Source organism: Engraulis encrasicolus, chromosome 9, assembly GCF_034702125.1.
Source record: "Engraulis encrasicolus isolate BLACKSEA-1 chromosome 9, IST_EnEncr_1.0, whole genome shotgun sequence".
NCBI lineage: Eukaryota > Metazoa > Chordata > Actinopteri > Clupeiformes > Engraulidae > Engraulis > Engraulis encrasicolus.
Genome location: NC_085865.1, coordinates 15,155,052 through 15,273,278, shown reverse-complemented (window position 1 = coordinate 15,273,278; position 118,227 = coordinate 15,155,052). Strand labels below are relative to the sequence as shown.

Here is a 118,227-nt window from a genome sequence, read left to right as displayed (position 1 = left end):
CTGAATGTTTTTGATCTTTTTCTTGATTGTTGCCTTGGACATGTATCCACCGTCCTCTTGGACACTGTTCTACATCTGGCCAACTGCTGGGAGATGGGTTTTTGTTCACCACATACAGAATAATGTCTGTCATTCACAGCATTTGCTTTTCATGTCTGCCAGGGAATTTGGTGTTGCTCTGAAATGTCTTTTTTCCAATATTCTGAACTCTTGAATTGATCACATTCAATGTTTCCCTATCTCTCAAATGGGTTTCTTTTGATTTTTTTCAACCTTATAATGGCTTGCATCACTGATAGTGACAGGTGGACTTAGGATCTCATGGAGATTCCGTAAAAATATATGGAAATGCAAATTAAACACTTTAAATGAACTCTATGACCTTTTGTTGACATCTTGGTGATGGTGTAGTAAGGGAATAACACACATCTGACTGGAGAATAGCTGAGCAGCCTACTGTCCAATTACTTTTGATCCCTTGAAAAGTGGGCACCACACCCAAAAAACGTTGCTATTTCTTTCCTGTTAATGCGATTTGGATTTTAACACCCTCACATTAACGCTTAGAGTCTACAGTTAATGCACATCTTGTTTGTTTTATTTCAGATTCATTGTGGTGGGGTATAGGGTGGAAAAGGATAAGAATTGTGTTGCTGTCCAAATATTTCTGGCCCTAACTGTATATATGTGTAGGTCTTTTTTGCCTTAATTTCTGACAGGATAGTGGAGGAGAGGGAAGAAAGACGGGGAAGGATCGACAAGTGGCCCAGTCTAGAATCAAACCTGGGTCGCCGGCGTAGTAATACCGTTAGCCCACGGCAGGGCCATCCAGTTTTAAACAGTTATGGGTCACTGCCCCTTTGGAATAACCATCTCCTTCTAAGAGGTCTAGAACTGGATAATGTGTTTTTCCATGATAGGCTATTCTAGCATTGCAATTAGACACTACTCGAGCACCTAGCATCCCATTCACAAATGGGGAACTGGCTGATATCTGGGTCTCCAGAATATCCAAAATACATGTATCTCCAGAATTGCATGAACTACTGTTTGGTTGCTTTAGATTGAATCTAACAATGGATGTCCAGTACATCCTATGCCAAAACTTAAATTGAATCAGTAAGTCAGTTCAATCAGTTGGAATCAGTTGAATTAGGGCTCCTTGATACATGCACTGCAAAAACAACCCAGACACCTTCCCAGTCTAAAGCAATAACAACCTCAAAGCACAGCAATGTGCCCAAGAGTCTGTGTAATTCAGGGCTGGCCTTTCTGGGAGACCGATCACATTTCAAGCAGTGCAAGTATTGAGTGGTTTCCAGGGGAATGCTTTTATGTCACTGAAAATACTCATGCAGGGCTGGCATAACACACCACTGCCAGAGTGAAAACCAGCAAGTATATTTTTGGCAAAACATCTGCCACCTAGCACATCAATCACTTCGGTGAAGATTTGCCAAATTCTACCTCGCAAAATAAACATTTTCCCGAATGTGGGTGTTGCTGACATGCAACCTAATTGATTTCAGAATCAGAATCAGATTTGCCAAGTAAACATGGGACATGGGGAATTATCAGTTAAAGTCTCTACGTCCAGCATGTACATTTGTTCTTTTCATGATAAATTGAAGCAGTGTAGACTCATATTTCACCATAAATGCATACAAAATCATGCATATATAGACACCTAATAATGTAACGATAATGTAATGTAATGTAATCGTAGAAACCTAATAAAATACATAGAGTACATGATGTATTACTGATAGTTACAGTTTAAAGTTTATTACATTTTTGGAATACACTAGTAATATAACACAATAGTAGTGTGCATGGTAGGGGTAATCGTCAAAATTATTATGCAAATTACTTTTCATCCTCCTTAATTTGTACAGGCCCTACGTTTCCCCGTTTGGGTCTCTTTCCTCAACAGTCAGTCTCTTCTCGACAGGTCAAAGTGCCAGGGACTAATCCTGTCAGGGAATCATGGGTGTAATGGCAGTGGGAGGTTTGGAAGGGAATCCTGCATGCTAGGTTTAAAACCTCAAACCAAGGTGCTTCAGTCAAAAACTGAAGTCCAATGACACAATTCTCCCTCCCACTCACATTAACATACGGTAGGCCTATAACCCACCACCCCCAAGACCTACACAATTCCTCAGAAACATAACAAGGTGCATCAGTCTCTGTGCTAACTTCACTACATCACATGGACTCCCTCTGTATGGATAGTGGGGCATGTTGGAGGTCTGTGTTCCTGAGAACAGGGCTGGACTGGGACAGAAAAACCGTCCGGGCATTTTATTTAATATACACCAATGGGCCACTCCATATAAATGGAGGGGGGACACAATGAAGCAAACAAACAACAGCATCGAGCCCCTGAGGACTGTGGGCACATTGGGAAAATGCCCCGTATGCCAGACTACCAGTCCAGCCCTGCTGTAGAGCTTGGTGGCCATTGCCCTTCCCATCAGAATAACTGTGAGTGAAGACTTCCCGGCAGACAAGGGGGACTGGGCATGGAGCCAGCCAGGAGATTAAATGAGGCAGACAGAGACAGAAGGCAAGAGAGTTACACGACCCTTTTCTGGCCACTTCAACCATACCCTCACCTCACGCATCTCTAAGCAAGACACCCTTCTCTAAGTAAAAAAATAAGGCGTTAAGGGAAGACTTAAAAAAAAGTTTTTTTTTTTCTATAGCACATCTCTATAGCACATTTCACAGAGGCAATTCAATGTGCTTTAGAAAATAAAAGCATAGAGGAACACAGATGCAATTAAAACATAAACATGAAATGTTAACAAAAGCAAAAGGATAAAATTGCTGACAAAAACATTAAAACAGACATATTAAACATGTCCATTAGCCAGTTGGAATTGGTCTATGGGATACAAAAAAAATGAAGATATTTGCACAAAATCATCTAAATATATAGAGAATTCACCTATTCTGTAGTGAGCTGTGGTACATGTAATTGTTTTAGTACGCTGTTAGGGCTCTGGCCCCTTTGAATACAAATAAGCTGTTACTGACCACGCCTCTGTAACAGAAGTGGTTTGACTTTGCACACCCTGTGAGATTCTTGCCAACTGTAGATGGAACCTTGCCAAAGATAGACTAGAGCCAAACAGTATGTTTATCTCTTTGTTTGGGAGAAAATGTATAGATTTGTATTGCTCCCCAACCAACAACACAACACTTCATGTGAGCTTTCCTTTTGCTAGTGGGAGGGAGCTCTGTGTAGATAGACAGCAGGGGTGGATTAATGCATGGCCCCGCGGCCATGACCCAAACCAGCCTTCAAAACCAGCGTTGCAATAATAAGCTTCCCAAGGTGGGGGGCGCTGTGGCACAGTGCGCTAAGCCCCCCACATTTGGCCTTGCATGCCCACGGGGACCCCGGTTCGAGTCCGGCCGGGGTCATTTCCCGATCCCGCCCCGTCTCTCTGTCCCACTCGCTTCCTGTCACCATCTCAGACTGTCCTATCAAATAAAGGCATGAAAGCCCCTAAAAATACATAAAAAAAGCTTCCCAAGGTGCTTCATATGCTAGCCAATATAGTGTACAATGAACTGGTATAGTCCCTAGGTCAAGCCAGGTCCGAGGGTGAGGGGCCGAAGGGGGCAAAAGGGCCAAGGCCCCAAAGGGCCAGGACAACTTCGCCCCATGGCCACGAGCCAAACCAGCCTTCAAAACCTCCTTTGCAATAATCATCTTTCCAATGATTTGAGTTCATGAGTTGCTACCATTGATAGAGGTTGCTACAAAAAGGATTGTGTTGTGTGTAGGCCTATGTACAGTTTGGTGGATTCGGCGCAGCAATCTCAGCATAGCGTGGCCATGTGACATCAATCTCACATATGAGGGAGTGGGTGAGATGGGATTTGCCATTCCTTGCCCTAAAATTGATTAAAATGCAGGAAATTGCATCTAAAAATACAACAAATTCTGGAGGAGGGCCCCCACACCCCCCAACACAAATTGTCCACCCACAGCACCCCCTGCCAAAAATGTATTGCCGTGCCTCTGCACACACACTGTGTACGATATTCTGCCCCACTCTACAGCAGGGGGGAAACTGGTGTGTATGGTAGTGTCCAATTATCTGCTAGCTGGGAGCACTGTCTATAGTTCTCTTAGCATGTTTCATCAGGGTCAAGGTGTATTTTTGGGGGGGCAGGGGGGTTGTTGGGGGCCAAGACAGTGTCTGGCTCAGGGGGCCATCATTTCTTAATCCTAACAGACAGTCCCCGCATTCCCCAGCTATTATGACACACTGTAGGAAAACTCTAAACAGCAAAAAACACCTGCTGAATAACTGAGCCCCTTTTTGGGAAAGGGTGCACTCTGCCTATTAAAACCTAAATATCTCAGCCTACGAAGCATATAAAACACGAAATCAGTTGCATTTAAATGCTAGGACCTTCATTTTGCATTAGAGTGTGTTCATTCAGCTCTAACAAACCCACATTTTTAATTTAAAAAAACCCTCAAATCTCAAGAGCCTGAATGCGTCATAGACCAATGCAGACCCATCTAAATTCAGAACATTAGTGTCTGGTTCTTGGTGTCTCCAAGATGGAGGTCAGTGGAGACTTCTGGCAAATGTACAACGGTCCATCCTTATTCACAGAAGCTTGGAATGTCAACCACAACAGTTTGCCAAATTCTGTCTTTAAATGGCCTCTATGGTGGAAACAGTGCCCAGGCACCGGCACCGAAAAAAGACGATGTGACTGCCTAAAAGATTGCTTGGCATTTGCCAACAGCCTGCGAAAAGGATGGATGCTGCACAAGTGGCAGGCGGTGGATTGCTCAGATGAGTCTTCTGTTGAATTACAGTACGTCATAAGCAAATATTGCAAGAGGTCTTGCATAGATGGGTGCCTCCATCAATCCAATATTCAGCCCGATTGCAGTCAAGCTAGCTGGTGGGGATAAATCACGGTCTGGGGTTACATGTAGAATGGGGGTGTATATGTGAGATCCCCAGGGTGGACATTACCATTAGTGTTGCACCGATACCGATACCAGTATCGGTGGATCGGTGGATCGGCACTAAAATGGTGGTATCGGTATCGGCGAGTACCAACAAGTAGGGCACCGATACCATTTACAGGTGCTTGTATGACACTTAAACAGCCTTGAAATTAGTTATTTATTATATAGAGATATTTAAAAAGTATAAAAAGTTTTGCTGGATTCACTTTGTATTAGTCTTTTTCCTGTTTCACAAAGGTAGGCAGTAGCCTGACAAAGCCATGCAATGATTTTACATCCAAGTAGTATGCACTACAGCCCTTCATATACATTTCAAATAAGGTGGTATCGGTATCGTATCGGTATCGGCCGATACTGCACAGCCAGGTATCGGGTATCGTATCGGGGCCAAAAAATGGTATCGGCGCAACATTTAATTACCATCACAGTGACAGTGACATAATCATGAGGTAAGACAACTTAAGGCCTTGGGAACAACTAGTTTAACATTGTGGTGGGAGCATTGTGATGTGGGGCTGTTAACCAGCTTCAGGCACAGCGAACCTTTTTCAGGTGTATGGCACCACTGAACATGCTTAGGTTAATCTGAGTTCATTGCTGAATCTTCCAACAAAATAATAACCCAAACATGCATCCAGAAGTTCATTGACACCTAATCAAAACAGTTGAGACTCAGAAAAGGTGCACAATTTGACTATTAATGGCCAGTGGGGTAATTATTATTTTTAAAATGTATTGTCTGTTGTTTGTTTCTAATTTAGAACAATAACAACTTAATTGGGAAGTCAAGAATGATAATGGTTAATGGTTATTCATCTACAATTCCTGTAGATAATACTATCTATAATATTTGCATTCTTTCTTTTTCTCTTTATCAAGCACACTGAATGAGAATTGTGAATGATAATGTGCTACACACACACTATTTATATTTCTATTTTGATTTTCGCCCACTATGAATTTGATGTTGGCGCACTTTTGCATAGCGGTAAAACAGCCACGGATGATGGACCGCACAGGATGACCTTGGTTGCACTGGTGCCGTGACCCAGATGGCAGCGAGGTTTAGGGGGTGAATGCCTCCAAGCAGAGCCTCTTACACTGTTAACTGACCTAGCGGCTAAGCTCACTTCTCCCATCCTCTCATGCCTAAGGATTGATGTGAAGCCGTGCATTCGAGCCCTAGGTGGCAGACTGTGCAGAATGACCTTGGTTACAGTAACATGGCTCCGTCCAAATATTTTAGGCACCCCTTACCGTTACCAATAGCTAAAACTCTGCGTCCTGAGCAGTAGTTTCGAAAGCCAGCCAATAGTCAGCCGAATTCGGATTTACTGCAGCACCGCCATTTATATAACCTTTGAACCGGCTGGGGGGTCGCCCTGCCACCCCTGATGGCACCAATGACTAATGACCGTACAGTTGTTGACCTCCTGCAGACCTCTGGGATAGCGAAGTAACTTTCGTTTGCCTACTGCAAATATTACCGGATATAGAAAGTCATCCTGGTACCGTTCGTCTCCTGGTTGGAAGCCTACTAGGGTATTCTGACGTAGGCAGGCCTACTACACAGTCGTATTTCGGCTGGAGCCCATGTCTTCTTCATGACCAGTTTGTCTACTCATTATGCCTTGGGCCAGCCTGGTCTGTGGCCCTTCCACAAAGTGTCACAAAAGATATACATTGTAGTCAGTTAATCCTATAATTTGTCTGGTAGCCAGTGGAGTGATGTGAATCCCTTAGCAATTTGATCATTGAAAGCATTTGCGTGACAGTCAAATTAATGGAAAAGCCAAAAAAAAGCAGCAAGTAGGCTACCCTAAGCTTTATGTCTCAGCAAACTTTGTGATTAGCTTGAAACTTCTTATGAGTGCTTAGCAACATTCTGTTACCATGACAACTGCCCCCAACATCACCGTTTGGCTCACACCTTCACCTAACTTGGATGTTTTCTAGTCTCTGCTTTTTGAACGTTTTCTAGTCTCTCTCTCCTACTCATTCTCTCTCACTCTATCTTCTATAGTTTTCACTCTCACATAAGTGCACACACACACACTCACGCACGCACACACCCTCTTTCTCTTTCTCTTTCTCTCTATGTGTCTCCCATTCCTGCTCTTTCTGCCTATTCACGCATGCAGAGATAAGTGAGCACCCAAGAGAATGATGTTTGCTGTATGGAGTTGCCATGGTAGCGCAGCCCTGATGAGGTCTCTCTGTGAGGAGTTGAGCAGGAAGACGAGTGTTCTCTCCCAGTGGGGAATGCTGACCTCCCTCTCCAGAGGTTAATCCTCCTGTTTGTCTCAGACAGGAGGAGCTGGCGCTCAGCACAGCACAGTACAGCACAGGATGGCGCTGTGCACACGCCACAAATAGATCCACAAACACACAGATGCATGGTACATACACATGCACGCACACACGGACGGACACAGGCACGCACAACGCACACACGCGCACACGCGCACACACACACACGCACACACACACACACACACACACACACACACACACACACACACACACACACACACACACACACACACACACACACACACACACACACACACACACACACACACACACACACACACACACACAGATTGAATGCTGCTCATGGTCAATGTTTTTGGTTTGAAAAAAAACCTCACACACCAAATCCAAATTCGTAAAAAAAAATTAATGCTTGCAAGTATTTGAACCCTTCTGTTAGTAACTTGTGGCCCCTCCTTTTCTGGCTATTACTTCAACTAAACATCTAACCTCTAACCAGTCTCACATCTGCATATGGAGATTTTTGCCCACTCCTCCTTGCAGAACACAGCCAGATGAGAGAGGATGGAGGGACACTTGGCATGCAGCATCTTCAGCTCTCGCCACAACATCTCAATAGGATTAAGGTCTAGACTAGAGTCTAGACCAGGGGTCCTCAAACTTTTTTCTCTGGGGGCCACATTATCGTTTCTGACTGTGATCAGGGGCCGGGATCAATCATGTGGGCTGTATACTAGGCCACTGCCTGTTATAGCCATAATTCCTAGCACAAAATAGCTCATCATTACAAGTGATTTGCAAAAGAAGTGAGTACTTCACATGTTTTTCAATTTTAAATACATGTACCACAGGTATTCCTTTTAATTTCTAATAACCATGTAAAAATAGCAAGGGAAGTTTAGACAAATATGGTGATTGACAGTTTATAAGTGATACAATAGAAATGGTAGGCCTGTTTATAGAGAGTTTACAGTGAGATGAGAAACAAGACAAGACACGTCTGGTGATTCACACTATAGTGAAAATTAAACTGTAGGAAGGCCTGTTGATAAACAAAATAAAATATGTAAAATATATTCAAAATATTCAATATACTCAATAGATTTTGGTGATACTGTAGAGATACTGAACTGAGAATTAATGGTTTCTCAGATAATATGGATTAATCCAGTTTCAGAAGCAGAGACGAAGCCCCAGACCTTTACATTTCCACCACCATGCTTAGTTTGGATGAGGTTCTATTCCTCATTTTGCAGTGTTGACTTTTTCTCCAAACATGGCAGATTAAATATTTATGATGCCTCAGGGTGATAGTTTTGATGGGCGCCCATTTCTAGACAAAGTTGCTGTCATGTTGAAGGTCCTCCATTTGTAAATGATTTGCCTTACAGCTGATGGATGGAGCTTGGATCTTTTGGGGATGGTCTTATATTGCTCCCCAGACTGATGGGCTGCCACTAGCCTCTTGTTCATGTCCTTGGATATCCCCTTTCCTTTCCTCTTGGCATTGTTGGTGTGTATGGGACAGAGTTACTTTGGTTGGTAAAGCTTTAGCTGGCCTAGCCCCAGCCCAGGGCAGACTCTTAACATGATGTTTAGTTTAGTTTAGTTTAGTTTAGTTTAGTTTAGTTTAGTTTAGTTTAGTTTAGTTTAGTTTAGTTTAGTTTAGTTTAGTTTAGTTTAGTTTAGTTTAGTTTGTGTGTGTGTTTGTCTGCTGTTTGTGTACTCTTTATTAATAAAACATAAATAAATAAATAAATAAAAAACTAACCCCTCTTTGCAACTGCACTTGTTGTTCTGTTCCTGTGCACTTTGTATTTGCTTGTGATGTTGGCTTGATTATGTCCTCTTTTGAAAGTCGCTTTGGTTATAAAGCGTCTGCCAAATGTAATGTAATGTAATGTAATGTAATGTAATGTAATGGTACAAGCAATAGGTACGAGCAATTGATGACATTTCATACATAAAGAAACTGGTGATGATACCATAAGAAATCCATGAACAATGGCAACCATGGTTGCATATAGTGTGTTGCATTGCATGCTTCTCAAATGCAAACCTATAGTGGCCCAGTGGCCTTTTTGTTTCTGCTTTATATTATAGGGGCCCAAGCCTCCGAAGTCAAGAAATGTCGTTCTTTTTAATAATCATAAAGTCTTGCACTCTCTGTGCTTCAAAGAAAACGAATCATTCAACTTGTTTTAGTGCTCAGTTCAAAAATCAGCATCTACTGTATGGTTGAGTAGAGTACTATAGGCGTCTGTCAGCTTACATAAATGCAAAATACACAAAGAATACACATTATTGCACATTGCAGTAAACATATAGCACACACTTGAGTAATCAGCCTTCCAGCAGTTCACACACACACACGCACACGTCCACTCAGAGAGAGAGAGCGAGAGAGAGAGAGAGAGAGGGAAAGAGAAAGAGAAAGAGAGGGAGATCAGCAGCAGTGACTGAAACAGAAAATGAAAAGTGTAGCGTAGCCACCAGTAATGTACTATAGTCCAAAAGGTCAAGCAAAGTCCACTATCCATGTACAGAGGAAGAGTCTGGGTCAAGCATCCATACAGTGGCACACAGAAAGAGGGGTGGTTACATATGAGGACCCACTCACTCTCTCTCTCTCTCTCTCTCTCTCTCTCTCTCTCTCTCTCTCTCTCTCTCTCTCTCTCTCTTCTCTCTCACTCTCTCTCTCTCTCTCTCTCTCTCTCTCTCTCTCTCTCTCTCACACACAAACACACACATATGCACACACACACACACACGCACACGCACACGCACTATCCATGTACAGAGGAAGAGTCTGGGTCAAGCATCCATACAGTGGCACACAGAAAGAGGGGTGGTTACATATGAGGACCCACACTCACTCTCTCTCTCTCTCTCAGACACACACACACACACACACATACACACACACACACGCATGCACACACACACACACGCATGCACACGCACGCGCACACACACACACACACACACACACACACACACACACACACACACACACACGCACACGCACACGCACACACACACACACACACACACACGCACACACACACAGGTAATATGTCTTGGTAGGGTAGTGTGCTGTACACAGAAAAAATGATTGATGAGTAGATGGATTTTGAACTGCTCAAGCAGGGATTATATTTTTAAGGAAGGCCTTCAAATATTACCGGTACCACTCGGGCAAACTGCATTCTGTGCTATGTGCCAACAGTTCAGCTCCATCATCAGGGAAACCAGGGGATAAAGGGGTTGGCTTAGGGTCAAGCCCTGCCACATGCAGTAGCCGAAAGCAAAACCCTACTAATACACCGACCAGTTGAGCTATTGAAATCAAGTCCAGGACAAGAAAGAACAATGTTTTTTAATATAAAATTAATTTAATTTAATATAATTTGTAGTTTATTTGGCAGGGACAATGCAGTGCACATTGTTACAAACAACTTGCAGATGTGAATACATGAAAGGTTTATAGCTAGATAGCTAATTTGCAACCACAGTCCCTGATCAGGCTACCTACTCTAATAAAACATATAAACCATCTAAAAGTACAATTGTACAATACAGTATACAAGACAATAATAAGCCAACTTGAAACATGCTCCCTATAATATAAAAGCCTTGTGCATTAAGAAAAAAACAAGATGATGAGGGTGACCTATATATGCTGTGTGTGCATGTGTGTGTGTTAACTATTGTGTGTTATGATTACATTTTTGGTTTTCCTTCAGCCATTGTTTCAGTTGTCTGTTAAATGTTTTAAACTCTGTTTGGATTTTTATTACAGTTGGTAAACTGTTCCACATTTGAGTTCCAATAACTGAGAAACTAGACTGACCAAAAGAAGTTTTGCGCACCTCTGCAATGCAGTTACCATTCACTGCTCCTCTGGTGGCCGCTCTTCTTGAGCTTATTTTTGTTACAAATGGACACAGTACAACAGGAGCAATATTGTTTGCACATTTAAAAATGAGTTTAAGTGTTAGGTTCAAACCCTTAACATTTGTAAATATGAAACACCTGAAATGAAAGACACAGAGAATCCTTAATTAAGTTTCAAGCCAGCTTGGAGAGCGAGTGGAAAGAACCGCCAATGGTGATTTTTCCCAGTCGTTCTAAAAGCGAAATATCTCCAAGCATTATTTATTGGAGGAATGTCCCTGATTACAATTTATCTCTATCCGCTAAGGGAAAAGGGGGCGTACCCGGATAGAGATTAATTCATTCACACACACACACACACACACAAACACATGAACACACTAGCCAGGCTGCGCCCTCCTAGTGACGCAACACCTTCGGCGGCGCTGCAGATCGAATCTCGATTGCAAGTCTATGATAATCAGGCAACGAACACACAGTCCTTGGCCTGCCATGTGGAGATGCAACTCTGTTGTGTTTGGGCATTCCATTGTTCTGGTACAGATAAAGTCCTCGCACAGTCCAGTAATCTTTTGCTTAGCCTTGAACAGGAATTCTTGAATGTGAAAGGGCACATTTGTGCCAAGGCAACAGGTTTGCTCTCATAAAGAATAAAATACAGTTCCAACATTTCCCCCTGTTTATTCTTTATAGAGGCAAACATTAACATCATCCAGTGATCACTTCAAATGTTTTTTTTTTTCTTTAAATAGGTACATTTAGGGGCCCCCATCATAATCCCCTGGGTCAGGGAACAGATCAGGGACGTTGAGGGATTCGTCTCGTCAGATTGGTGTGGAGGCTCATGGTCTCCACCAACAACATCATCATAGTGTCATCGACATCACTATCCTGTCTAGTTAGAAGAGCATATAGGTTTGACATTTTTTCTTCCATTTGTGCAATGGCAGTGGTACTAAATCTGGTGCACAACACTCTAATACAAAGAATACAACAACATCCACATAACGTGAGGATCGCCGCAAATATTGCAATAGACATGATTATGGACGCTGCCAACTGTCTGTATTTGCCAACATGTCAGAGAAACCATCCCACACTGAAGTGTCGACCCTGGAGTGGTCTTTCATTTTCTTTTTGGTTGAGGGATCCCAGTCCCTCTATCGCCCTGGTGACACTTTCGTCAGCTGCCGTATTGTTCGGTATGAAGGAACAACATTGATAACCAAAAATAGAGCACACACTCCTATCGGCCAAAAGCATATCAACCGCAATACGAGATTGGAATGCGATTAGGCAGGTTGCCTTCAGTTGTTCATGGATGGCCCTGAACTCGAATTCAGTTTTGTTGCCCAGCGCCTGCACATTATAGTGGATGTTGTTCATTCTGTCCATATTTTTGTTTATAGTACACCACCAACATACAAATGATTCAAACCCTGATGCAATTTGATTCCACATTGTAGCTCTCTTATGTTTGTTTTAGGTTAGGTTAAGGGGTGAAGTTTCAGAACAAGGTTTCATTTAACATGTGCCCTATACACATATTTGTTTAATGCACTGATTAATCCTAAAATATCTCTCCTGTTTGAGACATGTGCCATCCACATGACTCAATAAGACTTAAGTAATTTCCGAAACAGACTTTGAGCACAGTAAATGATGAGAAGTAAACATCTTCCAACACCCTCCAGTTCATGGGTGCATGAGTGATTCTACGATTCCCCTACGCTTTTGGCAAAAGCAAAAAGTCAATTATCAGTATTTTTCCCAACTAAATGACCTAGATGTTTACATAGTGCCAAACAAACAAATTGCCAAGCTTAATCTTAATAGTTAGTGGAATTGGCAAATCAAATCCACGGACTTAAAAGTGTAGCCGAATCAGAGAATCACTCGCATAGCCTACATCAAGGCAGGCTTTTTCAAAACATTTGCTTAAAGAAATACACAGACATTAGTTTAGAGGAGGTGCACAGACTAGAGAGCATTATAATAGAGAGGAAACAAAAAATGTTTTGTTAGTTTAGACAAAACAAAACCCAAAGCCGCCCAACCATTTTCTCATAATCTACAATCAAAATAAAATAGATAGCTCTACATTCCCGGGGAACAACAATTTATCAAGAGCAAAATTATGAAAAAGAAAATTACTCTGGTCAGTATCTGACTATTGTGGCTCACGTTTACATTACAGTTCCTTACAGAATAGGCGATAAATGCAAACTGACAAAATGTGGTGTTGACCACATAGTTACTTACTACATATTGGCATGCAGTCCTCACTGTCCTTTTGTCATGAGGTCATGGTGATATAGGGGCCTAGCCCAACTCCTGCCAATAATGTCAGTACATTCAAAAATGTATTTTGTAAAAATAAAAAAATAAATTAAAAAATTGGAGTATGAGTAATATTTGAGAATCCAATAATATCCCTCCTGTTGATACATGGCTTAGCCCATGGCTCCACCAATTTAAAATGAATGACATGTATTACTACTCTCTACTTTCTCACACCATTCCAAAGTTTCACTGTCATCACCCAGACATACAGATCACTAGATCAACCAATCAAAATGTAAGAGATAAAAAGAAAGAAAACACAACTGCCATTGTAAAATACGCAACTTTAAAAGAAAAATGAAACAAACAACCGGACAGACCCTTTATCTAAGGTATAAAGGTAAGACCTTGTCTAACTTTAGGTCAAACTTTTCATGGTTTGAAAGAAAGAAAAAAAAAAATAACAGTTGTTATTTTATCAAGTGTTATAACTAAAATTATTACCCAATTGAAACAAAACAAACTCTGGGAAAATCTTGTGAAACTTATCAAATTAAAAACAAAATTCACTTAACCTAGCGATCATTGGTATTGTCTAGGTTCCTTCCATTCACATCAGCTGTGTTTCAGCTCGTTTCCATAACACTGGGCCTGTTCCTCAAAGAACACAAAAAAAGTATTATAGGGAAAACAACTTTCTTTCATGTACACTCAAGCCAGATCAATTTGAAATCAAATCAGAGCAAAAAATTATTGACTTCATGTATCGGCTACATAAAACATTTTGTAACGGAACTAAAACCTTATTGGCAATCAGTTTTCACTTTGATTGCAAGTTGACGACTGAAATGAAAAGACAGAGTTAGACAACTGTCTCTTTGTTTATAAATCAAACAAATGAAAATATAAGGATCCCAACGTCATCAAATTCAAACTTTTAAAAGCAAATAGAGAACATTGACATGTCTCATCACACACCATGTGAAGCAATGTTCACACTTACAGTATTAAACTAATGACAATGATAGATATTTAACATAACTTTAAGCTTTGGTATTGTTTATCTAGGTCGGTGTTCAGTTTTTTTTTTTATTTCTTATTGTCTTTTCAGTGACAAACAGGTGGTTTAGCATACACTGTTGGAGGTTTCACTATTAAGTGTCTTTCTGTCTCTGCCACAGAAATTTGCATGTTGATAGTTTGGGCCTGCTGTGTCTGATAAGGGTTGCCTGCAGAAGACCTTGGGCTACTTAGAGAGAGCCTCTGAGCCTTTTAATATCTATCCGAGCTAATGTAAACATCTACACATAGGACACTGTTATCTTTGCTGGGGTGATTTTGTCAAGCGCCTCTGTGTATTCAGAGTCTAGTTTTTTCTGGTTTATCAGAGTCAACATTGTCATTAAAATAAAGTTCCAGATCATAATTGCATTGGAAATGTATTTGAGTACTACTACCCAACTTTTAGGGTTTTTTTTTTTTTTTTTTTTTTAAACCAAACCCATGATCCATTGATCAATAACTCATCAAAATAGAACATAATAAGGCAAGAAATTCGATGAAATAAAACAAAGAAATAAGTCATAGTTAAACGTCAATAAAAACAAAATGACAACCTAAATTTCTAGAAACGTTCAGCACATGTGACCTAACTCTCAGACCAGGTCCAAATTGGGTTTACTCACAGCACCTTTGGGCCATCAAATAACGCCTGCGTTATTTCAAGATCTCAAACCCATTGTTCTTTTTTAAAAAAAAAAAAATAAATAAAAACAAGGAGAAAGCTTCATCTATTCTTTAGAAGAAACAAAGACATTTTGGTACTGTAAATCATGAAAGCAAACTCTTTTGCAACTACACTACACTACCATGACAGTGCACGGGGCCTTTAGTAATACATTATGACTTGGTCATTGCCATTCTGGTAACAGCTAATTTATAATGCCGTGTCTTAAAGGCTTAAACATTAACATGTTAACTTTCAATTGAAAATAGTAAAGAAACAACATAACTCCACAACCCCGTTTTCTCCTAATCAAAAATAAATGGGTAAGAATGTGTGGAAAAACAAAATCATGACAAAATCCTACACCTCAAAGTTGAATTGTAGAATAAAATAAAAGGCTTATTCTTATTTTAAAAATGTTGTTTCAACATGTGCACTCCCAAGCTCCAGCTAACTCTGAACACAATAGAGTACCTTCACTAAACACTCAAAAAAAATTCTTCCACTCTCAGACATATTTAGGCACTCACTCCACAGATACACACGTACACTCCACAGACACATATACAATCTTTCTCACACACACACAGTGGGGTGTCCCACTAGGACAATTCATACAACAAATAGGGCCCACACAGACAGACAAACAGATATCCATATTACTTGCCTTGTATGACACAGTGTTATAAAATACAATTATTATTATTATTATTATTACTATTATTATTATTATATGGTAGGCTATCTGAGACATTAACTGCTCAGTGAGTAATCCAAATGGCTGTCATTTGCCTTTTTTTTTTTTTTAGCACCAGAGTCACAGAGGAAACGTACGGGGGTCCCTTTGACCAGAAGGGTAATTTCAGGTCTAATTTTTTCTTGGTAAACCAATCCCTCTAAGTTTAGAACGACGTCTACCTCTTCCACATCCCCGTCCGTTTCCTCATTATCATCAAACCAGTCATCGGCCGAGGGGTCATGCCCGTACGGTCGATACTGGTGCTCTCGGTCTAGTCAGGAATTTTGGTGTTGGCCTCGACGTTGGCCGTGATAGTTTTGGTGTTCATTGTAGTGTTCCTGTTGGCCCTGCTGGCCAGGCCATAAATGTTAGGTTTGTTGTAGACAACTTTCCATTAAACCCATAGTTTTTTACCCAGTAACACAGCGGTGCTACTGCACTAGGATTTTCTTTATGCACAATTTTCCAGTCCTTGCATTGCATTTCAGCAAGGAACTTTTCACTTCTTTTGCTGTTACTGCCCCCCATTTTGTCTCTATGAATTTAGTCCAACGTCACAACACCTACAGTGCCTCTATTGTTGGATACACTTTTCAACAAGATAGCGATCAACGATCGTTTGTGGTAAGATTCACTTCAACCTCACAGGTGGAATCTTCTTGCATACAGGCTTCCACAAAGACTCGCTATTTGGACCTTGTTGTATTGGTATGAAACGTATTACCGAGTGGTAATACGAATCCTTTCACGCACACTTTCTCTCAACGCAGAGAACACAGAATTTAAACTAGTTTCTCGTACTAGGGGAGTCTGCCCTCCCTTTACGTTTACCTGATAGAGTCTAGAATTGTCAGGGTTTTATCTTCTCTTATTTTACCATTTTTTCATTCAATCCTTTTAAAATAAAAATAAAAATGTAGGCCTACTCACGATTCTCTGGTCTTTTCAAGATTCCCGTCAACCGTCGGATCCCAGCCTGCGAGGGAGAGACCAGTCCCGGAAACGGGTCTTAGTGCTGTGGCCACAGACTTTCCTGGTTCCCTCCTCGCGTGCTGGAATCGTCGGGTATCTTGGGATCCGGTTCTGAAGGACCAAGTAAATGTTAGGTTCAAACCCTTAACATTTGTAAATATGAAACACCTGAAATGAAAGACACAGAGAATCCTTAACCCTATCGCGCCGGATGCATCATATATGTCTCATCAAATTCAAAGCCCTCTCCACGCTGACACAAAAAAAAAATCGATCTGAAAAACATCCTGCGTGTCATTTCCAAACGTCCTGCAGTACGCGGAAACCGCCACAAGAGAGCAGCGGTCGACAACAAGTTGACCACAGCTCGGCGAAAAACAGGAAAATGGGGTAGAAGCGGTTTCCCTGACCAACGCTGAGATTTCGTCAAATTGCCAGGGTTGGGGAGTAACGGATTACATGTAACGGCGTTACGGTAAAAGGATACAAAATAAAAGTAACTGTAATCCGTTACAGTACAAGAAAAAAACGATGTAATCAGATTACAGTTACATTCAATGAGAATGGGGATTACTTAACAGGATTACAATTTGTGCGAGGTTGAGTCTTTGGCCCTTTTTATTTAATTAATTATTAACACACATGCTTAGCTGACAACCATTTAAACCCGGAGTAGACTGTTCATACATTACACTCGCATAGGCTACATTGCATCCAAACGCGCATACATTTTCAATCAAACCACACGAAATCCAAGTTTTGTCAACATCTGTTGTTTCTTTATTTTGTTTTGCCTAATTCCATTGTTTATCCTTATGAGTTAAAACGAGTGGGGTTTCAGTGTTTTAAGAGCACTTGGCAATGTTTCTTGAGCATTTGAAAGTTTCATGTCTTACCGGTCTCGCAGCACTTCCGTGTTTGGCAAAGTGTTGCGTGCTGGCGAGAGTGACGTTTTTATCATTGGGCACGTTCGCGTGTGCGCGTCCTCTCGCCATCACATTGACGGTTAATCTCTAAAAACGTCATAATTATTGCCGTTTGCATGTTGACATGCATTTGTACTTGTTTGTTATTTTTAGATGCGTCCCAGCATCTCTATAAGAGGGTATGTCTGTCCGTCCGTCTGAAGCGCATTCTTCAAATTGTTCCTTTCTGTGTCCACAAGGTGGCAGTGTTGACTATTTGGCCCCGGAGCACGCAGCTGATTGCATTGCGAGACAAGTGCAGCGCCAGGAGAGAGGAGTGCACTGCAAGTGCTCGTACATTGACATACCCTCTTATAGAGATGCTGGGACGCATCTAAAAAGAAAAACATCATCTCCTGCGTTACTGCCGTATCTGTGTGCCTATCCGTAAGACCCTTGACACTCTATCAACATTTTAACATTTGGTTAAAAAAGTGTCCGTTCTCACAAATAAAATGTTTAACATGGGTCAATGCTCATTTAAACCTTAAGTAATCCAAAAGTAATCCAAAAGTAATCAGTTACGTTACTTTGTAAAAGTAATCCAAAAAGTTACAGTACAATTACATTTTAATCAAGGTAACTTGTAACTGTAACGGATTACATTTATAAAGTAACTTACCCAACACTGCACATTGCATAAGGTTTGTGTACAAATTTCCGAAATATAACTCTACATCCTTTAATTTGAACACTTGCTTTGTGCAATTAAGCAAGGAAGAGTTTATATTTTTACACCGTGTTGCAGAGAGATCGTGCTAAAACTGATGAGACATATAAGCACCATCCGGCGGTGGCAGGAAGTCAGCCATCAATGCATTTGCTCCATAGGGAAACTTACAAAGCACACCACGACGATCGTTTAACAAAACACACAAGTTGTTTTACTTCAAGACAAAGATATTGCCTTAAGAAACAGGTTTTACTTGCAATTTTGAAAATGTAATGCAAAATGTTGAAATTATGATCTTGTAAAAAATGCATTGAAGTGAATGGAGAAATGGTCCAATTGTAGTAATGGACCCATATATTCAAATTACACATCAAAAATGAATAATGATCTATATTACACTCATAAATAGGTTGTTGAGCATTCGATCAGCTATGTTTTTACATAGATTTTAAAAAATTACCCAACCAGGCTGTGGGAAATGTAAAATATGGTCCTGCTAAAACAAGGATAGGCTTAAAAAAATGGCAGGATCTCACTAAATATTTAAAGATAATCCTCAAATTAAATTGTCTGACAACTTTTTTAAATTAAAAAAAAGTTGTAAATGCATTAAAAGTCATTTTTCAATGGTCATGAAATTGGAATTTTCATTCATTAAAAGCCTGATGCATCATATATGATGCATTAAATATCTCAGCGACCTTAACAAAATTTTGAATTTTTTTTTTACATTTCTTATAAGGGACCAATATTGAAGCAAATTCCAAAAAATTAGAATTTTCTCTCATTGCTTTCATGGTTCAGGTTTCACAGGGTTAATTAAGTTTCAAGCCAGCTTGGAGAGCGAGTGGAAAGAACCGCCAATGGTGATTTTTCCCAGTCGTTCTAAAAGCGAAATATCTCCAAGCATTATTTATTGGAGGAATGTCCCTGATTACAATTTATCTCTATCCGCTAAGGGAAAAGGGGGCGTACCCGGATAGAGATTAATTCATTCACACACACACACACACACACACAAACACATGAACACACTAGCCAGGCTGCGCCCTCCTAGTGACGCAACACCTTCGGCGGCGCTGCAGATCGAATCTCGATTGCAAGTCTATGATAATCAGGCAACGAACACACAGTCCTTGGCCTGCCATGTGGAGATGCAACTCTGTTGTGTTTGGGCATTCCATTGTTCTGGTACAGATAAAGTCCTCGCACAGTCCAGTAATCTTTTGCTTAGCCTTGAACAGGAATTCTTGAATGTGAAAGGGCACATTTGTGCCAAGGCAACAGGTTTGCTCTCATAAAGAATAAAATACAGTTCCAACATTAAGAAAAGAGAACTTCATAAAATTCTCAAAGCTTAAGAGGTTATATTTCTTTACTATGAGGCAGTGGTGCCACGTTATTGGTTTCTGGTCCAGTATCTTTAATGCCTGTTTATATAATGATAAAATAGGTTTGATTGATGTCTGGGAGGCTTGGCTCCATACAGTAATACAGTAAGATAGGTGGGACACCAAATTGACATCAAAGTTCTCATATTTCACTGTTAAGTGTCTTCTTTGGTGTTGCCTTTAGTCTTCTTCCACCTTTGATGCTTTTTATTGCCCCTGTCCCAACTCTTTTGACATAGGCTATGTTATTTTTTCATGTTCATGAATATCCCCCCCAGAACAAAACAATTGCTCAGTTTTACATAACAGCTGATGTGTTTTCTCTGCACTATTCTCCATCTACAGTGATGTTCAAAGTATTTGCCCACTTATTTATTACTTCGCTTTTATTGCATCTTCATCAATCTGAAGCATTTCAGATCAAGATCAATTGCAGTGTTCATTTCACACCAGATGTTACAAGAGGCTCTCCTTCCAAAACAGTTCAACTGTATTTTCATCTGTTCACAGGATATGTTCTGAGAAGCTTTTTATGGATTGGATTAATGGTAATTAAAACCTCCAGTGGATAATATCTTTGATCTACCGTCACTGTGTTCTTGGGATCATTTTTAGAATGACAGCCACTCTATGAAATGTTCACCACTGCACCGTGCTTTCTCATTTTATGGATAATGGCACTCACTGTGGTTTGCAGGCATCACAGTGATTTAGAAATGGCTCTGTAACCTTTTGCAGAATTAGACATGTCGATTATTTTTTTATCATAATCTGCTTCTGAGTGTTGGTGGATCATTGTCAAACAGGTTCTATTCAAATTAATCTCTGGTAGCAATCAGATAGGGTTCGTGTGAAATATACATGTCCACATCTGCAGAGCACTGTAACGTGGAATCAGATGTTTTGAAAATGACCATATTTTGCTATTCACAATTTAGACCTGCCTGGTGTTCCTCCAACTTCAACTGAGTTTATAAATATTGAGTTCGACCCGTAACTCCCTCCCAGATTTTGACTTCGGGCCACTGTGAATTTGAGTTTTACATTTGTTCACCACTGTACTGGTAATAGATTTTCAAGTCATTGCTTACTGATTAGATTAAGTAGCCCATAAGCTATATGTCACTTCACCTTTGTGCTGATTCAAAAAAAGGGGGTTTTGAGTGTCAACTGAGGCAGCCTATCAGTATTTGCTGGTGTGTAATGCAGGGATATACGATAGCCACACATCTCCATCTGCAGGCTGAAGAAATTATGGCAGTGGCAGGAAAAAATCAGCCCAAAACACTCGCCCATGAGGTAGACAAAAAACACTAGAGTGGCAAAGACAGAACAGACGACTGCAAGCGCTGACGTCATCTTGTGTAGGTATATCTACAGAAACTCTTGAGTTAATGCAAATCAAAGGAGAACACCTCTGTCAACAATGGAATATTAATGTGTGAATATGAAGTGACACAAGGACAATATTAGAAATAGACCTATCTAATAAATATTTACTTAAATCATATGAATCGGCACATTGTGTGTTAAAAATCAGTTCATGTTAGATAGATATACAGTTGAGGACGATATTATTAGCCCCCCTCCTGAAATTAGACATTTCTCTTGATTTCTCAGTAAGAATTACCATTATTCACCGTTTCTGTTATTCTGGAAACAAATACACTGATGGAGATAATGTTCAATGAGTTGAATTTGGATTTTTCTATACGATGAGTTTAAACCAAAAATGGCAAAAATGACAAGGACAAAATTATTAGCCCCCTGATAATTGATAGTCAATATGGCACAATTTATTAACCAAAACTGACAACAGGCTCTGATAAGTTGCTACCTAGGTTGGCTCGTGCCCCACTTGGGATTTTGGCCCTTTTCTTCACTGCAATGTGTTCTAGCTGGTCCTAATCGCATGGATGCTGAGCATAGACATTAACCACAGACTCTCAGTGGGATTGAGGACTGGACTATGAGCGGGTGATTCCAATATCATGGTTTTAGTGTCCTTGAAGAACCTCTGAACTAATCTAAATGTATGCTTTGGGTTACAATGTTGTTGGAAGACCAAGCAATCCAGATTCAGACCCAGATTCCCTGTGTCTGAGGCTGAATAACAGACTAAACTTGATGCCCTTCCACTATGTGTAACTGTGGAAACTGCTTAGCCTCATTAGACCAAAGAAGCATTGGACACCTGCCTAGATGACTGTTATTCACCTGGCCTCACCTGGAGGTTTCCCCCCCCAAGAAAGACAGTTGTTAGGGCTTGTCATCATATTGGGCTTTGGGGCCATCATCACAGAAGAACCCCTTTACTAAAGGCAGTGCATATCAGAGTGTTATTGAGCTTTGCCTGTGAACATTTGAAAGTCAAAAATGAGTTTTGAACGTCTCTGCTTTCATCTGATGATATTCAATTGCACCTGCTTTGATGCATGAATTCTGCTTCTGTCAGGTGAAGAAAGGGATAGGCCTTGAATCTTTATAAGATGGTTTCCACAATTAAACATGGTGGTGGATGCATCATTCTGTGGCAGCCTCAGCCACAGGAAACCTTGTTTGGGTGTACGGCACCATAAAAACTGAAAATTATGATAGAATGTGGAAAGTGACCTTGCAAAAATATGCTCATAGAGGGAGTTAAGATCTTCACTGGATCTTTCAGTATATCTTTCAGATAACCCAAAACTTGCATCCAAAATAGTTCAAATGTTCTTCAAGGATACTAAAACCATGGTCATGGAGTGGTTCGGACCTCAATCCTTTAGATAGTATTTGAAGAGTGCTGAAAATGAATGTCCATCCTCAACATCCATGCAATTTGGACCAGCTTAACTATTTGCAATGAAAAAAAATGGGCCAAAATCCCTGGTAGGACATGTGCCAACATAGTTAACAACTAATCAAAGTGCCTGGTGTCAATTTTTGTTCATAAATGGCACTGTATTGACTATTAATGATAAGGGGGCTAATAATTTTGTCCTTGCCATTTTTACACTTTTTTGTTTAAACTCATTGTGAAAATGGAAAAGTCCAAATTTAACTTATTGGATACTATCTCCATGGTGTATTAGTTCCAGAATAACATTCATTTATTAATAATGATCATTCTCAATGATCAATGAAAAGATATGTCTTATTTCAGAAGGGGGGCTAATAATATCGTCCTCAACTGTATATTTAGCCTCACATTTCAAATTCATTTTCACATTAAACCTTTTTTGATAGAGGTGAGCAGCTTCTCCATTCATTTTCATTACACAGGTCTGACTACCCACATAGCAGATACATTTACTCCAATTACTGGACGGACATGATGATACTAGATTATCTTTTCTCCTGTTTGAAGATCATACTTGGTGAAATGGTTGTGTCACTTTCAATACGCAAGCAAGCAAACACTCAAGAATATTGACTGTAATAATGTAAGTTTGATGACAACATATTGATCTCAACTGCTAGATCTAGCAGTGTTCTTGTTTGTTGCTAATGTGTGTGTTTTGGCATGAAAATTAGGTTTTGACAAAAGATTCTTAGGTTTTTTTTTAATTTATTTATTTTTACAGATTTTATGTTTTGGTGGCAGGGTTTATATTTAGCATTCAGGTGAATAGTTTATTTCCAATTGTTTAATTTTATGGAATTGTGTGTAGAGTTTTGACACTTGCCAATTTTTGCTAAATATGTAGGCCTACAAGCAATAGGCAAAAATTGTAAATGATCTGGTTTCAAACATTTTTCAATTATGTTTACAGACCTCAGTTGCAGGTGGCTCCCTAAATTAGCCAGGACAGAGGTAGAATGGCTGCACCCATTCTTTAGTGCCAGTCGAAATCTGACTATGGCCTTTGGGCTTAGTTTGTCCTCTGGTGAGAAGGGAAGTTACAGTGTGTTCCTGCCTTGTTTTGGAAAGTTGCTCTCTGAGGCCTGTCCCATTAGGTTTCACAACTTTGCTTTCAGGTGAGGAACGGCTGCTGGGCCACCTTTTGTATTTCCTCATTTCTTGGGTTTCCTAGCAACCTTGTCCCATTAGAGCACATCCCAAAGGAGCTTTTCCTCATAGGCTACTTAATCAGTTCTATGTGCCATGCGATATTCAGATCATCTAGTTATCCCTTCAGGCATTTTATACCAGTCCAAAAACAAGATGCAAGGACATTGGACACCCATATATAGAGGGGACCTACAAAGATACCACTGGCTCTCCTCACTAATATAGTATTTATTTCTTCATTTTCACTAACAGTGTGTAAGTGTGTAGGCCTATGTCTGCTTTTATACCTTGGCTTATATACTGCATCTATACTTCAGGACATAACCTAGATGACCACTGATTGTACTCTCTGCTGCTCTCTGTGTATGTGTGTGTGTGTGTGTGTGTGTGTGTGTGTGTGTGTGTGTGTGTGTGTGTGTGTGTGTGTGTGTGTGTGTGTGTGTGTGTGTGTGTGTGTGTGTGTGTGTGTGTGTGTGTGTGTGTGTGTGTGTTTTGTCAATGTCTTCTTATATGTAGGCCTATGTCTAGTTTTACTGCACATTGGAGACTGGTCAAACGCAACTTCAAACTTCTGTGCTAAGATGGAAATTAGCCATTGTGCTAATCTGGAACATTTTCATATAGGGCATATCTATGTACATATAGTGACATTTGGGATGGTATTACATCAATTATGATTAATTGCAGGATTTTCCATTCTAGTTACATAAAATAAGGAATCAATTCCTTCCCTTGTCTGACATACTTGAGTGGAACCTCCAGTCTAGTCAGGATTAGCTGGTGGCAGCCAAAGGGTTGCTGCAGCACACCAATCAAAGTGCAGAAGTGGTATTGCCAATAGAAACCATCACATGATGTCCTTTTCAGCCAGAAGAAAGAATTGGGACATAAATTCATTGGCAGCTTACATGCTCTAAGTCCAATCTCACATGCACATCCAAATTATTTTTGTCGGGTGCAGGCTAAAAACGTGAAGTTCATGATTCAAGATTCAAGATTTTGATTTGTCACATGCTTTCTTGGGCAGTGAAATTCCATCCATAGAATAAATGGGAGCTCACCGGTGTGCGGTTCTTTCATTACCTTACATGCTCTACGAATGGCTATAAATGGCGGCACTACTACCCTTTGCATACATCTCGAGTCTTGCCCTCAGCCTGGCAGCATGATTCCTGACCAGCACTGACTCCTACTGACAGAAAGTCTCACTACACTCTACTTGAGTAAATATTCATAATTTTTCTCATTTTAACTGACCGTGGGAAAAAAAAAATGGTATTGTAGCAGACGATGGCCCTGAACTCTTTTGTGAGTTGCTGTAACATTACATGCACTTAGCCGTTTTAAGACACTGACATAATCATGAATTAAAACTCTGCCATTTTCAATTGACAGTAGGCCTATGTCAAATGAAATTCATCATCTGCATCATCTTCATCCCAAACCTCATCAAAGGGACACAGTTCTGGAAACGCCAAGTCTATGAAATGCAGTGGTTATATGTTTTTCCCCTCCTAGGAGCTAAAAGTCAGTATTGTTTTGTGTAAGTATTTTTTTTTGCAAATAAAAGACATGAAGGCATGAAGAAATGCTTTATCAGTATTTTATTGTTTACTTTCATATACAAAAAGATAAAATTGAAATAATCCTTTCTAGTATTTTTTTCTCTAACAGTCAGGGTGTGGTTGTTTCCCACTGGGCAAATACTACATTCATACTGGTTTATTCTGGCACCAGTGACGAGTTGAAACAACCACATCTCGAACTCTAGGCAAATCTATCGCAAACTCCAGATACTGAGCTCTAACATTACCACAGTAAAAAAAGGAACAATGATCCACTGCAAATTAAAGAACTATGTTACAATGATCGTTCAAAAAATTCCTTCATTACTGTACTGCACCACAAAGAATGTTGGATTTTTTTCCTGGGCATAATTTTTTTTACAAGCCTATAGATATATAGATATACATATATAGATATACATGTATATACATATATATATATATACAGGCCCTATATATATGTTCGATTTTTCATACTCTTCAATTGAAAGAGGGGTTACAGCAACAAGCTCAACTCTGTATACACTTTTGTCTCTTACAGATTTTTAGTATATTTATGTTAAAATCAGTAGTACAACCCATCTCTGTTCTACAATTTCGCTACAATAGTGAAACATAAACTAACACATTTACATTTCACATATCCTGGTTATAGAAACAGCACTTTAAATATGACCCCTTGAAAAGACAAGAAAAGAGAACCCTCCTTTGGAACTGCCTTGGTCAACTCAAATGGACAGTAGTGACATACAGTAAGTAGTGACTACTTTTAGTATTGACTAAAAACCAAAGACTAGCATCAGTGAATACAATGGAATACAGCATTTTGTATTTAAAGTGGTTAAAAATAAGTCACTGGTATCATTCGAGGAAGCCATTGATTTCTCCCAGTATCCTTCTATGGTGACACTGACGTGGACAAAAACATGTACTGGTCAGCGGTGCGTTTCTCCACAACATCCTTGCTAACTAAATAAGCAACTTACTTGGTTGCAATGCAATTTCCCATTGAAAACCTAGTGAAGTTGCGAACAGGTTAACAACGTTGCTTTCGAGAAATGGGGTCCAGGACATCAACCAAAATATAAGAACAACAATAATAATTGTAATAACAATAATAAAACAATCCATGTATCACTTCAGGCATTGCAGAAGTTATATGCAGCTCTGCAAGCAATGTTGTACCAATTCCTGTACTTGAACTGAGGTAATGCAACGTATTCTAGTGTTTCAGCAATAGCTTACTCTGGAAAAGACCTTGAGGATACACGGACATAGATGGTACAAATGACGTTTAAGTAGGTTTACAAAATAGGAAAGAAAATGTTGGAGATTCAAATAACGTGGAACTTTGTGATGATTTGGAAGTGGCCAATGGTTTAGAGTTAGCATGTGTGCATTGTTGCAAATGGTTATTTCAGAGAGCCCATGTAAGTCACCTTTGCTTCTCAGACTCCTTCAGTACCGACTTAAAATGTAAAAGACAAACAGGAGGTAAAAAAAAAACCAACAACTGTCCCCTTAAGTACCAGTTTCTTCATCTTGAAAAAGAGGTCAAAATGCTGAAGCTCAGCCTGAAAAAGGCTTTCACATTGTCAATCGGTGCATGGCCATATGATTATGTTACACCTGTACAAAAAGAGGTTTTCCTGTTTGCAAGACAAAAGTGTACATAACTTAATCATAGTATCTACAGCTATCTAGTTTGCAACACTGTTTTCATATGAGGTCTGTGGTCATTAGTTCCTGAAAACCTGGATCTAAGACTGTATCCAGAATTACAGCTGGTCACGGTTTCGAGATTTACATAATAGTCCCCCCCTCCCCATTTTTACTATGTCAACAACAAGAAAAGTTGGAAAAAAAAGAATAAGCACAAAGATGGGGCCTGCAGAGGCTGCTTGGTGAATGGGAAAACACAAAGGCACAAAATCAGAACGCTCCTGGAAAGCTCAAAGCTTTGGACTGTCGCTGATGTTTGATGCATTTGATCTTCCAGACTGGGCATCAGTGGTCAGCATGGACAACCATAAACCTGGTCTGGGTTCCTGGTCTGTATATTCACTCAGTTACAATTCAATTCTTAAAGTTGTTTGTGTGGGCCATCTCCTCACATAAAAACTGATTTTTAGCCTCTACCTAATTTTAATTCACTTAATTTGGTGTGACGGGGGACACAGAAAAACTGTGAAATAGTAGCCTCTTCAACACTTCATAGATCCCCTAGCACAGTGATTCTCAAAGTGTGGTCCGGGGACCACTGGTGGTCCGCGACAGAGCTCAGGTGGTCCGCGAGGGGATTTTACTTTTCCAAGACAAGTAAGTAGTAGGCTATATTTGTAAGATTATTACAATGGTAAACATAGCTGAAATCTCATTTTCACCACAATTAGACAGGTTTGTAAGTGCTAATGAAAAGTAAGTGACTGGCATCAAAAATAGCAGTCAAATTAGCACCCGTCAGTTGTCAATTACGTTGACAGGTGGTCCCTGACCATTTTTTGGGGGACAAAGTGGTCCTCAATCTGAAAAAGTTTGAGAACCACTGCCCTAGCAGTATTGCTTATCTATTGTATGTTCAGCATTGTGTAAAAAAGGTTAATTTTCCAGACCGGTGTAACAGAGCGATGTAGTGTAATGTAGTGAAGTATTTTATGACACTGTTTGATTATCACTTTAACGGTGAAATCAAACAGGTAAGGAATCAAGAGGTCTGGATAAATTAACTACAGGTTGGCCATCACCTTTAAATTATTGTTTTCCCACGAATGCCCTGTTCAATGAAGTTTTGCTCCTGAAACTGTATCCTACCCTTAAAATAAATGTAACTCACTTCAAATAGAAGTGTCTGCTAAGTGTAGTGTTACGTAAAATTTGGTTATTAACTCAATGACAGCACCACAGAACCAATGAGATCGGTCTCCTTTCAGAGACGTCAGCAATTTATTGCGGAGGGCAAAGCCATCTATAGGGAGAGTTGGGTTGATTCCATCGACCTCTGTGTTGCATTTTTTTCCTTTCTTTCTGTTAGTACCAGAAAGTGGCTTTCAAAACAGGGTGTAGTATAGCCTATATCCTAAAATACATTTCACAGATTTACGTATCAGCAAATTTTAACGAATTAATCATAAATAAGCCAATTGCTAGTGCATATATTTGGTGCCAATTAACCACATAGGTAGTTCGCTTATCTTTAATTTTGGCTTGCTATGTTGTGGCTCTGTGTTAGTGTAGCAAACAGAAAACAGCTTCCAGGCACCATTTCAATCTCTATTGAAACAAGAGGCCAATCTACTTCTGGTACCCTGGTAGTCATAACTCTCCCTGTAGATGGCTCTGTCGGAGGGTATTGCTTGCTACGTAACCAACTGTCCCAATTGGCAATCACTCAGAGCACCAGTCAGCAAAATTTTGGGCGCAAACATGAGATGATGTCATCTCATGAATGAGTGGGTAAGCAGGAAATTTTGAAAGTCATCCAAAACAAATTCTTTCCTTTAAAAAAAAAAAAAAACCTTACTAGATAGCAACAGAAAAATTGACAAGACCGCTATATTACTGTATATCTGAGTAAAATGTATATGAAAAATGCTTTGCATATTCAATTCACTTTGGCACTGAGGCATCAACCTTTCCTTTTCATTTCACTGTTGGCAGTACGTTTCACTTAAGAGGGGGCTCATACACCCTGACTTTTATTGAAAACTTAAAACGGAAATGGGGCAAGATCACCTACATTACCCAAATGCGAACTGATCACATCTATATTAATAGAACAAATAAAAATGGAAGTCCATGGTGACCAAGATGGGTTCAAGTTGTCCCGACATGATCGATTTAATTCTGCATATGTCCAAGACAAGGGGTCTGCCCTTATTGTCACATGCTTGACAGCATGAACTGGAAGTGCAAAGCCCAGTCCTTAAATATGGCACTATAAAAAAATAGAAGATTGTTGTTTAGAGCAAAATGTGTTTTAAGGAGGGTTGTAAAGAAGCAGCCACTGCAGACCCCCCACCTCAACCCAAAGAGCCCTGGGGGTGATAAACCAATCGTTCACTCCCTTTAATTTTGGAAAAGCCAACTCTGTCAAAGGATCACATTAGTCTAGGTTGCGTAGGTATTTGGGTAAGCATAATCTAAAAGACTAGAGCTGGGATTTTAAATAACAATAGTAAAAACAGCAATGGTAATTTTGGTGAGGCCACTTATGTAAGTTACGCAGGTTAAATAATGTACAGCCACTGTGTGTTTATTCTAATTCATGTATGCTGGAATAAACTAAATTTCATGAATTAATGACATTAAAAAAGGGAACAGCATGTTGAGATTGTGCAAATAGAAACGGTATGCTACAACTAAGAGAGAAAGGGGAGGGTGAATCTTGTTGCCGTTTTAGCCAGACATGAAGGATCAATGCCCCTTGCAGTAACAGACAGGAAAAGAACATTAGAGTAGACAACCAGCACACATCATGAATAATGCCCTGGTGTCATGAGTAGGCAGAATTCTACACTTGTATACAGCTATTTACATTTCGCTCACATTATACAACATCACTTTGTAGCACTCTCTTAGAAGATTTGGGACTTACTCTTAATTTTCCACAAAAAAAAAGAAAAAAAAAGAAAGAAAAAAGAAAACCTCTAATCTTCTAATCAGAAAAAAACAACTTACATTAAAATATACTTACTACAAGTCAACACAAACAAAATATATAACAGAAGTCACACACATAGAAAAATCTGAGGTATTTCTGGTTTGAGGTGGTCTGCGGTTAATGAACAATTATGTTTCTTCTTTTAGCGTTTTCACTCTGCTCTTTCAGTCCTAAACTTATTTTTTTGTATTCTGTTTCACCTCGGAAGCCATGACAATTCTGTTGATGAATCCATGCACTGGTATGCAGTTTCTACCGAACTGTGTGTGTGTGTGATGTAGAGAAAAAAAGGAATATATCTAGAAATATATTCATCTTTGAGTTGAGACAGCAGCATTGTGGACATTCACTGTTACATTATGGCATACAGAAATGTGGGTTTTCAAAATGCCACATTTAAGACAAAGAACAAAACCACCCTCGTTTTCTTTTTTTTTCTCCTTTCCTCCTCTCACCGCTATTGAAATAGAATGTGGCCATGCAGTCATGAAGGGAAGGCTGAACATGAATCTCGTTCAGCCATCACCCTGTGGAAATGTTCCTACAACTCAGGACCAGTGAGGTCACGACTCAAGAATTTGGTCCCTGTGAGAGAGAGGTAAAATATGGGGGAAAGGGGACCCGGCCAACGCAATCGAACGCACCAAAATCCATCTTAACGTTGAACACTTAGTCAGGTTTTTATGAGGAATGAGGCTGGCCTCTTGCCATAATCTGGGTCCTTACATTGCAACATCCAAAATGGATTCTGGATTGAAGACAGCGAAAATAATGCAGATAAAAGCACAATTTAAAAAAAAACAATAAAGTTAAACCCAACATAACATTAATCTGCTAGCTGTCATCTTGGCCAACACTTGTTTTGTGGACTTTGCCCCACTTCCTTGTTCACTCTTTCGCTCAAACATTCAGTCACACACAATGTTAACGCAACTCGTGTGCTCGCTTGCAGCTCACTCCCTCACTCAGTCAGTCACACATCTCCACCATTATCTTGTGAGTACGTTTTTTTTCTGTCTTGTTTTAGTGGTGTCAGTTAATGGGCCACTTCAATGTCCACGTCTGGCTTTGAACTCATAGGGTGGAGTAAGCTTTACATGTCGTCAGCAAAGACCCCTTTCAGAACTGCTCATACCTAACATGGCAGTAAGAGGCGTCCTCTCCAGCCCTCCATAAGACTGGTTACCTGAGAAGTAGTTCCGCTCCGTGCCAGAGGTACGTATACTGCCTCTGACACGGCAATGACCAAGCTATAGCATTGTAGGCCATCTCCTCACAAAACTAACTAGCTTGAAATCTTGTCTTCACAACTTGTTGCCACGTAAGGAATGCTGTTCACTTAATCCCTCGGTTTGCTATCCCCATCCCAGTATCCCCCAAACACAATTCAAAACAATAAAGAAATTAGTTTGTCTTCCATTTTTTTTCTGTGTTCCAGAGACACCCGTTAGTTCCATAAAAAGACACGTTTACCGTAGTTTTGTATAGCACATGCTGTCGAGAGAAAAAAAAAGGACTCTTGAGAAATAAAAAATAATCCCTTGAGGAAAGTTGTTGTGTAACAGTCTTAAATGTTCCTACAAGGTTTGCAGCATTATTGTAGTTGTCCAACATGGTAGGTGGTTGCTTGATTTTGTTGGTTGTCACAGGCAATCTTGTACAGAAGACAGAAAAATAGGAATCAACCAAAAACAAAAGAAAAATAATTAAATAAAGAGAAGCTGAGGTACCTGCATCTTGTCAGCATTCATAAGTCGGCACCTGAATGCGCTGTGAGATGTCCCTTTCCGTTATTCTCCCCCGGCCCTCCCCATCCCCACCCCCTCTTCAGAAAAATACAGTAGAGACGTGTGCTGGTAGTACTGATCCGATCAGAAAAAAAGAAAAAAGAAAAATATAAATGTTGGTTAAAATAGCAGCTGCATTCATGTTGTTTACTGAAATCCACTGAGTCTGGAAAGATGATGATTCCCCCCCATGTTGCTTACTTTCTTCACAATTAATGGCATACATCTTCCATTTGCCATTTAAAAAAAATCTGTCACATAGGAAAAAATGAGAGGAGGATTGGACTCAGATACTGGACTCTTTGGGTGGCAAGTCCACGTTGGTGACGGAGGTCACCATAGAAACCAGGCAGTCTGAGGTAGTGTTACTGGTGAGCCGGCGGATCTGAGAGATGCGCTCTTCAACACAGCCGGCAGATAGACGGGCCTCAGCGTCGTGGTCCCAGCACTCCTCTATCGTCTCACACATCTGCTCCAGGCCCTGTGCCACACAAGACAAGAGCAATCAACTCACAATTGAGAAGGAGAAGGAGGAGGATAAGAAGAAGAAGAAGAAGGAGAAGGAGAAGGAGAAGGAGAAGGATAAGAAGAAGAAAAAGAAGGAGAAGGAGAAGGAGGCGGAGGATAAGAAGAAGAAGGAGAAGGAGAAGGAGAAGGAGAAGAAGGAGAAGGAGAAGGAGGAGAAGGAGAAGGAGGAGGAGAAGGAGAAGGAGGAGGATAAGAAGGAGAAGGAGAAGGAGGAGGATAAGAAGAAGAAGGAGAAGGAGAAGGAGAAGGAGGAGGATAAGAAGAAGAAGGAGAAGGAGAAGGAGAAGGAGGAGGATAAGAAGGAGAAGGAGAAGGAGAAGGAGAAGGAGGAGGATAAGAAGGAGAAGGAGAAGGAGGAGGATAAGAAGGAGAAGGAGAAGGAGGAGGATAAGAAGGAGAAGGAGAAGGAGGAGGATAAGAAGGAGAAGGAGAAGGAGAAATAGAAGGAGAAGGAGAAGGAGGAGGAGGAGGATAAGAAGGAGAAGGAGAAGGAGAAGGAGGAGGATAAGAAGGAGAAGGAGAAGGAGAAGGAGAAGGAGAAGGAGAAGGAGAAGGAGAAGGAGAAGGATAAGAAGAAGAGGAAGAAGGAGAAGGAGAAGGAGAAGGAGAAAAATCTGGCCAATATGTTGATGCTACTACATGGTGACACTTAAGCGGACACCTTTTTTACAAATATGGATGTGTTCATATCGATAATAAACCTTAATCTGCTGCGTTTCATTAATGTCAGTCTAAGCATGTTGATGTTATGAACTATTTCCCACTTGCAGTTCCTGTGGTACAGTGGTGTGGATGTAGCACCACTTAATTATTTTACAAGATTTCAACAGAATCTTAACATTACATGTGGGGCAGCCGTGGCTTAATAGTTAAGGAGATGGGCTTTAAATCAAAGAGGCGCAGGTTCAAATCCCACCGTTCCATTCCTTACCGTACTCCATGGCTGAAGTGCCCTTCAGCAAGGCACCCCCACAGTGCCCCAGGGACTGTAACCCCAACACCCTGTACTTAAAACAACCGCAAGTTGCTTTGGATAAATGTGTCGGCTAAGTGTAGTGTAATGTTACAGAGATCAAGGCCCTATGATTAACTTCTGCTTGATTAACTTCTGCCGTGTCAAGGATCCAATGAGTCAGTGTGGCGTGAAGTATAAATGTACTCACTGCATGCTTGAGCCAACAGTCCTTGAAGACAGGCCGCATCTTCTTGTGAACTACCACCTCCTGCAGGTCCTCCAGAGTGGGATGCTGACCGATCTCCTCCTCAAACGGCAACATGTACTCATCCACCGGACCTGACACGCCACCAGGAACACAGCAGATGTATTAATATATAGTGGACAGACAGACAGACAGACAGACAGACAGACAGACAGACAGACATGTGTTATGCGTTTGTCGCTTACATACAGGGGATACGATCTCTTTGGAACAGCAAAACCAGTTTAGCCACACCCATGGGTACCAATAATGTAACTTGTATTGGTGTAGTAAGGGCAGTAGAGATGGGGTATTCAATTAAATGTCAACGAGGGCTAGTTTTTCAAATTCCTTGCAGTAAAGGGGCCGAACTATACGTATGTATTATGGTTGCCGACTGTCAATGAAAAAAAATACGGGACAATTTCTTAGATGTAATTTCCTGCATTTTAATTTCCTGTGTCCTGTTTCAGCTCGATACGGAACGGAACCCGTACTTTTATCTCTAAATTCAGAAAACGATTCTGTATTTCAAGGGACTTGTGGGGGGCCTGAACCTTGCTGTCCGAGGGCCGCATTTGGCCCCAGGGCCGCCATTTGAATAGCCCTGCAGTAGAGGCTTTGTAGAGGCTTATGTTGCCCATTATGTTGCCCATTCATTTTTTAATGAAAATGTAATCTATTCTAGTCTATTATAGTTTAATCTAATCCATTTCTAACACATAAAGTTATCATTATTAGATATTGAATACGGCTAGAAAATGTACACTTTTTATACATGAACAGGTCGATCTACTCCATGTCAACAACTTGATATTCATTTCTTTTGACATGTACCCGTTATAGGTCTTTGATGGTGGGAATGTCACAACAGCATAGAACATATTGCATGAAAGGATAGACAGCCATGATTGCAGGGACCCAGGCTTTCAAGCCTAATCCTCTGTGTTGTGCAATAAGCATGCCAAACTTAATTTCAGCCAAAGTATCATAGCAAAAAATAAAACTCTCCGAAATAAGACAAGAACTATTTGCCAAGGCTCAATTGTCATCATGATCAAGTTGCATTGAAAAGGCAATGTATTCTTTATTATTCAGCTACATACAGTGCGGAGTTGAATAAAGTAGAAATAGAAGTACTACAGATTTATATAACATGGTTTCAACTTAAAAAAACACATTATACTACTTTATATTATTTTAATATAAGATCATACTACTTGTGTTTTAATAACATCTGTAAGAGTACTTCATCTACTTTACACAACTCTGCTTCAGTGACAAGGGTCTACCAATCTTCAGCAGGTTGTTCAAATCAAATTTCACGTGCAATATGGTCTCTTTACCATCAGCCGCTGTGCAGCGAGACACCAGCTCCCAGAGCACCAGGCCCATGGCGTACATGTCTATCCTCAAGAAGGAATCCCTCTGGAAGTTAATGGCTCCTTCCAATACCTCAGGCGCCATGTATCTTCGCGTTCCCACCTGCAAGGACAGGAGAAAACACGTCAAAACGTCAGTCACTTTGTGCACTAAAACATTTCTTTTTTTTTAATTCTAAAAAAATAGGGCAAGTGCTCCGGTCATCATCCCTGAGTCTAGTCAATGAGAAGCAACCCAGTTTGTCTTGAGGGGTGTTTGAAGGCATACTGCCCTTGATATGCCGCTGGGCTATTCTGCCCTACAAAGGCAAAGTGCAGTAACTACATATTTTGAGTTTAGAATTGAGAAAATTGAGTCTAGACTGAAAATGGTCTTCATTACATCTCCTGTCTCTTGTGACAAAGCCTTATGGTCCAAATGTGTCCCGTTTTTACAGATATTGCCATGTCAGATTTGCAGTAACTACAATATCCAACCTACTACCAAGGCTTTGAAGTCATTTTACTCAGTTTCAATGTTGACATAGTTACTGCACTTTGCCTTTGTATGGCAGTATTGTTGGATGAAGAAAGGAGACCTACCTGGCCGTGGGTGTCACCCGGTGGCTTCCCTGGCTCAAACCGTACAGCCAGACCAAAGTCACCTATGATCGCTGTCAAGTCATTCCTCAGCATGACATTTTTACTCTTGAAGTCCCTGAAATCACATAACACAAACAATTAGAGATGGCCTGGCTTATGGATACATTTGATGAACGCTAGATACATGTGGTGTGTGTACATGTGTACGTGTGTGTGTGTGTTTGTGTGCGTGTATGCGAGTGCGTGCGCGTGCGTGCGTGTGTGCCACGACCTCACTTGTTCATTAAAGCAATGAATATAACTTCACCTGTGAGCAATAGCCGGCTTGGGCCCCTCCCCTTTATAGCGAGGGACGTCCTCGTGCAGGTAGGCGAGGCCACAGGCCATGGTCTCAGCAATGTGACACAAGCCATTCCAGCTCACCACATTCCCCTTCAGATGATCAGTCAGGGAACCCTAACAAAGCGGAACAGAGCATTTGACGTTACATTACATTACATTATACTTAAATGATACTTTTATCCAAATCCGCTCACAGTTGGCCCAGCCGTGGCTTAGGTGGCTGGGCACTGGACTGCTATGCAGGCGGCTAAATATTTTTTCCTAGTACAAGGACGCCACAGATGGCCAAACTCGGCTTCTCATTGGTCAACCTTCACAACTTCCTGTGACAGGTTAGGGTTTAGGCATGGGTTTTGGTCTGGGCACAATTTCGCATCAAATTCGCCAATACCTTGCTCATTTCGCCGTTCTTGGCAAAAGTAAAGAATAAGAAACATTGCTTTCCTGACAGGTTAAGTTTAGGGAAGGTTTAGGTTTAGGCACATATCAAAAGTGTGGCAAGTGTCGGCGTGTTTTCGGTTTCAAGACTCTCCTGTAACTCCCCCATCTCACGTGTTGCAGTCTTGCCGCTCTGGAAGTTCGACCGATCAGAGGCCACCTGTGGCGTCACCCTACTAGGAAAAAAAATATCGCATGCAGGCGACCCGGGTTCGATTCCCAACCCGAAGTAATTTCCCAATCCTCCCCTGTGTCTCTCTCCGACTAGCTTCCTGTTCCATTCTTCACTATCCTGTCTACATAAAAAGTTGAACTTGGGTCCTAGCAAAAAAAAATTGTAAACAGACATGTAACTGATAAACCAAAAGTCAAGAGACACCGCACACTGCTTACTTTTCTTAACTTTATTTCTTGGAGCGAACAACGCGTTTCGCCCAATGCGTCATCAGGTTCGCTCTGACATGTAACTGAATTTTATAGCCATTTTGCTACTTCTTACCCTTTCATGGAATTCAGTAATGAGCCAGAACTCCATTTCCAGGTTGTTTCCGCGCTTCTCCGCAGCGATGTAGTGCAAGATGTTCTCGTGTTTCATCCCCGGCATGATGAATATGTCCCGCTCATTCTGCCAGGACAATTTATCCTACACAAAGAAAAGTGGAAGTATAAATTGTGAGATGTAGGCATGCAATAATGTGGCGCTATCTGGAGAAGAGGGATCATCCCAAGGGTGAAAAGGAACAAAAGAGGACATTAAAAGTATTTCACAGCTAAAATGCTTCTTTCTTTGCGGCGTAAAATGTGTTTGAATAAAATTGATGCTTCAAAATGTCAACAAAGAGGAACCAATGCAATGATATTCCAACGTGGTGCCTAAACTTTTATATACTGCTATATATTTTGGACCAGATACAAATATTCCTCATCAAACCATCGGCGAAATAAGTTCCAATGATCGAAATGTTTATTTGTTGGAGCTTATTTCACAGTGTGGAGACTGGAGACCCTACCTTCTTAAACTGTCAGACACTTTTGTCTGGCACCTGCAACAAGTGACTTTGCATGTGCGCGGCCCTACCCAAAACGTCATCAAACCACACTTTCCATCTAGTGTTTGCTGAACCTACCTGAATAGGGAAGACCTTCACGGCTACGTAGTCATTCATCATCTGGGCCTTCCACACACAGCCAAAGCGCCCCCTGGCCTTAATCTCCAGTAACTGCAGGGGCTTGAGGCCCACCAGTGGCGAAGGCGGAGGGGGCCCAGGATCCTGGAGGAGAGAGACCGAGACCGAGAGAGAGAGAGAGAGAGAGAGAGAGAGAGAGAGAGAGAGAGAGAGAGAGAGAGAGAGAGAGAGAGAGAGAGAGAGAGAGAATATTGAAGAGAGTGGAAGAGCCAGGTCAGTGGTCAATGGCCATTGAGCCAATTCATGCATGAATCCATCTGCAGTTCATAAAATTACCCCTTGAGGACATTGCAATGAGTTTAATTTAAAAATAATAATAATAATAATAATACAGATGTGTTTTTGATTGGTAGGGTTTTTTTTAAATTGAGAGTAATGGCATGTTCTTTTAACGTGTTAACTTTTCTACAATTGAAGATAACATGTGAAAGGATAAGAACAACTATGCCTGATTGATCGCTAAAAGCAGGACATGGATAAGCAGAATCACTTAAGGTCACATCTTGACTGATTGTTTTAATTGTTCAATGCATGCTTTTAAGCCCTGGATCACACTTCTACAGGGGCGTACCACACAGCCACCACCAGGTGGAGCCCTTGCCATGCTACTTTGACTATTTTATTTATGTTTTTTTAAAGGGACAGGACGGGTATTTTGGTGTGGTGAAAAATGTTCACACCCCCTATATTAGTGTTGAGGAGTGCAGCAAAAATCTTAAACAATTACATTTACAGTAGTAGATCTTAATCTTAAGTAGATCTTGCCTACTTAAAAGGAGCCCACAAACTTAACATTACCGGTATATTAATTAGATCTTAGTTTCTGTAGTTAAGTAGTTAAATGTTTACGTTCTTACAATAGCACACTTTAAAACATCTTATAGACTTTCATTATGCATGTCAAACAAAACATTTTACCTAAAAGGATCCCTTGGTAGAAAAACATAATTGGCCTTCTAAGATTGACAATGAGCATTGTTGACAATACCAAAATTGTGGCATCATCCGTAGCTTTAGCTTTAGCTAATGTTGTGCTTTATGTTGGTTTTTTCCACAATGTTTAGGATACCACCTGCATTTGCAGTGCATTTAATCTGCCATCTTTATGTCTCAGTGTATTCTGGGGAAAAGTGATATCATACGGTTGCTATTGTTGGTATCTATTGCCAGTAACCGTTTGACTGCTATACTTGGACTGTACCTTGATCAGATGCAACCAGATGATGTCAGTTGATACAACAATGACAATGTATAGGTGAATGGACTACGTAAACTTCTTCACAAAAACAAAAAAAACACTTTATTTCTTTTAAATCACATTTATGGACCAAGGTCAATCTTATAGGATCGACAACATGTCTTACTAATGTCTTACAAACGTTTACCATAATATTTCTCAATGGGGGCTCTACAGCCCAGGGGCGTTGGGGAGCCCTAAGGGGTTGTTGAGAAGAATACACCTGAGTGTGGGCAGTGCTTAGTTGCCATTGCGGGGCATTAGTCCGTTTTATTTATCAATACTAAGGGGGTGTTGGCAGGCTGATAAGGTCAAGGGGGCATTGGGAGGCTCCTGTAATGAGGTCCAGGGGGGTGTTTATTTTATTAAAAAGCTTGAGATGCACTGGTTTAGCGTGACGTACCTCGTTGATGTCTACGTGGCCGTAGGGGGGCTTGTGGTGGCGGTACATCCAGAAGGCCAGCAACAGGGCCATGGACAGCATGGTGATGGGCAGCAGGGAGTACACCAGCAGGTTGAGCAGGGAGGGCGTAGGGGGAGGCGGGATGGTAACTGCATGAAAACCCACACAGACAAAACACACAGAGATTGTAAGAAAAAAAATTAGCTCATCTACATTTACCAAACCTTATTTTTCATTTTTATGAAATACAAATATGCAGACAAAAACCTACCAAGTCCTGAAATGCAACTTGTTAGGTACAGGGATTTATTTGTAGAAAAGAGTTGTTTGGATAATATACCACTCCTGACAGAGACAAGTCATATACTTCTCCCAAAAGCAGTTCGAGTGGATGAGACGAGGCATACGAAGCAGGCATGTGGACTTCAAAGAGTCATGCGTAAACCTTGTAAACACTGCATGATAATGGCCAACTCTGGTCTCTCAGGTGCTCAGATTTGGCAATTGAGTCTTAAGCCTAGTTCATAGTTGTCCTGGGCTGGCCGCAAACGCTCCACCACCAACCGCAACCCCCCCATTTGCAGACCTGAACGGAGGTCATATACATCTTAACGGATGGTTCTCCCAGACTGAAATATCCGTCGCCAGCCAGTACGCCAACAGACAGTGCAAGGCTCCTGATTGGTTGGCGGCGAAAACACGCCCTGCCCTCAATTGTCCTGGCAGTAAACTTCGTTTGCAGCATTCAACACAGCCTTATTAGTACTATGCGGTTGCGGTTGTGCCAGGTTTTACAACATACAACCAGCTCACCTGCAGCTGAAAGCATGTTTACCACAAGACTCTCGCTACAACAGTGGACAAATTTCAGAGCTTTTAGACTGACAGAGCTTTGCAAGGCTTGTATCGCCATGTTATATATCTGCTTGTAACCAGTAAAAAAAAATCTGAACAAGATAGTTTTACTTGCGCCACTGGCAAATTCTTAAAACAAGTCCAATATGTCTATTCCTAAAGTTACAAATATTGAGTTTTTTTTCTTTCTTAAATTTAGATGGACTTTTCTAAACTAGAAAAATAAGCTTGCCATGTCTTCTTTGCAATGCATTGCAAAATCAAGCAAGGCTAGGTAAAGTCAACTCTGGTACAGTTTCTCACCAGTTCCATCGGGCAGATGGGTGAAACGCTCGTTGCAGAAGTTGCCTTCACAGCAGCAGAAAAACACCTGGGGGTTCTCTTCCGTGGCCACACACTCCTGCCTGTTGCCATGGAGACAAGAAAAAAACAAGAAACATTACAACTGCCATCCATGAGTTCAACGTCAACGTCAACGTTCCATCGGTACATCCTAGCAATTTTAGGTGAATCTACCACAAACAAATACTGTATTAGAACAAGCTGTGTATTAGGAAATCGCAACGCACTAAATTTCTAACTGTAGTCACATACACTGATCGGCCATAAAAAGTCCCCGCCCCAAAAAGAGTTCTCACAACATGCTGTTGGAACACCTTTAGCTTTGTACACGTTTGCTGTGGCTCGTTTCGATAGGTGTCTGCAATAGGGGGCATCAAACATGGAAATTAAAACTTTACAAAACTACAAAAAAATACAACTACAAGTAAAACTTGGTACAAACTACCAAATTGTGAATAACTACCAAATGTTATCTATGTGGCAGGGTAGCACAATAGGCTTGAAATTTTGAATTGCAGTGAATGGGCGTTTTTTAGCTACATCAGTGGACAGTTTTGCGGCTGTTTTGATCAAAACTTGTAGGAAAAGTGATTTGGAAGAATACGCCAGTTGCCTTTACACGTCCCCAGGGCATCAAGCATCCAAAACATGGCTGAAGGCTAAGAGCATGGGACAAAATATTGCTAAAGGAAGGCTGCAAAAATACATGCACAAGGGGATTCAAATCTGAGAAAGTGGAAAGGCAACTGGACTATTCTGTCAAATGACTCCTTGCTAGTTTTGATGGGGCAGCCGTGGCCTAATGGTTAGAGCAGTGGTCTTAAGATCAGAGCGCTTCAGGTTCAAATCTCACTCTTACCTCTCCCTACATCTACAGACATGGCTGAAGTGCCCAAGAGCGAGGGGCCTCTCCCCACAGTGCTCCAGGGACTGTAACCCATATCCTGTAGGTCGCTTTGGATAAAAGCGTCAGCCAAGTGTGATGTAATGTAATGTAATAGTCAAAATAGTCTAAAAACACATTTTTCTTTGATTTCGGTAAAACGGCTCTTCACTGCCATTCAAAATGTCAAGCCTATTGTGCCACCCTTTAACATTGATGATGTTAGTTATGTTAGTGCAAAGGAAGAGCTCTTCAAAGGCAGAGCAGGAATTTCAAGAGTCTGGGTGTTTAGCGCACCCTGGTTTGCAATGTCACAAGAATTAAAACTAAAGGTTTCCCAATAACATAGTGTGTGTTTTTGGACAGTGTTGTTGTATAACGTCATTTATATATATATATTAAATAACCAGACAAGTTATATGAACTATTTCCCAAATATTAGCCAATGTCGTTATTTTGAAAAAAATGAAATTAATCGGCAAGATCAATGCCCCCAGCTATGATGCACATACACCTGTGATTGCCAGGCCTGTCACAACCAAGCAAGCAAACTAGGCAACTGCCCTCTGGTAATGACAGTTATGGTAATGGACTGACAATGTATTTGCAATTTAAACAACAGGTCAGTCAGTAGGTTAGTGGTGCGCACATCCAAGACGCAGGTGCATGACAAAAGGCCAGAATTCTGTAGAAACAAAGATGAATGTCCGCACACTGGTCCCGTGTTGCTTTTTAATTTTTTTCAAGTGAGTGCTTGAGAGGTCTGCTGAAGAGCGACTAGCTCGAAAGCGCTCACTTGAACAAAATTAAAAAGCAACACGGGAGTGTGCGCGGACATTCATCTTTGTTTCTACAATTTAAACAACAGTAATGACCACTCTGAGTGTGGCAGCGCCTCCCTAAATTCAGTGACTGAAAAGTGCAATGATGCTGCTATCAAAATATTGAGTCATTCCATGTCAATAGCAGGGTTTCATGTGACATGACAGGGCTACTTTCAAAGTGTGCAAAGTCAGATGATGGGGTATCGTTCGTATGAGCAAAACGCAGTCTGGGTCCATTGTGTTTTGTGTAATTTACAGCTAATTATATAAAAGAGAAGGAATCCTATATAAGAGAGGAGGAAGTTGTTCATAAAGGTTGGAAATGGAACAAGCTGACTGAACAATCATTGCTGCACAAAGTGGTTTTTAACCCGTGCCATATTCACATAACATATGCCTATGGGATAAAGCACTACAAGCAAATAAAGTGTTTTATAATGACCAGTGGGTTTATAACACACATGTACCGCTGCCACTTTATAGATCAGCTTTAGTTAATATGGACATATGGAATAATATGGACCCTGGTTCAAAGGCTGGTGCACCCCAGTGCACATGCTATAAAATGTGTAGCCGGTGCATAGTACTAGTAAAAGAAGAGGTTTAATACTGGCTTTGACTTGACACATTACAGAACTGCCATCCGGATTGACTACTTGCTGTGACTCAAATGCAGAAAATGCATAGAGGTAAAGGAAATGTTTGGACTAACTAATTTTACTCCTCCCCTCTGTTAAATACTTTACATTTTCTATCACTTATTCTCTGAGTAATATTGCTCCTAGTTACGAGGCAAGCTAGCATATGCCATTGGACCAGTTGGGTGAAGGTGGTCCATTCCGATTCAACAATCCATGCTAGCTTGGAGCAACAAGTTATAGGACGATGGATGGAGGATGAACAGCAGACAGGTAACTCAATTATTTATCTGGACAAAAATGAGCGCAATTCCATAAATGGTGGCATGTTGCTTTAAAAGGTACACAATGTAGCATTGAGGATTTGTCATACCACCATTGTTCCATACTGGGCAAGTATAACATGCTCAGCCTGGAAAACATTATACGATTTTCTGATCTGCGGCTAATTCATAAAATCATTCACAATGCAGCACCTCCACCTCTAAAAACATTTGTTCAACCCTGCTCTGAACAGATGAGCAGAACCCCAAGATCCACCAGTGGGGGAGATTGTAGTCTCCCAAACCGACAAACTGTTTTTGCTCAAACAGCCTTCTCATTCAGGGGAACCAAAACTTGGAACGGTCTACTCTACAATGTGACCTAAAAAGTACTACTTCTCAAGGGGCGTGAAAAAATTGATATTAACCAACTAGTCTTGCCAACACTAATCATATGTTATTCTAATTAACATATAATAAATTCATAACTATATGCCGTGTGTGCGTGTGTGTGTGTGTAATAATAATAATAATAATAATAATAATAATAATAATAGTATTTGTATAGCACTGTATCATACAAGGCATGCAATTCTAAGTGCCTAACAAATGGGAAAAAAACATCAATGTTAGAGATGGATTTAAAAGGAGGAATACAGAGGAGAAACAGAAACAAGAGAGAATACCAAGAAGACAGAGGAAGAAGACACAGATAGAGATTGTAGAGTCATAATGTCCACATAGGTTGGGCCCAGGATTCTTAGAGGCGTAAGGTCCACATTGGCTGGGTCCAGCCTAAGTCATAGATAGTCACGCTGAATTTGGGCGCTCAGATGTGGCCCCTGGTGGCAACAGGGGTGAGGAAAAACTCCCTTTTCACTTGATTCATAGTTTATAGGGGGGAAAAGCTCAATGAGATCTGTGTGTGTGTGTGTGCATGAGGCTGTTCTTATCTGTATATGTACTGTATTTTAATTTAGTTTTACCTGCCCAGGGACTGCAGATGGAAAGTAACTGTGTTAACTATAATCTGGCACAAGCCATCTTTTTACTTTTGTGAACGATGACTATTGTGCATGGTCCCTGCTGCACTAAACTAAATAAACTAAAACTTCACTAAAACCATTAAGTTCCCGTTGCTGACCTGTTGTAGCAGTTGAAGTCATCCAGCCAGCAGCCTTTCTTCACCAGCTCAATAGTGCCTGAGTTATTGCGCCAGGAAGCGTAGCAGTGGGAGCGCTTGTCCCGCTCTCCTCCTTCGCAGCGCTCCACTCCACTCTGGTTTGTTTTCTCCGTCTCCCAGTTGATGTTGTAGTATAAGCACTCGTGGGTCTCCACCTCTCCATGGCCAGGTTCTGGGAACAAGTGAACAGAAGCAAAAATGCTACAATGCTACACGGATACATTGACTTTCACTAGCTTAGCGACATATTCCCTGTTTTAACTTGTCTTAAAGCAAGACAACGATTAACATGAAAAATAAGACACTTTACCACCTTTATAAACCCCAGTCAACGATTTTAACTGTATTGAGGCCCAAAATAGTGGCATACCCCTTTAATGCCACACAAATCAAAATAAGCATCCTCTGGTATGCTTCACTCACACATTGTAGCTGCACATAGCTGCAAAGAGTGCCAGTGCCAGGTCCAGTGGCCAAGCATGTGCCTGCAACTTATATTACATTGTAGGGATGTAAATGTATCGATGTATCGGAAGTATTGGCCGGCGATTTAATCGAATCGCATCGTATCGTGGGGCATTCTTAAAAATAATCGAATCGCTGGCCCCTATGCAATGCCCTAGCTCCATAACACAATACTAGTGGAAAAGCAATTGGAAAAAATCGAATCGAACCGAATTGCATCGTACCGTGGGGAATTCTTAAGTATCGAAAAAAAATCGAATCCCTGATTTAAGAAATCGATACCGTATCATACCGTCATGAAGGTTGTGATTTACACCCCTATTACATTGTTTTCCCAAAATGTGTGGCTTTTGAAAATTAAGTCTCATTTCAGTTCAATGTGCTGGCCACAGTCTTATAATAGAGCCCACTTAATGCCTAAGACACCGCATTTCCGTATGCAGGGTGTCCCTTGTTAAGTTTGGTTGGTATGTGTGAAGACGTTCTTCTTGGCCCAATTCAATTATGACCTTCGAAAATGTAATTACTTTTGGAATGAGTGAATATGACAGGAACCATATGACAGGCCGCTTACTTGTCAAAATTGCCTTCGTTTTCGAATCTGTGTGTTGTTGAAGTACCATCTCATGTCAGACAAATGGTTTCTCTAATCATGTGCAAGGATTTTTAACGTTTTTTTGATAAATCCACACATTTGCAGACCGAAACGTATGGCATAGATCCAGATGAATGTTCGTGGAGCAAAGTGGAACCCATTCATCTTGTGACAGCCACGATAGCAGAAATCTATGAATCCCTCCCAAAACTATTTACCTATAGTGCAGCTTGAAAGTATATGGACCCCTTGAGCAGTTCAGATGTTTCTGTTGCTTACCCTGGTTTTCTTATTGCATCATCACCAGTTTCTTTATACGAAATGTCAGGCATACGTTTCATCAATTGTTTGTACTTGTTAAGAACCTCATGTATAAGTAGCCCAAAAACTACACTAAACATGGAATTATTGGTATGTGCAAAATGAAGTGAACCCCCAGGAGTATTGGGTAAGACAAGCTTGAAGCTACAAACCCCAACTCCGATGAAGTTGGGACGTTTGGTAAACAGTGAATAAAATCAAAATGCTATCATTTTCAAAACATTCAATCTATTCATTAGATGTAGAATAGTGAAAAGACAACATATTAAGTGTTAAAACCGAGAAAAAATATTGTTTTGGGGGACATATGTACTCATTTCTAATTTGATAAATCCAACACGTCTCAAAAGAGTTGGGACGGGGACAATAAATGGCAGCAAATGTCGAGGAAGACTAAAAACAAAACAAAAGACAACACTTAACTCATTGGCTGCCAGCCATTTTCATAAAAGGGTAACCCAGAGTGCCAGAGATTTTTCAGCATTTTGGGTGTTTTTTGGAGGCTCACAGAAAATTGAGTTCTGTGTCTATGTCAACACCATACCTATCAAAACACAGATTAGACGCTCATCTGTCATCAGAAAAAAACGGTGTCTCTCTACCCCTTTCCGTTCTTTCATAATCATCTGTTGAAAATAAGTGGAATTCGCCAAAATGCTGCTTTCTAGCCAAAAAGCTGAGAAAACGCCATTTGAAGTTGACCTATAATTGCAAGTGTTTTTGCTCATAATGACACCGTCCTAACAACTCCAAACCTATCAGATGCTATTACAGAGTCTCCTGTCATCTGTAGCCAGAACAAAAGATCGTTTGTATGGTCTTTTCAACCTAATACTGTACTGAAATATAACGGGATGGGCTTGAAAACAATAGTGTTTTGGTTTGTTGCTGGCGCGCACAATGGATCATGACAGCAGGTGCATGTAACTCATGTGAAATACTAAACTCAGAAATACTGTCTCATAGTCCCTCTGTTTAGCATGTAGTCCTCTCGTTGGGGATCAAATCACAGCTGATTTGTTTCCTCCTGTACCGTGTGAACTGGGAGACAGGCAGGCAGGCAGCACAACTTAGCTTACTGCTGCTTCTTTGGCAGAGCGGACAATTTGCAGATTGATGATTACTGTCATCATGTTTCTGCTATCTTGTCATATATTGTTCAATGAATTTTCTTTTGATAAAGTACTGATCACATATCCAACATTTCACAAGCCGATTGGAGTGGGGAAGGCTAGCTGGTCTGAGGCTAAGTGCAATGCTTTCTCATGTGAGCTGAATGTGTCTGACCAGACACAAAGGCTAGCCTACTCTGTTCCAAGAATCTGCAACCCCCCTGTCTTTTTGATGATACAGTAAGCTGATCATACTATACAGATCCATAACTGCAACTGTAGAATGAGTAAAAATAGTTGACTTACCAAGGCTCCTTTATTTAGGCTTAGTTGTAAATTGTTAGCGATTTCGTGCTAGCTAGCTAGCATAGCAAACAATAGCCAAACATTCCCAACTGAGGTGACCACTAGTCCCGTGCATTTTCCTGTTAGATGATCTTTTGTACGCATCATCCTGATGTTGTGTAGGCTGATCACATTATCCAAAATGAAACAGTTGCCACACAGATCATCTCTGGTTGAACATGGTGTATTTTGGGCAAGCTAGTTACAATGCCTACTAGCTAGATGGCAACAGGGGGGTGTATTTTGGTCATGAGAGGAAGTTTTTTTTTTGTCAGGCTCTACTAAAATCAGTAGAATACCTGTGTTAAAATCAGAGGGCAAGAAAGTAGACTACTGTCACAGGTGCATACTTTCAAAAATGATTTTGCTACTTTTGCAACTTTTGAGATTATAATAGTAAAAAGGGATGTTTTTGTCTTGACATTTCCTCTTGATGTGAGCTAATGCCCTGCCCTGACTGTTCCTAAGGACACTTCTGCCACCTACAGGAACAGTTAGAACATGACTAGAGGCGTGAAATTAATACACAACATAGGTTAGACCGTCCTCAAGGCGTGGCTGTAAAAAAACGCAATTATCGGCAAGCGACGTCGAAGGCAGGGGGCGTCACTATTCGAAATGACGTCATAGCGACGTCGAAGGCAGCCAATGAGTTAACAGTTAAATACATTAACCGATGAGATGATTTTATATAAAAAACAGTGTTAATTCCTATCTTGGACATGATTTCACCAGCTTAAATGGTGGGTGTATTCCTTGTCATGTTTTGCAATGTTTTCCTTTCTGTAGTGCTTACAGTGTGACAGGTCTTGACCAAAAGCCCACCATTTTATCACCTGCTGGTCCTTATGATGGAGCCAAACTGTTAAAACATAGTGGAGAATGCAATTTGACCTTACTACGTGGCAGTAATCGAAGATCTCCCTTCAAAATATAATGCATGAGTGGCTTTTCATGCTGTTTAAAACCCATTTATACCATTCAGCACTGTATTTAACTCTACAGATGAGTGAGAACATCTTAACCAATGCACTACTGCACCCGCATGCCATCATGGAGGCTAACTTTTGAAGCTAGCACTAACACAAGTTGGATGGTCCATTTTCACTGTAGCACAGAATGTGCAATGCTCTATTATTGTCAAAAAGAATGGACTTCTACAACTTCTGCTGACTTCTGTAAGCAAAGGACAGTTTCCCATGTCTTCTGGGTCTATTTCAAGTGAGCTCAGGTGCTTAGGAGAATGTTACACCCCTGTATCATTTGCACGCATGAAGCATTCTTAATATGGTCAACTTTCAATAGCTCTAATTCCTGGAGTGCTAGAGTGAGACTACAGCCAATATATATTTCATGATGTCATGAACCTATACAATGATTTTAGTAACAAAAATATGTCTTATATACACTCAATCGTGGTAAATCAAAGGGAATTCAAAAATGTATATAATAACTATGGTAATTATTCCCTTTGCATCTTTAATTCTGAGTGACTCAGCCTCTCTGTGATGATCTTATACCTGGACACCTATATTGTCCGTCAGTACAAATCATTTTGAAATGTTCTTCTTATTTGGATGTTTACTAAATTTCACTGATCCCCGTCCCAACTTATTTGAGACGTGTTGGATTTGTCAAATTAGAAATGAGTACATATGTCCCCCAAAACAATATTTTTTCTCAGTTTTAACACTTAATATGTTGTCTTTTCACTATTCTCCATCTAATGAATAGATTGAATGTTTTGAAAATGATAGCATTTTGATTTTATTCACTGTTTACCAAACGTCCCAACTTCACCGGAGTTGGGGTTTGTAGTAAGAGACTCGGGTGACACACAAACGAGACATTATTGAGAAAGCAAGTGGTGTGAATAAATTAAGAGAGAGGAAGCCAACAAAACTAACTTGGTCTCATAAAAATCAACTATTAGAGGAGAAAAGGAGATATCCGAGGACATGAAAAAGAGGGCAGTGGCTGGCAAGCCCATCAGTCTGGGGACGGATATAAGACCATCTTCAAAAGACCCAAGCTCCATACATCAGCTGTAAAACAGATTTACTAATGGAGGGCCTTCATTATGACAGCAACTCTGCCTAGAAGTGGGCGCCCATCAAAACACATTAACATCAATACACATTACCAGCCAGATCCAGCCATGGGCCCACTCACCTGCTCCATCAAAAATCACCCTCACCAGGTCATAGAACTCACTCCAGCACCCAAGGACAGTCAGCTCATGCCTTATTTCCCATGATCTAATCATTAATTATTGGTTCGATTTATCCTGAAATGATGATGGAAAACCATGGCACATTAGAAAATTACTGGTAGCTAGAATTGTTTTGGTTGATGGGAAAACCACCCGGGCACATCTTAAATAGTTTGACTCAAAAAGTTAAACTGCTTCAAAATCTGATGGGAAACATGCTGTAGTGGAGAGTCTTCTACTTCCAGAGAGGAGCAGGCCAAGGCGACGGCAGGGAGGGCTAGGCCTATATCTTCTCTTCCCTCACTCACTTTCCCTCTCAGCTGGAGTGCAGAGGCATGGGGCTGTGTTTACTATTCAACACAAATTTGGCAGAGCAGGATAGAGCAGATGTTCGCTCCAATCAGTGCATTAAGGTTGCTAGGTAACCACGATGGCCACAAATATTATAGTAGCCACATCCCGCAGACAAAGCTTTCAGTCACTGGTCTACACTCACATGCTTAAAGAGCACGAGCGCGCAAGTACACACACACACACACACACACACACACACACACACACACACACACACACACACACACACACACACACACACACACACACACACACACACACACACACACACACACACACACACACACACACACACACACACGCACACGCACACGCACACACGAGAAATGCACTTGGAATCGGATTCAACAACCGAATGTTTCAATGGTTCTTACATACTGTAAGGTGCACTGACTAGTGCGACATCAAGTGTGTTCAGCTCCAGTTGTGTAAACTGACAGACACCTTCATTTCCTACGGGTTACTCTACTCTATGAAATTTCCTAACTTCCAAATCTTATCTTATCCGTGTAGTTTCTGTGGCAACGGCACTTTAGGATCAAATTTAGGAAAAGCTACAGAATAGCCTGTCCTATCTAAAGACTATGGAAAGTGTATTACAGAAGCATCCAGCTATGCCAAGATCACAGCAAAAACCCATTGCCAAGCTATTACTTCAAAACAGCGTCAAATAAAAAAGATGCAGAGGGCCAGAATGCCCGAAAAAGGCATTTCTTTATATTATGACAGCTGGAAAGTAAAAATCAAATACTTCAAAAGAAAAAAAATCTTGGGCTTTGTGGAATCGTTGTGGAATGACAATTTATCATTATCATTAGGTCGCACACCCCTAGGGGTGATGATGGCAACATTGACACGTGTTGGGAAGGTGCGTGTGTGTGTGTGTGTGTGTGTATGTGTGTGCGTGCGTGTGCGCGTGTGTGTGCGTGTGGTGTGGTGTGGGTGGTGTGGCTACAGCAAAGATTTCGCTTTAAACTGCAGTCATACGAAATTGTCCCACAAGAAAGAAAAAGAAAAGAAAAGAAAAAATAAGCTTTTCAGTCCTCTTCAACTCCAACACTTAGTGAGAAGCACTTTGGCAGACTGCCAAGCTGGATGCTAAAAAAGGGTTTTCATACTCTTCCCACCCACACCCCCCATTCAGATGCTAACACTGACACAATTCTATTTTTAGGTGCTGGCATGACACCAACCACAATGCCATCAAACTACAAGTACATAACCACAGACTAAGGAGGCAAATACAATCACAAGAGAATGAAATGAGTGCAATAAGATATGACAACCTGGCCCCTGGCCAACACAAGATGCATGTGGTGTGTGTTTGGGGCACCCTGCACACCCTACAGACGCCATGGGCAGACGGGCAAGTGGACAGACACGTGCTGCTATATTGGAATACCTGGCCCACCCCTCCCCTGGGGTCCAGGTTAAAGAAAACAGGAGATACAAGCAATTGACTGATTAAAATGAATGGACCACCAAAAAGTGACAACACGGCACTTGGATGATTCGTTTCACCAGTTCATCGTATCAATGTCTTGAAAATGATTTGCGCACACAAACAAAACTTTCCCTGTCTTCACATTTCAGGCATTTTCAAGGCGTTGTGTAAACATATTCATCAGGGCATGACCAAGCCAACCTAAGCAATGAAATAGCATGGGCTGTATAATGTGTAGCAAATAATACGTGTAAGCAAAACAAATGCATGCATTATCCCAACAGAGTTGAAGCACAAAATGTATCACCGCGGCAACCTGGAGCTGCCCACCCAACTTTTCCACCCAACTGCCATCCCATTAACAAAATATCGACCTCTTGGCAATTGCTAACTAATTTTAAACCATGTCCGTTGGTAATTTTGTCATATTGCAACACAGCAAACTCAATTTCCCTCTCCCTTTCATGCCAACAGTGAGACAAAAAGTAGCTTATACAATATACAGTCAGTTTGCAGGCATAAAAGGGAAGTTTGTCCAACAATGCCTTAGCAATAAAAGGTAACAATGCTTTCAAGTTTCACATACTTTTCTATTCTTCATTAACCAACAGTACAACATGCTGAGAAAGTTATTTTGACAGACAAGCAGAAATAATGTGTGCTGATGATTGGGGCCAAGTAGCAAAGCATGAATGCACCTTGAGTCTAATAGTAACCTCTTTCTTCTGTATAGGACAACTATGCTGCCGTACAAAACAAGAACGCAGTAACTCAGATTCTGGCAAACTGAGAAAAAAAGCTTCAAAGTTTCCTATATGGTGCGACAACTGTGTTGTCGATAAAGTGGTGGTGACACTTCCTTGAAATACTTTTTTAGGATAGAAATTAAATGCACACAAAAAAACGAAAAAACAAAAACTTGTTTTTTGCCACAAAAAACTGAGATACTGCGTTCTTGGCTGGTATCACTGCCACAAAATCGAATTACTGCAGGAGTTACTGCGTTCTTGGCTAGTATTACTGTTTACTCCCAAACCATTCCCATTGGAAAGAGCAGTAACTCTCCGACTTACTGCATTTTTGTTTTGCACGACGTAACCTTTAATCCAACACCGCAGAAACTTTTTTTTTGTGTGTCATTTTTGCACTTTCAAAAATGATTTTTCTCAAAAACGGGACGGTGTTGGACCACCATTTTTTTGACACAAGACAAATGAGGTTGTTTAAAGCCGTTCCGATCTAAACTCAATTTCGACCATTTTCGAGTTGCGGCGTTCTTGTTTTGCACGGCAGTATGGCTGTCTAAATCACTACAGTGTGAAAACTTGTGAACTTTGGCAAACTGATTTCACAAAATCTCCTGATTCTTTTCAGAAAGTTTCAGGTCCACAGCTCAAACTTAAGTCTCAAATTTTAAAATCTTTCCGCAACTTGAATCCTGGAATGCAATGTGGAATCATTCCACAACTTCACTTGTCAACATTGCACAACTCACTTTTAAGTCCATGCACTTATTTGAAAAGGAGTAGCCTGCAGTAGCCTGATTATCATGACTTTCAAACCTCTTCAGGACTTGGTCTGACCAAGAGTATAACCGCAGAGATACACCAGCGGCGACGCGATTCAAGCGACAGAGTGCAGCAGCAAGCGATACGAGCGATTGAGGAGACAAGAGTATGTCCGTACAGGCAGAAGGCAAAGCATTCAAGCATTCCCATTGGCTGTGGTCACTGACCTCTATACAGTCATTGGCTGTCGCGGCTTGTCGCCGAACCGCGTCATAGAAAGTTGAAAAGATTTCAACTTCAAATTGTCTCGCTCGTCGCGCAAATCGCTTTTGTCTCTCGACTCAATACAAAGTCAATTACTTCCGTCGCTCGACTCGCTCAGATCGCCGCTGGTGTATTTCTGCGGTAACAACTAACGTTCTCAAACGGCATGGTTGACCCACCTCCCTTGGTTTGCTACTGGTCGAGGGCAGAAAAGGCTGAGCCAAAGTTTAAACCAAACATTTTCTTAGTCCCAAAAGAACATCTCTGCTTAACCACGTCACTGGCTTGAAAGACGCCTCTACCCAGGACCGTTGGAGATGCTCAAAATTATTTGGTTCCCGACAAAGTGGGTGGAGTTCCACAGCTCGGCGTACCTGAACAAGCTTTTTGCCTGAGAAGTAGCAGAGCCGAAGGGGTTGCGTCATTACGAGGGCAGCGCCTGGGTAGGTCTTCAGAGCACTTTTGAAACAGAGTCCTGTGATCCTATTTCATGGCAGGGCATTCCATAATTTAGGAGCAAGATATGAGAAAGACCTGACTCCCATTATGGTCATTAAGCGCTTTGGTTGGACTAATAGCCCTGCATTGCCCTGCATGAGTGTACCATATTGCTGTTCAATTAAAGGTAGATTCTGATCATCCACACCTGCATGTCATGAATACGGGCAGCAACAGCATTTGGTGACACATTGGCATGGTGCCAAAATTGAGAAGACAGATAAGGCCTGAAGAGTAATCTTATCTCAAGAATCTGGCAAATTAGTAATGCAGGTTAAATTAACCGTGAGTTGGTAAATCATCCAATAGAACAGACAGACTGTCCCCATTTTCTTGGCTAAATGCACTTGTGGACTATCTGTTAAGCAGTTTTACCACTTAACCTCATTCCTGGGATAGTACCAAGTTGGAGTCATTTCACAGGCCTATTTTTTTGTATCCTTATAATCTAATCTGCTGCACTTTGTGCCAGTCACACCTCTTCTTTTTGCAGTCATGCCCTGGGGAGCACAAAGTTAGAAACAACATGGGATTTTTTTCATGAGTTGGCACAAAATAGTAAGCCTAATGGCATGCTAACCAGGTGTCAAAACTCTGAAGAGATACAAAGCTGATTGGATCCAATTTGTGGAAGGGTTTTTACTTTTGGAAATCAATGCAGAACACCTCTGCTTGTCCTGAATGCACAGTATGATTCAGTGTGATGGGACCCAAATGTTTGCAAATGAATCTTCAGTTGTGTGCAATGGTTAGTTTTTGACCAAAGTAATACGGACAAAGAAAGCGCTTTGCGAGACATTTCAGAATTTAAATAATTTCAAGGAAATTGAACTGGCTTCACAACACATGATGCTGATGTCTTTGCAAGTAAGGACAATACTATGAATTCACATATCAGAGGGAATGTGATGCATCTTTCTTCCAAATATCCAAAGTTACATGCTACAGTGACACACAAATTAAATAATGATCTTTAGGGTATAATTGCTTGCTAGTAGTAACACGCTTTTATGAAGTGCTTTTGAGAGTGTATTACAATGAAATGTTTTTTTTTTTTTAATGACTAGTTGAACTGAAAGACGTGTCTTTTTTGTTAACCTCAAAAATACTGAATATCTGAAATGCTGAGGGAGAGACTAAAACACATTAACATAGGTGCCACATTCATGTACAATATCAAATAATAAAAAAAACTGTGCAATTCAAAAGGTACACTGNGCAAGATTTTTAGTTGTTTATTTCCAGAATTCATGCTACCCATTGACTAATGTTACCTTTTTCATGAATACTTACCACCACCACCATCACCAAATTCAAAGTAACTTATTCATTATGACTGGGGAAATTGTACTTTTCCTACATTAAAAGGGGGATCTTCTCCATGCTCTGCCATTTTGAATTTCAAGAAATAAGCTTAGACATTTTTAGCTACAGAAATGACTTGGGCCATACTAGAAAATATTAGTTGATTACTTACTAAACTTTCATGAAAATATCAAATTTGGCAATAGGCAACCCAGTTTCAATGAGCAGCATAGTTGCAGTAAGTTACCTTTTTTGACCATTTCCTGGACAGTGTACCTTTAAACATTTTATTTTAATACAAGCAAAATCCAATTTGACTTTGTCCCTGAGGAGTGCATCCCATGAGACTAAAGAAAGAAGTTCCCATGCACCATAGGGTCAGGGCTGATGAGGCCAGACTCTAAGCAGGTGGCCATCTTCATCTCCATGACAAAAGCACTGCCCTCTCTGACACTCCCTCAGCCAATGTCACATGACCAAATACAGGCTCTTTTGGTATCAGAGACTGAAAACATGGACGTTCATTTTATCACTAGGATTACCATAAGCGTATCCACATTTTTTTTTTCAGATTCCAAGAAGTAAATTTCAAACAGTTGATGGGAAGTAGATGTTTGGTCAAGCACACCCCTGTGTGTGTGTGCGTGTGTGTGTGTGTGTGTGTGTGTGTGTTGTGTGTTAGTAGTAGTAACTTAGTTGTAGTAGATAGACCTTAATGCTAAATGTGCAACTTCAAGGGCATCTTGCCAGTAAATCAAACTAACAGAATTGTAATAATTATGTAAAGATAAATGGCATGAAGCATAGGTGGGCCTACAGATTTTTGGCCAAAAAACACCAGCCTGTCAATATGTTCTGGCTTCAAGTACGGCAATGACAGGTCACTACATTGCCCCTTGTGTGATTACGATTAAATCATTTTTTAAATCATTGCTTCGATTAACTGTGCAGCCCTATTACCAACAATGAAATTACAAAATATAAAGTTCCAGTGTCATTTAGGCCATTCCAACTGGAATAGTCCAAGTCTGACAAACCACTTAATCCACTTATATTAAAGACCTGAACAACCAATAACAACACGCTTTTAAATCTGCCTAAAAAGCATGCCAAGGTTTCCAAAGGAATAGCTCACCAACGGATTCACAAACTAACCGAGTTATGGCATTGATTACAGATGATAGCACGGTTGATCATCAGAGCATTGCTGACCATAATCGGAAAGAAGAGCCCGTGATTGAGGGTGACAGCTGGGGATCGAGACAGAGAAAAGAGGGGTCACTGAAGGGGCCTGGGAGTCACGATTAAACACTGCATACCTCCATCTGGAGCCGGGAGAATGAGGAAGCCAGACAGCCATCTGCTTAATCTCCATCTCAAAACCTTCCTGCTCAGAGCAGACCAGAGGGGAAGGGAGAGGAGGATGACTGCATGAATAATATCCCTAATGCTACTGCTACTGCTGCTGCTGCTTCTCCACAGACACCCTGTGCCGTGCCATGAAACCTGCACGGAAGGTTTGTCTCTTTGGTCACCAGGATGACCAGCCATCTGGGGAACCCTATATTCAAGCAGTAATGCTGGACATGCTCTGCTATTTGAGGTTTTGCTGGGGAAGTTGAAAAAAGTGGCTAACATCTACTAGTACCAGTCAACACTGGTTCAATGAGCCATAGCATATGCCAATCACTCCTCCACTCAAAACATACTGTGTACAGGAGACAATTTTGGAGAGCACCCCCACAGACACAAGGAAAAAATGTGAATGTCAACATATGTGAGGTCTTTAAATAACTCCAAATGGTCAAAGGGAGTGGGGTCTTCAGGGAGCCTCCCACCTCTCAGCCCTGCCCCCAACCACAGCAGCAAGTTTCACGGGGCTGCGACTCACTCCACCAAACAGAATGTTGCTGCCTGACGCAGCTCGTCACCCAGACAGGGGGGACTCTAAAGGCAAAAGGGGGCCGCTGCAGGGGCTGGGTCAGCCTCACTAGACAGACAGAGCAGAGGCCCCAGCCTCTTTCAGACAAATGGCCTCCAAAATGGGCCATAGAAGTTCAACACTTGCTACTGCTGCTGCTGCTTCTTAGCCCAACCCCCAATCTCAGGGCAGGGGAGCATTGAGCAGGGTCAGTGGGAAATAATGGGAGCAAATCAAACTCCTTATAGTGTTCCATAACATTTTAGATAAATAACTGACCATGTTGATCTTGCACATCACATTTCTGACTCAAGTTGTTGCATCACGTCACAATGTGTTGAAAATGAAGAGGTAACTATGGCATTGACAGTTCTACACAACTGGAAAATATTTCAAGGAAGTTTAAAAGTGTAGAAACAAGGAGCCTTGTCAAAAGTGCATCAAAGTTATGGATCGAGGATGTAGGCTTAACAGCGTATCCATAGGAACATTTACAGAAGCGCAGGTTTACATTATAATCCAAAGATTCATAACATAAACTTCGTAAACAAATAAAGGGAATAACTTACCACTCAGGGGATTCCCCCTCAGTGACTAAAATGGAGAGGGGTGTTTCACAGCTTGGGGGGATGGCCTATAGTTTGCAGGGATCACTACTTGTGTGGTTTTCGTGTCAAAAAATATAGCATTCTGCAGAAAGTGTACTTTTTGGTAGTAGTAGCAGTAATTTCTTGGTTTAGCTAACCTTTGTAAACATGTCTGTACGGGAATGGCCATGCATGAAAAATAAGTCATTTTGAAAATCAAATTTTGGGGGAAATTTCAAATGCCCCCAAATTCTAATATTTTCCAATTTTTCAACCCAGTGATCTGATGTGCAATTCAACCATTATTTTGACCACTTTCCTTATTTCAAGCCAGGTGGCAATATTTCAGAACGGTACTTAACAGAGAAAATTTTGGAAAAATAGGCCACATTTTTCCTGCAGATGACCCGTCTAACAATGGTGGCAAAGCTTGTCAAAGACGGTCTTTTTGGTTCCCACATAAATGGGTTATGGTCTGAATTATTATTGTACAATGATTTACTATGATACAACTTTGTTGGTTTTTAATCCATTGATCCAAATGCAGTGGAGCTAGAGCTAGCTAGTAGCTACTACAAGTCCCTGGTGATTCTCTGTTGAAGAGAGTTGGTTACTTTACAACTGGCTTGGGCAATGTAAAATCCCACTGATACTGATGCTGGTGAGAAAATAGTCCCTCAACATGCCACAATTAATTCCAAACAAGGTTAGTTTCATTCCACAGGTATTCTGTCAACACAGAAGGGCTGCACTATTAGGGAAAAAATGAAAATCACGATTATTTGGGTCAAAATCACAATTATTACACAACTGAATTTTGCGCAGAGCATTGTTTAAAATCATGCAAAATGAAATATAACCAAGAATGCATTACATAAGGAATGATCAAAATGAACTGTGTATAGCCCAATTCTCTCTCTTTTAGTGTTCCTAAGGACTTTGAGACGAGTGCCAAGTGGCCCGTGATGTACTATAGAGCACCGGCTGGTGATAAGGTCTGCTCAATATCATTGTTTTTGTGCTGCATTCCAGCCATGCATGGCCTGATAAACACTATCAGCTGAGGTAAACAAACACATGCTTGAGAACAGTGTGCCTCCTGAGCAGCACGCGCCCAAGCTGGGGGCATTTGCAATCTTTTCATGCGTTGCAAACACTGTTGTTGCACTCCACTTTCATCTGCTCTACACCCAGAAAGTTAATCAGGTTGATGGCACATGGACAGTACTACGGTAGTTACAAGACCGTGTTTTGGGATCAGACGCTGCCTTTCTTTGTTTGGAAGCTGCTGTCACTCAGAAGGTGCACTCACATGTGATTGCCGCGATTCATTTACAGAGCATATAAAAAACTACTCTGATGCACACAATAACATTTATTCTCCCAAATGGAGACGGTATGGGTACAGAAACCACAGAAACGGCTAGAATATCTAGCCGACTGAAGACCAGGTTCTAACCACACCAACCATTGCACTACACTGCTCCAACTTTCAATTCAATGAGCCTGTGCAAACCCATGAAACCGTTCTCTTCCAGAATTAGCTTGGTACTTGAATAGCCGTCTGTTTACTGCAACTGTAAATTTATGTCTGAGGCAGCGGTAGAGTAAACATCAGCCAGACTGTTCTATGGTTCTAAACGTTAAGTTATCTGATGGCACGAAGCTAAAAAATCATTATATTATTACACGCTGCCCCCATTGGCCATTGGTGCTGAGTACTAACTTTGAAATAACACAAATAACACATCTAGGGCTTTTTAATTAATTATTTTCAGTAATAAGCTTTTTTGGAATAGCCATTGATCAACTTAATATTCAAATTATCAACACACGTCAAGTCATACACTTCAGTAGGGCTGCACAATTAATCGAATTTTAATAAAAATCGCGATTTTGGCCGCCACAATTACAAAACATGAAAATCGTGATTTTATGGGAGGAAATCCAGTGTTCCATCTGAGCTGCGCGCACCTGCAGACTTGTGCACTGCTCGCACGTTCACAGCACAAAGACATTTCAGCCAATAGTAATATTGTTGACAACTGTCTCTGGGTGGAGGATATGTCTGTGAACCAATAAGCAGACAGTGCTGAGAGGGGGCGGACGGGAGCATTTTGGCAAGGAAGACAGAAATCTCTGTGTCAGTGCACTCACTGCTGGGCAGATGAGGGGAGTTGTTTCATCCTAATGGTGGCTATATAATATGAGGAATTCAAACATTAAACCAGCCATTGCATGATGCTGGAGTCTCTGAGGGTGTTTTGACACTATGTGCTTTGACCAGCAACGGTTTGTGATTATGGAAAGCAAGTAGTTATGAAGAGAAATAGCTTTATTTCTGGTCTAAGAAATCGCTAGTTAGCATGCTAACACAAACGAAATAAGCAAAGCAATGTTCTCTACAACAATTAGAGTGTCTGTTACTCACTACTCATTCAAGTTTTGGCAAAGGACGCGCTCAACTTCTTGGAAAAAAATGAAAGTCCTTGGGTGCGCGATAAAATGCATCAACTAAAGGAAGAAAAATACGCAATCACAAACTGCGTCTCATTATTTATTTATATTACCACCATGTCCAAAAACCAAATGCGTTTCGGCTATCAAGCCTTCATCAGTGCGTGGTACTTCATCAAACGCGTTTCGGCTATCAAGCCTTCATCAGTGTGTGGTACTTCATCAAACGCGTTTCGGCTATCAAGCCTTCATCAGTGCGTGGTCTTGATAGCCGAAACGCGTTTGATTTTTGGACATGGTGGTAATATAAATAAATAATGAGATGCAGTTTGTGAGAGTGGATTTTTTTTCCTTAAAGGGACACTGTGCAGGAAATGGTCAAAAAAGGTACTGCAACTATGCTGCTCATTGAAACTGGGCTGCCTATTGCCAAATTTGATCTTTACATGAAAGTTTACTAAGTAATAAACAAATATTTTCTAGTATGGTCCAAGTACAGTAATTTTTGCAGCTAAAAATGGCTATTTTTGGAAATTCAAAATGGCGGACCATGGAGAAGATCCCCCTTTTCATGTATGAAAAGTGCAATTTTTCCAGTCATAATGAATAAGCCTACTTAGAATTTGATGCTGGTGGTAAGTATTCATGAAAAAGGTAACATTAGTTAATGGGCAGCATGAATTCTGGAAATAAACAACTAAAAATCTCACACAGTGTCCCTTTAACTCACTACTCATTAACACCCACCTGCATGTAGATATCATAGCTGCTTTGGTGGACAAGTAATGTAAAGTTACACTGGTGCAGTGAGTAAAATTACAATGAGTGAAATTCAACACAATTTGTAGCTGCCATTTGTAGCTTATGCTTCCTACATACTTAAAGGTGTTAGCTTGCTAGCTTGACAAATGCACTGCAGTCCAAAATGGCAGAACCTATCAGAACCTTAGGCAATCATATACACCATGAAGCTATGTTTTATTTAAAAGGTTAGTATGTTTTCATGCCAAGTCATGAAGTATTGCTTTCCAGACCAGAGCATATGCATATTATTAAATTCAAAAGTGACAGCTCTTCAGCACAGCCCTTTGATTTCTCAACTCACTCTCTCTTTCCCTTCCTAGTTAAAACACATAGATAGCCCCTTTTCGACTAGCCCTGTTAGAACGGGGCTGCGCACTGCTGGGGCGTGGTTTCGTTTTCTTTTTGCATTTACTCCACCCATACACACCCATCATCAGCGCAAACAGGGCTCAAACAGGGGCGATTATAGAATCGCGAAAGACGTGGTTCGAGGCGTGTGGAGCTGAGTTTCCACTAGGCTACATGTTGCCTGTGTTAGGATTTACCGGCATGTGCAAACACCTATCCCCACCCACGCACTTTAAAAATCAACATCGCTTTTCTGTCGGCATTTTTTACAGTAGACAGAGAAAATTTGCTCAAGCAGCTCCAGTCCTTGGCCAAGGAGTTATATTATTAGCCTATTAGGCTATTATTTTAAAATCACGCTATTTCCAAAGCTCCACGCCTCGGTTTTTTTACCACCATGCAAAATAGGGCACACTAAAGTAGCCCTTTTCATTGCACATATCTTCATATACGAACCTGCAGAGGGATGGCGAATTTGTTGTTATCAAATTAAATGTAAAAATGAAAATTTAGAATGAAAAAGACAACTGTGGTTTATTCGAGGGAACAAAGAACACAGCCATGACAAAAAAGATTTCCTCTCTATCCGGCTGGAGAACAACGCCATTGTTTACTAGAAGCAGGGCTGTAGTCAAGTCCACCTTTGTAGAGTCCAAGACAAGTCCAAGACCAGTACTAGTCAAGTCCGAGACAAGTCCGAGTCCAAAGAGGTTCGAGTCCGAGACAAGACCGAGTCCAAAAAGATTCGAGTCCAAGTCAAGTCCGAGTCACATGTCGGTCAGTGTTTGACAATGAAAAGGATGAATGTCAATAGTGTGAACCTTAGAAGATAACCTATATGGCATGGATGTGAAGACAAACTTGTTTGTTATTGGATTTCAAGCTCCACTTTACAATCTATGATGGCCAGTGTTCTAAACAAAACTTAATGACAGACCTGGCGAGTCCAAAAGCTTAATTTGGCAAGACCATTGTCCGAGTCCAAGACAAGTCCGAGTCCAAACAATACCGAGTCCGAGACAAGTCCAAGTCCATAAAAAAACGGACTTGTGTCTGGACTCGGGACAAGTCCGGACTCGAGTACTACAGCCCTGACTTGAAGTGGCTTAAAGTTAAATACCTTTGGATTTAAAGAACATAAACACGTGCCGTAAAAACCTGTAAAAAGCTAAAGCTTTTGAACAAACCCTAACACATGTCTGTAGGTCTAGGTTAAGGTGATCGCTGACTGTTCGGAAAAAATGACGAGATAAAAAAAAAATGGTTGGAAAGCGCTATTTTTTCGCTTGAAACAGCGGCCGCTTAAAGTTATGTAACTTTGGATTGAAAGAACATAAAAACGTTCCGTGAAAACCTGTAAAAAGCTAAGAATCTCAGCTTTCGAACAAGCCCTAACACATGTCTGTAGGTCTAGGTTAAGGAGATCGCTGTCTGTTCGAAAACAAAATGACGAGGTAAAAAAAAAATGGTTGGAAAGCGCTATTTTTTCACTTGAAACAGCGGCCGCTTAAAGTTATATAACTTTGGATTGAAAGAACATAAAAACGTTCCGTAAAAACCTGTGAAAAGCTAAGATTCGCAGCTTTCGAACAAGCCCAAACACATGTCTATGGGTCTAAGAGAAGGAGATCGCTGGTTATATTTAGTCCTATATAGGTCCTATTGTTTAGATTAGGGCTTAGATTCACCATGGCGTGAAAACACGGTGTTGTCGCGGCTAGTTGCAGCAGCTGATCATACGGCCCAGTTCTAGTCCCTGTTGTATGGAAATGCGTGCGAGACAGCACCATCGACCCCCCGTCAAGTTCCATGAATATTTATAAAGCCCGCACCAGAACGCGGAACCCAATGGAAAAGAGACTATAGATAACCTCCTTCTAACTCTCCTACTCACAAATGCACTACTACCTCCAGTCCAGAATTGAAATTAATAATCGTGATTATAATCGAAATCGTGATTTTGATCAAAATAACCGTGATTATGATTTTTTCCATAATCGTGCAGCCCTACACTTCAGCACAAAAAGAGTAGCCCAATTCTAGTAATAGAACAAGCATTTAACCGTTGGGCAACTCAATTACCTAGTACATAATGGAAACTGCATGTCAACCAGTCTAGTGTAAGTCTAAAAACTCATAACACAGTTTCAGTTTTCCATTATACAATTGGTAATTGGTGTAAAGAAATTGGCAAGACAATTGGTGATGAAAAACGTCTTGGAACATAAAAAATACTGAATGCATCCAGCAGACATGCAGTGTGAAAGTTCTGAAATTGCTTTAACATTTGTTCAAATTACCTATAGCGATAGAAACAATGGATGAGAAATGGCATGATGAGATACTTTTCAATCATCCTATCGCCCAGCCTACAAATCAACCAACACACAATTGAAAATCAAAACTCAGAACATATAGCAGCAAACAATATGAAGGGCTATGGTCCTGTGGGCTGCTGTAGACTTTCAACACCACAGACTAGGGCTGCACAATTAATCGAATTTTAAATCAAAATCGCAAATTTGTCCGCAACGATTATAAAAAACAATATCGTGATTTATTTATTTTTCTTTATTATGCAGGGACTGTGGAGTTATTGTCCATCATCCAAGCATTTAACCAGTAGTCCACCAACCACCAGGCGGTGAACGTAGACCTATTCATGCCGGCGCCCACTAAGTAATCCACAAGAAAGCTAAGCGCAGCTCCTCACTAGTGCAGCCAGCAGTGGTGTCAAGTTCAAGTGGTGAGAGCGAGAAGGATATGGTCTGTGGAAATAGTAGTGCTAAAGGAAGATATAACTGGTGGTGAGGATGGCTGAACAGGCCGAGAGCCAAGCTGAAGCTGCGGTAGAAGGGAGGACAGATGAGCTCGTCCCTCGAAAGGGATGTATTTTGATTATATGGAGCCACTTCGGATTCAGGACAAGCGATGTCCAACAAAATGTTATGCTACTGTGGACTAGGGATGGCGAAAATGTAAAAATATCTTAACCGGTTACTGAGACTCATTAACCGGTGGTTAACCGGTTAACCGGCAATCTTAAATGATATAACGTTTGCGTGCCTGATGGGCACAGCACTGAATTTTTTCTATTTTATTTTTCACATAAGCCTTTCTTCTTGCTGCTCAGACAGGGTCTGTCATGTCCAGCCAGTGTCGCCAGATGGAAAATGCTGAATTATCGTACCAAAACTTCAAAATTATAGTTTTTTGTGGCTTTTTGGGAGGAAATTATTATTATAATTATTATTACCGGTTAACCGGTGGCAGAAAATTTAACCGGTTATCGTTGATCCGGTCGACTATCGGTTAACCGGTTACCGGTAAACATCCCTACTGTGGACAGAGTTATGTCAGCACCACAAGGCAACACAACAAATCTGTATAACTACTTAAAGAACTATGTTGAAATACAACGAACGCATGGAAAGCAAAGTTCCAGAAATATCCTGTCCCTGTGCCACCGTCTTGATTCAGACTACGACAAATGCCAACCTGCACCGTGCAACACCATACACACAAACATCCCAAAGGCATGCAGAAATTACAAACGAAATCACAAATTTTCTTAGCCAAAGCCATGGCTCCAATAAGCACCAAAGTCGAGAACAACTACAGAAAGAAATATCAGCTCTCCCATTCTATGCTACCACCACTGACCTATGGTCGAGCAGAACCATGGAGTCATATGTCCCAGACAATTCACTAAATTAATGAGGATTTTGAAATTAAAAATTGCTGCTTTCAGACGTCCTTACAGAGGCCTAACAGAGGCACTGGCTTCTTGGGACTTGCAATAAGACAGGCTAGTCTGCATCACAACAGACAGCAGGGCATATTTCGTCAAGGCAGCAGCTCTCAATCAATGGGCGAGACCTCTGGCCAAAGGCTTTGTGCAGGATAATGGTTTGGATTGAAGGTGGAAAAAGCTGTGAATTTATTTGTCTGTCATTTTTTTTTACATCACAAAACCCTGAAATTTGAAGAGGGGTGTGTTGACTTTTGAGAGCCACTGCATACATGTTGCATATTACTGAATTACTCTTTTTCTTATCTTAAACATTTACTCTTGAAGGTGATGGGACCAAATGATCCATGTGGAGGTACCACAGACGATGCAGAGCAAGGACCAAGTGCACCTAAGAGACGGAAGACTTTGGGGAGCTTCTTCTGGGGCACTGGGGCAACACATCATCCTCCACATCACCAGGAGCAGCAGAGAGTGGCCTCTGAGCTTTAAGCTTAGGCGTACCTTCAGTGTGCCAGTCTTGACAGTGAACATGACCCATTGGACTGGTGGAAAGACCACCAGATATTGTGTCCAAGAGAGTTAATTAAAGCTGACAAAAAAAATACCTCTGCATACCAGCAACAAGTTTCTCATCTGAACAAGTGGTCAGCACAGGGGGGGAATATAGTGACCTGCCTTCAGGAATCCTTGAAACCAGAACATGTGTACAGGCTGGTGCTTCATTTCGTGATTTGAAATAAAATTCTGCACTGAAAATGGTTTGTTTTTTTTGAAAGAAGTGCAATCAAATTCAGTTGTTTATCATTGTTCAATAATCATGATTAATAATCGTGATTTCCATTTCGAGCCAAATAATCGTGATGAATATGATTTTTTCCATAGTAGTGCAGCCCCAGCACAGACAGCAGATGAGAAATCATCAAATTATTGCAGTCATGAAAGGAGCTGGGTTTTTTTTTAAATCAGAATACACCGGTTGAAACCCACATGGGCCATTCCATGTGAAATCAGACAATTTGGTGCCACACTGGCACAAACTTGGCATGCTGAATGGTCATGAAAGAAAGATGGTTTGATTTGTTGACATTTGTTGGACCTCACATATGGCCCTACCTAGGTGGCAGCACAATAATATGGGAACAGCAGTAATCAAAGTCACAATCGAGAAAAGTCACATTCAGCAGTGACTTCAATTGAAAAACCCAAGCCAGTGCAACGCTAAACAATAACAGTCCAGAACAATAAAACCGTGCAAAGACAATAAGCAGGGTTTGTTAGCTAGGCTTGCTTTTTTTCCAAACAGAGAAGCATACAAAACGTTAAACTCTGAAGCACGACCCCCCATCTCTGATCAGTGGCAGGGGAAAATGTACACTGTCTCTTTAAATTCCTCATCTTGCAAGAGTCAACCCATCCCCCATCTCCCAGTGTACCACCCCTCTCCCTTGCTTCCACACATCCTTACCCATCTCAGCCCATGCTCCATAGTCGTACGCTGAAACAAAACACAACAACACAGACAGCCTATATGTTTTATCAGGCTATGTCATGAAATCGAGAGGCACAGCTAAGGGACTCTTATTCCGCTTTGGATACGATCATCCTCAACACTTGTCCCCTCCCCCACTACCACTACAGCTACGCCATGTGGCTAAAGGTTGAACATCCAGCCCTGTGCATGCAAACACACAAGCTTCATACAATGAAAAATGCTCTTTGTTAAATGACACCAGTGCAACAACATTCCCAACCACTGATCAAATAACACACACACACACACACACACACACACACACACACACACACACACACACACACACACACACACACACACACACACACACGGGGAGGGGGGGGAGACACACATTCGTGGATTTGCTGGCACAGTTCACACAAATACACAAACAAACACACACACAAACACAGTGGGTGAACAGGAGAAGCAGCACATGTATTGCCTCATGCCATGCAGTCAAAAGGAATCTGGGGACAAACCCAGCTCCCCCTGCCCCCTACTAAAGCCTAGAAGAAAACAAACAGGCAAAGTGATACTTCCACAATTAGAATACCACAACAACTTAAAGGGCACAGCATTCTTTTGTTTCACAGTGTGTTACTTTTTATTCATTCTTGAAAAGGTAAAAAATATAATTGTTGGCCTTTTTTATGAGCGTGGCTGTTGGTGAATGGAATGCATTCACTGACCACCATTACACAACACAACTAGCAGTCAGAACATCAACATTTACATCATCATAATATATTGTAGGCTAGGTTACATACATGTAGGCTACACTTCTGCATTAAACTCTAGGTGCTACGACCCAAACAACACGCATTTTGGTCAACGTATGGGGGGGTGGGGCTGGGGTCAGAGATATAGGCCTAAAGATGAGTCGCATTCTCGTGCATTATCTTGACAACTACACAAAGACTGTTGAATAAACTTAGAGACCATTAAACTATAGTTGAAGCAATCTACATTAAATGGATACTTCATCATCAAGTAGGCCTACACTACACAAATGTACACAAGGCTCACTATGGATGTTCATCAAGCACAAATAAGCCAACAATTTTGTACGAATCCATAGAGGACCATAAGAAGTTTTCCTCGTTTTCCCTTTGCTGGCAATGGTGCAAATCTGGTGATGGCTCTTACAGAAACCACGACTGTCTCGAGACTTGAGAGAATAACAAACATTCTAAGCGGTCTGCCTCTTAACCCAGACTTGCTGCGTTAGCACCAATTTGTTCAGAAAACCTGTTTAAATGGCTTAAGTGACCACATTCACAAAGAACCCGTTCGACACCCCCTCCAAATCCTCCCCTCCCCCAAATCGTCAAAACAGCCAGGGAATAGAACTAGTGCAACAAAAGGGCCTGGGTCGACAAATTAACTAGATACGTCTTCATGTTGCATACAATGTCATTAAATATGGCTACTACAGTTATTATTAGGCTACTACGAAAATAAAACACCACGTCCCGTAAGGCCTGATATCCAATTAACTTGAGGTTCAGTTGCAGGGGAGTGACATGTCAAGTCATTAACCCAACAACGACAAAAAATAAAATGCAACTGCCTGCCACAATTTATTCGTGCTATGTCGGGTCGGACGACGAACAGAACTCTATCCTCCACCTCTCCACAGCATATGCTAACCCGAACACGGGAACCCCTGACCGTACTAAGCAGCTGCAGGCTGCCTTCGGGCCAACACTTCCACTATAAGAACCTGGATTTGTAGCACAATACATTTTTACAATGAGCCACATGACGAGCACCGCAAAGGCAGCCCAAGGCTCGGTTTCATTCATAGTTCAGACACTGTGCTACTAGGGAAGCATTGTGTCCCAAGATAAAATGGCCAAATCAGCTAGATCACGCAGCTCCACATGTAGCCTACCCATTAACCACGAAAGTGATCTGCACGGTCCATTTTGAGTGACATAAATAATTGCAATTTCACCATACAAGATAGCAGAACACCAATCAGACTTTCTACGGCGTTTTGGATCATCATGCAATACAATAAAATCGTGTAATTCATATGCTACTCAAATAGGCTAGTGTTGCTATCTCTGTATATAACCAGCGGTTCATGAAGTGCTGTACAGAAGCATTTGGATCGGTAAGCTAAAGGCTGGTCTTACGGACATGCTTATACTTGAATGGAAATCGGTTGTGATTCAAGTGTAGCTTGATACTCATAGAATGTTATACTGTGGCGGAACTAAACGTAGCTAATCGTTTTAGGACATGGGAATGGGAATTGTGTTCCGCAAGTAGCCTAACGCAAACAGCTGAGAACTTACCTGCTAACAAAGTCCCCAGAAGAAGTGTAAAAGTCACCCACGATGCAAACATATTCCTTTATTGAAAGAGACTCGCTCCCGAATTTCCACGTAATCTCTTTTCCGTCGCAAACATTAAGATTGGTCCACACGAGCCAGTGACCCACTGCCTTAGTTGTCCACCATAGCGAGTTTCCTCGCTTTTGTGTGCACAGCCCCCCAATGCAACAAAATTGCATCGGTCACAATAACTTTAGAATACATACAAATCCATTGCTGAAAAGATGGGGTTAATCCAGAGCGACGAACAAATAATAAAAAATAAACTATTTAACAACGGTAACTGCTCAACAACACTACTATTCGTTCGGTAGCGCTTTGCCGCTAGAAACCAAGAATGGCCAGGGACAGGGTCCGATTTGGCATACGTGAAACTGAACTGAGTCCAAAATGGCTTCTGAGAGGAGTAAGCACAGCCAGCTAGCAGGAAAACCCGGATGTTCAAATACAAAGGGAGGAATGCAATCAAATAGCAAAAGGTTGGAGGCACGGCCGAGTGGTGGATGAGGCCACGATGGCTATTACAATTTACAGAATTGTAGCCTACCGGTATGCTAGAGACGTCAGAATTGCGTAAGCGTCTCATAGGATATCTCAGAAATCACTCTTATAGTTAATCTTAATGAAATGATTGAGTAGGCTAAGGTAGGCCTAGTCAGCTGGGCACAACAGTAGGCCTATTTTGTTACAAACTGCAAATAACATTTAGTCATGATATGCAACAAATAAAATCCGGAAGAATTATTGTCATTACCAGTAGGCCTAATTTGTGATTTAAAAATACAAAAATACACACAACATGAAATGTTTTGGTATTACTTATCTTTGCAAACCTCAACATGCAAACCTCTCACAATGGAGACACTCCCTTTGTCCATCCGCTACAATGCTGCGAAACTCAAAACACAAAGTCCTGATGTTGTGACCATCGCAAGGGTTGTGTGAGTGCTGTCACACCAACATGCATGGCTCTTTGGTCTCAGTTTAGTTCTCTGGAAGTGAGGGTTCCTTCCATTTGGCAAATTGTGTCGGAGGTGTAATGGCCAAGGTGCACCTGTTTGGAACTACACTGCCATCCCATTCCAAACCCATAGATATAAGTCCACCTTTGGAGCCTTTACAACTTCAACTTATCGGGGAAGGCTATCCAAAAGGTTGCTGTGTGTGTTTGTAGGAATTTTTGACCAGTCTTCCAAAAGTGCATTCGTGAGGTTGGTCGAGAAGGCCTGGCTCTCAGTCTCCGCTCTAATTCATTCCAAAGGTGTTCTATCGGGTTCAGGTCAGGACTCTTCATAGGCCTGGACAGGGCTGTCTTTGTGGACCTTGTTTTGTGCACTGGTGCACAGTCATGTTGGAAGAGGAAGGGGCCCGTTCCAAATCAGTTCCACACAAGGTTGGGAGCATAGAAGTGTCCAAAATGTGCTGGTATCCTGAAGCATTCAAAGTTCCTTTCACTGGATACTAAGGGGCCAAGACCAACTCCAGAAAAACAACCCTACACCATAATCCCTCATCCACCAAATTTCTCACTCAGCACAATGCAGTGTGTATGCAGGATGTACCATTCTCCTGGCAACCTCCACAGCCAGACTCGTCCATACATTTCCAGATGGAAAGCAAAGGTGTGATTCATCACTCCAGAGAACATGTCTCCATTGCTCTAGAGTAGTGTTCCTGAACGGGGGCGGTACAGCCCCCGTGGGGCGTTGGTGAACCCTAGGAGGGATGTTAAGAAGCATACAGTTGCGAGGGGGCGGTGCTTAGTTTTAATTTGGGGGCATTCTATTTAATTTTTTAATACTAAGGGGGCATTGCCCGGCTCATAATGAGGTCAAGGGGGCATTGGGAGGATTATAATGAGCTCAAGGTGGTGTTTGTTCAAAAAAGATTGAGAACCACTGCTTTAGAGTCTAGTGTTGGCATGCCTTACATCACTGCATCCGACGCTTTGCATTGCACTTAGTGATATATGGCTTGGATGCAGCTGCTCGGCCATGGAAACCCATTCCATGAAGTTCTTTGAGCACTGTACTTGAAGGTCACATGAAGTTTAGAGCTCTGTGGCAAATGATTACAGAAAGTCAACCACCTCTTTGCACTAGTATGCACCTTAGCACCCGCTGACCCTCCTCTTCATTAGCAGACCTGCAAACTCGTCAGAGAAAAAAAGGTAACAGTCTCCAGATGACCCCCCCCCCCCAACAGGGCTGCCAGCGGGCCCATCTGAGAGGCAAATAGCTTACATCGCCTACACCACACCAGTAAAAGATATGAGGCAAATAGTTAATTTCACCAGATTCTCTTGCTCTTCAAAACACTTTGAACTACCATAATCTATTAACTACACTCACCTTGCCTGGCTCTTGCCCGACCTGTAGTTCCGCACAGCTTTGTGAGCTCCACTACTAGGTCTGGGAGCATGTAGCAGGATTCCATTTCTACAGTCAAAAAAATAATCGCAGCATTTATTGCTTCAATATCAACAAATTCTTTCAAAACCATTTTCTGTTGATCTCTAAAGCGTCAATATGGTCTATAATATGACCTGTGACTCCTCAATGTGAGCTGCCAGTGATATTGAAGTGATAAATGCTCGGCATTATTTTTTGAGTCCAGAAATTGAATCCTGCCACATGCTCCCAGACCGATGTGTGTGTTTGGAGTGCCACCAGGGGGCTCCAGAGCACACACACAGAGGTCTGGTAGGAACCAGGCTAACACTCACCAGCCACTCCATTAGGAACATCTCTCTAATGCTGGGTTGGACTCCCCTTTGCCTTCAGAACAGCCAGCACCGCCTACTTGGGTAGGCTGTGGCATTCCAACAAAGATAAATGGGTACTTATTGGCCCAAATAGTGCCAAGAAAATATCCTTATCCCATCCCACTCCAGTCTGAAACGTTGATGTTAGGCAGGGTTTAGGCTACCTGTTTTCATGTTGCTGATGGCAAATTCTGACCATTCCACCTGAGTGTTGCAGTAGATATCAAGACTCATCAGACCAGGAAACATTTTTCCAATCTACTAGTGTTCTTTATGGTGACCCCCCCCCAAAGAAAAAACTTCTCCAGTTCTACATGATTCACGTGAATGACCTAATTGGCCGGGAAAAAGGTGACTGTCACCAAAAGGTGACGAGTTTGCAGGTATGATCAGTTTACATGGTCTACCACTTCATGGCTGTGTTGCTGTTAGATGCTAGATGCTTCATTTCATACATGTTCAAGTGATGAGAACACCTGATTTTGACCGTTTGGATGGGTGAGCGAATACCTTTGGTAATATAGCGCTTGTTTCTTTGTTCTTTAAAACAAACAAAAAGATTGCTGTAATGAATGACAGAAATTTTCATATGGTGCGACAGGAGAGTTATTGTGTGATAAAGTAAAAAGAGCTTAACTCATCTGCTGGGCAAAAAAAAAATTCTGCCGCTAAGATGCATCTGGATTTCTAAGCTATGCTATGACTGCACACACAAATATCATAAGCCTTTATCGCTATGAATAGCTTGTTCGTACTTACTTTGCTTTTCTTTTCTTCTGAGCATTCAGTCTCTTTACAGGATGTACAGTAGATCTACTCTTTCTTTCTGCACTTGCCATCTTCTAAAATCTGCCTCATCCTCTAAAATCCAATACATAAAAAGGAGAAATGTTTGAATGCAAAAATTGTGTAATTTATCATGGCTTAAAATGTTAATCTTAAATTGGGAAATAATAGATGGTGGAATTCATCAATTATATAGTAGTAAAGAATGGTAAAGTTGTTTTTAGTGTGAATAGTATTAAATAAAAATGTGTTAAATTGCTTGTCTTAGTCTCGGGCATATATACCTGTAGGTCTTAGAAGGGAATTGTGCATATACCAAACCACTCATGCTCACCACGAGACCTTAACTCAACGCAACGAATAATGTACCGTGGTGTATTGTGTCTAGTTTTAATTAACTACTTAGTGCTCAGTAGAATTCCATACCATTTTGCATTTTGACTCAACTGACCAGAGCACCTTCATGTCTGCCGTGTCTGGCAAACTGATGGAAATCTGAGATACTTGTTAGGAATATTAAATTCCACTGTATGCCAAATAACTCACCTCTTGGCCATGGCCTCAGACAAGACAACATTTTTTTCAAAATTCTATTCTCCGGTTTTGATGAGCCCACACAAACTGTAGCCTCAGTATTCTGCTCTTAGCTGACAGAAGTGGCACCCAATGTGATCTGCTGCTGTTGCATCCCATTTGCCTCAAGGTTAGACATGTTGTGCGTTCAGAAATACTAATTTGTATACCTTGGCCATAGCAAATGATTATTTGAGCTCAAAGGAATCTGGCTTCAACACGGCATTTGCGGCCACTGAACTTGTGCCCTCTGGGCACTTCTTCTTTTTCGGGCTATTCTTTGTAAACCCTGGAAATGGTTGTGTGAATATCCCAGTAGATCAACAGTTTCTGAATTAGCAACAACCATGCTTCGGTTTGAAAGGCAGCAGATCAGTTGAGTTGCCTCCATGTAATTTGTTGATTAGAAATTTGCATCAATCAGCACTTGGACCAGTGTGTATTAAAGTGGTCTGTGAGTGTACATTAATATTATTTGTTATGGGAGTATGGGCTTAATTTATCTAGCCAATTGAAGATTTGGCAGTTATGAAATGTGCTAAAGAAGTGTGTTTCAGTGAATGTCTTTCTTCAGCTCCAGGCCACTTTATTAGAATAGCATGAAAAAGTTGATTTATTTCCATAATTCCATCAATAATGTTAAACTGTCATGGATTATAGATTCATGGCCCAGTTTTTTTTTAACTATTCCAATCATTAAATTGTTTGTTTTTACACATTTTGGTCTTCCAGCTAAAAAAAAACATGAATTGGGGAATTCGCATCATTAGAATATTGTAATAAAATCACAAATTTTCTTCATCAAAATTTGTTTCACATCAGTGCACATCAAATCAGTTGAACTTTGGTACTTTCTACACAACATGCAATGTTCAATACTTGGTTAGGACTCTCTCCGTCTTAATATTATTAATAATAACGGCCATGATGCGTTTAACATTGAAGTCAATGGCAGAAACAGTGCATGGGAGTAATGGAAGGCCAGATATCCTTGATGCTTTGCCGTCAGCTGTTTTTGTAAAGCTGACCTGGTGTCCCACACTTCACTCTTCAATATACCCTGTAGATTTCCATGCCACGTTTTGTCGCTAACTCACCGGTTTAATTCTAAATCACCAGAAATGAAACCCCATTGAAAATGAATGGGGTTTTATTTCTGGTGAGTTAGAATTAAACTGGCGAGTTAACACCAAAACGTAGCATGGGTATCTACGGGTATATTGAAGAGTGAAGTGTGGGACACCAGGTCAACAAACAAGAATAGCTGACGGCAAAGCATCAAGGATATCTGGCCTTCCATTACTCCCATGCACTGTTTTTGCCATTGACTTCAATGTTAAACGCATCATGGCCGTTATTAAGACAGAGAGAGTCCTAACCAAGTATTGAACATTGCATGTTATGTAGAAAGTACCAAATTTCAACTGATTTGATGTGCACTGATGTGAAACGAATTTTGATGAAGAAAATTGTGATTTTATTACAATATTCTAATAATGCGAATTGCCCAATTCATGTTTTTTTTTTGAGCTGGAAGGCCAAATTATGTAAAAAGAAAAACTTGAATGATTGGAATAGTTAAACAACTGGGCCATGCATCTACAATCCATGACAGTTTAACATTATTGATGGAATTATGGAAATAAATCAACTTTTTCATGCTATTCTAATAAAGTGGCCTGGAGCTGTATGTTCAGACGATGAGACCTTGCATCAACATGAAACAAACAAACTGCACATTGTGTGTGTATGTGCGCGTGTATGTGTACATGTGTGTGCATGTGTATGTGTGTGTGTGTGTGTGTGTGTGGTTACTGTCAATGTCTTACCTCTATGTTTAGTTTACCTGCACATTGGATACTGGTCAAACACAAATTCAAACCTCTGTGCTAACCCTCTTACATAGATTTTTGTACACTTGATTTGACTTGTAAACAGTGACGTCACACAAGGATTCTCTTATAGGTTAGGCGTTAGGGTGACCAAATCCATTTTTACGACCCGTTTTACCACGTCTGTGTGTCCCAATTTTTGTGTTTCCTCCTGTCCTCGCCTTGTGCTTATGGCCTCCGGATGCGAAGCAACGTCAATGACACAAACTAGACTGACAGTCGGTCGTGTTTCCGATATCTGCGGCCGCCATGTTACTCCAGATTTTACACCAGACATCGCACAGCAAATTAACTGTATTGCTGTAGCCTAATGTCTGGGAAATTAGCGTGAAATTCGTGTTATTTGTAGTTGATATCCCAGTCTACGTGAAGCACATTAACAGACTGTATGAAAGTTATAGTCAAGTCGCCTAATTTCACCCGCCAGCCTATTTATAAGTGATGATAGTTAATTATTTATCCAAGAAGCTCAATTGTAAAGTCAATTTCTCATTTGCGAACTGGATGGAATAGTCCCCCAAAAATTCTTGTGGCTAGGCTGACAGCGGAGAAATTTAATTGTTTTCTCCACGGAGGCGGGGCATCAGCAAAACGTGAGGCCAAAAGCACAAGTGGAGGACGCAAGGTTGCATATTGGAATGCACCCTTGGTGTGTCAGCAAAAATGGTTCGTGGGGAAAATCTGAGCCCTTTTGGACCCTCTGCTGGACTGAAGCAGTGGTTGGAACTTTGCACGTGTGCACTTATTTGTGTATGTGATATATTATTTCTGATGTGCATTTTTTATTATGGTTGTATTTTGTAAGCCAATTTAGATGTTACCGTCAGAGAACGTCTAAGAGAATGGCCACTGGCTGGTGGCCAGGAGTGGCACTGCAGCTAATGTTCTCGCAGCCAAGTAAATAATGAATGGGTGCCAATGGGACTGTACGCTTCTCATAGTTGTATCTGCTCATGTCATTTTTTTCCTGGAAATAATGAAGTCGAGTTCGATAGATAGGAGTAAGTGAAAGCATTTGCCGACACGTTTGCATCTTGTCAAGTGTTAGATTCGTGAAAATGACCGTTATTTCAACTATAGCAATGACATAACACGTGACAATCGAATTTACGGCACTACGCCATTTGTTTTGTAGTTTTAAGTCTGACTTCAGATGTCGATGTGTTTAAAGTTATGTTAGGATTGTTGCGGACACCTGTTATTTATTGCATTTAAGGTGGTGGAAAAGAGGTACGTGTAAATGGGGTAAAGGAAATGACTGCGCTCATCCTTAAGAATTTGGGCACCTTCAATTAACATGTTGGACGGTGGTGGGGGGTTTTGAAGTGTGTGACCGTAGATGTCTCTGCAAGGATCAGTCAGAGTACGTCTCTCGTCAGCTCTGGTCGTGAATAGTCGCAGAGATTCCTCAGCCAGCAGGTATTAGCCGAAAGCTAGAGTGTTGCAGGACAAAACTACGTCTTTGGGAGAACAAAGCCATGTCAGGAACCTTTAACTTCACTTCTAAAACAACGTCCATGATAAGGTAGGCTACAGAATGTGCACACATCTTTACAAACCAGGGAACAGAACCGTCACAAATCCCTGCTGAGCCATTTAGCCCAATAGGCTCCCATTCATATTTTACTTGGCTGCGTTCGCCAACGGGGCTATAATGGGAGCCAATGAGAGATACCGTTCTCATAGGTTAGACTTTCTCCGTTACCGTTGATGTGGTGGTTTCGCATTGGTTGATTACCTATCCAATTACAATCCAGCTGCTGATCATTAGCCCTTAATAGGGGAGAGTCTTTCATTTACCTTGTTTACATGAGACATTTCATTCACAATTAACTCAATTTAATTCTGAATAAAGCTTCATCCCACTTTGAAAACGTCATGTAAACACTTTACAATTCAGAATTAAATGAAATTTCAATGTATAATCGACTGCACTATTTAATTCTGAATTACTAATTCAGAATTAAAGACGTCATGTAAATGTGGCCATTGTTAAGAGATAGTGCTTGGCTTGCCAGCTTGCTGTGAGGATGGATATTTATGCAAGTGCAAAAAAGTGGATTGAATTGAAAAGTATTTTGTTGCATTTTGTAATTTCAGCTGCCTGAGGTCAGGTTTGTTTTGCGTTCTTTCCCTCTGTTTTTGTTTCATTATTTTTATATTCACTTCGGGCACGATAAGTAAACATGGATCTGTCTTCAATGTAGTTTTGAGCTAGTTCCTTTCTCCCTTTGGTGGCCAGTCCTGGCATGAGAAGGGGTGGAGAAACCCCTTTCTCACAACAAGCAAGAAGGAGTTTGAGGTAAAAATGAGGAAATAAAAGCTTACAATGCTGTTGAGTAGCTGTATTAATTAATGAAAAATACCAAATGGAATATAAGAAAAAGTATACATATGAATACAATTACTGTGTTGTACTGTGAATGTAAGTAAGTGCAATCATTTTTCAATTAAGAAACTATTATGACATTTACTGTAGTTGCTTTCATATAGCCTAGCTCTCGCCAGATCTGTGTACTTCCTAATGCCACGTTCAGACCAAGAGCGAACTACACTGCCTGGTAGCGGAGATAGCAGAAGAAGTTTCACCTTGAATTCTCTTCATTCGCTCTGGACGCAACATTGACATGTTTGATTTAGCTCATCACATAACGGCTCTGGCTTGACAGCCTGGGACATTCGGAGATGTGAACATTCCAGTTGGTTTTCGCCGAACCTCACCATAGCTCATTACCATAAGATTAGCTTGACTTTAATCGTTAAAATTAACACTAGTCGCTTAGTTTGCTTCGCTCTGATAGCGCTGGTCCCGCACCCTCCATTGAGATTTAATTACTTCCATCGCTCCGTTCGCATTGGTCGCTATTGGTGTGAACAGGGCATAACAGATCGAGCAGAAATAACTCCACAAGCTCCACACACAGGTCTTGGTCAACAGAGTTATTTGGAAAACTTGTGCCGAAAATTGTTCTGAAGGATGAGTGGTACATAAATCCAAGCGTTCTGAAAACGAATCCAACTCACTACTCTACCTGAACTGTGAGTGGAGTTTGCGGAGCTGTGTGCAACTACAGAGATGTGTCGAGGGCCAAGTCAGCTTTCATACAGTGCATACAATGACTTTGATCCGAAGAGTGTTACTCACTCTAAACAATCTTCAGGTCCTTAATTTCCTCCTTATTGATCTTCATCATTTAATCATAAAAATATAGACTCAATATCACTGCAGGAGTTAAACTCATCACTGCTTGGTGTCCCTCAGAATGATCTCTTCCAGTTGGCGGTATCTTCTCAGTTGCTCCTCATACACCTGTAAAATAAAGCAGACCAAAGAAATGAGCATACGAGCACCAAATCCTGATTTTTGACGTTCTGCCGAATACCGAATCCACTGCTTAAAGTGATACTGTGCCATTTTTGGAAATGAGCTCATATTACAACTCCCCTTGAGTTACATGATTGAGTTTTACCTTTCTCCTGTACATCCAGACGTATTCTGAGTATGTCTCTACTAAAACAGTATTTCAGACAAAAGGCCTGACAAAGAAAAAAAAGTTTTACACCAGAAGTGTCCATGTCAGAATTGTTTCGAAGTGTCGATGTCAGAATTTTTTGGCTACCCTTGCACTGCTGTGCCGCAGTGTCAATATCTTTGGGTCCTTTGGGCTGGAGTGGCCTACACATGCCAAAGTAAGGTTGGTAATAAGGAAATTGTCCCCACAGACTCCTCCCCTGAGTGTACCAGGCACAGTAGATGTAAATAACAAATAATGTCATCACTGGTGGACAGTGACGGTTGCTTTTTTTGAAACTGCAATAGTCTAACAGGGCATCGCATGGCTCAGAAAAAAAATTATCCTCTGTGTCGACATGGATCTCGATTAGCCTAAGGGTCTTTGTGAATATTGGAATCATCATTTTGAGGCAATGCATTTATGCTTGTTTTCATCTTTTTTCAGTTCAAATGATGTTCGCATTAATGAGTTCCCCTTTCTCTGCGTGTAAGGTGTGTCATCACAAACCAAAGGCTATCCAATGGCTTATGGCCCATCTACTTGTGGAGCGGAGTGAATCTTAAGTGACCGAACTCCTTGCCTTTGGTGACCGAACGCATTATAGTATATCTCAGCGAGCGGTTATACAGATATAATCACAAAATGTTACAGAGGCCCATTCAAAGTGAATGGAAGCTCTTGCAACATTCTAGAGGGCCTTATAATAAATATGCAAGAAGTAGTAATGCATTGTTCTATTACAGCTGCAATACGTCTGCAAACCAACCTTTAGTGCCCCTGGGGTTGGGCTCACCGCCAGCTGTGGTTTGGGTGCATTGCGAACAGCTTCCTGGAATGTAAGTCCACCCTCAGCAACCAACCCTGAGACATAAGCACATACTAATCATTCATCCAACAACCATGTTGCAATGACAGAATATTCGTGGGAAATGATGCACACCATGGAGTTTGTGCCAAGTGGGGTAAGATTTTAGAATAATAAGTTGCATTAATAAATAGCATACTACTCATTACCTAACTCTGCACACTGTTGGGAAGGGGAATGTTGAAATAACTATCCAGGCTTTACAGAATGTCAAGCTTTTTAGAAAGTCCATGGCTTTGTTTCATTCTAATGTTGCTGAATGGCACGGCTAACATGCTTTGGTAGTGCTATTTGATGGTATGCCCATGGCATTATTTGAGCAGGTTGGAGAGAAAGTCTATATAATAATGATGGCTAACATTGGGTCTGAGATCTGAAAACAGCAACAAGCTCTAGTCTGAAATCAGTAACAGGCTCACAGTTGCAAGGCTAATACAACGATAAATCACATGCTTAAATGCCTGAGTGAACCTGATGATGCAGAGGCGAAATGCGTTGTTTGCTCTGAATGAACGAGCAAAAAGTTTTTTAAAAGTGTGCGGTAAACTTCTTTCTTTCGAAATTATTACTAATATACTGTATTTTATTTAAATTAGACTTCTTGTGTTTCACAAAATGGAGCGATGAACGTGTCCTTACCATGTAGTGCTCTGTATGCGCATCCTAAACATGCAGAGTTGGCCAAGTCTATGGTGTACACCGGTGCATTGAAAACATCAGACAGAACCTACAGGATGTCAAAAAAGAGACAATGCAGAAATTCAGAAAACACAGCAAGAAGTCATCAACAAATACTGATCTGAAAGTTATTTTTTATTTCTAGCTTCAATAGGAAGCTAGTTTTGATGATTGTATAACTCTTAACCAACAGAATCTTAGAATAAATACTTAGAGAACATTTTGCATTACACCTGCAGATGACATGTAAACCAGTAGAAAAAGAAAACGCTGTGGGACCAGTTCAGACTAGTAGATTTCTATGACCAAAAACCAGGATGCGAGTTCCTATTTCCATATAAAAACCATTTGAACCTTCGTTTCTGGTTGGTTTCCTACTGGATTTTCAATTTGATTTCTTCTGAGTTTCCCCACTAATACTATTCATGTTGACTACATATAATAGACACTGGTATCTGCACAGTACAGTACAGTACTACAAAACAAACAGCACACAAAATACTGCATACACAATACACTGCAAAACATAGTTTGTTCAACTCTGAAGTACTTGAACAAATGCTGCTACTTTCAGTAAAAATAACAGCATGTGCAGTAAAGTCCATGGCATACAACAGTAAAGAGTTGTTTTCTGAATAACACAGCCATACCTGGAGAATGTCCATGTTTGACGATGCCCCACCCGTGGCCAAGACTCTGGTCCCAGGCACTAGAAAAAAGACAGTGAATAAATTTGCTTTCAGCTAGAGATTAGACATGAGCTTGGAACTTTGTGAAAAGAGTCAGATTTTGCTTTTATTTTTTGCCTATTAAAATATACAGCAAGTGCAATTTGTCAGAAAGGTCAGACCAATCAGGATGGCAGGATTTTTAGATGTGACATACACGATGTGACCTACATGAGATACCAAAAGTATTCACTCCTTACTGAACTTAACTGCCATTCCATTCATAACCCATAGGGTTCAATATGATATACCTTTTGCGCTATTACAGCTTCAACTGAACTGGGAAGGCTGTCCACAAGGTTGAGGAGTGTGTTTCTAGGAATTCTTGACAATTCTTGACGATTCTTCTAAAAAAGCGCATTGTGGAGGTCACACTTTGATGTTCGTCAAGAAAGCCTGGCTCTCAGTCTCCACTCTAATTCATCTCAAAAGTGTTCAATCGGGTTCAAGTTAGGACTCTATGCAGGCCAGTCAAGTTCCTCCATACCAGACTCAGGATACTCCTCTTCCAACATGACTGGGCACCAGTGCACAAAGCAAGGTCCATAAAGAAGGGGATGACAGAGTCTGATATGGGGGAACTTGACTGACTCAAGCCAATAGATAAAGTACAGTACAGTACAGTACAGTATATATCCAGCTTTTAAGGTGATCCTCTATTCCATTATTCTAAAAGATGGTCTAATCACTTACTAATTTTGTAGCCTAGTTTTTCAGCATAGAGCCTTTTCGCCAAGAACTGTCCCTCCACCAGGGCTCGGATTTCTTCCTGCTCCGTGAAGTCGCTGACCTGTGCAAAGTTGAAGCAAAAGGGAACTTTTTCATCCAGTGGGAAAAAGGTATATCTCCCTATAGGTCTTAACATATCGTCGCTGTCCAGCAGGAACCCTGTATCTCCACTTTTCAGTTTTTTTCAGTTATTCATTTATAAAATCACTATTTTCTAGGGCGGGGGGGATTTGGTGCACTCCGTGCCACTGTCCAGCTCAGGAGTGTCACATTTGTTTCAGTTCAGGGGCCACATACCAGTACAACCAATTTGATCTCATGTGGGCCATAGCAGTAACGAAATTGTGAAATATTGCAAATTTGCTTGTTTTTTCCCTGACATTCTTAGTCATTTTCTCTAGAAGTCTGGGGCTGGATTAAACCATATGGCAGGCTCCGGGCCTTATGTTTGACACCCCTGGTCCAGCTGAACCAATTTGGTTGTAGTTCTAGTTTTCACCAGGAGAGGTCACTGTTACTGAAACATAAGGTACTAAACCAGTTTTAATCGCCCATCACTACCACAAAGACCTACGTGCCAATAAAAGATTACAGATGTTATATCATGTTTCCTTTCATTTCCATTTAAGCTCATTTTGAAGCACAAAACCCACCATGTTCCTTTTTTATTTTCTCTGAGACCAACTCCCAAGAGTTCACAAATAAAGTAGGTATAAAATGTTCAGTTAGGAACTTGACTTTGCGTTAAAGGCTGAAATGGACTTGGTATCAAAACTCTCATCGTCTCTTACTCTCTGATCGTCCTTATTGAACTTGTAAATTCCCACTGCCGGAGGTGTGATCTCCATGGTGTCAAAGTACATGCCTAGATAAAACAGACAAAACAAAGAAAATAACAAACCAAGATTGCAACCACTGCGTTTAGTAGACATTTGTATGCACTACCAAATGATGAGACATATGTAACGGCAAACACTAGAGATGCTCAGCTTTTTGGGCCTGATCACTAATTACCAATCACCAATAAAGCTTATAAAGCTTATTTCATTTGTTTATGTTGGCTTGTGCAATCCCTTATAAATGCATTTTCACATTTCAGGCATTTTGACGTCAGTGTGTGTACACAGTGTAATCTTTAGTTGCGGATGCGTCTGCACGCGAATCGTGCTCAATCCGCTGATACAGTGACATGGTAATCAATGCTGTGTAAACGAGATGTAAGTGCCAAACAAACCCCACAATATTACATTTTTGTGCCCGTGCGTTGAATTCAGTGTGGTTAAAAAAGACATCTAGAGTGAGTGACTAGTACTTAAAGGGGTATGCCACTATTTTGGGGCTTAATACAGTTAAAATCGTTGGCCAGGGTTTATAAAGGTGGTAAAGTGTCTTATTTTTCATGTAAGCCGTTGTATGCTACACGGATCCATTGACTTTCACTAGCTTAGCGACATATTCCCTCTTTTAACTTGTCTTAAAGCAAGACAACGCTTAACATGAAAAATAAGACACTTTACCACCTTTATAAACCCCAGCCAACGATTTTAACTGTATTAAGCCCCAAAATAGTGACATACCCCTTTAAGTCAATGGTCTCCAAATGGCGGCCTGTGGGCCATGAGGTTGGAACAAATGAAAACATACAGCATACGTACTGTATGTGCACTACCTGCGGCCATACAGGCAGACTTTGTTTGGCCCTCAGCCTCATTTGCGCTACACAATTTGGCCCTTGGTGGGAAATAATTGGAGACCACTGACCTATGTTGCCTTGATTCCCCATGCAGGTGCCTCTCAGGCCCTCTGAAAACACGTCCCAGGAACCACCAGCACAGGAGTTGCGGATCCTCTCACGAGTCAGGGAGCCATTTTTGAAACTGGGGATGTCACACGCACGCACGCACGCACGCACGCACGCACGCACGCACGCACGCACGCACGCACGCACGCACGCACGCACGCACACACGCACACACACGCACACACACGCACACACACGCACACACACTGGTTTGACATTTGTTCACACATATTCTCTTTATAAACATTCTTTAATTCCAAAAGCAATTTCCTTAGTCAATAAGCTATGGAAAAGCTAGAGATAGGGTCTTGAACTAATGCCTGACTTGCATATGATGTGTGTGCTGGGAGGGGTGGTTGGAGGGGGGGTGGATGCAGCATTTGTATGTGTGTTTTCTGTCTATTTGTGTCTATCTGTGTTTATATCCCGTTTTTTACCCTGTGAGACCAAAGGCAATTTTCATGCTTGCATGATAATAAAGTAATCTAATCTCTCATATGGAGTCCTAGTGGCCAACAGGATCACCAGCCATGTCAACAAACTGTTTGGGATGAAATACAGCAAATCATTGCTGGGATGAGCATAACTCTTATTTCGCTTTTGTGTGCTTAATTAAGACTGTAAAGAAGAATTATCCTTTGCTGCACTGTAAGCTGACAACAAGCTGAGCATTTGTTTTACCATATCAAGGCCATGTAGGCCTGAGAGTCCACTGGATTGCAGAAGACATGTCCCTCCACAGTGGGCTTCGGCTCCTTGATCCACATGAAGACAGTGTCACTAGTGCCCAAACTCACCTAAAGAGGGGATCATTTGAATTTGTGTTTATTTTGTTGGCTTCAGATATGGCAGACATGTACTGTTCATTCTACTACACCAGGGATGGGCAACTGTCTTGATAAAGAGGGCCAACATTTTTCATCGCATCATCAGAGGGCCACATGACCACACATGTCAACTATAACAGAAGCTAAGAATTATAAATAACACTTTTTATATTCAATATTTATTAAACAATTGCTTTTTAACATGCTGCATGTGGCCCCCACGCTTCCAGTTGCCCATCTCTGGTCTATACAGTAGCTTTCCTTGAATGTGAAATTGATGAGAGACATGCGGTATCTCTGACATTTCATACATTAAGAAACTGGGACTGATACAACAAGAAAACAACAGAAACATCTCAGCTTTTCAAGAGGTTCACATTCTTTCAATAAGCACTGTATATCTCAGACAAACAAAAACAATGGCCTCTTAACAGCACAGCAAGTACCATAAAATTGACCTACAGGGGACCCTGGGATTTTTAGTGAAAGTGAAAAAGTGAAAGCCCAACTGGGAAACTCCAACTCCCATTGCCATTGTGACACAGCACTCCACAGCACACAAGTGCACACTGCACACAACGAAATTGCATCTATGCCTCACCCATGCAAGGGGGCAGCCCCCAATGGCGCACGAAAGGGAGCTGTGCGGCGGCACTATACCATGCTCAGGGTACCTCAGTCATGGAGGAGGATGGGGGAGAGCAGTGGTTAATTACTACCCCCTCAACCTGGCGGAAGTTGTTCAAATATGTGGAGAGGGCAACGGTTTATCACCATGTCTTGGCTTGAGATCCATTGACAATCACTTGTGGCATTGTTGAAAGCCCACTTCCACAAGAAAATATTGCAAAAAAGTAAGAAATCAGACAACTAAATTACTTTTTACTGGTAATGATGGTACAGATTGAATATAACAGTGACTTACTGCTACATCCCCTTCTTGGAGCCTCATCCCAGCAAGGGACCCTGAAACACAGAGGATGAATGCCATAAGATGACGTCTTACATCAAGACAAAATAAACAAATAAACAAGCGTAAATATTCTCAAGTCCAAAAGGGGGTCCTTGCTGAAAACATTTGGGAACCGCTGCTTTAAAGGGACACTGTGTGAGATTTTTAGTTGTTTATTTCCAGAATTCATGCTGCCCATTCACTAATGTTACCTTTTTCATGAATACTTACCACCACCATCAAATTCTAAGTATTCATTATGACTGGAAAAATTGCACTTTTCATACATGAAAAGGGGGATCTTCTCCATGGTCCGCCATTTTGAATTTCCAGAAATAGCCATTTTTAGCTGCAAAAATGACTCTACTTGGACCATACTAGAAAATATTTGTTTATTACTTAGTAAACTTTCATGTAAAGATCAAATTTGGCAATAGGCAGCCAAGTTTCAACAAGCAGTATAGTTGCAGTACCTTTTTTGACCATTTCTTGCACAGTGTCCCTTTAAACATTAATTGCATCTAATGCAGATACCACCTATGAGCCAAACTGACACAGGTGTGGTGGTTGCCAAGGCCTGGTGCCTTTCGACTGAACTCCACAACGATGTCTTCTCCTCAAATGACCGAAATCACACACAGTCACAAAAACATTCATACCTGGGTTGTCACCTGTGAATGTCACCACCTTGCAGTCCTTTGGGAAGCCAAATCTCTTCACAAAGTACGAGGACACATCACCCTGCATGAGCAGACAATACATTTTGGTTTACGCATCACCAAATATCAAAAGGAGCTGCTAAATTACCACAAATACAAAACACATGGAAAGTCCTATGTATGGAGAAAGAAAGGATAATGAAAGCTAAGGCAATTCTAAAAGCACTTTAATATTTGATTTTTTGATGAATCATCCTTAAATTCAACAACTGGTGACAAGAAACACACATCACCAGTTCCACGTCGCCAGTTCCAATACTTTTGCTCACCTGAAAAAAATGGGTGGGTTCAAACAAAGGGCGATATGCCCTGAGTTGTTTCTCACATGATTTAACCAGGAAATAAAAGGTGACTCTTGTCTCATATTCATCTTTTCAACTTCAACCCAAAAGTATTCAGTGAACAACAAAAACAATGACATTTTCCTTGCTGTTCCAAAGCATTTGGTGGGGACTGCAATTTTCTTTCATGGCAAATGTTAGACAAATAAAGCTCTTTTTCAATCTTTGTATCTCTTCAATCTTTGAACTAATACTACTACTACTACTACTACTACTACTATTACTAGTACTACTAATAATAACAATAATGACAATAATAACAGCGCAATGTGGTTAACAGTTAGATTAACAACAATAACATATTTTTTAAATAATAATAAAATAAAATGAAAATAAATAAATAAGTAAAAATGGGAAGAACTGTACCAGAACTGCAGTGGACGGAACAGGAGCACCTAATTTATCCTCCAGACCAGGAGCCGTAGCCTGAAGGCAAGTTGGTGACCACCGTTTCAAAAAAATATCCATTAGGTTCATCCCAGAGCCTGGAAAGCACAAAAAAAGTAGAACAGACATTCAGCAAATACTACTCTCTTGCACAACGATATTCTTTCTTTGCTGTCTACAGACAATACCACCAGATGTGTCAAAAGTAAAATGAAAACTAAATTCATAGTTTAAGTACAACACTAACACATGATATTACATAGCGGTTACACCATTTACTCCACTGTACATAATGAAGTAGATAGACTGTGCTGTTACTTACCTGAAAAAAAAAACTAAAAACCAACAAGAACCCCCACAAATGTGGTCTAGCCAGCACAGTCAGCTGATCCTAAGACAAGTACACAGGTCTACTGTTTACTTAAGTTACCTTTGTTGGAAGCAAACTGTGTTTCTTTCCCCCCCCTTTTTTTTTTTTTTTTAAACTTTTGACACCTCTGAATACCACACACACTGTTTAGATACAATAATATACATATTTGAATGATGATTTCATCAGGTTGAGGTTTGATACCAAGTATTCTTGTCGATGCAAAGTGTGCTTACCATCACTGTAATCAACTGCTGCATAATCGCCCAGAAAGAGGGAGGCAGCAAAGCTGCTAACCAGTGAGATTCTCTAGAGTGACAAATATTATTCGATATCAACAGACATTTTAAGCACCAATTCCTTCCATTACAGACAAAAAAACACACTCTTTAAAAATAACATTTCATAAAATGAATTCTTCATTTCAATCGGTGTCAAAGCTTTCGATTTATTCAGAATGGTTGCTGCATGAACAAATATTGACCCCTACCTCTGTGTCACTGTATGCATCAGAGTTCAGCTGATGAATTTTTGCAATCTGATTCCCAGAGAAACGCTGTTAGAAGATAAAACCATACCAGTGGAATTCACATCAGTAACATTTGGTTATGGTAAAGACAGACCAAACAATGTCTTTTCATCACCATTAAACGTTTATGACATTGGCATAATGTTTATAACTCAACCATGACTGTGTCATGACACTGTTTTGAGACTTTTATGACACCGCCATGTCATGCGTATGACACCGGCATCAAGTAAAGTGTTAACATTTATTAGCCGACAAAACTGTATTGCGTAATAAACTACTTCAAAAGGTGCACTGTGAAATATTTTTAGCAGTTTTAAGACTCTGTGTAATGTCATAGTACTTGTAAAACAAAGGAAATACGCACACGGCACTTTTAATTTTACAATCCGGCGCAACCAGAGGAGGACTAAATCGTACTCATGTCATAGTACTATTGTAGTAATTATTTTTCAATGAATAGTATTAGGAAGGCATGTCAGTGGTTATGTAAAAAGGACTTACTTCATATGCACGGGAGCCAGTGATGTCAGCTACGGCCTGAGCACCCCCTACACATTTTTCCAGATTTGAGCACTGATCGGATGTGCTAGAATCCATCCACACTGGGCTGCTCTCAACAGCGAACTGATCCTACAAATTAAACATATTGTGAAACAAGGCATTCAGTGATAGCACAATAGTGCACTAGGTTGAATCAAACGCCCCTAAAAATGAAAACATTGCAAAATCCCGTTCTTCTCTTGCAGTATTGTTCCTTTTTACTTTTGCTATAACCTCCTTGCAATTTTTGGCAGTCGATCTATGGTAAAGGGTGGCACAATAGGCTGAATACTGTTCAGTGAACTCTGTGCCTGTCCATCCTCCAGAAGTCGGTGACAGAATAATCAGAATGACTTAGAGCACTGTTTCTCAACAGGGGTGCCGCGGAAACATGGCTGATAAATAAATGTTGTAATATAATACATATTTGTCTAAATAAATGAATGCTTAGCCAGTGGAACCTTTCATCTGTCATTAACGCAAAATAAAGAAAATGTAGGTCTCCCCAGTAAGCTGCAACTTCGAACTTAGGTTGTATGACATCTCCAAATGTGTTAATTTTCTAAGCTTGTGTGGTATCGGCTGCGATGGCATGTTACAGCTTGTTGGCTTGGGGTGCCTTGAAATTTTGCATGAATTGAAAGGGTGCCTTGCCTATATAAAGGTTGAGAAACACTGAAGTAGAGCCTTATACCGCTTTGTGCAAATTCAACAATATGTGTAAGGGCTTCCGCACACCGGCTCCGACAAAGTGCTGAGCACTGCTCAGCTAAAATTCGATTCCATTGTTTTCAATAGAACCACGCACACTGGCGCCGATGTCCGTGGACATTGTCCGATGTCGGATAGCAATTAGAGACGAGTTCTATTTTGTCGGCGCCGCCCATTGACTATCAATGCAATGTTCGTGTGAAATTTGGTTTGGGGGTCCGAATTCTGTCGGAAGCAAAAGTGCGCCACACTTTGTCGGAGCCGGTGTGCAGAGGCCCTAAGAGACACAAAAAAGTCATACCATACCTGAAGGAGCTCATGTAACGGCTTATCTGGATGAAGATTTCTGAGGGCCTGGCGGGCTCCTCTTCTCCAATACACACTGCCATGTTGCTGCATAGCAAAGATAGGATTTCACTCAGAACCCATTTTGCCAAATTGTCTAGTCTTCGAGTTTAAATTTTGATTAGAAACTGTAAACACATTTGGCTACTTTGTCTTACAAAAAGTGCTTTTGAAATACTGTATAATCAAATGCCTAAAATGTCTGAACATGCTCAAGAGATATATTACAGATCTTATTTCCTTTCATTATTACTTTATTATTGTTGTTGTTGCTATTATTATAGTCATAACAATCAGCAGGAGACTGCTGGAAAAACTGGGGGGAAAGTATAGGAAGACACAGACTTGCCCACTTCCAGAGAGAGCCTTCACACTGGAGAAGTCAAATCCAGCCACCTTCATTTTCTCAAGAAGTAGATCAAGGGCCTGAAAGTAAAGCAGGATAAAACAAGCAACACACACCTTACTCATGTCATTGTGCACAAGGCAAGCCCCATTCTATCGGATTGCTTTTTTTTGACACCACCAACCCAATATGAACGACTACCAGTTTCAGGAACAAATCTCAATGTTGACCTAAAATTAAGCAAAATATTTTGTATGTTGGTGTTACCATATGAAAATGTCAACATTTTCTCAACATGCATCTCTCTATCATTCACTATTCCACGACAGGGACCATCTCACTAAACGTTATCCCTTACAAAAGTGACCGTTTAAGGGAAATCAGAAATTAAGGGGGGAACCTTAGGAGTTCTGTACAACCTAAAAATGAAAAGAAAAAAAGAAATGACAAAAAATTCCTACCTTCACCCACATGAGTACAGGTGAGGTAACAGCCAACCCATCAGGATGAACGTGGACACCTCCTTGAGTTCTGCATTAACAGTCAGAGACACTTTTTCACATATTTTTAATAACTGCATATTGTGGGCCTATATTTGTTATTGATGTGTGTGTGTGTGTGTGTGTGTGTGTGTGTGTGTGTGTGTGTGTGTGTGTGTGTGTGTGTGTGTGTGTGTGTGTGTGTGTGTGTGTGTGTGTGTGTGTGTGTGTGTGTGTGTGTGTGTGAACTGTGAATCATGTTATTTGCTTCATCAGCAGGTTTTTAAATATCTCCAGTGCACTATTAGGTTGTTATACCTGAATTCGGGGAGCTCGCTGTCAAACTGCACATTGTTCTGGTGAATCAAGTCGAGATTTTCTTGGATGGCTACAACTTTAAGCTGCAAATAGAGAAGTACGTATATGTTGTCAAGCATAATAATTGATCGGGTTAAATAAATGCGAGTGATGAGATGTTTGATGGGATACAGGTCTGGGCTCTGTCTGGGCCATTCTATGTGTGTGTGTGTGTGTGTGTGTGTGTGTGTGTGTGTGTGTGTGTGTGTGTGTGTGTGTGTGTGTGTGTGTGTGTGTGTGTGTGTGTGTGTGTGTGTGTGTGTTCCAAAACCTCAACCTTATTCTTGTGAAGCAGTTATTTTGTTGATATTCTTGGGGTAATTGTCGTTTTGACCGATTAAGTTCCTCTGTCTCTTCACCTTTCTAACAAGGGGGCGAAGGTTTTGTGCCACTATCACTGCGGAACTCATCATAATTTCTTTACGCATGGAAATTTGGGTGGCGCAAAACATACCTTTTGGAATTATGTCCAAAAAGTTTGATGGTGCAAATTTTGTACATAAAAAAGACATCTGTAATCTCCCATGTGTATGTGGGAAAATGTTGTGGTCTAATGAAACCTATTTGGACATGACTCCAGAAGTTATGTTTGGCCCAAAGACAGTACATTGCCCGAATAACACCATGCGTAAAGTGAAGCATGGAAATGTCTGCATTTTGCCATGTGACTGTTTTTCTTCAGCTGGAACTGGGGGCCTAGTTCTAGTCAGGCAACATAATTCGCTCAAAAAGAAGTGTCGGATGGTGTGACAGTGGTCCTTTTATTGGGGAAGAAATTGAGTTACTCACGGAGCGGGGATATCGTCAGAGTATGATATAGCCTAAGCTAGCCTACAACTTTTTCTTAATGCCTACGATGATTGGAAAGGCAGTAATTTATAAGTGATTCTGATATGCCGTCTAAGTACAATATGTCGTGACTTCTAATGTCGCCTACAAACATATGCGCCCCGTGCAGAAATCCATACAGAAGGCTCCCAAGCCTGCCAAGCTGCAAAACAGTGTCGTTTCTTTCTGTCTTACTTCCTCCTCCTTGCGCGTTAGCACAACAAGCCGATAACGGCCTGCAACACAAACACCAAGCAACGCTTGCCTGATAAAGAAATCGTTCATACCTGCTGGGTGCTGAAGTCAAATCCCAAATAGCAAGAATTCATTGGAGCAGCCATATGAGACCTGTAACTTCAGAATGGACTGTTTGGCAGGCACGTGAGACGTCTGTGTTGTGCAGAGTGTGAACTATTTAAAGGGGCCGCGTTCTATTTAGTGTTAGGAGCAGTTTGACCATCAGCAGAGTATGTCCTGTGACTGCATTGTCAAGAAGAGAGACTTGAGATTTAGAGGCAAATAAGAGGGAAAGTGTCAGCAGTTGTTGACAGGCCGATTGTAAATAATTAACAAGATAATAGTAAATAAATAATGGGATGTTCAACTATGAAGCCCTTGTGAATTTCAACATGGAAGGCCTATGTTCATTGCAACTATGAAAAAACCAGTTGATAATACAACATAGGACTAATATATAAACGTTTACTTGAATTAGGCCTATCCATCTCATAGGCTTTTTAAATATGGTGGATTAAAACATTGTTTTGCTAAATGCAGCACTTTTTTTTGCATATTACAACTTACAACTTGTTATAGTGAGTGTCTGTGGCTTTTGTGTGTGTGATTGTCCTGCCTTGTTGTTGCCACTCTATTTCCATTTCACACTTAATTTCCATTTAAAAGTTCAGTATGTTCCATAAAATCTTGTTTAAATGTGCTGTATGTAGCCTACAATATATTGTGTTCTTTGTTCGCAATTGTGTACAGTAGGCGTATCTCACAGATGTGACTACACCCCTCACATTTCTGCAGATTTGATGGTACTTTTTTCATGGGACATGAAATTCACTTTGACACAATGAACAGTAGCCAGCGTACAACTTGCCAGCTGCATCAATTTACTGTTCACTAAAATAATTTGAAATTCAGCCATTCATGTCTCAAAATGGACCTTCCAAAAGTACACTGTATGATAAAATCCATGACTGGATTGGCCATATGGCATACACAGCATTTGCCCAACGGATTGTTTGTGGTTTTTGGCCTGGCCTCCACCTCAATGCTATCAGTCCTCATGCCGCTACAGAGGCCTCTCCAAGACAGTGCACAGTAAATGTTGCGGTGTTAATTCAACACTTAAAGAGTTCATTTAAGTCCAAATGATGTCAAATCAACTCTCTAAGTGTTAAATGAGCATTGCAGAATTGACTGTGTGAGATTTAAATTTGGCTGTTGCAGTCAACAAGTTCCGTCATAGGCTTCATTGTCTCTCTGGTTGCCTGATGGACTAGTCTCAGCTGAAAATGCCTGATCAAGTTTTTATCCCAGGCCAGCCCTGTTAAAATCCCAGAGAGGACCATGATCCGGTTCAGTAGTCCAAGTACATGTTGACATGCATGCTTCTTTTGGTGAAATTCAGCTTTCCAATGTTGACGGCATTCATGCAGCCCCAAACTATGTCAATCCTATGTGCTTGATTTTCCAGATTGGACACTTTTCTTTGTAGAGATCACTTTTTACCCCCACACATGCCTATAATAATAATAATAATAATGCATTTTATTTTAAGCGCCTTTCAAAATACACAAGGTCACTTAAAACAGAGAAATAACAGTAGACAAATAGCAAAGCATCAATTCATTCATACATCACAACTAAAAATAGGAGAATTATTAAAATATAAAATAAAAATATGTATTCAAGAATTAAGTAGAATACATATATACAGTAAAATGCTAATAAAGTAATAATTAAAAGAAGTGGAAGTGCATGTCAGTGGTGTGATGAATATGCTACAGTGAAGAGGTGGATTTAAAAGCGGAAAGTGTAGAACATTGACGAATCGACAGCGGTAGTGCGTTCCAATAGCCTAGAAATCTAGACGCCCCTAGCGACCGCAAATTGACGGGTCTGGCTCGCTAGGCTAGCGTTCCATAGTTTGGGGCCAACAACATTGAATGCCCTGTCGCCCATGGTGCGCAGGTGTGTGGAGGGGATGGTAAGGAGGAGTGTGTCAGTGGAGCGTAGTGTGCGGGCGAGATTGTATGGGGTGAGGAGACTTGTGATATATGTGGGTGCAAGGTTGTACTGGGCGTTTTAGACAAGGAGGAGAATTTTTAATTGGATTTGTGATTGGATAGGAAGCCAGTGTAATTGATGAAGGATAAGTGCAATGTGATGCCGGGGTCTGGTGTGTGTAAGTAGTCTTGCTGCTGAGTTCTGAATATATTGTAGACTGTTAATCCACTTTCCAGGGAGACCAGTGAGTAGGGCATTTCAATAGTCCAGTCTGGAGGTTATGAAAGCGTGAATGAGGGTCTCAGCAGAGGTAGGGGTAAGTGTGTGTGTGTGTTTGGGGGGGGGGGGTTACTTCAGAGGAAGTGGTTATCTTGGTGTCATCTGAGACAAACAGAGTAAGGTTATGGATTGCTAGAACCATGTGGTCTGATGACAGACACCAAGATAAACAAATTTGTCCCCAATCAACAGACTGTGCTGCTCTACACTGAAAGTGGTGGGGTGACCCTCCATGCAACAAAGAGTCTGCACTCAGGCAGGACAGGAAAGTAGACATACCAACGGCCCCTAGAGGGGGTGATCGCCTAAAAACACTACTGCAAAGGGAAACATTCTGCATACATACTTTAGATGCACTGAATTATCCAGGCCTTAATGAAGAAATAGATTTTAGACCATATTTGTAATGACAGAATGACCACATGTATTGTCCATCTAGTATTGATGTTTTTAACTGACTTAAATAAGGATCTGGTCTGATATATCTGTATATGTATCTGAGTACACTTTATAATTTTGGTATGCCATTACTTTATGATTTACAATACTTATTTTCCACTTTATTATTTTCCATTGCTATGTTCTATTGTTGTGATTACGTCAATGTGACTGCATCCATTCAGTACACACTGAAAAGTACTGTATAATATGTATCTATTGATCCTGATAAGTTCATGTGACCCTGTGAACTGATAAAAAAGGTCACGCAAATGAACTCTTTCTTGTCACCCTGATGAAGACCCGGTGAGGTTGAAACCGGTTGCAGTTTTTTAGATATGTACCCCAGGATAAAATAAAGGGTTTTTTAATTATACAAGCACACACTACACCTTGTCTCTATATGCAAGAGTCACCTGAAGTAGGCCCAACGGCCACTAAGTTTTGAAGGGCAGGAAAGTAATTGAGGACTCATCACATGTTTTGAACCTAGAGCATGAGCTGCTACCCTCTGGCAGGCGATACAGTGTCCTAATTAAAGTTTTTGAACAGGTATACGTTCTCTTTTATTCCAATGTCTTTGAACTTAGAGAACTGAGGTCATTTATACCACTATCCCCTCTGCTGTAGCCCTACTCAACAAAAATGAACAATGACCAGCCTCAACATACATGTATTGTCTTGTCTTGTTATGTCCTGTTTTGTCAAGTCTTGTCTAATGTCTGTGAGAATGAGCCACACCAAAGACAATTTTCTGTTTCATGTGTCACAGACAATAAAGCTTTATCTTATCTGATCTTATCTTATCTTATCTAACACCCGGTTAATGTTATGTATGTACTATAAGGCTGCACTGGGTATGCACTTTAAGTACACACATTATGCATCTCTATGATCACGATGGCACTTTATGTCTGTATGGTTTTTTGTGTGTGTGGAGTGTTTTGCGGCAGCTATATGTATGTCAATATGTAAGACAATTTTCCCTTAGGATGAATAAAAAGAATCTTGAATCTTACTCTTGATATCCATGTTCACGCGGTTCCCACCCACAGACTGGGTTCCTTTGTGTATACAACTCAGATTTTTTTTTTTAAAACAAGTTAGACCAACTGACACCCCCACCCCCCCACATACACTTAAAGGGACACTGTGTGAGATTTTTAGTTGTTTATTTCCAGAATTCATGCTGCCCGTTCACTGATGTTACCTTTTTCATGAATACTTATCACCACCATCAAATTCAAAGTATTCATGATGACTGGAAAAATTGCACTTTTCATACATGAAAAGGGGGATCTTCTCCATGGTCCGCCATTTTGAATTTCCAAAAATAGCCATTTTAGCTGCAAAAATGACTCTACTTGGACCATACTATAAAATATTTGTTTATTACTTTGTAAACTTTCATGTAAAGATCAAATTTGGCAATAGGCAGCCCAGTTTCAAAGAGCAGCATAGTTGCAGTAGGCCTACCTTTTTTGACCATTTAATGCACAGTGCCCCTTTAAGCGTCATTTGCATCAAGTGAGTTAAGTGATTCATTTTTGTTACTTAGACCACTACACACCTATATTTACTGTACACAACATGAAGTCAGTCATTTGAAATCAATCAATTTATTCTAATTGTTTATGACAATTTCTTCAAACAGCAGACAGACATCACCAGCCAAAGGGGAAAAAACTAGACCTGTACTTTATATAAATATGTTATAACCTACAACAAGGTACATTACTAAATCATTTTGTTTTGTTTTTATTAATGTCAGAACTATACATAGAAATTATGGGTATAAATATAAAATTACATGTGTAGGCCTATGCACCTATAAAAGTTCAATAATCATGTAGTGATTACTGAAATGTAGTAGGCTATTTGCCCAACATACCGTATACATTGGCATTGAGAGGCATTGGCAGAATATTGTCAGACATGTAGAGTAAGACACCTAAAGAGCGCCTGATGTTTGATTGTTCCTGTACAAACCAAATAACATATTGGGCATTTCTCAAAACCTAGTGCGCACACTTTCAAGTGTATCAGCCTAATTAGTCACGCCCAGTGATTGGATACTCTTTGGTAAACTCTACGGGGTATCCAATCACTGGGTGTGACTAATAAAGAGTATCCAATCACTGGGCGCGACTAATTAGGCTGAATACACTTGGAAGTGCGCGCACTAGGTTTTGAGAAATACCCATTGACTTAAAAAAGGCAGTATGAGCACTGAAATAATTCCAATGCAATACATTTTCATGATCATGAGTAATCCAATTGATATCCACCTTATACATGGGTTTCCAATGTTATCAGTATACTGCCATGCCCAAAACCACGCCCATTTTCACGATTTTCTGCTACCACAATATCCGGACTGTTAGTTCAGGCAATTTCAAGGCATCAAACACAAATATTGCGGCCGGCCTCAAGGCTTCTATCGTGAACGTTTTTACAAAATGTAAAGACTCTAGGGGTCTATAAACATTGCGGCTATCATGGATAAGTGTACAAATGCAACACAAAATGTTTTAGTTCAAATATGTTCCTCCACATTACCATGTCATCCCTCATGATTTTAAGATGGCCGTGTAAACTAACGTAAGCATTGTAGCGAACACAGACAGACACAAGTGTACTGTATACAGTGTTGCTTGAAAGTATGCAAACCCTTCAGACATGGTCAATATTTTTCTAAAAAAAAATAAAAAAAATTAAAGGAACCTAATCCAAATCAGTGTAACGGATACCTTCTGCTGACTGTAACTGTTGACTCTTTTTATTTTAATTTTTTTGCAAGTGAATTCATGAAAGCCTCGGCTGTCATCCATTCACTTGAAACAATTTAGAAATCATGTTTTTTTTTGCAGTTACAGTCAGCAGAAGGTATCTGTTACACTGAAGGACCATTTCATTTTGGACGTCTTTGACCCAAAATCACTTTTCTAAAATGACAAGCAATGGCTCCAGATGTAAATCAGCTGAAAATCTTGGGGGGAATGTGAAATCTGTCATTAGGAGGAAGAATCCTTTAGGTCTACATGCTAAAGAGGTTGAACATATTGCAAAGGAAGCATGACGGAAAATACCACCAGAGAAGTGCTAAATCTTCGGACCTCCAACATCCTCCTAGTTGTGTATATTTAGATTTATCTCTGGCAATATTGTACATTTTGTAAATAAAATTGAGGCGTTCCAAAACTGTTGGGCGGGGATGTATGTCTGACATTTCATACATAAAGAAACTGGTGACGATACAATAAGAAACAACAGAAACATCTCAGCTGCTCAAGGGGTTCACATACTTTCAAGCGGCACTGTATTTTATCACTTCTTGCATGTACTGTATAGTACGATTTTACTGCACTTAAACGTTCTCTGGGAATAAAACAATAGTATTTAAGCCATGTAGACACTGTCACTAGACTCTTTGCCTCTTTGAATGAGGGATGAGCAAGACAGCCAACTGTTGCGTGTTAGATGGCTGTATCACACTGCATTTATAAGGCAGCTGGTCTGATGCGGGCAAAATGATGCTTCCTTCAACTTTCTTGCTAAAGACCCAGTAAAATGGTGTGGAAGCAATGGTGCTGCCCTTGCGATCATGCTTCATGATCAGCACGTCTTTCTCTGTGGCTCTGACTTGTCCAGTGTTTCAAAGCGTCTTCTATCTTCCTTGGTTCATGGTTGCGGTCACCGCTGTTGTCATTAAGGCTTTTCTGTGGCGATTTAATACATCCTCAAGGAACAACATCATTTGTTCACCATCCTCCTGTGACAGAATTCAGTAAAAACGTTTTTAAAATGTACTAATATAAATGCATACACAAAATAAATAAAATATACTCACTTGTTCAATGCTGTAACCTTGAATATTTCTAACCATTTCTAAGCTCTTTGTCATGGGACATGTGAGCTCCCTCTTGAAAATCTACATCTTCATTCAAATGTAGGGGTTCCTCCACACTGGCTGCAATATTGGGTGTAGCTGGGTACTTGATTGGCAGGGATCTTATTGGTTGATTGGCTAATTGGCTCAACCACTCAATCATTTTTTCCACCTCTGGCTGTTCTCACTATGCCTTTGTACCATTTTAAGCTATTCAATGGATGTCTACAACTTGAATAGGGCGATGTCAAACTTTTGAAACAAAGTGTATCTTGTGAACGTTACCAAGGTGATTACTCAAAAAAGTTAAAAAGTATTACTTAAATGGTATAAATTCAGACCAATACTCTGAAAACGTTAGGTATAAGCCTACTAAAGCAACATCTACCATGTAGTGCATATCTCTTGGGTTATTTACCTCACGGATGAAAGCATGGTTAACCAGCTCATTGACAAGGTCTCTGGACCCATCAGCTAAAAGAGAAAATACACGCCACACATTTAAGCGTAATCAACAACATACAAAGCGTCAACACACAACTCTTAGTAATATATTTTAAGCCGATATACATACATGGCAGGATGTCACAGCTTAGTTGACGATGTAATTTGTCATCCATTTTGAGTAACAAGGAAAGCTACAAGTTGAAGGAGGCAATTAAAATGCATGACATCATTCATTAACATGAGGATCGTACTAGAAACAAAATGATTTGAACCATAATATACTGGTTTAAACACATAAAATATATCAAATAAATGACGAATAGCCTATCTGGACTTACATGGCTTTTCGTCTCTTCTTCATTGTATTCCAGGTTGCAGTGCATCTGTACCACCTACGAAGGAGAGCGTAGCACAAAACATATCAGGGATGTCAAACCAAGGCCCGGGGGCCAAATCTGGCCCGCAGAGTCATTTTATTCGGCCCGCAAGATCATTTCAAATGTTATTACAGTTGGCCCACATATATCATTAAGGTATAGTGTAAGTGGGTCCAGGTCAATGAAACAACTCATACTCCTATGCAACACAAGCACACTTGAACTACCACATATGATGGGAATGAGTGTGTGTGAAATTAAACTATGAGTATTAAGTGCATGCACGCACAATCTTAGACAATTTAAAAAATAATACTGAACTCAATATTAATAAATATTAAGTTTGGCCCGCGACTTCGTTCCAGATTTTGATCTTGGCCCTCTGTGAATTTGAGTTTGACACCCCTAAGCTATAGCCATGCCATTTGACACATGATTTTAAGTTATTATTATTATTGTGTTCTTGTTTATTAATAACAATAACTTCATTTACAGTATAGCACAGTTCACACAATACGTACAGTAAATCTTCTCAATGTAACACTAAGAACACCTCAGTATGTTAGACATTTCCACCTCAACCAAAGTCAATCTCAATCTCAACCTCAATCAAGCGTCATGGAGGGAAGCCATGTCAGTAAGCAATGGGAGTGCTCGATTGTGGGCAAAATCAATATCACGATTATTTCAGTCAATATTAAATAGTTTTTTAAACATTTTTTTAAAGGAAAAAATGTGCCAAACAATTCACAATATTCCCTGCATTCAGCAGCGTGAGTGGAGAGCCATGGAGAAACAAACACTGATGCTCTGCATGAATGTTGGTTAGCAAGTATGCTCTGCGTTCGCAATGGCTATAGCGGAGGGGAATGTATGTAGCCTACCTTTTGGCAGTATGGACAAGCTACAAAAAATTGTTTCAACTTGATTTCATGTAATATGATATCGCTTGACAGCAAAATTGATATTGCGATATAAATTTGATATGAAGAGTTCAGATGCAAAACCCCCTAAGTGCCTTTTCATTTTTATTTAATACAAAGCTATCAAAATTGCATATTTTTTTATTTTATTTATGTAATATAACTATTAATATGTATTATCAAGTACATGAATGTAAACCAAACCAACAACAGGGTTCTCTAAAAATATAGAAGTGCAGGTCTTCAGAAACGGAGTTAGGGGGTTTTGCATCTGAACTCTTCATATATTGCCCAGGGTAGTATGTAGTACGTGTAGTACGCTGTACCTTCCTGCTCTCCGGCTCCTGGGGTTCGGGGGTGGGGCTCTTGGCCGTCTCCACTTGCTCTTGGGACATGGAGAGGGAGCGAGGCATAGGGTGCGGTTTGGCAGAGGCAAAATTCATCAAAGGGTAAATACCATTTCTGTGAGTAACAAAGTCAAGTCAGTGCATACGTAGTCACAGTACAATCTACACATTAAAGATCAAACAAAAGATCTCTCTGCAGTCGATGCAAATAAAATACGATGCTCTGACAAGTCCACGTAGATTGAATTTGAATTACGGGAAGTGTTGTGCATACTGTGGCAAGAAGGATGCATACTGTGTCAGTCACTCACTTAACATCCTCCAGGAATTTATCAAACTCGAGAGAAGACACATGAGAGTACCTACGGCAAAACAGGAAACAATACAATATGAGGAATTTACAGAACTAATGGTAAATCCAAAATCGCAAAACCACTAAATACAGACTGTTCAGAAGGAGAAGGTGGTGATGACGATCATTAAAATTGTGCGCACAAAACACAACAGTTTGAAGGGAAATACGTACTTCAGCTGGACTCCAGGTCGATCCTCATGGGATATCTCAGCCATGACAGCATTTGGATCAATTAATTTTGTCTTCTCCTCCACACAGTTCTCAGGGAGAATGTCTTAGGGGGAAGAACATGAACACAATTAACCTTATTAACAATGTAAGGATGATGGTTATATTACTGCGGTATTTAAACACCAGGCATATTGGCATGAGAAATGAAATATAGGCAAGCGATGTTGATGCCAATGCACCACTTGACCTAATGTAATAAAATTAAGAAGAGAAGATGTGAAAGATGAGAAGATAAGAAATACAATCTTTATAGGTTTAAACCCAGGCCAAGAAAGTATAGAAGTCCCCTCCACCCACACCTCACACTACTTCCATCTGGCTACAGGTACAGGGCACTCAGATGGCGATGGGCACGCTTCAACAAAAGCTATTTTGCTATTGCTATTTAGCCATCTGCTCTCACTGTACTCAACAACCTCCTACAATGACCCTGCTGCATTGGGCCATCCTTGAGTGTATATAGTGTCTCATATATAGTGACTGTCACCAATGGTGTGCTTGTGTTGTCTGACAATGTCTGATTGTGCATGTATCTAGTGTGTGTAAGTCATCATTGTGCGTTGGGTCTTGTCTGAAAATGTCTGAGTGTGCATGTATTATGTTTAGTAGCTCAATGTTCAATGGTGTTTGATGTGAAAGTGAAAGAAAGTGAGTGAAAGCCCATTGGGAAACTCCAACTCCCATTGTCATTGTGACACAGCACTCCACAGCACACAAGTGAACACTGCACACTGCACACAACGAAATTGCATTTATGCCTCACCCGTGCAAGGGGGCAGCCCTCAGTGGCGCCCCATGGGGAGCAGTGCGGTGGGACGGTACCATGCTCAGGGTACCTCAGTCATGGAGGAGGATGGGGGAGAGCACTGGTTGATTACTCCCCCCACCAACCTGGCGAGTCGGGAGTCGAACCGGCAACCTCTGGGATGCAAGTCTGACGCCCTAACCGCTCACCCATGACTGCCCATGTCTTGATGTCTGTTATGTATGCTTTATATTGGCTGTGACAAGTCTGTGATGGTGGTGAGAATGGATTTCCCTTTGGGGGCAATAAAGTCTGTTTGTCATCTGTTTGTCAGTCATAACTAAACAGGCTCAGAGAACCTTTAACCTATGAGAAGGCTAACTCTCACTAGCTCCTATTGTTAACTCAAAAACCTGCAGCTTCACCTAGATGGCGATCGTGGACAAGCAATCGTGACTGGGAAACCTGAATGGAGTCAATTGGGCCAAATGCTAAGATAGATACTGTTATTCTACTCCAATTTCCAGTCATCAACCTCATAAATAAAATTTCTTGTTAAGAACTATTGGTATTATATAAGAGGAGATATTTGTAAGTTCTTTGGATGTTTCGTTTTTCCAACAGGGCAGAAGATTTCAACCTCCCCATTTCTCGAAAGCATCGCTGCTAAACAGTTAGCAACTTGCTAGGTTTCCAATGGGAAATTGCATTGCAACCAAGTAAGTTAGCTTACTTAGTTAACAACGATGTTGTCGAGAAACACGCCCCGGCTAGCTATTTCAAGGCAACAAATAATAATAATATATATATTATTATATATATATAATAAAAAAATATATTTTAGGCAGCTTCATTGAAACCCATTCATTTTTCACTTGTCTGGGTGGTACTGCAGCTGGTTGGCAATCACGTGCAACCTTATGAGTGAGCCTTCTCATAGGTTAAAAGGTTCTCTGATGGGGTATAGGTCTCATTTTGAGCCCTGGCCTGGGCTAGATTATCTTCCTGGTTTAAAGCCTCTCTCTTACACTGGTGGTTGATGAAACAGTGGGCAGCGAGCAGTTTGAGTGAGTGGACTTCGAACAGCACACGGTGGAACAATAGGTCATGGGCTGTGGGTCGCTCACTGGCCTCGAATCTCACACACGACTGTGTGAACTCCTGCCAGAAAAAAAGGGGGTGGGGGCAGAAGAAAGAGGAAACTGAGTCATTCTTTCTATTCATATTTGTATTCCTTCTGTTTAAACTGTGGAAAATATGGTGAGCCAGTACTACTCAAGTTCACAACTTTGATTGTCTATGGAAGAAACAAAAATTTTTCGCAATGGCATTTTAACTGTGGCCATCCTACACGGTCTTTCCATAGGTTATCTTACGCTTTAATGCTCTCATGATATGCTAGCTATCAAATAATACTTTAATCCATCCTAAATCTCACTCCCAACTTGGCTCACTACACCAATGCAAATCGTTGTCTCTCTGTGCAGTTCAACAGAAAGCTAGCTGGCATGTTACATTCACACCTTCAACAACAAATAAATGAGTAACCATACTCTCATGAGGGGATCCTCTAGTGATTGTCCGGCGTTGGTGACGGCCTCCTTGGATACAACAGAATCTCCATTGGCTTGGATTTCCAGCACTGCCATCTGAGGATGTGAAACAATAGTAGGGATTTGTCTTTTAAAATAAATACATTATGTAATAAAGCTACGAATTACAAGGTTTCAGCCAAACAGCGACGAAATGTTGAATGCCACACTGTTTTTGGGATTTTGGCGGTAGATTACCAGCAATCTAGACCATTTTTGACGGTTTTATGGACAGCTCAGAATACTAGACATATTAGAATATTACTAGAATATTAGACATATGAACACATAGCATAGCTTGTTTAAAAGGTGAGATACTCCACTTTCCATAGGTGAAAACCGCTTCCTCCTGTGCATTCAATGTGCAATATGCATTCAATTAAAGACCTAGTCGACATCATCACATGCAATATTATATTGCACCTTACAGCATACGTAGTAGTGATGCTTGAACTTACTACTTTGAAGAGTGTAAGGAGATATGTGCTTTTTTACTTGCATGCATGGGAGAATTGCTCCCTTAGTGAAGAGACAAAACAGCTGTGTGGTTGGTTATATGGCCTGTGCTGTAGTGTTGCAGGAGGAAATTGGAATGCTGCTCAGACCTTCCACTCACGTGGACCACGCCAGTGGTAAGGCAGCTTACCTTAAGCGCATAGGGCAATGCTTACCTCCAAAGCACAGATCCCAAAGGAGTAAATATCAATGGCATAATCATCTTCCTCCACTAGAGAAAAGTAGAGAGAAATAAAAGAAAAGGACAGTTTACTGAAATGAAGCTATTTTCAATAGCCAAATGGATACTGCGGTGCAAACTTGAGTTGTCATGTGATGTGCCCTGCAATCATCATGGCAGGCGTGCGAGCCTATGCCAGCTTACTATCTGATATGAGATACAAAAACAATGGCACAGAGGCTGATGAAGTTACTGAGAGACAGCAAGACCAGAGATTCTTTAAGTATATAGAGATATGCCAATGTAATAGGTTGCTATGGGCACCTAACATGACCAGGTTCCGGTCTGCCTAAAGGGGCGTGTCATAATACTCCTAGCATTGAATAGAACAGTCCTTAGGTCTGCCTAGGTCTGCCTAAAGGGGGATTCCCCCCCTCCCCCGTGCAATAATAGAACCCGGAAACAATGGGCCAATGGAACCTCTCTCTCTCTACCCTCTCTGGCAAGACTCATCACATCACAACTCAGCATCAGAAGCACACGGGCAACCAGAGGCCAGAAATAGAAATGGCAATATGGTCAGCAAAATATTCCTAAGAAGTATCAATATGGGTTGAAGACACTTTGGAAATTGTGATAAGGGTAGATGACAAGCAAGGACAAGGGATACCATGACAGGCAAACAGATGGATAGAATGTCAGAAGGAAGAGCAGCCCAGCTGAGAAAGGACAGAATTCATGCAGAGTGGCAGACTATATCATGAGGGCAATAAGTAATATAGTAGCATCAATGAGAGTCTTATTAATACAACTAGAAATGCACTCAGAGAGTGCAGACCTCCACCAGGGAAGGTGTTTGAGAGAACATTTGACTATTTTACACCCTAATTTTCTTTCAAGTGTTTCTGTCTTGTTTTTGTGGAGTTAGACACTGGAATGTCAACATTTGCCCTACCCCACAATAGTAAGGGATCTTTTAAAAAAAAAAAATTGTGATCCAGATCACCATCAAAATTTAATAATTTGTTCCTTTTGTCAACTCCCCAAAATTTCATCCAAAATTGTGCATAACTTTTTGAGTTATCCTGCTGACAGACAAACCAACGTGACTCGTTGGCGGAGGTAACGAGTAGTACATTATTTTGGCAACATCAATGCAAACAGGCATGCCAATAAAACACATTTGAATTTGCACTTGACCAGCATGGAGAGATACGCAAAGAAGCAGGCAGACAAGCCAGTCAAACAACACAAACTCACTGAGAATCAATCTGGCACTCACAGCCATATTCGTGGGGGAAGAAGTGCAAGTTCCTCTTTTCATCCCGTTGGTGTCGGATCTTTCCCTGGACGCTCTCCTCCGGCACCACTGCAAGAGAGGGTACACAGACGCAGAACGTAGACAACATCATTGAACCCATCAGCTATGAAAATCAGTTTGTGACTAATGAAGAATTTTAGCTGATTTACTAATTGTCTATGTGCACTCAGAATGAAAATTCTTACCATTCACAAACAGCCGGTGCCAAACTATAGAGGAAGGGATGACAAATGCAGGAGCATTAGAAATTATTAAGGTAAGAAGCTGAACAGTTGCATTTTTATGCAAGTGTCTCACAGCTGAGTTGCATCGAGGTGGTTGAACTTAATAGTTCAACCCTTTATCCCCAAATAGAATTAAAATGTTCAAAAAATGCTATCATTTTAAATTCAGTAATGAGCTATACAAAGCAATGAAAACTGATTTAATCAAGTTAGTGTAGAAATTGGAGAAAGCCAGCTTGAATGGTCTTGGCATTTGGAAAATCAGATTTATTTTAATCAGCTGACTATTTGGTTGACTCAGAGCCCCTTTTTGACAGTCTTTTTGAAAAATAAAATACAGTAAAAACACAAACTCTCAAATTTTAGGAGACCATATATACATAGCGTTAGCTTTATTACATATTAGTATGTACGGTTCCTATGAAGAAATTGCGCAACACACCTGAGCCAATCTTCAGAAGGCCGTTGTGCTGAATGAAAATGGTGTCACAAGTCAGGTTTCCATGGATGATCGGCGGGTCACAAGAGTGCAAGTAACTAGTTGAGAGGAAAAGCAGAATGTGAAGATCACTGTAAAGTCACACAATATGTGTACTGTGCTATGAGTAACATGGCAAGATTTGAAAGAGGAGATTGGCTTTGCATATTCTTTGCATATTCTCTGTATGTGGTGATTCTCCAGGTGCCTGCATGGTCCCTGAAAATCACTAATAATACCAATATGATTATATGTAAGTGAATGAACTACAAGGTGTCCAAGTGGCTACTTTAGTCAATGACAGTGGCTCACCTGAGGGCAGAAAGGAGCTGAGTGCACCATCGCTTCCACGCCTAAAAGATCAATGGAGCCATGTCACAAATAGTACTTCTTAATTCCTATGTGTCTATTTTACTGCGGCTGGAGTTCAAATGCTATCATGTGCAAATATCAGCTATCCTAAAATGAAACATGACTTTCTGATGGTACAAATTAATGCAGTGGCCGTTTGTGGCAGGTTCAAATCCCACCCTTCCACTCCCTAAAGCACTCCATGGCTGAGGTGCCCTTGAGCAAGGTACCTGCGTGAGCCCATACTGCTCCAGGCAGTGTAATCAATATCCTGAAACAACTGTAAGTCGCTTTGGATAAAAGCGTCAGCTAATTGTAATGTAATACGTCACTCTGTATGTAACTCTATTGAATCCTCTCTAATAAAACTGGTGGGCTACAGCAAGACTGGCCAGACCAACACTAATCCGTTAACACACTAATTCTTAGGTTTGGCAGGACGAGTTCTGTTGGTAGGATTATGTTTTCACACTCCTTTGGGTATGTACAGTTGAATCATGCAATCCATCTCCAAATGGCATGCTGTCATGGGTGTGTACATAGGTCACCTGACTCTCGCCGGACCTGTGTAGTTCCGCACAGCTTTGTGAGCTCCACTACTAGGTCTAGGAGAGCACGCATTGGCATCGCCTTCGGAAGGCATGGCTTTATCTATCATTTGTTCATCCTTGTCATCAACAAATTCCTTCAAAAACATTTCTGTTCATCTCTAAAGATTCAATGTAGTCTATAATCTGTCCTGTCACTCCTCAATGCGAGCCACCATTGATATTCAAACAATAAATGCTTCGACAATTTTCTGGCTTGAGACATTCTCACAATTCCAGACATACGTGTGTGGTGTAGCTCCGCTTAGCTCCACCAGGGGGATCTGGAGCCACACACACACCCACACACACAGAGGTGTGGTGAGAACCAGGCTAGTACAGATGAACTTCAAAAGCTACGAAATGTAAGATTGGCCTACTAGACACTGTTTGACTGTTGTTACTGACCTTGACATTCATGGTCTTGTGATTCTTCTTGTTTTTCTTCAGAAACTGCTTCAGACTTCCCGATGACATGTATTCTGTTATAAAAACAACCTGTGACAAAGCGAAAGCACATTGTTGAAAAGAGACATACAGTAGGCCTGAAGCATTTTTGGGATTTCACGGTCCACTGTCTGTGGAAATAATTCTCCTGGCATATTTTGTTCTTTCAACAATGACGATCTACAGTGTATTACTGTGAATCTAGACCACTACATCCTTTTTGTTTATGTTGATATACGTCCTTCACTGTATGTGTGCGTGTGTGTGTGTGTGTGTGTGTGTGTGTGTGTGTGTGTGTGTGTGTGTGTGTGTGTGTGTGTGTGTGTGTGTGTGTGTGTGTGTATGTCTGTGTGTGTCTGTGTGTGTGTGTGTGTGTGTGTGTGTGTGTGTGTGTGTGTGTGTGTGTGTGTGTGTCTGAGAGAGAGAGAGAGAGAGAGAGAGAGAGAGAGAGAGAGAGAGAGAGAGAGAGAGAGAGAGAGAGAGAGAGAGAGAGAGAGAGAGAGAGAGAGAGACTCACTCGAACAGGGTTACCCTTCGTGTCCAGCCAATACTTGTGGAACTTGACAATGTTGGGGTGCTCCACGTGTATCAGGTTGTCAAACATGTATTTAATATTGTCCTGATGGAGATGCATGCAAGAAACATTAATAATAATCACATCTCTTAAAGGTGCACTGTGTACTGTAGGCTTGTGGCCAGAGTAGGTATTGCAATTATGATGATTGAATATTTCAATGAATATTTACTAGTGTGACCAAAGTACAGGACATTTTGCAAATAAAATGTCTATCTCTGGACATTCAAAATGGCAGACATGGAGAAGATCCCCCTTTTCATGTATGAAAAGTGCAATTTTCCCAGTCATAATGAATACTTAGAATTTGATGGTGGTGGTAAGAATTTGTGGAAAAAAATAACATTTGTGAATGGGCAGCATGAATACTGGAAATAAACATAAAAATATTACACAGTGCACCTTTAACACATTATGAGGCAACATTACAGTATATCCCATCACATGCCAAGATTACAACAAGTTGATTACCTCCAGAGCTTTAAGGACCTTCCTGTCGTAGAAAAGCATTTCATTCCAAACCACCTCCACTCCTTCCTCTGTATCCATTGCAAGAAAGGCACTCTCAGAGCCCAAGACATTACCCTGGCTCACCTATAGATGACGACAAAGAGGAGATTTGCCAAAGAAGAAAAGACAGACACTGAAAGGTGTAGGTGTCTGGGAGCTTTTGTCCAATTCATAGTGAGAAAGTGACCAAAACAACAAGTTAAGTTTATTTGCATAGCATTTATGCCCTGTCTCCTGCCACACGGCACATGTGGTTCCGCGAGGCATGGCTTCTCTATCCACCTTATTATTTCAGTGTGCATTACATGCTACAACAGGATGTCCGCTCTACTTCTTGAGGCCGACATGGAGCACAGCAGAATGCTACAATAAAATTCGGGTGAAATTTGAGGAGTGTTGTGAAGATGCAGGATCATCTAGATGAAACATGATCATTTTGTTACATAGGCCTTCTTTTAAATGACAAGGCTAATTGGCTACGGGCTATGTATATACCAAATACAGTGTTACATTCGGCCAGGTGGGGTTGCAGGTATGACATCACGTTGGGGGAACTCCCCCAGGATTCTAAGGTTCTACATAGACTCCTATGAGCCTGCGGAACCCCCAACGTGATGTCATAATGGTACATTTTCTTAAAATGGTTAACCTGCAACCCCACCTACAACCATGGCCAATTGTAAAACCACACCTTTCCCACTTGTGAGATGTTAACCAGTCAGGTTATGAGGCGCCTACAGGCCATATCAGGGCCATACCATAAAATTGTGAAACTGGATTTGAGCATGCTGATAACTCTGTTGCAATTACTCAAATGATGTGTACAATGAGAAACCATAAAACCCTTTCATCTATAGTCAGTCAGGTGTCCTCCTACACACTGTACAGCACTGTGATTCGCAAACCCCTAAGAATGTTCTGTGAAATGAAAAACACCACCTTCTTTATCCTAAAAAACATTTTGCAAGTTTTAAAAGTGGCCGCAGTGGTCCAGGCACTTAGCGTTCTCTATCAGACTAATTGCAGGAGGCGTTTCAGCTCAGGTCATTTCTATGAGGTTTGCAGAATAACACACTAAAGGCTCTTTTCCACTGTCGGTTTTCTGGTAGGCCTACAGCTCGCACAGCGCAACTCGGCCGCCACTTTTCACTTATCGATTGGGCACGACACAGCTCAATCGAAAAGCGAAAAGTGGTGGGCAAGTGGCGCTGCGTCGAGCTGTAGGCCTAAACCGGCAGTTGAAAAGTCCTAGTCCTAGTTGAGTAAATTTGTAAAATTCTCATCAATGCAACAAAGCATGTTTGTCAATACAGCTAGGTAACACTAGTTTCCCCTTTGCTCCCATCAAAATTAAACAAAAGTACCCTAACATTATTTTCAATTACAGGTTAATTACAGGAGTAAAGCACAATGTACTTCTTAATATACACAAAAATAAGGGATTTACTTGCTATAAAACATGCTCTAAAATAAACTCAGCCATCATGTACCAACCACACAGTTTGCCATTCAAATATATGGCATGCACACGTCACTCAAGTACTCTGGCTAAAATGTTGTACATCATTGTCGTTGTCTACAATAGATTTGTCATGACATTGGATTTCACATAATCTGTCATTTGGACACCCTGAAATGCCTTTGGGGCAACTGGCAAATATAATGTGCCAACCATGCCATTACTTGGCTGTAGGCCGTGATTGTTTGTAATCACCAATTGTTTGTTGGGCCTAGTTAGAACAGCTGACTATCAGCTGTGCGGGCCTCCCTTATTTATTCGGACTGTTTTTCAACTCTTGTAAGATGCCTGAAGAGTAGGGGTGTAACAGTACACAAAAATCCCGGTTCGGTACATACCTCGGTTTTAGGGTCACGGTTCGGTACATTTTCGGTACAGTATATGGGAACAAAATAGAAAACTATTTTCTTCCTCAGCACGTTGTTAATTTCACCAAAATATTGTCAAAATACAAATGAAAAAAAGCAAATACATTCAACCTGCTACTTTGGGTCGGAGATTTCATCAATGCAAGAATTGATACTTTCTCCTCAAGGTTTCACAAAGAACAAGCCTCTACACCTGTTTTGCAACCTTTCAGTACTCGGTACAGCACTGTTCGATTCGGTACAGGTCTTTTCGGTACGATGCGTCGGTTCGGTTTGATATCGTTACACCCCTACTGAAGAAGATCTATGATCGAAACGTTGCTTCAAATAAATCAAGTCTTTTGCAAGCAGTGTGCGGATCTTTTCCCGCTCCAACTATGCCATTCACCATTTAGGAGTGAACAAAAATGTAACTTTGAAATTGCCTATCCAAGACAACTAAATCTACTGTAGAACCAAATCAGAAATGTTCCTACATGTTAAATGTTCTGGGTGCAGTGAATCTAAACTTAGCTTTTGTACATTTGCTCATTATTTAAAACCACTAGGGGTTATACCTCATTCACACCTTGGCATGTGAGTCTTTTGTCATGAGTAGAAGGGTGGGTTCCAAGGAGGGACAACTCCCAGTGATTTTCATACATGTGCAGGGTAAGGGAAATCCGAGGCACTCAAGGTTGCAATTGTTCAGACTTTTTTATTTGGCTACAATGCCTACACGTTTCGGACCATATGGTCTTCTTCAGGATGTATTCCGAGGAAAAAGGTGAACACCCTGAAGCACTCCAATTTCCTGCTTGTGTGTGTGTGTGTGTGTGTGTGTGTGTGTGTGTGTGTGTGTGTGTGTGTGTGTGTGTGTGTGTGTGTGTGTGTGTGTGTGTGTGTGTGTGTGTGTGTGTGTGTGTGTGCCTGTGCGTGCGTGCGTGCGTGCGTGCGTGCGTGCGTGCGTGAGCGTGCCACTCAAACAGGGTACTTTTTTTCATGTCCAGGCAATACGTGTGGAACTTGACATTACTATTTTCAAATCCAGATCCATACTCTCTTGGTACAATGGCGGGTCTGTTGTGTTTTTTTTTAACCATGCATGGAGGGTGCAAAGGTCAGCATGGAAGTGCATTAGGCTGTTGCAAAGCTCCAATCAATGTCAACACTTCAGAAGGGGAGGTAAATACACTGCGAGCCTCACAAAGTTCACGATGCATGGGTTTGGAGGTGGATTAGGAATGTGTGAATGTAGGCTATCTGTGAAAAGGAAACGAATGTTCCAAAGGCCAAACAGCGATATGGCAACACGGATGCCATAGCCTACCTGCTGTCGATATATTTTTCAAACAACCTCTGAATTTGTCAGTGTTGTATTCACACAAAAATCTATTCATGCATTTCATTAAACAGCGTATAGACTATTCCAGCATATTCTCTCACTATCTTATCATGCTTGTGGCTTATCTGAAATGCAGCATTAGCACTGCAGTAGCCTCTGTTCAAATACAATTCACAACATTATTTTTTTATGATCTTATTGTGACTACCTTTCACCTCACATCACCCGCTGCAACAAAGGTAGCCAACACTAAAACAACCAAGGTGAATCATAGGGGACCATGTTGATCTCAGAGTCTCGCTGACCTTTCCTTCTTCAGCAACAACGGCAATCATTTCTGTGCAAGCTTGATCCCACACTCATCTGTTACAAAGAATATGTAGGCCTACTTATTGCAATAAAATTCAGACCAAATAGAAAAATTAGTCATGTATATGACAATATAACTTATTGTGATCACCCAATGTAATTTCCAATAAGGTTGGTTATTGCAATAGCCTTTAGTTAGGCCTCTCCAAATAGACCATATACTACTGAACTCCAACTCCTTACAACTTCAACTGAACTCCAAAATGCAGCAGGAAGGGCTCTTAGAAGAACAGGAACCATTCAGTCTTAAGGTCGTGCACTGACTCAGCAATTGAGCTGGCTGAAGGCATTACTTATTGTGCACTAAATGGGATTGGAACCAACAACGCAGGCCTACTTAATGGATGTATAAAGATGGGAGTAAAAACCTGACCCTTTTCTTTTTCATTTTTGTTCATGTTGGGGAAATACATTCTATCATGGTGTTGTAACACTGCAATACAACGCATTTTCCATAAAGGATGATTTAATAGAAAAGTAAAGGAGGCCTTTGCTTAAATTAAATAATGAAAGCGTCCGTAAAACGTGACGTGCGAGTACCGGTGGTGAATGTTGCAAAAAGATAACATTCGTCTTATCTTATCTTAAAGAACGCGGCCTTTCTGTTTTTCATGACATTGAAGTTCTATGATATTTAGACTATGTTCATGCAAAGACTAGCCTGTATAGTTGCTTAGTGTGTTGCTTTTTGTTTGACTACCTTCTGTGTGTTCGTTGAAATGACGTTGTGGCCTGGGTGTCAATGTATTCGTGGAAAATAATGAAAGCATCCTGGATAGTCTGGCTTAACCGTCTGCACTTGACAAGTGACTAAACAAATTAAGAAAAAACATTGCCTTCATTTTCTGATGTCCATCTCATTAATGCGACAACTAGTTACTATCATTATAGGCCTATCCCTACCGGAAAACGCTCAGTAATCTCCCAATCTTTTTCGCTTTTTGAGGCTGTGCGTCTGGCATTCGTGCGTCCCGCCGTTCACCCGGACAACAAACAGGTGGATAGCCTACAGCTATCCTGGTGTCTTTGTGGTTTGTGACTTCACCACTATTTAAAAAACTGAATCTCGAAAATTAAATGGATAAATCTCTCATACCTTGTCCTTTCTTTTTTGCCAACGTCCACAGGGGCTTTCTTCCAGAATTTCACTTTCATCATCCTCACTCTCTTCTTCATTGCCCTCGGAGCCTGAGTTTCTGTCGGGTAGGACTGGCATAGTCATTGTGCACTACCTATACCCTGTCTCTGTTTCTACTAGGTTTTAATAGCAGTTGAGGAGAAAAGACAAGTCCAAGCTGACGCCACTTTGCGCCCACCACCCAGTACTGACGCGCCAGATATTGGGATAGGCGGCTACAACCTACTAGTCTGAGTAACGTAGCCTATACACACCGACGCGCCGACCGCTGATCACACGCTGTCGTCATTGTATGTAGTACATGTCGATTTGGTGAATGAGCTCAATTGCTAGTTCAAGTAGGCTATATCCATGTAAATGGGACGGCAGACTAATCTCTAGCCTGCGATTTTTTTGCGCAACACCGGAAACAAACAAAGACGCACGTCACACCGGAGACACCTGTTTCACGCCAAAAATATCCCAGAAGGATTTCATTCTCCAGTTATTTCCCCCAGTGTTATAAACAACCCTGCGCAGATGTCATAATTCTGGATGAGTTCTGTGCCTCAATTGCAAGAATAATACCATATTATATCTTCATCTCCAGGCTACACATGGCTGCTTCTGGGTTGTGTAATAGGGAGCTTATGTGTCTGTAATAGGTTAAATGTTTGTTTGTCTCAAGTCATTCTTCCAGCATTTCCCCCCACTGTCGCACAAGAAAAGAAAGGAGCTTTAGCACCACCAAAAGGTCACATTTGGTGGTGTATCCTTTGACCAGGGAGTCCAATCAAAAACTATTTGCCAGTATATATATATTTTAATTTAAGATAATATTGCTATGGGTTCCCATTTCCAAAACCATAAAGTAGCGTGTTGAACTGTTTTGTTCAAGTTTTGTAGAATATCTCTCGACAATGTAAACCTAGATGCTTTTATGCAGGCTTATCGTTGTAGCCCATGTGTCCCAGCACGGGCTATCTGTACTGCAGGGGTGGGGGACCTATGGACCGGGCGTCTTATCCAGCCCTTGACATAATTTTAATGTTATGCTGTTTCACTAAAGTTCCCCACCCCTGCCCTTACTGCAATATAGTATCTTATATACAATACATACTGAGCTGGAGAGAGTGGGCAACAACTTTGGAAAACTAATGTCCAGCAGAAATTGTACTACATAAGACCATATATCAGATAAATACCTCATGTCCCCAGAGTGAACCTGATGAAGCAGTAGCGAAACGCGTTGTTCACCAAATAAACTACCAGCAAAGATACCAGTGTGCGGTGATTCATCTTTCATTTACTTGGATTACTCTTACTGCACATCACCAGCACCTGGACAAGTGGTTGTGCACAGGGACGTTACTTTGAGTACCTCATGTCCCCCTTCTCATATTCGTCTTTTGAATCCCCCCCACCACCACCTTTTTGTTGCACAAGTCGGCTACTTGTTCTTCTGTTGTATTGTTAATACCCCAGCTAAGACACAGCATTATAAATTTGCTGTTACAAGAATGGCCATGACCAAATCGTAGGGCATTACTAAAGGCCCTATATTATGTCATAGTAGTGTTGTTGTTGTTGTTGCTGTTGTTTTTGTTGTTTCAATCACATTGTGTATATTGTGTAAATTGTATACCGTGACAATAAAGGACATTCTATTCTATACTATTCTATTATGGATTTGTTCAAGTTTTGCCAAGAGAGCCACATTATGCATCAAGCTACAACATGATCGACAAAAGTAGTATGTTTTAAGTTACAGCAAAGTCTAATCAAAGTCAAATCTATGTGAAGAGAGTGAACTGGTGTGGATCTGTTTCAACTGGTCTAAAGCCGTTCAGTAGTGTAGACCAGTTCAAAAGGATCTGAACTTGTTCAAACCAGGGATGTGGTGCAGCACGCTCAAGCAGCCATCTTGGCCAGAATGGATCCCTGCACGGGCCTACCGAGCCAAGGCCCAGGGGTCCAAGAGCCAAGGGGGCCCTGGCGCCCAAGGTTACTGGCTACTGGGCTAACAGGCTACATGCTACATGCCTTTAATGGCGGTTAGGGTTAGGAATTGTTTTGGTTTGGGCATAGTTTTAACTTTCCAGTTAACTTAATAGTGAATAATTACAAAATGATGTCGCTAAAATAATTGTACTGACAGAACAAGCCTTTAATGGCGGTTAGGGTTAGGAATTGTTTTGGTTTGGGCATAGTTTTTACTTTTCAGTTAACTTAATAGTGAATAATTACAAAATGATGTCGCTAAAATAATTGTACTGACAGAACAAGCCTTTAATGGCGGTTAGGGTTAGGAATTGTTTTGGTTTGGGCATAGTTTTAACTTTCCAGTTAACTTAATAGTGAATAATTACAAAATGATGTCGCTAAAATAATTGTACTGACAGAACAAGCCTTTAATGGCGGTTAGGGTTAGGAATTGTTTTGGTTTGAGCATCGAACGTGTGTGGTCGGACTAATGGGCTGCCAATGGGATGTAACCCTTGACCCCACAGGAACACCTCAGTTACACTGGTGCCGTGACCCGGATGGAAGTAAGGTTTAGGGGGGTGAGTGTAATGGAGGCCAACTAGCAGAGTGTGGCATCGAACAGTTAGTAAACCTCCCTCTAGAAGCCTCATACAGCATTGGTAGCGTTGGGCTATCGGACTGGTCTTTTAGCTCAGCGTGCTATGACTCCCATACCCGAACCAATGCGTTGACTAGGAGGTGTCAAGTTCAAGGCCCCAAGGGGGGCGGACTGCGCAGGAACATCTCAATTACACCTTTAAGGACCTATACCTCCTGCCTGAGGGCAGCCTTTGGAGTAAGTGATAAGCTGGGTGGTGACAGTCATGCAGGATGTTCTGCACTCTTCATAGACACCCCTGGTGTAGATGGTACTTATCTCTTGGAGGGGTATCCCAGTGACTTTCTGTGCTGTTTTCACCAGATGCTGGAGTGCCCGCTGGTCTGATTTTGGGTAATTTTTTGGGTCGTTCACTTCACTTTCCCATTCAGCCCAGATAGACTTGTCATGGATCATCAGGATGTGCTTGGTAGTGGAACCTGTAACTGCAACGGGACGTACTTATACATTATCTACACAAGACCCAGCTGTTGCATCAAATGCACTGGTGGAGTACAAAATGCGAGTGTTGCCATTGTTTCTCTCTTCATAGTAAATTAAGCATGGCACAGGTACATAGAGAAGGAATGTTCAAACATTCAGAAATCATAATTTAGTGTGTATAAATGAACATCTGCCTTAGTTTTTGAAACCTGGGACCATGGACACTGACCATTGTTGTTGCATATTCCGATAGACATGCTGTCATGTGATATTACTATGGTATTACCATATTATTACTAGGTGATCTGTATGATGCCATATTTGTGAGTCCCATTATCTCTGAAATGAATCACCAGCGTTTCAGGTGTTGTTCATGACATTGCAGGGTACATTTAGGACAAGGAACTGGCCATTTTAAAATATATGTTTTTTTAATATTCATTTTTTCATTTTTCAATGTATCATAATTCATATTCTGAGGGTTGTTGTATTCCATGCTGTTATGTAATGTGTAGAGCCAGAAAAGAGATTTCAAACAATACCACAGGCATCTTTTTGTGACTAACACTGACTGATATAATCAAGGCTGAATGTATAGTGTCCTACGTATGTGTAAACCTACGTATATGTAAACTTTTCCTTGTCTGTTTCTCCCTTAATATTGGTGTCAGATTCACACAAATGCAGTTCTGGGGTTCTACCTTGCTACTAAACAGGCACACCAAGTATGATTGAAATCTGTGTTGGTCGGGTTCCAAAGTATCTGATTTCATGTGAAATGACCCTTTTGAGGAGCTTGAGTACCACACCAGAGACCCATACATATGGATAGGCCTATACACGTGCAACCAAAAATCAGCCAGAGAGAATGGAAAAGGATCAGGGGTGGATTAAAAAATTATGACCCCCTGCTGGGCCTACTGGAGACACTGATAATGGACTAGATCCGAAACGTTTGTAGCTCCAAATATTTTCCGTTGACTTATTTTGTTAATTTGTCAGCCACAATACAGTTTTTGAACCTGCAAGCCTTGTGTGCGCCTCATCTTTTTTTTTGGACTGTCCCCTGCTGGGCCTGACATTGTGTTGTCCCCCCAATCCCCAACCGCACCTCAACCCTGCTATTTGGACATGCTAAGAAAGCTGTACACAGTGCACACAGCTAGCACGTAATTGGACATGTACGATACACACCAGTCCCCCCATGCTATAGAATGGGACATAACTGTATGCATAGTGTGTGCACAGAGGCACAGGAACACAGATGCAATTTAGAGGCAATTTCCTGCATTTTAATCATTTATAGGGCAAGGAATGGCGAATCCCATCTGACTCACTCCCTCAGATTCGAGATGCTGAAATGACAAAATGATTGTCACATGGCCACGTATGTGATGCCAATGCTGAGATTACTACCAATCAGTCATGACAGAAAGTCCAGAAGCATAATTTTAAATGCTGAATTCAACAGAAGGTACAAACACACAACACAATCATTTTTGTAACAGCCACAATTGTAGCTTATGTAACTCATGCACTTGATCTCATGTTAGTCTGATCAGGGGGTCAAGGAAGGGCAAATTAGCTTCAGCCAGGTAGCATCTGTCAAATATCTTGATATGGTGCCATATGGACGAATTAGGGACCAACTCTGCACAAACTTATGTTGGGCTCAAGTGCCTATGTGTGCGGAAGTTGATGGGTGGTTACTAGCCTCGCGAGCCATCCTACGTAATTCCGCCAAAGGATTGGCTCCACTACAGCAGTGATTCTCAAACTGTGGACTGGGGCCCACTGGTGGGCCGTGAAGGTATTCCAAATGGGCCTTGAAATAATTTTCCAAAAATAATATTTTGGTGTGTTGCTGTTGATTTATTTGAGTTTTATTCTTAATTGGGTCAGAGGTGGGCCACGAACATTTTTGATAATTTTGAGTGGGCCCCAAGTTTGGGGTTGGGAACCCCTGCACTACGGTAAATACGAATTATAAATATGAAATGAAATGGTAATATTATGGGATGGTCAGGACCAGGATAGGTGGTTACCAACTCGGATGGTAGTTTGGATGATGGAGAATACCCCATGAGTCTGGTAAACTGAGCCACATAAAACTTTTCTGTTAACCCAAAGGATAGGAGCCAATTAACCCCCTCGACCTGACTTGGCCTTATTACACCATTTCCTATGTTGCCCGACACATGAAGCAAGTTGGAAAGATATGTCTTGCAAAGGTGATTTTGAAGGGCGGTTTGGGTTGCAGCCACAGGGCCAAGTTGGCCTGGCTCCCTTGGGCCCACTGCCCCACAGAACTGGCTTGGTTTTTTTATTGACTACACCAGTTCATTGTACACTATGTTGCCTGGCACATGAAGTAAACTGGGAAGTTGGCCTGCCCTCTGGCCCCCTTGGGTCCTCCCACCCCCGGACCTGACTTGGCCTAGGAACTATACCAGTTCATTGTACACTATATTGGCTGGCACATAAAGCACCTTGAAAACATTATTATTATTGCAAAGGTGATTTTGAAGGCTGGTTGGGTTGTGGCAGCGGGGCCAAGTTGGGCTGGCCCATTGGGGCCTCTGGCCTCCTGGGCCTGCGCCCGGTACGCCCGGTCGTTAATCCACCCCTGAAAAGGATAAATGGTTTGTGGACACCACTTGCCGAACAACTCTATTATTTCGGGCATATTTTGATTTATCAGCCTACCTTTGATTTCTACTACCCATTGCTTGTTAAATTTGCACAACAAAAGACAAAATGAATCCAAAATGAGTGTTGTTTCCTAAGTGGACACACTGGTATCACAACAAGAGTATGACTAACATGAAATCGCATTGCATTGTTTTGTTGTGCCATTAATTTATTCATTTATTTGAACAGAGCACATGTCAAAGCTTTTTAGGCAGAGGGTGACAGCATAGTGCAAATATTCTAACGCAAGAGGGCGCACGTATTCTAGTTTTCCACGGCTTCGAGTTTTTCACATTGGGCAATGTG

General features: G+C 41.0%; 3 protein-coding genes across 5 annotated transcripts; all 3 read right to left on the bottom strand.

Annotated features, from left to right (window-relative positions):
- Positions 1 to 25,508: 25,508 nt before the first annotated feature.
- On the bottom strand, positions 25,509 to 68,861 carry acvr2ba (activin A receptor type 2Ba). The gene is made up of 11 exons (XM_063206664.1): positions 68,334 to 68,861; positions 44,182 to 44,392; positions 40,391 to 40,491; positions 39,233 to 39,381; positions 37,533 to 37,676; positions 36,905 to 37,048; positions 35,933 to 36,081; positions 35,626 to 35,740; positions 35,008 to 35,146; positions 33,626 to 33,756; positions 25,509 to 32,415 (listed from the first exon to the last, which is right to left on the bottom strand). Exons 1-11 carry the CDS (start codon positions 68,383 to 68,385, stop codon positions 32,221 to 32,223), a joined length of 1,530 nt encoding a protein of 509 aa, XP_063062734.1. The 5' UTR covers positions 68,386 to 68,861; the 3' UTR covers positions 25,509 to 32,220.
- An 8,451-nt stretch (positions 68,862 to 77,312) lies between these two features.
- xylb (xylulokinase homolog (H. influenzae)) lies at positions 77,313 to 90,822 on the bottom strand. The gene is made up of 19 exons (XM_063206085.1): positions 90,725 to 90,822; positions 89,571 to 89,653; positions 89,235 to 89,304; positions 88,773 to 88,853; positions 88,389 to 88,475; positions 87,333 to 87,461; positions 86,790 to 86,855; positions 86,536 to 86,608; positions 85,909 to 86,027; positions 85,142 to 85,223; positions 84,456 to 84,496; positions 83,385 to 83,500; positions 82,664 to 82,779; positions 81,694 to 81,767; positions 80,867 to 80,963; positions 80,096 to 80,154; positions 79,407 to 79,494; positions 78,669 to 78,763; positions 77,313 to 77,697 (listed from the first exon to the last, which is right to left on the bottom strand). The coding sequence occupies exons 1-19, from the start codon at positions 90,776 to 90,778 to the stop codon at positions 77,629 to 77,631; spliced, it is 1,599 nt and encodes a 532-aa protein (XP_063062155.1). The 5' UTR covers positions 90,779 to 90,822; the 3' UTR covers positions 77,313 to 77,628.
- A 4,173-nt stretch (positions 90,823 to 94,995) lies between these two features.
- Positions 94,996 to 112,572, bottom strand: LOC134455536 (nuclear receptor-binding protein 2-like). 3 transcript variants are annotated; one of them, XM_063206661.1, is made up of 18 exons: positions 112,143 to 112,572; positions 107,428 to 107,550; positions 106,900 to 107,001; positions 106,344 to 106,433; positions 105,310 to 105,350; positions 104,962 to 105,056; positions 104,481 to 104,504; positions 104,257 to 104,343; positions 102,970 to 103,025; positions 102,260 to 102,355; positions 101,735 to 101,867; positions 99,902 to 100,004; positions 99,687 to 99,737; positions 99,355 to 99,490; positions 98,067 to 98,120; positions 97,856 to 97,919; positions 97,700 to 97,755; positions 94,996 to 97,164 (listed from the first exon to the last, which is right to left on the bottom strand). In XM_063206661.1, exons 1-18 carry the CDS (start codon positions 112,266 to 112,268, stop codon positions 97,060 to 97,062), a joined length of 1,542 nt encoding a protein of 513 aa, XP_063062731.1. In that variant the 5' UTR covers positions 112,269 to 112,572; the 3' UTR covers positions 94,996 to 97,059. The 3 variants fall into 3 exon arrangements, with proteins under 3 accessions (XP_063062731.1, XP_063062732.1, XP_063062733.1); XM_063206662.1 differs by lacking the exon at positions 97,700 to 97,755 and having other exon boundaries at positions 97,082 to 97,164; XM_063206663.1 differs by lacking the exons at positions 94,996 to 97,164; positions 97,700 to 97,755; positions 97,856 to 97,919; positions 98,067 to 98,120 and adding an exon at positions 98,127 to 98,515.
- Positions 112,573 to 118,227: the final 5,655 nt, after the last annotated feature.

What these genes read in the sequence shown, in the direction of transcription:
- acvr2ba (XM_063206664.1), bottom strand. Translation starts at nt 68,385, where the DNA reads ATGTTTGCATCGTGGGTGACTTTTACACTTCTTCTGGGGACTTTGTTA. An exon ending in TCTGGGGACTTTGTTAGCAG is followed by an intron (nt 44,393 to 68,333) that starts GTAAGTTCTCAG and finishes ACTTGTTCCCAG; the next exon opens with AACCTGGCCATGGAGAGGTG. An exon ending in ACTGTTGGCTCAAGCATGCA is followed by an intron (nt 32,416 to 33,625) that starts GTGAGTACATTT and finishes TGTGTGGCACAG; the next exon opens with GGCCTGGAGCAGATGTGTGA.
- xylb (XM_063206085.1), bottom strand. Translation starts at nt 90,778, where the DNA reads ATGGCTGCTCCAATGAATTCTTGCTATTTGGGATTTGACTTCAGCACC. An exon ending in CAAACATGGACATTCTCCAG is followed by an intron (nt 79,495 to 80,095) that starts GTATGGCTGTGT and finishes GACATCCTGTAG; the next exon opens with GTTCTGTCTGATGTTTTCAA. An exon ending in CAACCCCAGGGGCACTAAAG is followed by an intron (nt 77,698 to 78,668) that starts GTTGGTTTGCAG and finishes TTTATTTTACAG; the next exon opens with GTGTATGAGGAGCAACTGAG.
- LOC134455536 (XM_063206661.1), bottom strand. Translation starts at nt 112,268, where the DNA reads ATGACTATGCCAGTCCTACCCGACAGAAACTCAGGCTCCGAGGGCAAT. An exon ending in CGAAGGGTAACCCTGTTCGA is followed by an intron (nt 106,434 to 106,899) that starts GTGAGTCTCTCT and finishes GCTTTGTCACAG; the next exon opens with GTTGTTTTTATAACAGAATA. An exon ending in AAGCTGTGACATCCTGCCAT is followed by an intron (nt 97,756 to 97,855) that starts GTATGTATATCG and finishes TTTCTCTTTTAG; the next exon opens with CTGATGGGTCCAGAGACCTT.